The 114,447-nt window shown below is 36.7% G+C and overlaps 14 protein-coding genes, 1 long non-coding RNA gene and 2 pseudogenes across 22 annotated transcripts; 9 read left to right on the forward strand and 8 right to left on the reverse strand.

Annotated features, from left to right (window-relative positions):
• LOC109949755 lies at positions 13,331-15,182 on the forward strand. The gene is made up of 2 exons (XM_020565907.1): positions 13,331-13,765; positions 14,652-15,182. The coding sequence occupies exons 1-2, from the start codon at positions 13,331-13,333 to the stop codon at positions 14,973-14,975; spliced, it is 759 nt and encodes a 252-aa protein (XP_020421496.1). The 3' UTR covers positions 14,976-15,182.
• Positions 19,969-21,460, reverse strand: LOC18773425 (transcription factor bHLH149). The gene is made up of 2 exons (XM_007205846.2): positions 20,997-21,460; positions 19,969-20,900 (listed from the first exon to the last, which is right to left on the reverse strand). Exon 2 carries the CDS (start codon positions 20,832-20,834, stop codon positions 20,211-20,213), a length of 624 nt encoding a protein of 207 aa, XP_007205908.1. The 5' UTR covers positions 20,835-20,900; positions 20,997-21,460; the 3' UTR covers positions 19,969-20,210.
• On the reverse strand, positions 25,508-34,347 carry LOC18772849 (NHL repeat-containing protein 2). Its single transcript, XM_020566150.1, has 28 exons — positions 33,815-34,347; positions 33,398-33,498; positions 33,228-33,284; positions 33,044-33,138; positions 32,846-32,945; positions 32,472-32,530; positions 32,170-32,294; positions 31,714-31,843; positions 31,129-31,210; positions 30,888-30,966; positions 30,599-30,659; positions 30,396-30,471; positions 30,203-30,313; positions 29,815-29,910; positions 29,526-29,648; positions 29,226-29,423; positions 28,817-28,921; positions 28,591-28,655; positions 28,183-28,276; positions 27,874-28,031; positions 27,724-27,773; positions 27,498-27,619; positions 27,311-27,418; positions 27,054-27,146; positions 26,747-26,783; positions 26,348-26,595; positions 26,049-26,198; positions 25,508-25,855 (listed from the first exon to the last, which is right to left on the reverse strand). The coding sequence occupies exons 1-28, from the start codon at positions 34,170-34,172 to the stop codon at positions 25,691-25,693; spliced, it is 3,246 nt and encodes a 1,081-aa protein (XP_020421739.1). The 5' UTR covers positions 34,173-34,347; the 3' UTR covers positions 25,508-25,690.
• On the reverse strand, positions 34,589-37,161 carry LOC18775001 (pentatricopeptide repeat-containing protein At5g66520). Its single transcript, XM_007206986.2, has one exon. The coding sequence runs from the start codon at positions 36,926-36,928 to the stop codon at positions 34,910-34,912; it is 2,019 nt and encodes a 672-aa protein (XP_007207048.1). The 5' UTR covers positions 36,929-37,161; the 3' UTR covers positions 34,589-34,909.
• On the reverse strand, positions 38,055-41,013 carry LOC109949890 (high mobility group B protein 10-like). Its single transcript, XM_020566767.1, has 6 exons — positions 40,796-41,013; positions 40,055-40,130; positions 39,584-39,749; positions 39,254-39,394; positions 38,658-38,881; positions 38,055-38,448 (listed from the first exon to the last, which is right to left on the reverse strand). Exons 1-6 carry the CDS (start codon positions 40,981-40,983, stop codon positions 38,311-38,313), a joined length of 933 nt encoding a protein of 310 aa, XP_020422356.1. The 5' UTR covers positions 40,984-41,013; the 3' UTR covers positions 38,055-38,310.
• Positions 42,401-43,762, forward strand: LOC18773962 (annotated as a pseudogene).
• LOC18773474 (solute carrier family 40 member 3, chloroplastic) lies at positions 44,833-49,768 on the forward strand. The gene is made up of 14 exons (XM_007208246.2): positions 44,833-45,506; positions 45,985-46,198; positions 46,299-46,362; positions 46,477-46,601; positions 46,685-46,774; positions 46,862-47,035; positions 47,153-47,227; positions 47,487-47,588; positions 47,674-47,791; positions 47,886-48,032; positions 48,402-48,508; positions 48,593-48,706; positions 49,091-49,391; positions 49,498-49,768. The coding sequence occupies exons 1-13, from the start codon at positions 45,319-45,321 to the stop codon at positions 49,385-49,387; spliced, it is 1,815 nt and encodes a 604-aa protein (XP_007208308.1). The 5' UTR covers positions 44,833-45,318; the 3' UTR covers positions 49,388-49,391; positions 49,498-49,768.
• Positions 52,271-56,682, forward strand: LOC18775190 (acyl-CoA-binding domain-containing protein 5). The gene is made up of 9 exons (XM_020565215.1): positions 52,271-53,058; positions 53,961-54,488; positions 54,611-54,676; positions 54,775-54,941; positions 55,034-55,190; positions 55,281-55,368; positions 55,459-55,868; positions 55,977-56,081; positions 56,179-56,682. Exons 1-9 carry the CDS (start codon positions 52,927-52,929, stop codon positions 56,488-56,490), a joined length of 1,965 nt encoding a protein of 654 aa, XP_020420804.1. The 5' UTR covers positions 52,271-52,926; the 3' UTR covers positions 56,491-56,682.
• Positions 58,008-62,200, forward strand: LOC18774109. The gene is made up of 7 exons (XM_020566692.1): positions 58,008-58,583; positions 59,258-59,942; positions 60,291-60,939; positions 61,029-61,129; positions 61,235-61,324; positions 61,409-61,536; positions 61,727-62,200. The coding sequence occupies exons 2-7, from the start codon at positions 59,907-59,909 to the stop codon at positions 61,869-61,871; spliced, it is 1,149 nt and encodes a 382-aa protein (XP_020422281.1). The 5' UTR covers positions 58,008-58,583; positions 59,258-59,906; the 3' UTR covers positions 61,872-62,200.
• LOC18775168 (RNA polymerase II-associated protein 3) lies at positions 62,775-66,591 on the forward strand. Of its 6 annotated transcripts, none has more exons than XM_020567341.1 (11): positions 62,775-63,047; positions 63,420-63,518; positions 63,635-63,763; positions 63,879-64,003; positions 64,291-64,412; positions 64,524-64,606; positions 64,706-64,861; positions 65,141-65,323; positions 65,730-65,803; positions 65,921-66,013; positions 66,277-66,391. In XM_020567341.1, the coding sequence occupies exons 1-10, from the start codon at positions 63,006-63,008 to the stop codon at positions 65,973-65,975; spliced, it is 1,068 nt and encodes a 355-aa protein (XP_020422930.1). In that variant the 5' UTR covers positions 62,775-63,005; the 3' UTR covers positions 65,976-66,013; positions 66,277-66,391. The 6 variants fall into 6 exon arrangements, with proteins under 6 accessions (XP_020422930.1, XP_020422927.1, XP_020422928.1 ...); XM_020567338.1 differs by having other exon boundaries at positions 62,779-63,047; positions 63,638-63,763; positions 65,730-65,824; positions 65,916-66,013; positions 66,277-66,591; XM_020567339.1 differs by having other exon boundaries at positions 62,779-63,047; positions 63,450-63,518; positions 63,638-63,763; ... (1 more) ...; positions 65,916-66,013; positions 66,277-66,591.
• On the reverse strand, positions 70,535-72,242 carry LOC109949496. 2 transcript variants are annotated; one of them, XR_002271954.1, is made up of 4 exons: positions 72,013-72,242; positions 71,751-71,918; positions 71,590-71,667; positions 70,535-70,914 (listed from the first exon to the last, which is right to left on the reverse strand). It is a non-coding gene; the product is annotated as an uncharacterized LOC109949496 (long non-coding RNA). The 2 variants fall into 2 exon arrangements; XR_002271953.1 differs by having other exon boundaries at positions 71,751-71,906; positions 72,013-72,237.
• On the forward strand, positions 76,519-84,898 carry LOC18772280. Of its 2 annotated transcripts, none has more exons than XM_007208367.2 (20): positions 76,519-76,829; positions 77,518-77,655; positions 78,531-78,605; positions 78,740-78,855; positions 79,308-79,422; positions 79,701-79,829; positions 79,919-79,966; positions 80,157-80,353; positions 80,480-80,676; positions 80,855-81,138; positions 81,220-81,366; positions 81,597-82,007; positions 82,110-82,259; positions 82,651-82,729; positions 82,811-82,935; positions 83,106-83,297; positions 83,402-83,542; positions 83,710-83,847; positions 84,009-84,215; positions 84,462-84,898. In XM_007208367.2, exons 2-20 carry the CDS (start codon positions 77,521-77,523, stop codon positions 84,576-84,578), a joined length of 3,003 nt encoding a protein of 1,000 aa, XP_007208429.1. In that variant the 5' UTR covers positions 76,519-76,829; positions 77,518-77,520; the 3' UTR covers positions 84,579-84,898. The 2 variants fall into 2 exon arrangements, with proteins under 2 accessions (XP_007208429.1, XP_020422005.1); XM_020566416.1 differs by having other exon boundaries at positions 76,562-76,829; positions 82,826-82,935.
• LOC18775307 (homeobox protein knotted-1-like 1) lies at positions 88,265-91,439 on the forward strand. The gene is made up of 5 exons (XM_007205457.2): positions 88,265-88,956; positions 89,052-89,165; positions 89,403-89,550; positions 90,433-90,686; positions 91,010-91,439. The coding sequence occupies exons 1-5, from the start codon at positions 88,669-88,671 to the stop codon at positions 91,208-91,210; spliced, it is 1,005 nt and encodes a 334-aa protein (XP_007205519.2). The 5' UTR covers positions 88,265-88,668; the 3' UTR covers positions 91,211-91,439.
• LOC18772486 (nicotianamine synthase) lies at positions 94,648-95,925 on the reverse strand. Its single transcript, XM_007205476.2, has one exon. It carries the CDS (start codon positions 95,815-95,817, stop codon positions 94,837-94,839), a length of 981 nt encoding a protein of 326 aa, XP_007205538.1. The 5' UTR covers positions 95,818-95,925; the 3' UTR covers positions 94,648-94,836.
• LOC18773819 lies at positions 101,866-103,726 on the reverse strand. The gene is made up of 2 exons (XM_007205722.2): positions 103,384-103,726; positions 101,866-102,727 (listed from the first exon to the last, which is right to left on the reverse strand). Exons 1-2 carry the CDS (start codon positions 103,451-103,453, stop codon positions 102,054-102,056), a joined length of 744 nt encoding a protein of 247 aa, XP_007205784.1. The 5' UTR covers positions 103,454-103,726; the 3' UTR covers positions 101,866-102,053.
• Positions 104,498-105,809, reverse strand: LOC109949756 (annotated as a pseudogene).
• Positions 105,947-112,926, forward strand: LOC18774588 (lon protease homolog 1, mitochondrial). The gene is made up of 20 exons (XM_007204899.2): positions 105,947-106,416; positions 106,553-106,618; positions 106,791-106,982; positions 107,089-107,154; positions 107,313-107,354; positions 107,465-107,587; positions 107,741-107,839; positions 107,934-107,999; positions 108,082-108,168; positions 108,332-108,371; positions 108,817-108,988; positions 109,342-109,466; positions 109,663-109,793; positions 109,882-109,986; positions 110,140-110,253; positions 110,514-110,681; positions 110,762-110,863; positions 110,991-111,275; positions 111,711-112,229; positions 112,382-112,926. The coding sequence occupies exons 1-20, from the start codon at positions 106,111-106,113 to the stop codon at positions 112,565-112,567; spliced, it is 2,994 nt and encodes a 997-aa protein (XP_007204961.1). The 5' UTR covers positions 105,947-106,110; the 3' UTR covers positions 112,568-112,926.

The following is a 114,447-nucleotide window of genomic DNA, read 5'->3' on the forward strand; positions in this document are numbered from 1 at the left end:
CTCCTTCCTCTCGCTGTTTCGGCTTCATCTCGCTCTCTCTCGGTCTTTCTTCATGCAGCGCCTCAGTGCCGCCTTAAGCGTCGACCCCTCAACGGTAAAACGCCAGCCCAGTCCAGCCCAGGCGGCCTAGGCGGGCACTAGGCGGTCTAGGGAGGCGCTAGGCGGACTAGGCGGGCGCTAGGCTGTCTAGGCGGGGGCTAGGCGGGCTCTAGGCGGACTAGGCTGGCGCTAGGCGGCCTGGGCGGGCGCTAGGCGGCCTGGGCGGGCGCTAGGCGGCCTGGGCGGGCGCTAGGCGGCCTGGGCGGCGCTAGGCGGCCTGGGCGGGGGCTAGGCGGCGGCCAACTCCCTGGCGGCTACTCCTTACGATTAGGATGAAATCGTGGCGGTGTCCTCCCACCTAGCACCTTGAATGTATCGGTAAGAAACGCTGATCAAAGCTATGCACCTTGAATGTATCGGTGTGATTGAACGTTCTTACAACTTTTCCGATGGGAGAGTATCTTTTAAGGACTCCTTTTTTCTTGAGATCCTATTTCGGTTTTATACAAGCTTAGCCATGCGTAAGTTAGGCCATGTTTGTGCTTATAGTTACACCAGAAAACTTTGAATTAGAAATAGAGTTCTACCTCTTCCAGGACAGAAATGGTGGTAGGAGTACAATCTAGTTGGCGGCCTCCATGGTTGGAGACAACAATTCCAGGAAAACCTACTTCCACAGCCTTTCTTGCTGAAATAGTAGAAAGAAGAACACCTATTCAGAAGGGCTAATGCCAAATTTGACTTCAAGTGTCAATCCAATGTATTTCACCGAGTCGATTATTTTGACTGATCATCATGCCTTGAATACCGGCAGAAGTTAACATTTACGAGAGACCTTTTTCCTTTTTACGCAAATTTATCTTTCCCTTTATGAGTTAATACTTACAAGACGTAAAGATAAAGATACGATTATTTGGAGCCTTGATCAGTTCATCTTACCAACTTCATGGAATCATGAGTGAGTACTCCCTTGATCAGAATTGGCAAGTTTGTAACAGATTTCAACCACTCTATGTCCTGCATGCGCGATACAAATAGAAAACGATATTACGAGAAAATGATACATAATAACTATTTCATAACTAAACAATTACACTCACAGAGTTTACGTCAGTTGATAAAATGCCTTCAAAGTTCTTCAACTGAGGTGCAACCATTCTGCAGAAGTTGTCACAGTCATGTTTCCAATGAGATGCATAAGATATAGTTCAATCCACCACATGAGAGTGTTAACAAAACAACATTTGATATGATGTTACACATAAAAGTTTCTTTCATGGCATAAAGCAAGTTATATCACACTTCAAAACCAATAAATTCCATGGCATGGAGAAACAGAACACACGCAAAATGAGATGACATGAACCTATTCTTTATGTCTGCCTCTCTTCGACCAAGTCTGAAAGCAAATCTCAACTGAGTACTCTTCAAATACGATTTAGACCTTCGGGGTGGGTGGCTAACTGATGCCTAGCAGTAGGAGCAATCATTATAGGTGCTGAGATTTTGTAACCCAATACAGTAGTTGACATATCTATTCTGCTAACATCCACAAGAACTCTAGCCCGCCAATTGAAAGAAATACATAGGAAACACTCAAGCAAATATATTGTATTTGACGGTATTCGCAGCAGGTTTAAACATTACATGATTCTGCGAAATGCATCAACATTCGGCTTTAGCGTGTGCTAGCTGGTCCTCAGCTCCCCCAGTATAGAAATCATAGTACATTTTTGGAACAACTTGCCTAGCCAATTCTCGGAACTCATTCGCACGGACGAACTTGCCTAGCCAATTCTCGGAACTCATACACATTGACAGGTTCGGAGGCCATGTATCCTGGGAACATACACATCGATCAATCATAGCTTTCGAGTTTCGAACAATCCATCCTAGATGATACGACATAAACATCGGAAACTACAAGGAAAGGGCTGTAGATTTTACTTAGAATCTACGGAACTGGATGAACATCCATTGCAATTTTATAATGGACATTTCAGAAGGAAATAAAGGGAAAAGTTATGGGGCCTCTATAATCCCAAACAATTTGTGTTTGTCAAATATTCACCAACTACTGAATTATGTGTTTTGCTATCCAAAAAACTTACTTCACAATTAGCCCTAAAACAACTAAGAACTGCTTCAAAAGCTTTGAATCAAAACCATCAGAAAGAAAGCATGTTTTTTTTTTTGGATAGGAAAAAAAAAAGCATGTTGATCCACTAAAAATATGTGCATTCAAGCTCACATGGTAATCAAATAAGCTGATCTTAAACCAAAAAGTAAGCTGCACACCTGTGACTTGAGACTTGGAAAACCCAAAATTTTGTTGTCCTGAAAAACTGCAGAGAAATAGACAATCGTACTGGACTGTTTCTAGGAAAAATTATTACTTTTGTTTCTTTATGTGGGGCCTGGGAAAGAGGAAGATAATAGAATTATTAGAGAATTATCAAGGCTGACTGATTTAGACATTAATTTACTCATTGTATGACTGGTTTGTGAGCAAGTCATTTTCTGGCGAATTGTTTCAATTTTTTTTTTTTAATAATACAAACGGAGGGGAGAATCAAAATTAAGACCTGAGGTGCAGGAGTAAATGTACTTATCACTTGAGCTACGAGCTCTTTGCATTTTTACCCTATAATCGTGGGCAGCTTTCATCCTCCCTTTTAATCTCATCATCACTTTCATTCTCACTCTCATTTTCCTCTATACTCTAGCACAAAGAATAAAATCTAAAAACTAAAATTGAAATAGTTATCAAACAACCCTAAACTTATAATAATTGATAATAGTGGGATAATATCGTTAAGAGTGTTTTTAATTTTTATTTTCAAATTTGTTAAGTATTCAATGAACTTCTAGTACTTCATACCTATTTTATTAAATTGGATTGTAGCAGCATTTTTGTTTAAGTTGGGGTAATTTAAGGAATTTTAAATGTTATCTACACTTGTGAAAGAAACTATTTGAGTGTGTGCAAATAGACTTTTTTTTCTGTTTCGGCATATGTTGATTTGCTTATTTCAGCCTCTTTACAAGTTTCACTTCCCAATTTTAAGGCTGAGACTGACTTAACTGATTGAGAGATTCATTTGGCATGTTTACTAATCCCTAAGCAGGTTAAGAGGAAATAAATTGAGGAGGAGTTAAAATCCGGATTTCTATTAAAGTTGTTTAGTAAACTATGTGGAATCGGGGTAGGCATAGTATCGATTCCTTATAAGTTGTTTACTAAATTCTCATGAATCGGAAGTCAAACTAGTTTGATTACTAAAATACATTTGTTGTAAATAAATTATTTGGTTAAAGTGGATGGCAAATTGAGAATTTTAAAATTTGTGTGAGGATTTAATGTGTAAAAAAGATGAATTAATGATGGGCTAGTTTTCTAGGAATTAGAATACCACCTCTCACCTAAAAGTCCAATTTACTCCTAATTTTGTGTGAGCCCCCACTTACTTTTCCATTCTTATATGTTAAGTAAACACAGGAGTATATATAATAGAAATTCAACTCCTTATTTTAATTTCCATTACGGATTAATAAACATGTCAAGAGAGTATATGAAACTGTGTGGCAGAAATTAGTGGGGTACATGTGAGCTTCATTAAAAAGTTGTTCACTTGTGACAAATAACAAAACAATATCAAAAACATGTTCAATCACTATGTTTCTCCACTAATATAACTTGAGCATTCCCACCTAGGACCTCCTTTGTTCAAGAGACCACCTCTTTTCACTCCTTTGATTGTAGTTCTCTCTCATTCCAAAAGAAAATTTGCTGTCATTTGAATGGTGCAACTGCATTATATATAAAATACTTTGATAGTAAATATTATTTGAATATTCAATGAGATTCAAGTAGTCGTAATTATTATTGTGGTTTATAAGTTTAATATTGGTTCGTATTATTGTTTTCCTAAAAACCTTTTGGGTTGCACATATATGTGACCTTACTGAAGTCCTGACGGGTTCACAATTGCCAGTGTCCTTGCAGCTTGGGCTCATCATGGTGCATTTGATCATGGGATATAGGTGCATGGGTACCTGAGGAGAAGTTGCCTGGAGAGTGTGGTCATTGTGCGGATGTCTGGACAAAGCATATGAGGTCGTTCAGGAAATTCCCAACAAGGATACCTTGGAAGCATGCCAATGAAGCCAGATGCATTTGTTTTGGGTGCATCTGGGTGCATTGCTCGGAGGCTGTCAAATACATGGAAAGGTCGAGTTAGGAGAAAGGGTGGCGCAATATTTAATTGATTTGGAACCTCTGAACCATGCTTTTTATGTGAACTTGTGTGATATATGTCAAACCTAGTAGATTTGATGATGTAAAGAGAAACAAATCCTTAATGAAAGAAATAGGGATCAAAAAGGAGGTTCCGGGCTGTAGCATGATTGAAATGTTTAGGTTATTTTCTTCATCGCTAGAAAGCTCATTAACTGTATTGGAGTCCCATACATGGATGTGAAACCACCTTCAACGTTGTTTTCTTCTTTTTGTAAAGAACAAACAGTTCAGGTGACTTGGATTATTTGGAGTAAGAATTGAACAAAGTTTGAAGCTTTGGGATGATCAAGCAACGACTTACACCATGAATTTCAACTTTGTAATTGTCCATTTTTTACAGAAACTGGAAAGCTATCATAATGAGCTTGGACATATTTAAATTCACATTGTTCTCTCCTATTTTCTCTCTTGCACTATGCTTCTTAATCATCATCGGCCAAAACAACGCATTTTTGGTGCTTTTGGCCCGTTATTAGTTTTTTATTTCACTATAAAATGTCGAGTATATATGTCTAAGCTCTATTGACTTGAATCTTTAATTTCTTGGTTATTTAAATTGCCCATAATATATTGGGGAAGGAAAATAGATATCCACCGGAAATCAGAATGAAAAACCACTAAAATAGCATAATCTAGACAATATTTGGTTTATATGACGATTATAAATCTTTTACGCCGGTTTTAGATCTGTTGCTCCGGTTTCGGGAGCATTCGTGGCGGTTTTAAGGCAAACCTTTAGCAGCGGTTTTTTACGTCGTTAACCGCTGCTATAGAAGTTTTTACCACGGAAACACTTAACCGCTGCTAGCCGATTCTACGCCGTAAAGGAAGCGTGTGCCCAATCACTAACCAGGAGGTGGTGTTCATCAAGCCCTGTTTTCAGTGTTGTTAAATTTTCTGTAACACACAACACACAGTATATTCTGAATATTATTGTTAAAAGTTTCTCTGAAGTTACTTCTAGTGTTTTTTTATTAAGAACGCAAATATCGCGCACACATGAAACACTTAGCATGATCCCATATATCTCGCTTCTCTCACGCTTTTTTTTTTTTTGGGAAGGAAATACTAGTATACTACAATAAATGATTAGTAGCACATCTGCTTTGCTCTATGACTTGCATGGTAGAATGGTTCTTGGCTGCTGAAAAATTAACTTCCGGTCACTAGGCTAATCAAGTCAGCCCAAATAGTTTGAACAAGGCGCACTTTGAATCGTTCTGATCCCCATCCCACATGAAGCCATTTCCACAACTAAGCATTATTGTGAGAATGAGTGCTACAATTCACAATCAACAGGGTCAGAAAAACTCCAAAATTAATTTCATGCATCTCTGTATTGTGCAGAACACTAAATAAGCAAGAACAGAGAAGATACCAGAATATATTGTACACACTTTCAGCTCATCTTAAGACTTGAAAAAACATAAGATTCAAGGTCCTCAGAAACAAAACAGCTTAAGAAATCAAAATAATTATAGGATATGAAGAATTTTACTTTAAACAAAGAGAAGAAATAGTAAGCCAAAACTAGAATCTTGAAACACCAGACCAAAACTAGCGAGTCTAAAAAGGAGTAGGGTTTTTAGGATAAAAATCTATCTCCCAAAATATAAAGCTGATTCAAGTTTCCCTTTGTTGTCAGACTCTAGAACCTTTCTTCCAAACTATGGAACAAAGTATCTGCTATTTTCCGAAACTATAACTTATGTTTTAAATACTACTCAGTTATAGAAGACGGAAGAATTACGTCAAAAAGGGGAAAGCTTTTTAAAACACTAAACCAATATACCAATATGACAGTGACTCCAAGCAATCTATTAATCAGAACATAAAGGAAACTAGGGTGCTACTTACTTGCAGAACTTGCAGCTATTGGTGTTGTAGAACAAGCAGTTACAGCATAACATGATGCTCAACAACATACGTATATCAAACCATTCAGCCAACATTTTTGAAACTCTTTAACATGTGAATATTCTCCTGTAGTATGAACAAAATTGATAAAGGTGGCACAATTTTGACTCTGAGACTGAATTGCTAACTTTTAGCCTAGGTATTGAACCCTAAGCTTCCCACTCCCCAAGTATTTCAATTCTAACTAATGACCAACCTTTCGGTATCTTCAATTGAAATATAGATAAAATTCCATTATATTAGTCATTTACTTGCTATCTAATCTATATATATTTGTAAAAAATAAAAAATAAAAAATTTGGAAATCAACCCAGATAGCTGCTTGAAGTTTGAAAAGCACAAAGTTAACACAAGTTTGCATCAAACCCAATTAACAGCTACATGATTGGATTTGGAGGTTCAAGTCTGGAAAAGAGAATCACTCATACACCCACAATATTTGAATTTAAGTTGTATAAGACTTACCATAAAGATTCACAATATTTGAATTGTTGAAAATTGGCTTATAATCGTCATCACCTCTGCTTCGAGTTCATTACCATAAAGAATGTTAATTTCCTTGAATTTTTCATAAATCAAATACAAGAGCACTGAGATCATTATCAACTCCTAGTTTAGGTTAATTTCTTCGTTGCTAGAAAGCTCATTAATTGTATTGGAGTCCCAAACAATCCAGGTGACTTGGATGATTTGAAGTCCCTCTTCTTTATTAGGTGATATACTATTCTACCAAAAAGGGATAAAACTGGTTATAATTGTTTTGGAGGTGCAATTCGGTTTGAATAATACTAGTCTTATCATATTTCTATACTATATGATGTGGCAACTAATGTGTACATACCACATAAGCTAATTAACGGGATTAACACTTTTTTTTTTCTTTATTAAAATATACTTCATTGATTTAATTGATGTAGCATATGATATGGACATGTTACGTCATGTAGTATAAAAATGAGAGATAAAATGGGAAATCAAATTTCACACCCCTCATACCATTATAACAGAAAGTCCCCAGTTTATTGACTCAAAATTAGGGTTCTTCCTCTCATGGAACGTCAAAAGCACAATTTAGTGGCTACTGCAAGATGTGAAGGCGAAGGACCTTGCATAGGGAGACTGATAGAGAGACTCAGCCATCTTCCTGACCACATCGCCCATCGCATTGTTTCGTTCCTTTCTATGCATGACCTTGCTCGACTGAGTTATGTGTCTAAATGTTGCAGAGAACTTTGTCTTTCATCTCCGTTTCTGAATTTCAGTAAAGATGACTGCGTGGAGGCTGCCGACGCGTGTGGCAGGAAGCAGAGGTTGTTGAATTCTCTGGAAAGGTTCTTTTTGCTTCGTGGGGATAATAAGATACATCGCTTACATTTTGATTGGCGTGCTCACTCTGAAAACCAGAAGAACCAAAGCTCATCATCATCATCTTCACCATGCGTCTGTCCTGATGTCTACGTTCGTGTAATTTCGTGGGTAGACAAGGCGGTGAGGTGTTACCTTGAAGAGCTTAAGCTTAATCTCCATCATATAGGTGAACCCAATCTGATTTTTCCTTCTTTTCTCTTTCTTTGTGGATCTTTGAAGTCTCTATGCGTACGCATGAAAGGTATTCTTAAAACACCCTCGTCGATCTCTAATCTCAAATACTTGGAGTTGTTGCATGTTGTTATAGAAGATGATGAGGGGTTTTTCAAATGGATCTCATGTTCTTGCAAATGCATCCAGATTTTACGTCTTGCATATCCTCGTGGGATAAAAAATCTTAACATCGAAAGCTCGTCTTTGGAGATTTTTAATCTTTATCAGCCCCGTCATGGTCTTGACACATATCACATCTCTTGTGAAAATCTTCAACAGTTAAGTATCTCCTTGAGAACGGATTCATCTAGCATCACATCATTGAATATTTTTGCTCCAAATCTTAAAACGTTGTGCTGGACCGGGAATTTGACGATTCACCCAAATCTTGGAAAGTTTCCAAGTTTAGAATATGCCATGATTAAATTTGATTCCGTAGGCACAGTTTATCTCGGAAAAACTCTAAATTTCAAATATACTTCGATAATTCTGGGGCCTAGAGCTGGAGTAGATGACTTTGACCCTTTATGTGAAGTCTTTCGCAGTTACGCTCTCACTCTAAAGGAATCTGTCATTAAGGTATAGTAGAAAGAACCTGAGAGAATTTACTTATTTTTAATTATTATTTATCTGAAGTTTAAATTGAGAAACATGATAGAGATTTTGCCTACACAACATTGCAGGTTATGTTCAATTTCAAGCTGGAAGGGTCCATGCCAGTTTCATTCGAGAATATTCGTCGTTTGTGTATAGATATTGGGAGCATAAGTGACGATGTAGTCCCTCCAATGGTCTCTCTTTTTAGGAGGATGCCTAACTTGTATGACTTAGACATAAGACGTCGCCAAGGTTTTCATGACCATACATCATATGTAAGTTGAAGTTTGTGTTACTATTTGCTTCTCTCTCAATCTTCCATACAAAACCCCCAAAGAAAAAAAAAAGCTCTCTCTCATGATTTCTAGAATCGGGGTAATATTCTCTAGGCATTTGAGTATAATGCATGCCTTTTGTGAGAATGTGAAGGTGAAAAACGTCTCATATTGGAAAACTAACAAACCTTGAAAGGACTTATAAGAAGTTTTAATTGGTTATAGGGTGGAACCTCAACTTCCTTCGCCTTTTAATTATATTTAGTTTTAATCTTTTTCCTTTTTTGTTTGCTTTTGGAATTAATCTTCATGACTGATCCGGTTTTTGATTTACTGTCTTTCCAGAGACATGGATTTTTATACTGGAAACTGCACAACCTTGCATTTATTAATCAACTGGAGAGCTCGACCACAGAGCTTTTAGATGAGTTCAATGAAGTTGAATTTGCAAGGTATATACTCGAGTGTGCTCAGAAATTGACGAAATTTGTCATAATTTGTTCACCTCAAAATTTGGATGAAGTTAAGAGGAAGTTAGAGAAATCCAAGATGATTTCCAAGGCTGCAATTTTCTTTAAGGAAGACCGGAAAAGTGAACAAAGACAATTCTTTGATACCATTCCATAAGTGTTTGTGTTTTAGTATCGAAATAACCATTCGGACTACTTGTTTAGATCTCTTCGCATTACTGTCATTGGAGAAAGACCTTCTTTTTCCCTGCATCTGTAAAATAAATTTTTCTTCCCCCTTAGCTGGACAATAATGCTGACCTCCACTCGAAGCCAGCCTCTTCGACTTGGTCCTTTGATGGTTTATTGCATATTCTCAATTCTGATATTTTTTTTATCGATCGTAGCAGCAGCATCGACCACACAAACCACCACTTTGACACCAAAAGGTTAGTGTTGTTGGAGAAGAATCAGTATGGAACTCTAATAAATGTATGATAACAGAATTTAAATACAACTTAAATGATTCCAATAGAATTATACAGTCCCGATCTCTTGGACCACAGGAGTCCAAGAGATTGTGGTCACCCACCGTAGGATATTAATCCAATGGTTCAAAATGATATATATAAATGCAATATGACATAAATGATTATTACCCGATTCAAGTCAACCGTTGAATTTACATCCAACGGTGGGTGACCATAAATCTCTTGGACTACAGGGGTCCAAGAAATCAGGACTGTAGAATTATAATATGAATCAAACTGTAAATTAACAAAATTATGCAGCAAATATAAAATAAGCAAGGGAAGTAAACTGACTGATAGAGGCTTGCAAATGCAATGGACACAGACATAATTTCACACCTACATTCGTGCTTGTAGTTCTTCAGGTGTCTGTCCTCAAGATACAACTATCAATAAGTCAAAATCCGGGCACTTGAATTTTGAGCTTTGGCGAACTATATTTGTTCTCTCTCTCAAACAGGTTTAATTTGATTTTCTAATTTTAAAAAGGACATCTAGATAACCTTTCATGAGAAGGTGCTATACTATTTATTAAAAAATTAAAAAAAAAATTCCATATAGCCGCGTGGCTATACTATTTATAAAAAAACAAAAAACAAAAAGAGGACAAGCCTAGGGATTAGGCTCCACGTGTCAAAATAATTATGGCCATGTGGATATACTATTTTTTGAAACATTAATAAAACCTATATATATATATTTAAAAAAGGACCCAATTAGAGCCTAGGCACCACATGTCTAAAACAGTAAAGCCGCACACGTATACTTTTTTAAAAATTAATTAGCCAAAAAGAGTACAGCCGCACGGCTATACGATTTGCAATTTTTTTAAAAAAAACTGAGTATAGCCGGACGGCTGTACTATTTTGAAAAATATTTTTTTTTTAAACAGGGTATAGATAAAAAAAAAATTGAGTATACCTGCATGGCTATACATTCATTCATAGTTATTAAAATACGAAATGGGAAAATTAATAAATAAAATACGTACTTGTTTTATTCAGCAAAAATTTTGGTAAATTATAAATTAAATATTCGGCCACTATATTATGTTTTAATATAAATTATCTACATTTTTTAATATATATTATTTTTATTTAATAATATGTGAGAATTATGTGTATAATACGTGAATTTTGTGTGTCTTATTGAAATTTTTGTACAAAAATACTTGTATTAAGCATGAAAAATACATATGTACCTATATAATACGAGTATTGTATGTTTGATTTTTTAAAAATGTAAATTTTATCGAGACTTTAAGACGTGTGCAGAACACGGGTGTATTACTATAAAAAAATACGTCCGTATATGTATAATACATCGTGAAAGTGCTAATTTTTTTTACTATTTATTTTTTAAAAATAAAACAAAAAAATCAAGTATAGCCGCCCAGCTATACTATTTATCAAAAACAAAAAAAAGCCGCACAGCGATTAGGCTTTCACGTGTCAAAATAAGTATATCAGAGCGGCGATACTATTTTTATGAAACATTAATAAAACCGTGCATAGCCGCTCAGCTCAACGATTTTTTTTAAATTGGGTATAGCCGCACGGCTATACTATATATATATATATATATATATATAAAGGACTCGCTAACGCCTAGGTGCCACGTGTCAAAAAAGTAAAACCACTAGCCTACACTTTTTTTTATAAAAAAAAAATTAGGAACAAAAGAGTAGAGCCGAGCGGCTAGACTGTGGGAGTGAAATACTACAATAAATGATTAGCACATCTGCTTTGCTCTATGACTTGTAGGGGTGGGCATGGTTCGGTTTGGACCGGTTTTTGCCTCAAATTAGAATCGATCCGGTACTATTCATCCGATTTGGTTCGGTTCGATTTTAATAAAAAAAAAATTTCAAAAACTATCCGGTTTGGTTTGAACCGGTTTCGGTCCAATTCCGGTTCCGATTCGATTTTGAACTGGATTATAAAAATTATTTTTTTAAATTGTTTTTTAATGCAATTCTCAACTGAAATATTATTTTTAAAGAAAGCCAAGATGATTTCCAATGCTACAATTGTCTTTGAGGAAAGACCGGAAGAATGAACGAAGACAAAATCGTTTGATAGTTTTTCAGAAGTTGTTTACATTTTAGTATCGAAACAACTTCTTTACTTCTTTGAGCATTAATTATTGGTTCATTGGTTCTTTCTTTTGGAAATAATCTTGGACTGATTTTGTTGGATTTCCTATCTTTTCACAAATGTGGAGAAAGTTGTCATAATTTCTTCACCTCAAAATTTACAGGAAATTAAGAGGAAGGGAAAGCCAAGATGATTTCCAATGCTACAATTGCCTTCCAGGAAATACCAAAAAATTGAACAAAATTAGCTCTTTTGATATTTTGCAGAAGTTGTTTATGTTTATTGTATCGAAACCTTAGTGTGAATGTTGATAGATCCATTGGGACAACTTCTTTACTTCTTTAAGCATTATTGGTTCATTGGTTCTTTGTTTTTGTTTTTGGTTTTTTTCCCTGCATTTGCAACATGAATTTGAATCACGCTTGCTTCTGGCTGACCTCCTCCACTCAAAGTGGAAGCCTCTTGGACTTGGTTTTATCTTGGCTTTAGGATATATTGTCTGAAAATACCCTCAAATTGACTTCCAAACATATGTGAGACCTACAACTGCCACATAGGCAATTAACTGGAATTTTGACAGAGACATCAGAAATGCATTGAAAAAACAATTGAGAAATCCGGGGTATTTCCTCGTAAAAATTGAGAGTGTATATGGACAAACATGCATTACGAGTATAACTGCAAGGTACCAAAATGAATAGGCAAATGTTAAGTGATCACCCTGATCCAGTTTTGATATACCTCGGCCAGTAGATATTCAAAAGTTAAGTCATGCATCCAAAAAAAAAAAATAGTGATTATAATTGTTTTTATGTTTGTAATTTTTAAAAGGAAAAAAAAAAACATTTTTGAAATGTGATCTTTTTGTTGTTGTCAATGCTAGGAAGGAAAGATGGGGTTTTTCACACACATACCATCAAGGTATCATGAGAGTTTGAATTTGAGATCACTAATCTACAAGTCAATATTATTTTCTACTGTGCTAAACCTTATTGGCATTTTTGAGATGTGGTCTAGATACTCGGATTACAAATTTTGGAAGCAAAAATCCCACTTTTTATAGGCCCAAAAATTCTTTCACAAAATAACCCGTCTTTTTCAAGTTTATTGGTTTTATAATGAAAAGTATAGGGTTTTGTCACCTATCCAACTATCTCTCCATTAGGTGATTTTTTGGGGTCAAGCACTTATTTGTTGAGGAGAAACCAAGTTATAAGGGTAATAGGCCCGGCCCCTTTGACACCAAACCCTCGTTCTTATAAGATTGATTACAATACCACCCCCTAGATAAGCTTAAAATTAGGGTTCTTCTCTCATGGAACGTAAAAACCACAACTTAGTGGCTACTGCAAGTTGTGAAGGGGAAGGAGGAGGTTGCAGAGAGAGAATGACAGACGACAGACTTAGCAATCTTCCTGACCACATCGCTCATTGCATTCTTTCGTTCCTTACCACGTATGACCTTGCTCGACTGAGTTGTGTGTCCAAATGTTGCCGAGGATTTTGTCAATCAACCCCGTTCTTGAATTTCAGCCGAGACGACGGCATGGCTGCTGCTGACACGTGTTGTAGGCATCAAAGGTTGTTGAATTCTCTTGAAAGGTTCCTATTGCTTCGTGGGGATCATAAGGTACAGCGCTTCCGTTTTGTTTGGCGCAGGAACCAAAGATCATCATCATCGTGCATCTGTCGTGATGTCTACTTCCGGGTGATGTCGTGGGTCCACAAGGCGGTGAAGTGTAACGTTGAAGAGGTTGATCTTGATCTGTTTGGTCTAGATGACCCCATTCTGGATTTTCCGTCTTCCATCTTTCTATGTGAATCTTTGAAGTCTCTATCGGTGCACATGGAGCGTCTGATTCTTAAAGCCCCCTCCGTCTCCTTTTCCTCGAATCTAAAAGACTTGGAGTTGTCGGGTGTTTTTATAGCAGATGAGGAGGGGTTTTTCAAATGGATCTCATGTTCTTGCAAATGCATCCAGGTTCTTGCAAATGCATCCAGATTTTACGTCTTGCATATCCTCGTGGGATAAAAAATGAGATATTTAGTGATATACCCATTTCTAGCACTAATATTATAAATAAACCCTACACAATTGAATTCCTATAAACAAACCCAAAAAAAACCCAAAAAATGATAGCTGGCCTTATTGAATTTAATATTGATTATTAAATTACTTTGATGCCCTATTGAGTGCTTTGGGTATTTTTATGAGATTTTGGGGTTGGGCTTGTTTTAAGAAATTGATGGCAGTTTTGTAATTTATAAGAAGTTAAAAGCTTTTTTGTTATGTTGTAAATGGGCTTTGGGTGTGTTTCTAAAGTCCATTTTATGTAGGGTATTTTTATAATTTGGGCCCCCATATTGGGTATAATAGTGAATCTCCCATAAAAAAATCTAAATATTGAAAGCTCCTCCTTGGAAAGTTTTACTCTTTTTGATCCCCAACATGATCTTGACACACTTAACATCTCGTGTGAAAATCTTCAACGGTTAAGTATCTCGTTAAGAGCTGGCTCACCTAGCATCATACCATTGAATATTTTTGCGCCAAATCTTAAAAAGTTGTGGTGGAGGGGGAATTTGATGAATCAACCAAATCTCGGAAAGTTTCAAATTTTGGAATCTGCTGAGGTTAATCTTGTCCCCGTAGGCAAAGTTCATCTCAGAAAAATTGGAAATTCCAAATATACTTTGATAAATCTGGTGCGTGGTGGAGCAGATAAATCCCATTGGCTAATTCTATTATCATTTCTAGAATTAGGTTCATATTCACCATGCTTTTGATTATAACGCAGGTCCTTTGTTCTTCATATATATTTGGTTTTAATCTTTCTTTTGGAACTAATCTTTGACTGATTTTGTTTTTTTTTTCCTTTTTTTTTTTTTTTCAGAAATGTGGATTTGATATGGGATACTGGAAACTAGAGAACCTTGCTTTTATTCATGAGCTTAAGTACTTTACGATAGAGCTTTCAGAAGGGTCCAATGGTGTTAAATTAGCAAAGTATATACTCGAGTGGGCTGCAAAATTGAAGAGTGTTGTCGTAATTTGTTCACCTCAAAATTTGGAGGAAGTTAAGAGGAAGTTAGCGAAATGCAAGATGATTTCCAAGGCTGCAATTTTCTTTAAGGAAAGACGGGGAAAAGCGAACAAAGACAGCTCTTTGATAGGTTTATGCTTAGTGTGAATGTTGAGAGGAACCATTGGGACAAGTTGTTTAGATCTCTCAGCATTATTGGGTTCATTGGTTTCTACTGCCATTGGAGAAAGACCTTTTTTTCTCTCTGCATCTGTAAAATGAATTTTTCTTCCCCCTTAGCTGGACAATAATGCTAAATAGTAGATATCAATATTTGAATCAGGCTTGCTTCTGGTGGAAGCCTCTTCGACTTGGTCCTTTGAGGATTTGTATCCTTGTTTGATGTGCATTGAAGCACGATGATTATTGTCAACTTTAAAAAACCCTCCATAACATTCCTTTGCCTCAACATTCTCAATTCCGATATTTTTTTTATCGATCATAGCAAGCATCATCGACCACACTACCACCACTTTGACTTGCAAGGTGGTCTTTGCAGATTCACACGAGATTCCACGTGTCTCATGCTACTCGGATCATAGCGTAAATTAGTGATGCTTAATTCATCGAAATTCCATCTATTAAAATGGAAGAATTATATATCTCCAAAATAATAGATAGGAATATTGCAAATAGAGCCATTGCGAGCCAAAAAGTTTAGTATGCATTAAATACAAAGATTGATTGAATATAAGTTCATATGTAAATATACTGTCCCACACCCTCTATATTATCATTTCTAGAATATGTTTTTTAATACAAGCGATAGTCTAAACTAACTATAGGGGAGGGGGATTTCTCACACACACAACTATGATGTTGTGGGAATTCTACAAGTTAAGGACTCTGTTAGTTAATTCTATTGTCATTTCTAGAATTAGGTTCGTATTTACCATGCTTTTGATTATAACGCGGGTCATTTTTTCTTCATATTTGGTTTTAATCTTTCTTTTGGAGCTAATCTTTGACTGATTTTGTTTGATTTTCTTTCTCTTTTTTTTCAGAAATGTGGATTTGATATGGGATACTGGAAACTATAGAGAGCCTTACTTTTATTAATGAAATTAAGTACTTTATGATAGAGCTTTCAGACAGGTCCGATGGTTTAAATTAGCAAAGTACATACTCGAGTGTGCTCAGAAATCGGAGAAAGTTGACATAATTTGTTCACCTCAAAACTTGGAGGAATTTAAGAGGAAGTTAGAGAGAGCCAAGGTGATTTCCAATGCTGCAATTGCCTTTGTGGAAAGACCAAAAACGTAAACAAAGGTAGCTCTTTTCATATTTTGCAGAAGTTGCACATGTTTTAGTATCGAAACCTTTGTGTGAATGTTGATTGATCCATTGGGACAACTTCTTTAAGCATTATTGGTTCATTGGTTTGAAGAAAGAAGGAGCTCTTTGATTTTTTTGGTTTTCCCTGCATTTGCAACATGAATTTTACTCGGGCTTGCTTCTGGCTGATCTCAATTCAAAGTGTAAGCCGCCAAGTGTCTTGGACTTGGTCCTTTGATGTTGTATCCATATGTTTGATGGGCTTTGAAGGTTTTGTGGGATGAAAGCAGCAGAGCACAGCACATGCACAGCAATAGGGGTCATTTTCTTTAGCCACCAAGGAGCCACGTGCGGCAAGCATAATACCAAAGGGGTCCCAAAAAAGAAGAGCCTTGAACGAAAACTTAGGTTACGTTTTGGTAGTCAACTTCGTCACAAGACAGAGAATCATCGAGAGAGAGAGAGAGAGAATGCGCCACGAGTTGGCCAATTATCTAAGTTTTGATGGCATGGCACCACAAAACGAAGTGGCTGCAGGGTCCCCAAAAACCCTTGGTTTTGACACAAGACATTTTGTCTTCTTACTTTGGTTTTGGGCCCAACTCCAAGGTGTTGCGTGACCAATGTTGTTGGGGCCTTCCTTTATTGGGTGGTTGTTGGACTTTGACAACTCGAAAGTGCTTCCTTCCCTTTTTGTCGTTTTGTGCGACCCTCATTTTTGTCGTTTTGACAAATCCCACTTCTATGTTCTTTTTCTCTTGTGAGGAATATATATGAATCAAATTCACTAGAGGTGCAAATTGAAATTGGGTTTTCAGCAAATTTACCAGGTGAAAACGTTGTTTATGACAAGATGTGATGTGATGCTGGAGGGTGCAAAAACAGAGAGAGAGAGATATAGGCCTATGAAATGAACCAAGAAAAAAAAAAAATTCATGGGATTAACTTTGAAGTGTGGAAGTAGTTGATTTTCAAACTGGTTTCTCTAAAAAAATACAAACACAAGTTAGGAAAAAAAGTTTGCAATTGATAAAATCAGCAAAGTGAAATGCTGAGCCGGAATCCAAAAGTTGATGTAACTTGTTGGCTTAAGTAGACCTGAAGGTCTCTGCCGAGAGAAGCTGAGAAAGATGCAGAATATGAGAAAAATAATGCAGAAGAATATGAGGGGCACGACGTATCACTTGGCAGCAAGTGCCACTAATTTGGCACATTCATCTCCATGTCAGAATCAGGTACCCATCTAGAGAACGACACATTGCATGCCAAGGTGGAACAGGTGTTACGATTTAAATGGGAAAGCGAATTTGAAGCCAATATATACACCATGGCGATATCTCAAGCTTATTGCCCGTAATTCAACTGATTAAAAGTTTAAAACACAGCCGTCAAACCAGGTAACGTATAATTCAAGATTAAAGTACTATAAACACACCAAATGTGAAGGAGAAAAAAAATGAAGCTAAAACAAACCTAGCTAGAAACACTTTTAGCAGATTCAGGATGCTTTTATTATGGCAAAAGCATTGCTAGGAGCCTAGGGTAATTATATCTCACTGTTCAATCTCCAATAACCTAGCTAGAGAAATAAATCAAAAAATAATAACAATAATAAAAGTAAATTGTGAAGAAAAGAAGAGAAAAAGAGAAAAAGAAGGCACATGGAAGCATGTGAGGATATGGTCTATGTGTTTGAAATGAAGAAATAAATTATAAGCAAACACTCAAAATGTGATTCATAAACAGACAGGGGCATGCAAGCCTACAAAGACCAAATATATGTGGTCCTTGATTCGACCAATTTGGCTCCCAAAAACCCTTTTGAAAACTAACTTGACAATGATGCCATGCTACTCGGGCCTCTGCCCTATCTGTCTCCACTCATGAGCCGACACGTGGCCGATTCCCGTGGCCAAATTTGCTTGCTGATGCTACTGCTCATTTGCTAAGCTCTCAAAGAGGAAAAATAAAAGCCCTAGAGTGACATTTTTGGTGGTAGGGCATGCCCTTCAAGACCTTGTTTTAGACCATAATGTTTTTATTCTCAGAATAATAAGTTAAACATTGTGGGCTTTGTGGAGCAATATTTTTGAATGATTTTAGCTATGGGGCATATCCCGTTGCTTAAAATAGCATGTGAAGGATGTTTTAGGCGCACATGCAAATCCCTTTTGGATTTGGGGTTTGGCCTCTTTGGAGGGTCAGTGTACTTCAAATTGCAGGGTCCCCTAAGGCACATGATCTCTTGTGCCTCTGTTTCTTGTAAAAATCAAGTTGCCTCTCATCAACTCTCAAAGGCTTCATTTTCTTTTGGCAGTGGGGCTAATTTTTCCCGACCACCTCCTCCTTCTCCGCGATTTCGTATCTCATAAATCTCCAAATACTGCCAGAGAGTCCCCCCCCCCCCCCCCCCCCCTGCCTCTCTCTTAAAGTTCATTTTCAATTCTGCACGTCTGCCCTTATATGTTCTTATTATTGACTGACTAGAGTGGGGATAGTACTACTAATGCATGGCACCTAGATGCATTCTCGGAGCTTTTATTCTCTACCGCTAGTTGTATACAATTTTGCGTGTCTATATCTCGTGTTACACGATAATTTACGTGCCAAAAAAGATAACACACATGATTATAGACAATAGTTTCTCAAATGATAGAAATCCATGTTAGAAATTTATTTATTTTCAGGTCAATTAATAGATTAATAAGAACTTTTACTTTCTGTGTGTGTGGTGACACTTGTGGAGAGGGAGGATTGGTGGTTAATGAGATAAGCAGCTGGTCCAATTTTTGTATGGCAATCAGGGACAGTAACATTGCAAAAAGGAGAGAGATAAGCATGCAAGGTCTCTAATCTCCTCTATCATCTTTCTAGTGGGCCTTTTGACCACAACAGTTAGAGAGTAATTGATTGTACTTTAGCTCTAATATCAGAATGTGGAGTACATTGTCAGAATCATTCTAAAGTCAGGAGTGGGGTGACCCAATTTGAGTTACTAATTTGGTTAGTTAATGGTTGATGATTTCGGGACTGTAAAATCACCCTTAAATTACCTCATATGTGAGTAAAAAGAGTGTGAGATGTCAAACTTGGAACGTGAAAATTATGCTTTAGTTTAATTATTTTTTGCCAAACATCCCCTAGTTAATTGAGAACATGAAATCTATGATTTATGCTCAAAATTTGATAGTGGGTTAAATGGCATATTGATATTATTTTTCCTCCAAAGTATAGAATTGAAACGTCTTCATCGCCACTTACGTGACTAATCACCTTGCCTTTATGACTTTTGTTTTTGCATTAGAAAGAAACCTTTTAAATTTGGTTTAGGTGAGGACTTAAACGCAATACTTACCACACACATACACATCCCTCTTTTGATGTGTTTATGTAGTTTATGAAAATGAATTGTTGGATATGTTGTTGTTATTTTTTAATGCAAACGGTAGTTTAAATTATAATGACGAGGGATGTTTCTTTTCTACACGCTATTAAGGTATCATCAAAATTCGAACCTGCTCTAGAAATTAATATCATTCTTATTTTTAACTAGGCTAAATTTTGTTGGCAATACTTTACTATTAATAAATACATATTTATGTCGATAACACAACATACTAAATTAAAAATTAAAAACAGGCTTTTGTAGATCAATTGGTTAAGAGTCGTTAATCCTGAGGAGGTTTAATTCCCCACACCCTCAATATTGACTGTATTAAAAAAAAAATTATTAAAAAATAGGTACTCAGTTAAAAAACATGACTGTTACACGAACCGGAATAAGAAATTAAAACTTTCGTTAAAGGGAAAAACCAAAACTAGAATGTGTTTAATAGTCTAGTTGATCAATTAGAATCAAATTAGGTGGCATACTCCAATCGATTTAGTAATAAATTATTAAAAAAATAAAAGAAAAAGAAATGATAAACGAGCTAAGAAGATAGAAAAAGGCTACGTATACAATAAAATACACCAATTAAAAATTTCATAAGATCAAAATATTTATAAAAATTACAAAAAGAAAAAAAAACACCTGGCACAATAAGCCGAGGCAGGCGATTCTCAGCGTCAACTCGAAGAACTGAGGCTCGAGCCGACGTGATTAACCGGCGAACCGGAGAGAAGCTCGGTGAGAGCAGCCATGGCTCTCACCTGCATCTCCAGAGCCGATATGTAATCGCTCGTTTCTTCTAGAAGGTTCGGCAACGACGCCTTCCGGCAACCGGGAACTAACCGGCTCAGAACCCGAACTTTTCTCTCCACAACCGGTGACTTCCTCCCCTCCCTCCTAACCTCCGCTTTCTTCAACCGGTTATTCCCCGTCACCCTCGCCGTTCTACGTTTGTGAAGCTTCTGGTTCAATCTGAGTCGAGTTCTTAAAATCGCTCTGCTCCACCGAGTCGTGCCCTTGGCCGCCGCCGCCAGAACTCGGTCCGCCGCCTTCTTCACTTCCCTGCCCCCTCCGGAGACCTTGGCCGCCCGCGACGATCTCTGGCGAGCCTGACGGAGCGCCTCCACGAGCTTCGTGGAGTAGATCCGTTGCTCCGTCTCGGATCTCCATCGGGCTCCGGTGTTCGTAGTAGGATTCCGATCCGATTCGACGGCTCCGATTTTCCTCCGCTTTTTGCGAGACGACTCTATCAACGACGCGTCGAGGCTTCCGTCGACGTTTGAGATCAGCGACGCCGCCATGAAAGGTGATCGGAATATGCAGATAGTCAAATTCAACAATATTGACCGATAAATATATCGACAAACCTGTAAAAATAACCACAAAAAAAGGATTGTTATTACGATGAAATCAAGAACATGAGCGAAAAATATAAATATAGGATAGGAGAATTGTATCAATACCTGATCGAAGAGAGTGGAGCAATTGCAGAGAAGATGGCTATGGTGGTGGTGATTTATATCAGTTTGTTGTTTCGTTTGTTTGGATGGGAGGTATTTAGAGAGAGACAAGAGAGAGAAGAGAGAGACGGGAGAGAGAAGAGAGAGATGGGGGGTTGAAGGAGGAAATGGGGGAGAGTGAGTATAAAAGCAGTTCACGGGCACCACGCGTCGTTTCCTTAATCACATTTATTGCCGTTCTTCCCCTCTCCTTTTTCCCTCCAGCTTTCTATCCTTCTCTTTATTCTACTTTTTTTTTTTTAATGAATCAATCAAAATATTATTTCTTTTTTTTATATCAAGAATATTTCATTTTTCTTTTGATTGCCCAAGCTTTTTTTTTCCTTTTTCTTTTCTAATTTCATACGTGACATCACGACTTACCTTTCATATTAGCCTGTATAACAAAGTTTTATTATTTAATAAGTATTGTCATAATGCTCTTATATATTGATAACATCTCGACATATTGTTGATATTTTTTCCATTATATTGATAATAAATACCTCACATAATTTTGATATGACATAAATAAAAGTTTTAATATCTTGCCGATTTACTATAGTAATAATCTTATTTCAGAAGACTGCTATAGTAATCCTATTTATTTTTCCTTTTTTTTCGGACGTTAGAGGTTTCTAGCTCATACTCCTACTAAAAATTGGAGCGTTATCCTCAAAGCTTTAGATAAAAGTTGATTTTTACAAATTGAAATAGTTAAATTTAGATGTTTTTATAATTTTGAAATATAGTAATTTATATATATATATATATACTAGCCTCTCCGTAAGCGCTTTCGGGCCTGAGTGAGGCTTTTTTTTAAATAATTTTTTTAATTTATTTTAGAATTAAAAAAGATAATGGGTAGTTGTGTTCCATAACAATAGAATCCATTATCTGATTTTTCTTTTAATTTTAATTGTTTTTGAAAAAATGTGAATTTACCATATTATCCTCATTTAATTAATAATTTTAATTTTTAATGTTTGCATTAACCAATAGCATTTTCTAGTATTTTGAATGTTTTACCATTTTCTGCCTTTTGCTTTATATATATAGAATATATAGATTAAAAGTTTTTTTTTTTGGGAGAACCTTTCCTATTGAGAGAGGTCATAGCATACTAAACTCACACACACTATACGAATGCTAGGACTCGAATCCAGGACCTTGCCTGAGGGAGTAAATACTCCAAACTACTACACTAGTAGATCCTTTGTGCTTGAGAAAAATAAGAGTTAATCGTTTAATTAGGCCTTCAACTTAGACCTGATTTGCATTTGAGTCCCTAAATTTTCAAAATCGTTCACCTGGTCCCTTAACCTCACTTTCGTTAGGACAAACGGTCTTGCCGAAAATTTTGTTAACTTTTTCTGTTAAATACATGGCAAAATTGTATTTTTATATTAAAACCAAAAAAAAATCATATATTTAAAATAACAATAAAATAAAATCAAATAAAAAACCAACAAAAGAAAAAGAAAATCAAGTTTAGGTGGAGTAGAAATCGGGATGGAGGGGGAGAGAGAAACTCAAATGCAAATAAGGTATAAATTCAAAGACTAATAAAATGATTAACCTGAAAAATAAATATGTGGTTGAAAAGCAATAGACCACTCGCATTGAACATGGTATAAAGTGATTGAGAAAAATAAATAAATGTAACCTTAATTGATTAGACAATGCTTGTTGGCTCATTTAATTTTGTGTTTTCTATTCAGTGCTGGTTTTGTAATTAATTTTGTACTACAAAATGAATGCGACATTTCATTGAGTACTATATATATTTCACAAAATTCAAAACATTTATATATTAATCTTCATCATAACACTATAATGAAAATGAAATTAACTAACTTTTAGTCTAGTGATATTTATCTTCATTTGATAAGATAAGGTCTTATGTTCGGCTATCATGAATGACGAGAATGACATATTTATGACAAGTTTGATGATTAGTTGTAGATGACCTAAATTATAGAGCGATGTAGTTTTGTTGTGGGTGTATTAACCTATCCGTTGTGAAAGTATTTTGTAAATTGAAAGATGAATTAGGTCAACCAAAGCAGCTAAACCCTGATTAGGTGCAGCTAATGATGATTCAAAGAGAATGGGCAAGTGTTTGGTGATATTAATGTTTGAGTTGTACGTCACCCTGGGCGGCAGGTGAAACATTTCCCCATTGTTGTCTCTTAACGCAGGATGGAAGCATTTCAAACGTGCCACAATGCATGTTAATACTTGCTTTCACCAAATAGGTTACATGCCGCTTCGAAAATTTACCAATCATAGAGTGACATCTACAATCTACTGTCCAAGTTAAATGAATGCCGAGACAACTTGTCACCGGAAAGGAAGGAAGAAAACATGGGTCTGTCTGATCATATCGATTCTTGTCTTCCAAGGCCGGTATGTTGCTTTTGTTATAATATTTATTTGCAATCTCCACTTTCATTTTTCTATAAATTTAAACGTACAACATGTGTTGTGTTTTAACTGGTCCGGAAACAGTTTTTTTATCTGGATAAATAATTTTGGTGGGTTGATGATGTGGAACTTGGTCATTGGAAAACACCAAATGGGTTGGCCTGCATGAATTGGTTTGAGCAAGGGGACCAAAGGATTTCGTATTTTAGCTAAGCAATGATTAGTGGGTGATGCGCACCAAATAGAAATTAGAGAGAGAGAGAGAGAGAGAGGAGAGAGAGGGGCAGGCACATGTGGTTGTTTTGATGGCACTTTCTTTCTTTCCATCATCTGGGCCTCTATTTTGTTTTTTTCTCATCAGCGGCTTTGGACCAACCTCTGAATGTGGGATGTGGCCTGGTTTGATCCACATTGCCCTGCTCATTTTATCTTCAATATTATATTAATCTTCAAGAGAAAGATATTAATCTCCTCTGGCTTCTGGTTATTCCCCACTTAAACTTGTCAAGTAGGCCACTAATTTAAAGCCAACCTCTGGTGTGATTGATTAGATTAACTTAAACCCATTAATAATTAAATGAGTAATTAAAACAGAGGGCCCAGATTTCACCAATTAGAAGATAAACAATTGAAAGAATCAGATATCCACTAATTACGTGCCAGAGAGATTGTCTCCTAGTGTGAGACAGATTTCAATACCACAAGGTAGTATTTAATATATGTATGATTCAGCGCACAACATCTGGACCAAGGAACAATAACTATACTTACTGTATTCGAATTCCTCATCTTTCTCTTTCAATATCGTATGTATAAAAATTTGATCATTGATTAGTGAGGAATTAGAGTTTGCTGATTGACTATATAATTCAATGCATCCTCCTTATCCCTTCTCTTTGGTGTTCCCCCACTAGATAAAATACTAGTTGAAATAGTTATCCCTGCACAAGACAAAGGAAGCTTGCTCCCTAACAAGGGTTTTCTGGAATTTATTATAAAATGTTTGTCATTTAGTTTCTTTGATTATTATTATTTCTCATTGATCAATAATTATTTAGGATGTTTGAACTTGACAAGTAAACTATTTATCTCTTGGTTGGTTTGGTTTCTTCTGGCACGGAGGATGTTTTCTAAAATTGTTAGGTTTTATTGACTCTGATGCAATGTAGCAGCATCTGCAATCTGAATCAAACCAGATGGTCAAGCCTCCATTTGGGTTCATTGAAAGAAACTACACTGGCCTTGGGAAATTATGAAACTGTTTGATTTTTCTAATAAAGTAGTTTTTTTTTTTTTTTTTTTTTTTTGAGAGAATAGCGATAAGATTTTATTGATAGGAAATATAACTAGTACGAAAAATCGAGCAATGTCCTCAGGATTAGGCGAGTTTCTAATAAATTAGTTAATTTCAGCTCCACAATTACAAGTTTGGTCCATGCACATTAACCACTAATATTGGATGAGGAACAAGTGGGTTGCACTAATTATGACAATAATGTTTGGAAAAGCAGATAAACATGGAATTTGGTGGCAGAAGCACGTTTTGCGCTGTCATTTCTTAATATTATAATGTTTATGTAGAGGTTAGTTAATTAATTAAACAAACATGGTCCATTCCCTTCACATGATTTGATTAGGTCTTAAGAGCTTGTCAAAGATTGATTTTTTCTTAATTAATATTTTATTTATTTGTTTATTTTTTAGGTGCGCACTATGCAGGGGCCCCAATCTATCCGCTCCTCGTCAGCTTAATCTGTGTGATTACACTTTCATCATTTGATCAAATGGAGACAGGTGCGCACGAGTGCGTGTCTTGGTGAGCAATCCATCCCTTGCTTGTCCCAAGAACCATAATCATGGTGTTTAATGTTAAACTAATGATAACAATTAACAACAAACCAAATGCTAAGGAGAATCACGTCTCCACCGTTGATCTGTTAGCGTTCAGATACATCAATGGCTGACAGCCGGCCCACATGCACATGGACGGTTGTTTTGTTAGGACCAACACTCTTAACAACAATGATAATGATATGAAAGCAGAAACACAACACAATTAGGATGATCTCATGCTTGAAGGGCAAAACCAGAATATTACAATGAGAGAAGTAGGAAGAAGCATATTTATTACCGTGCTAATCTTTTTGGCAACAAATCATTTGGCATCCTTTTTCCATGGTGAGCAAATAATAGTGTAGGAGATATTACAAGACCTGTACAAAATATTAATGTCAGCCTGCAACTGGTAGCTGTAAGCTGTTTGTCGAAGCTTTTGGCTTTACAACATATGCGAGTGTGATTTCTTCTGGGTTGGATTCTGGACTTTCCTCTCGGAAGGTTACTTCGAATAATAACGATTGGTATAAACAGACCTCATCTTCCTTGCAATAATAAACCTGCAAACACAAGCCAAGTTGATTTAACATCACTAACACCGTCTTAGCATGTGGTTTAACAGTAGGGTAAAAAAGAAGCATGTGGTTTAACAGTAGTTATACAAAGACGCATTTGTGGAAAAAGTTAATTAAACTATATCTTTTTGGCAGACCTGATTAAACCAGTTTGTTTGCAGGCTAAAATATGTCATACCTTGCAATTAATTCTCCCCAGCGAAACTGAGGGGGAGGGTCTCTTGAAATGAAGAATTGCTGATCCTTCTGGACTAAGATATCCATCCAGGGGATCCATGGAAACTGCAGTTTCAGGCTCAGTTTCTACGCTAAACTTACTGCGAGCTTCCTGCATTTAAAATCTACACATGAAAAATATGGAAAGGGCCATGCAACACCAGCATATTTGACAATAGGGTGAGAAACCACAGCAAGAAAGAATTTCTAAATTGGAAGCAACATGTATGTGTTTATTGAAATGAAGAGAGGGATGGTGACCTTTGAAAAATGATACCCTTCAGGTACTGATATTTTAATAGACAGGTTGCCCTCATTGGATGAACCACCATCAACCGTAATGGTCTGCGTGTCAGCTGACGATCGTCTTCTGAGGCGTTTCAAAGATTTTGATTTTGCTGTGGGAGGCTGAACCCCTTTCAGCTCTAACGTATGAAGTTCAGCTTCTTCCTTATTTAAGTCTAGATATCTGATTAGACTGTTATTTGTATCAGCTATGAAAATTCTTCCTGTAAAATAGGAAAAAAAAACTTTGAATCTGAGCTTGTTACTGGTAAGAAGGAATATATTTGAATCTCACTTTCTGATTTTTCATCATAGGAAGAGAGAGATAAGAAAACATCAAGAATATTTTATGTGCAATTATAAAAGAGGCTTCACCATTTTTCGCTTCAACGATTCCTGATGGCTCTGAAAGCTGCCAGAAGATAACAGATTATTAGAAATGAGTCAAATGTTGACCTCTCATTTCTTTTCCTTTCTAGATTGTGATTACAGGTACAGATAACTATATGATTGCACCTATTCCCTATTTTCTTGGATCATTTAATTTTCTAGAAGAGTATACAGGCTAAATTATATACGGTGCACATAAGATTAATCAAATACTTTAAAGCAACCTGCGTAATCTTCTAATAACTTCTGCACCATTAGAAATCGTCAAAGAAAAAACAACAAAATTCCGAACCTGAGCTTCTAGAGATGTTCCGTCCTTGAAGCCAGCTTTTCCAATCCCTGCTACAGTACTAACTCTCTTATTAGCTGGATCTAGCTTCTTTATCTGGAGTTTGGAAAGAGATAAAGTTAGTACTTGACCAGAAACTGGTAGAAGCTATCACAATATTTTCCAAGATGAACTTTACATAAAAATCAAATTGATGCACTCAAAACTCAAAAGCGCAACCTACATCATAGAATAGTTACTGTCAGTCATGATCTGACTACCTTGTGATTATAGCTGTCTGCTATATAAATTTGACCACTCTGTGCACATAAGACGCCTAGTGGATGTTGAAGAAGCACTTCAGACCCTATTCCATCATGGTCACCAAACTGTACAGAATTAACATAAGAAGTATTATAAGAAAACAGGTGTACTAGAAAAAGATCATGTACCCAGAAAAAAGATCACCTTAAACAAATTGTCTGAGAAAACTGGATCACCACCAGCTAGCAAGTTCGATCCTCCTGTTTTTAGGTCAAGTGCCCTAATGGAGCTACTCTCACTATCGGCAATATATAGCTCCTTGAGATCTACAATAACCAAAGAGGAGTTTATAATATGTGAAAGTCCATATACAAAATTACTTATGTGACATTGAAGGTCATGAACTGTGGAAAAGATTGTGATACATTACCAAGAGATAATGAAATTCCAGAAGGCTGTGCAAACGATGTGCTTGAAGAGCTATGCCAATCACCAAAAAAAAAAAAACGTGTCAAGTCTGGAAGTATTGCTATCAAATAAATCTTCATTACACCATTGAGCGTCTTCACGTTATCTTAACCTTGATCCGTTCAAGTTTCTTTCATAACCATCACCACTAAAAGCTCTAGTAACTCCATCATCTGTATTGTGTTCCCAGATTTGATGTTGGCCAGCCATGGCAATATAAACTTTCTCATTGACTGGATGAAAGCAGGCATCCCATGGAGAGTTGAGGAGCTGACAGGATATAACTAGAAACTTTTGAGTAAAGCAGAGATGTTTATCCAAGAATTTTATGATTCAGCTTAAATGTTTTAAATATATATTCTTCACTATCCCAATCAAAAAGGGCTTTGCATCATCAAAATTCATGTTTCTGTAATCTTGCCTGAGTACTTCCTTTTCCTCCCCCTCGGTAATCAGAGCCTTTGGTTCCATTCCCAGCAAGGGTACGCACTGTGTCATTAACAAAATCAATCTCCCTACAATAATAGAAGCTAGATTATGATAAAATCATTCAGAAAATGTCAAATAATTCCGATTTAATATAGTTTTGTAGAAGGGGAACATGCATGGGAAGCAAAATTAGAAATAGAAAATGATAACCATTCGCTACAGTACAAGTATCAGGACAGTAGTGAAGATTCCAGATAGTTATTATTTACTATTCTAATTTTGTTGCGTAATTTATCTATTGATTCCATGCTTGTATTTCTTATATGCTCTTTATAGGTAGGAAATAGAGCCAACTATGCTTGTCAAATGAACACGGGGTATTTCAATAGCCACAACGTACCTCAAAGCATGGTTTTCAGTATCTGCAACATAGAGGAGATTTTTCTTCGGGTTGTAAGCTAGTCCCTAGTAAAGCATGACCAAAGGTTATGTGCCACAGCCAGCATTCAACATGAAACATGAGATGAAAAACCTCATAATGTATGCATGCATTCATCAATGAAAAGAATACTCTAAGGCCAATAACGTGGTTATGACATGCTCTTAAAGACAGCTTATTTTCTTACCTGAGGCCGATTAAAGGTGGCATCATCAAATGAACCATCACGCAGACCTTCCTCTCCAGTACTTCCAACTTGGACAATAAAATTTCCATCTAGGTCGGTTACCACCTAAAATCCATGCACAAGAAGATGGTTAGATAACAATCCAGTTCACATTGATTTCCTGCTATAAAAATTTAGCAGGAATGTAGGACTTTAACCTAACATCAATAGGAAACTGAAACAGTTTGAACACACCCACAACATGATATATATTTCTTTAGTTAGGATCTCCAAAAATATATTATCTGAACATCAAAATATCATTTTCCCAAACCTTCTTCCCCCCACCACACACAACCCCCACCCAACCCCAACACCCCCCCACGGCAGGAAAAAAAGTAATTATAAAAAGTGCACAGAGAGAGCCTACTATGCGGTTATGATTACTGTCTGAAATGAAGAGCCTATTGTTTAGGACATCAATTGCAAGCTTTCCAGGAAACTTTAACGGAGATGTAACTAAACGAGGATCATTGTCTTTCTCCAAACTCAAAGGAATTGGTGCATTGTCCAACATCTTCTTTCTTCCATAGAACAGAAGAGCTGCCTCTACCAAATCGTCGAGATCCTTCCAAAAGAAGAAAATTTATGTTTTATTCATTGACCAATTACTAAGCAGAAATCCATGAAATTAAATGTATCTTGCAAATACTTAAATGGTTATCAATACCTTGCGGCGACCTTCACCGGATACTTGTGCAAGGAGCCTACCATTGGGCCCAACAATAGCAAATGTTGGCCATGAATTGACACCTAGCTCTCGCCATAGATACATATCTCCATCATTGACAACCTAAAACAGGTAGATAGTTGAAATAACTCTGAAATTTTGTAAGCTGAATGAGTGAAATATGGTCGAGCATTACCACAGAAATCAGTCTACCCAGAGTACCAGAACACCCAAATAAACTGAGAGATTTATTTATACTAAAGTAAAATTTACAAACAATGAAGCATACCGGGTGAGTGATGCCATAGCGTAACACTGCATTGCGAATGGCTTCTAAATCCTTCTCGTTATCAAATTTTGCAGAATGGACTCCCACAACAGTGAACTGCACAAGAATGAGAACAAATATATGATCATCAACTAATGGGGCCATAGTTTATAATTCTGCCAACTGGCACATGATTCAGCCAGGTAAACATTATCGATTTTTTAGATGGAAAATTTTCAAAAGGACATGGAAGAAGTATATATTCTATTAAGAAGGAAAAAGAAATCGAAGCTTATACAACTTTGTTAATTATAACAAGAAATCTCATAAAATCAGAATGTAAAATAATAAATTTGATATGTCAGAAAAATAGAGAAATTTGAAAGAAAGAGAATGGAAAAAGGATTACCGGCATATCTTTGTATTTTTTCTCCAGAAACTCTAGGTCTGGCAGGACATGCATACAGTTTATACAACAATAGGTCCAAAAATCTAGCAGAACAACTTTTCCTTTCAGATCCTGCCAAACATATTTATCAAAACTAAAGCTATACAATGATCTTGGTTTAACCATGTAGAAGTTTAAGCTTTATACAATTTACCCTGCTAAACTTAATGGGAGCTGTATTCAACCAATCAAGTTTTGCTGGAAATTCTGGCACGATAGGAGCAGTTCCTCTTGCAAAGTAAAAGATCATTCATTTAAGCAGGTTTTACATATATAATTATGCAAACTAACAACAACGATATACGAATAGCTACAAATACAAATTATACAAAAAAAGGCAGCAAAATCCTTATTTACCTAGTTTCCAGGTCCGATATATAGTTCACAAATTGTTGGATTCTTTCAACGTTTGATTCACCTATAAAATAATTAATGGAGGACAAGAAAATTTTAGTTTTCATTTCGCTGTAACTACGAATTCATAGAGACATGTTAAACAGATAATTAGAATTAGGTTTCAATGTAAACTTATCTTTTCATAATAAATGTACAATTACAAAAAATAAAGAAGGACTAGGCAGAAAAAAAAAAAAAAAAAGCAGCGGGGGAAAAGAATGTACCAAAACCAGAGGTGTGACATCAGTACCTTCCTTCTGTTTAAGAGATGGCTGGTTGATCCCAAATATCACATTCCAAATAGCTTTAGGTGATGCATATTGCATTGCCTGTGTAGGAACCTCAGTAGAATGTATAAATTACAGAAACTAGAATAACAAAGAAGCAAAAAGGATTAAGATGTCATCTTTTGCATGCATAAAATTCAACCCGGAGATCTCTCCCACTCTGACTCTTTGTCTTGCCAAGAATTCTACTTTATTGAGTTATACCTTCCAGTTTGAGATGGTGAAGGCAAGACAAGACAAAGCAATCCCCAAGCTTCCATATCTCACAATATCTCGCCGAAGAACCCTGCAACCTGTCCACAAATTATTCTGCAGCCTCAAGCTAAGGGGGTTCAACATGCTGTTTGTTTGATTTCAAAATGCAACTGTGTGATAAATATTCTCAAGTTAATAGGTGACACTGCTCAATATTACAATCGTTAAGTACAAAATCTTCCAAATGTTTGTCAAGCATATACAACTTCAGGGAAAGAAGTTGATCGACCAAATAACAAGGAACCTACATTTCAGAGGACATATCACCATTGCACTATGAGAAAAACTTTCAGGGGGACTTACTGTAATGTAAACCCACAAACCAAATAAATAGCATATAGCACATAGAAGTGTAAAAACAAATTGGCGCATGTATGTCTTAGGCTGTTTCTACTAGCATGATTAGTTGGGCAAAATGTAAGGATTGATTAATACATGAAATATCCAAATAAATAACACATGCTCCCAAATAGGAAATGGTTTATTAATCAAAATAACACAATTGAAATGTTGCAATTATAGAACCCTTCTTACCCTCCATCTGAGAAAACCCCGTCATTGGAAGTACCAGTTTTCTGCATTAACCCATTATTTTCTTCTGTGAGTTTTTCTGTTGTGTTTTGAGATGACATATAAGGAAATTGAGGTCCCTGGATGTTCCCATCTGCAGTGGCATGTCAACATAAGATCTCATGTTCCATAAGATGTATAATCTAAAAGATAACCCTGTAAAAGAGTTGGTAGGAGAACAACAGCGTTATAAGCTTTTAAGATACTATCTTTATGGAACTTGAATCCAAACTATAGATCAATCAGATTCAAAAGGTGCATTTAGAAATAAATAAGGAAAGAGTTCCAATACAGAAGATGCCCCTTGCAAGAAAATTGGTCTTATAATAGTCCTTAAAAAGTGCCACTAGTGTAGCTTCACCATTCTACATTCTTGATGGTACAAAATGACATTTGCAGCATATTCTCAAAACTACATACTATAGCCACCAGAGCCACCACTGAGAATATCATCAAGTGAAACATTTCCTATTTCATTTCGAATTAGGGATGGACCAGCAGCCTTTAGAGTCTCTTCTGATAAAGTAGTTTTGACAGCTATGCATCTACAGACAGCAGAACAAGATTAGCAGTTGCCATAACTATAATCCTTAGTTCTAAGTTAAAAGTAATGTTAGTGGCACTTAAATGATTAGTGTAAACGGTGATACAAGAAGAAATATAATAGATCCAACCCAACGTGTTGATTCATGTAATTTAATATGAAGTTTTTGCAAATTTACCTCATTTTTGCAGCTTTGGCAGCCTGCACGCCAGCTAGTGCATCTTCAATAACAATACACTGCCAAGACATAGGCAGACAAATAACACCTTAAGAACATGAAAATGGAAAGTGAAGCAACTAACATGACATATACCGTTAAATGCAGAATAAATGTGCAGAATGACCTCATTATTTAGCTTATGGTAAAAGCTAACAAAATCAACCTTTCATGGAACATTTTGTGAGACACCCAAGAAAACAAGCTTTTATTACTTATACCTTTAGAACTTTATTGTATTTATCTATCCTTTCTTTCCTCTTTTTTTCAAATTTCTCCTATTTTGTTCTTGAAAATTCTTCTTTTTAAGAAATTAGCAGAATCTTCTGGTGTACCTCACTAACGGGCACATCCAAGATCTTTGATGCAGCCAAGAAGATATCAGGAGCAGGTTTCAGTTTCTCAAAAGCATCTGCTGACACAATAGCATCAAACCTGATAAAAGGATAACAAAATAAGAGGAGTAAAAAATTAATGATCCTACAAAAATATGACAAACTTGAGAAGCAAACCATATGACTAGATGGGCTTACATTGACAGTGGTAAATTAGCGGCAGCTAGATTTGCATTAACCTTGATACGATCAGCGCTAGACGCAACAGCAACTTTAAGACCTTTTCCTTTACACTGTTTTACAGCAGAGAATACTAAAAGAATAACTAAATGAAGTAGCAGAATAGTAATATTGTTTCGATTATGAGTAGTTTCCTTGATACCTGAGTAATGAGTTCAAGGGCACCAGGGAATCCTATTCCAGAATTTGGTTTTGCATACTACAAGAAATTAAATAAGTGTTACATTTAGGGCAACTTGATGACTAAAGAAATTCACGCTTGTTGCAGTAAACTAATAAAATTACAAAAGACGACTGACAAAACTCATTAACCTTATCTAGATATATCTCAAAGAACCTCTTCTTTGCTGCCTCAGGATCGAATCCCTTTACCCCCTTAACAGCAGCAACACCTCCTAAGAAGTTCGCTTCACCTAGTACATTGATGCAAAACAGCAACATTAGCAAAAAGAAAAACTTGTTCATAACAAAACTGCACACTATCAAATCAGAACGTTGGCCCATAACGTATGTTGTTAGTAATTAGAAAATGCCAAACTTAAAAGGGAAAATCATCTTAATTTTCAAATACAGATGATTCAACTAGCAACTATAAAAATTCACAACCACCTTTCTTATAGTTTTGTTTGCAATTTTACCATGCCCAAGTCAAATACATGTAACAAAGGCTAAAAAATCTACACCAAGGTCGAGAATTCATTGCACTAAAAAGAAATTTTTAATCTTTACCAGTTCCCATGAATGGCACAAAGTCTTCCACTGTGATTTCAACCCCCATCTCTGCGAAAACATCGACACCGGCCAATCTAGAAGGCTCTTCGCTGTCGCAGAGTACTCCATCCATGTCAAACAACACAGCAGATACTTTCCCCCACTCACTTCCAGAAGATCCTTGCACATTTTTCTCTTCCACTTTCACACAAGCTTTCACAACCATTTTCTTTGAGAAATCGAACCGCTTTGGCCTCCATTGGAAGAGGTAGGTTGAGAGTGAAATGGGTTTTCGTCCTTTTGAGCTAGCATATAAAGAAGAGAGCTTGGTGGGGTGTGAGAGAGAAGAGGGTGGCGACAGTAGTTTCATGGCCATGGGAGTTGAGTTGAGTTGAGCCAACTGATTCTGTTTGTGAGTGGCGGGGAAGGGGCTTCGTTATATAATATATTTTCATACTGTTACGAAATTGCCCTTACTGTTTCATGCATATCTGTGCGGGTTTCTTGTCATTTTGATTTTTCTTTTGTGGTGGAGAAATGGGATCATATTCAATTTATTATCCACTTCTTCAAGCCTCCCCCTCATTATAAATTTTATCTCAAGCCTTTTATTTATTTATTTATGGATGAATTTTTCTGTCATCAGATACCAATCATAATTTTTTTTCTCAAAAAAGAAAAACCAATCATCAATTATGAAATTGTGATTACTCCACCACATTTCTGCCACTCATATCATAGTGCCCATATTCAAAATCTTACATTTCACTCAATAATGATTCAGAGACATTCCTTGTATAATTTTTAATCCTTGAATTCAATATATTCAACCCCTCCATTAAACAGCTTAAGAAAGAAAGACAATGCGTATGCTGAGAGAATTTGATCTTTGTTTAGTTCTTGTGTGTTATATTTGCTATGATATGCAAAGATACAGAGCTAACAATATGCAAAGCCTATCTTTCTTTGGAATGTCAAACTGCCATTCCTCCCAACAAAATCATGAGCCTTGGTCTTTCTTCATTGCTGGATGGAGTTTTCAAACACCATCTCTTGTATATATTCCCCAGCTCCACCTACATTGACAATTTTAAGCTTAAGAAATTCAAGACCTCACCAAAAATCCTTGCAGGAACATCTTCCATTCCTAAAATGATGATAGCGCATACGATCCCTCACAATTATATCCCGCTCGTATACTTTCGAAAAGATCTTTATGGCAGAATGGCAATCCTCACAAGTTCTTAAGTTCTTCGTAACACGAATGGTTGTTCCAGGTTTCGTGTTCAGGACACCGAAAGCAATAGCAAGCTTTTCGCTGTGGTATTGTAGTGCAGTTTCCTTCTCCTCTTCTGCAATGTCAAACAAAACTTGGGAGCTATTTGGTGAGTAACCCTCCATCTGCAGCTTCTCTATGATCGTTTCCAGCATCAAATAGACCTCTTTCATTTGTGGGTGTGACCCTTCTCCCACCTTGAACTCATGAACCATGCCACCAATATCAACCATGCTAATTCCAGGACTTGTCTTGACCCCCCTTTCCTTCATCAACATTCTAACTTTTTCAGCATCATCCCACCTGCCTGCCTTTGCATAAATGTTAGACAACAATGCATAACGGCCGCTATTTTGAGGCTCCAATTCAAGCAAAATCCTTCCAACTCTCTCTCCCATTTCAGCATTTCCATGTATCCTGCAAGCACCTAACAAGGCCCCCAAAACAGCTGCATTGGGTTTGATTGGCATTGAATTTATAAGCTGCTCAGCCTCTTCCAATTGCCCTGCCCTTCCAAACATATCAACCATGCACCCATAGTGCTCCACCTCAGGCTCAATACCATAAAATTGCTTCATAGAACTAAAGAAGTTTAGACCTTTATCGACAAAACCCGAATGAGCACAAGCATTTAGGACATTCAGAAAAGTAACTCCATTTGGTTCTAACTTACTCCTCTGCATCTTGGAGAAGAGCTCGATTGCATCGTCTGCTCGACCATGCATAGCAAGCCCTCCAATCATGGCATTCCATGTGGAAATCTCTTTCTGTTTGATATTTTCAAACACTTCCCACGCCATGTCGAGCCGCCCACATTTGGCGTACATATCAAGCAAAGCAGCCCCTAGCACTGCATCCAATTGAATGGTGTTCCTCTTGATATAAGCATGAACCCACTTTCCTTGATCAACTGCTCCCATATTGGCACAGGCAGCTAGCACACTTGACAAAATAAATTTTCTTGGACTAAGTAAGTTCTCCTTCTGCATCTCATTGAAAATTTCCAAGGCCTCCTTGTGACACCCTCTTTTTATGTAACCATCAACCATGGCACTCCAAGATATCTCATCCTTTTCACTCATGCCATCAAACAACTCCCTTGCCTCTTTCAACATGCCACATCTAGCAAGGCCACTCACCATTGCATTCCAAGAACCAACATTTTTACTTGGCATATGCTTCTCAAACAATTCTTTAGCTGCTTCTACATCTCCACATTTCATGTAACCATCAATCATCGCGTTCGAACAAATCACATCATTCAATTCAGCAGCCTCATCTAGCATTCTCCTTGCCTCCTCCACAAGCCCAAATGATGCATACATCTGAATTCCAGCACTTCTTATGTGCCCATCTTCACCAAACTGATTTTTGACAACATGTGCATGAATTTGCAGAGCTTCCTCTACAGCTTGAACCAATGTGCAGGCCTTGAACAATATAGAATAGGTGAACTTATTAGGCCTAGCATTCATAGCCACCATCTTACAATAATATGATATACAACTCAAGGCCTCATTGTTCTCTAGGCAACCTTTAATTACAATATTCCACACAAAAACATTGGGCCTCCACACAGAATCAAAGACCTTCAAAGCAAACCCAAAGTTGCTGAAATGTTGACTTGCATAGCATTTAACTATGGCCCCTGCCACATAATGGTCTTGAAAGTGGCCTGACCTCAGGGCCACACCATGGGCTTGCTTGAGATGTTGTAAAGAAGTGGTGCATTTTGTGTTTAGGATGTGTAAGATTGTTTTCTGGGAGAGTTTGGAGGTGGAAGCTGTGCTCTCTGCTGAGACTTCTTTTGGTTTGATGTGATGAGGAAGATTTGTGGTGGTGGTGGATGTCCTCATCTTGGCTCTGCTGTGTTATCCAGTCTTGGCTAATAGTCTCTGAGGAACGGATTACGGAATATAAAAGTCAGACTGATAATGTCGTTTGCAGCTTTTTTCTTCTTTTCTTTTAAACTGGCGACATGTCGTTTGTAGCTTGTTTTAAAATGGACGACATAAGTTGGTTCTCTAACCGTTGTTCTATCTTTGATTTAAACACCTAGGACAACGTTTGTTTTTAGTATAAGACACGGTCGAAACTATATAGGATGATGATTTCTTATACACACACAATTATGATGTTGTAAAAATTCGAACCTAATATTTTTGGTCTGCAAGTCAAGGTCATTTTCCATCGTAAACTCAATCTTAAGTTGGAATTGAAGGAGTTGGCAGTGTCTTCAGCTGGAATTGGTGGAGTTGGCAGTGAGCACACACAACTATGATGTTGTGGAAATTCAAACTTGATACCTTTGGTCTGCAAGTTAAGGCCATTTTCCATCATGAACTCAATCTTGAGCTGGAATTGATGGAGTTGGCAGTGTCTTGAGCTGGAATTGGTGGAGTTGGCAGTGGTCTAAACTATAGAGGATGATGATTTTTTACACACACACAACTATGATGTTGTAAGAATTCGAACCTAATACCTTTGGTCTGCAAGTCAAGGTCATTTTCCATCGTAAACTCAATCTTGAGCTGGAATTGAAGGAGTTGGCAATGTCTTCAGCTGGAATTGGTGGAGTTGGCAGTGAGCACACACAACTATGATGTTGTGGAAATTCAAACATGATACCTTTGGTCTGCAAGTTAAGGCCATTTTCCATCGTGAACTCAATCTTGAGCTGAAATTGATGGAGTTAGCAGTGTCTTGAGCTGGAATTGGTGGAGTTGGCAGTGAGCTAGACCCGTTGGCAATGTTTTGTTTAGTTTAGGTTTTAGGGTGTAGAATTGAAATTTTTATGTGTGTCTGTTTGTTATAGCATTCTCGTTTTCAGCTCTCTGTTTTTTCCCGCTGAATCCAATCGTATCAAGACCTTCAAAATCTGACTTTTCGACTCAGGGGTCGGGTATGTTGTATAGAAGATAATGATTGGAATTTGGAGAAGACATATTGGTGCAAATGCTATTAAGAGGATACAACAAAGAGCTTCTTGATTACAAAAATAACGGAAAGGGGGATGGGGACACATTTTCAATTCACCACCAAAAATACAAGGCCGCTAAAATTCTAGTTCTTCAGGGAGCAACACAATTACAAAATATATACAAAAAGACAGCATAATAACATAGTTAATGCAGAAAACCTGTCATTGTAGTATATGTACAAGATCCACCCTCCCCTCAATATAAAGCATCTTTCATTTCAAAAACCACCCCAACTGAATCTCTTGAGTTCCTTTTGCTTATTGAACCACATCATTGACTCCAGTCAACCCATTCTCTGAGGTCTTCTTCTGGCAAGTCAATATTTTCTCCTCATCAGCAGCCACTTCTTGAGCCACTCTTCTTTCCCTTACCTTCTTACTTGCCTCAATGTATGGCTGTAAGGAAAACAAATAAACCATATTAACATCCAGAGGGTGGACTTCAGTTCAGTTGAACAAGGTTGCTATAGTAAGGTCAGGGCTGCATACCATAAAGCATGTAAAAAGGAAATACAACTAAGTGGTTAAACATAATTATAGACCATGTACAAATTTGAGTAAGCAATGTCTAAACAACAGAGGAAGAAATCTAGGTGTAACTCTACCTGTTTCTCACTCGCAGAGAGGGACCTCCATGCATTGTCTACCATGTATCGGACATTTTGACCCTTCACTTTCCCTGAATCAGTACTTTTCAACCGCTCACATTCTATCTTGAGGAAGATATGATATGCACTTTGTGCCCCTCGTGGAGCACCGACACGTTTCTTCATCTCTTTGTTCTTTGAGCGCAGCTGGGGGAACTGCTTTTGTTCGGCAGATGTAGAACCTAATGAAATTTGCAATACAAAAGGGTTCTGAGTAAGTTATGACTCAAATTTGCAGATGAAAGTGTAAAGTTTGAGAATTGAGTGAATTGTATTGAATCTCAGACTATGTACTTCAAACCTTTACAACTTTATAAAAATGGAAAGAATAAATCTATGCCTAAACTGTAGCTTTTGACAGCAACCACAATGTATGCAAATTGATACAGAAATTAATGAAGCCAACTGTTGACATTACAACTCTTTAACAGTAAGACCACCTTTCAAGCCTACTCTATTCCTTCATAAGTTTGATGACCATTCAATGTATGATTGCAACATGCAACGTTTTAGTTTGCTGAATTTAATCTACCAAGTAAGCAAAAGCGACATACCCATCAATGTTAGTTGATAATTCTCTTTGGGCACCTTCTTCTTCTCCACATGAGCATCTTCAAGATTGGGTATCGGAGATGAGTTGTCCCTACAGTTCCCTTCCATTGCTGAGCTATCTCCAATATTGTAGAAAGCATGACCTGAAATTTTATCCTAGTGAGGTTTAAGCATCATCTTTATCTAGCTAATACATGTAGTTTATACCAAGAAAATTAAGGTACTGTATTACAAATTAAGTACCTAAAAACTCTTATGTCCAGGCAAGTAATTAAATACAAATCCAATTGAAAATATGCACTTCTGTAGAAGGTTATCTCTAGCTATTGTACCTAGAGTCGAAGCAGCTTTCACACGACGTTCCCTGTAATAGTAAAGCTGTTCATACTGGTAGAGAAAGAGTGCATAGAGTTTTAAAAGAGGTTGAGGATCCTGCAGATTCTCCCCATCTAATTTTAGGGCCAGTGCAACTTCACCCCACCTCCCATCTGCGGTAACCTGGAAATTAACCATTACAAATCTCAGTAATCTCTTGTCCTGTAAGGCTGTAACTTCATCCCTTTCAATTTTTAAGGTGAAAACGACTTCATCTTATCTTGAATTGATATTCATACAAAGGGTTAAACTAAAGATGCCATTCAAACCCTGTTTTGCATCAGAGTTATACACAGTTTATCCAAATGTGTAAGTTCAGAAATTCAGATAAATGATCACAAGACAGACCTTTTGGATGGTTATAAGGTATCATTCATTTCTTTTTCACTAAAGAAATCGGTAAGAATGAGCAAGTGATAGAAATAAACCTGAATAAATCCTCCTCTTTCAATGACTTCTTTGTAAAACAGATGCAAGTCAAGTGTTGTTTGTCTGAGATCAAAACTGCCCATTGAAAGAAAGATACTCAGATTAATTTTCACACTGAAACAAACCGATCAGAAGAGATCGCCAAGTGAGAATATAAGATAAAATATCTAAACCAGTAATTAGCATTATAATCATATATCAGCTTCCTATATATTCCACATGCATAAGTAAACCGAAGCTTGAATCAATCTTTTAAACATACTTAAGTGGCATAATCAAGCCAAATATGAATGTAACAAGAGTTATCTGAAGTTTTATGCCCAACATATTCAATGGCACTACTGATTTCTGAATTAGAACGTTCCGACTTGTGAGTGAGCAAAGGTTCCAACTTTGCTTCTTGTAAGCAAAGATTCCAACTTTTCTCGTCTTTTTCAAAGATTCTGACTTTGCTTTTCTTTTTTCCCACAACTTTCTCAAAACCACACATGGTATATATGAACAAAAGTTAGTGTTCGAAAAATCCGCCTAGGCGCTAGGCGGGAGGACTAGGCGGCCTGGGCGGGTCTGGAGGAGAAAATGCTTGCTTTTCTCTCAAAAATTTAAAAAAAGCTTGCTTTTCAACACATTTCAAAAGCTAAAAACATAATGAAATTCCCCTGAAACCCACTTGAACACAGAAACAGAAAATAGAAGAGAAAACCCAGAAGCCCAAAACTCTAAAAATTAGGAAAACTCACAGAAGGTTCAGCCCAGATGAGTTGTGCAACTTGTTGAGTCTCTGATAGAAACTCTCAATCTCAGAGTTCTCCAACTCCAGCAAGCTTTTCCCATCATCAGGCTCAGAAAGTGTCACATTGGAATTCATAGTAACAAGGCATTGAGAGCCATTTTTCTCAGTCTCTGGCTGGTTCTCAGTAGTCTTCATGTTGGAGAGAGAGAGAGCTTCACTCTGCTCTTTTTTCTACATTCGTAATCCCGAAAACTAAAGCCATCTGTCTATACATAGACATGCACATTATGCGCACGTTGGTGTTGCTGCAAAATGGATTAGCTTGTGGGTTTACACGTAGCCCCCCACCCACTGTGGGGTAGATGAAAATGAAATTACCACTGACACAAAGCTGTTCTCGGTCCCAAGACTGAGTTGTTTAGGATAGTTTAGCCATTCAATCAATTTTAACGTCATTTTTTATATATAACGATGATATTGGATCTATTGAATAATGGTGAAAAGGTGTGAATAAGAATGTTGCAGAACACAAGAAACAACAGTCGTTTTTCACTATTTTGGTGAAACCATGTTACACCCAAAATATGTACAAATGATTCTTACATGCCACTAAAGTTTGCAGCAAGTGGAATTTGAGGAAGCATCATAAACTAACCAACCCTTAACCACAAGAAACTACACAGTCATTTCACTAATTTTTTTTCTTCTTTTCTCGTACAAGCGATTGGATTTGGACGAGGGGTTTACACAAACATTCCTGAGTGCATGGGGTTTCATTATTAAAATGCTGCAAAATTTGCAGGGAATGGCTTAAATTTGAAACCGCTGATCCTGCAATGGATCATAGTGGCAATGTTCCATTTTTAAGAATACACGTTACTTTTATTCTGTAATATTAATGTTATTTGATCACATGTATTTATTTTCTACCAAAGTCAACATATTAGGCACGAAATTTATTCCTTTTCTATATTGAAAATTTTCTGTACTTGCTCATATTTACTTTTTTTTTTCCTTTCTGTTACAATATTTTATACAGCAATTAAAAAACAATTAGACTTGAAATGTCAATGCATTGGCTTTCCTTTTCTTTCTTTTTTTGGGTTACAACTTACACCAATATGTTAATATGTAGATTTCATCCTCTCAATCTCAGCTTCCAGCTCGGATAAATTAAAAATATTATATATATATATATAATATTTTGGGTTAATTAATTACTAACTGCACAATAATTTTTTAATTTCTCCATGGTTGGAACTTGGAGTAGTAATTTTATAAAAATCTTATAAAATAATTTCTAACTTTTTTCAGTTAAAATTTAACTTTAAGGCAAGTACGTGTTCTTGGCATGTAATTAAGGACATGATTATTTATATTTATGATCAGTAAGATGTAAAATTAATGGATACATATGAAAAATCCCAATTAACTCTGGAAGATTTTATGGATAACGCGTTGACACGTTTATGAGTAGAAATTTTTCTTTCCAATATGAGATTTATATGAGTAGGTTAAGTGGTCTGAACCATTTTCATCTTCTATATAAGATGAAAAAATCTCGTCATCTTCATATCCCAAGAATACAATACTTCAGGTTCTCATTGCTAATATGCAGTCCCTTGTAGCATCAATCTTGGCTCTCTTCTTTTTGTTGGGTGCATTGGAAGCTCGCTATAATCTTCAAGACGATGTCGTCGTAAGCGCCGCCATCATAGTCGATCAGAATGGCCATGGAAATTTTACCACAGTCCAGCAAGCCATTGATTCCATCCCTTCAAATAACTCACAGTGGACTCGTATTCACATCAACCATGCCATCTACATGTAAGTATACATACAACATATTTTTTATTTCGAAGCTACACTATAAATTCAGAGCTCTCTAATGTGCTATTTTTATTACACCAGTGAAAAAGTTGTGGTTCCTAAAGACAAACCCTACATTCTCCTCGAAGGAGACCTTGATCACTATCCTGTGATTGAATTTGGAGATGGTGGAAATGTTGTTACAAGTCCTACATTTATAGCACACGCGGATAATTTCATTGCAAAGAATATAATATTCAAGGTAAAGTGTGCTCGTTTAAGCTGATGTGGTTTGTTCTGCGTCTTAAATATTCACAACTCTCGTAATTAACTCTGTGTCAACAGAATACATACGACCGTATTGACTTCATGGCGGATGTCAATGTGGGAGGCCTACTACTTGGGCAGTTGCAGCTGCAATCGATGGAGACAAACAAAGTTTTTATCAGTGTAGCTTCCTTAGTGTGCAAGACACATTGAGTGATGCCCGAGGCCGTCACTATTTTTATGAATGCACCATTAAAGGTGCCATAGACTTCATCTTTGGCTCTGGCCAGTCACTTTATGAGGTTAAATCTCCTCAAACTTTTCTCATATTTATTTCGATTAATTAACATTAATAGAAAAAGTATTCTTAGATTGACTCAAATTTGTTTGCAGAAATGCCAAATAGTTTCAGTGACTGACGTGATAGGGTTTCCTGGGTATATCACAGCCAATGGTCGTGGTGGTCCAGATGACCCAGCTGGGTTTGTGTTCAAAGATTGCCATGTATCTGGAACAGGCCCTATAAATCTGGGAAGGGCATACGGCAATCACTCTAGGGTTTTGTTTTCTGGAACGTACATGGAAAATATTATAACCCCACAGGGCTGGATGGCTGCATGGAACACTGGCAACGAGTAAGTGTTGTTTTCTGTTTTATAATTTCGTGGTTAATTTTTATTTTCATGATAAACAGTGATTATTTTCAAATTAATTATTTTTGAAATTATGGAACAGGGATTTAATTTCATACTCGGAAGCAAACTGTAGTGGACCAGGGGCAGATTTGTCCCAACGTGTGACTTGGGAGAAGAAGCTATCGGATGAGGAAGTGGAAAGTTTAACAAATGCGGCTAAATTCATAGACCAAGATGGATGGTTAGCAAAGCAGCCAAAATAAGCCCTTTAATAAGAGCAAATTAAAATCATAAAAAGCCCCTCTATGAACTCTAGAAAATCTTATTTTTTATTGCTTTATTCTTATGTACCACATGTTCCCAGTGTAGGACTTAATTTGTTTTTGTTAATGGAATAAAATGTATGTTATCGAGTTTGAATTTCTCTTTTTATGAATCAAAGTAATTTGGAGTAATTTAAATTATCGTTTGTATATACATAGAGATTTATTATAATTCGAATTCATAACCATGGACAAATATTATAGATTCACTAATATGGCACCAATGTAGGAAGGGTGAGCTACCGACCAACTTGGTAGGCCACCAAGTTACTAGAAATGGAGATTCACCAATATGGCACCAAAAATAAAAGTCACTCATCATAAGTAGACATCAAGAATTGATCTCACCAATATCTCTCAAACCAAAATTTACTTTTTACCTTAAACTTCACTAACATAAGGGGGTTAGAGAAACTTTTATGGATTGATAATATGTTTTTTTTTTTTTTAAAACATTGGAGACAGAAGTACCATTAGACTAAAAGTTAGTTGATATATAAAATGATAAATATAAATGTTGGTCTCGTCCTAAATTTTTTAAAAAGAAACTTAAAATTTTTCAAGGTAAATCCTAATTTTTCTTTCCTCTCTTAGAAGGAGTAGTTGTGCTTATAACCAAAAGTGACTTGGATTTTTGATCAATTGGGGGTGGGAATATGTATTTTTGAGATCTCTTCCAATATTAGTACCACTAGGACTAAGAAATAGTTTGTAACGCCAAAAAAACAAAGAAGTTGAAATTATAATTCAACAATGAAATGGATCAAGTGTGTATGCTTTGCAGGGTCCTCCTCGCTCCTGCTTATGTTTCATATTCCAAACCAAATGCTTCATAGCCTAAATGCGGAAATTTGGAATATCAAATATGACACATGGCATGGTATTATTGGTCCACGTAGTTAATTACGTGGCCCCACACTCCCCTCCGACCCCACACAGCCTCAAACTCTGACCCATCAAATTTTAGGGCCACACGATGAGAGACATAGGATGACCACTTTGAACCGTCCGCTAACCGGCGGGTTCAGGAAACACCAGGCATGGATAAGGCCATGAAACCAAGCTAAAACCCACAAAAAATACGCCCAAGAAAAATAATTGAAAATATTCAGTTTCTGTCACCAAAATCCTCGAACTTTCATGATACCCAGAAAAGTTTAGCCCCCAAAAACCCAACTTTGAGTCGAAGTTGTTCATGGAGTCTGGGCCATTAGTGATTGGCTTCAATTCCGTGAGGCATACTCGAAGCATTAGAAAGATTTTGATTTATCTGCGCCAAATTCCTCTCTTCTGAAACACAAACTTAAGAGTTAACCACAAAAAAACCCAACTTTAAGTCTGTTCTTAAACTTTGAGAGGTACCCTTTGTGATTAGCTTGTGTTTTCCGAGCCGAAGTGAGAAATTGAGCAAAAGGGTAGCTTAGTTTTGGAGGCTGCATGAGTGGGCAAGAGCCCAACGGGTGTTTGAAGCCTTGGAGCCTGAAGCAACAGAAGCAATGGCTTTGGGTTGTGGTTGCACTGCCCCTCTCTCACAATATTCTCTCTCCTTCAAGTCCTTCAATTTATTCTCAGCTTGCCAAGCTTCGTTTCCATCGGCGCCGCCACGGCCTTCCTCTCGAATTTGTTATCGCATCGCTTCTCGCCGATGGTTGAATTTGAACCACATATCTGTGGGTTCTCGTAGGTAAAGCTTGTGTTTTTGGTTTGTTGAGTTTTATATCATTGTTTGCTAAGAAAGTGAAGGAAATATTATTGGCGCTCTGTTGAGTCTAGTGCTCTTACGCATTTTAATTGGACTTCAATTCGTAGTCAGAGTTTTAATCGAGTTTATGATAAGCGTGTGTAAGGTTTGTGACTTATATGTTCTTTTGATTGCTAGCTAGAAGTGCAGAAAGTTCGAATTTTGGATTGTTATATATTACTCGGACTTTTACTTGATGGTTCTTTTTAGTGTTGTATATAAGCACCCTTGTAAGTGTTAAGCTCTAAAAATTTTAAGCAATGGCAAAATTGTTATTAAAAAGAAAACATCTTAAAACCTTGAATTCTCAGTTACGAGTTGGAGGAAAGTGAAATGAAATCTGAAGCCATGGTCATGACTTGACAGAACTGCGGAAATGTGATTGTTAACTCCTTGTCTTTTCCTGTTGGTTGGGTAACAGATTCAATGGTTTTAGTTCAAGGTGTTCAATAACCAACACCGACCTACACTTCAGCCATGTGGCTACTGAGAATGAGGTCCAGGAGGAGACATCAGCTGCAGAGCCTGATTGCTCGGTCTCAATTGTCAATCTTAATTCTGATATGCTTGAGACTGAATCTTTGAGTTTACTAACTGAAGACACTTATGTAGATAGTCTCCTGACAACACTGCCCGTAAGTTTCATGCTGGTCTATGAACCTTTTCTTCTTTTTCATTACCATTAAGCATTACATTACTGTTAGGTCCTGTCACCATTTTTTTCCCTTTATTTAGGTTTTATCAAAAGAGGAGCAGCATACCCTTGCAGCTACTCCGGCCCATCCAATGGGATTATATGGTAATGTGTCTTTTCTAAGATGTCTTTTGTGTTTCATTTGAATTATAAAATGTTTGATGTGGGTTATTTTGAATCCTTGAGGTGATTTCTGACCTGAAGAACATAATTTTTCAGCTTTGTATGCTAGTTGTCTAGCTGGGAATTTAGTGGAGCAATTTTGGAATTTTGCTTGGCCCTCTGCTATCGCATTGATATATCCAAGCCTTCTACCAGTAGCATTCATGGGTTTCTTTAGTAAGGTTGCTATTGAGATAAATTAAGTATATAGGACAAAACGGAAGTAAACTCTATTTTCTAACTAGCTCATTTTCATTTAAAACAGCTTGCAATAATTGCTGGATGCCCTTTAGTTGGCACACTTATGGATCATTTTCCCAGAGTACCTGCGTATAACTGTCTTAATATTATCCAGGTGAGTAGTTTAATTTGCATTTTACCCAAAGATGTATGCAAGACAATTCTTCCAAACTTTTGACTTCAAACCTTTTCTTTCTCTCAGGCAACTGCTCAGTTGTTATCTGCAGCAATGATAATTCATGCACATTCTGTTCCTCCTTCTGTGTCATCCCTCCTTCTCCGCCCTTGGTTCATTGTACTTGTGCTAGCTGGGGCTGTAGAGAGGCTATCTGGTGTAGCATTGGGGGTTGCTATGGAGCGTGATTGGGTGGTGCTGGTACTGCTATTTTGAGATTTCATTGCTCCATTAGGGCACTCACATACGCATGCATGCACACTTAGTTTTTCCCTTCCAATATGTCCTTGTCTTAAACTAGAATTTCCATGTAAACAGTTGGCAGGAGTTAACAGGCCTATTGCACTTGCACAAGCAAATGCCATTCTTAATCGAATTGATCTTCTCTGTGAGGTATTTTCTAATCTTATAATCATTTTTTATTTTGCAATATCTCCATGGATTTTTCATATGTTGTTCATTTTGAATTATTTTCCCTTTTATTTGAAATCTGACGTGCAAATATTCCTTAAATTGAATACAGAATATAGTTATTCTACATAAAATCCACTGAATGAATTGTTGTGATAGATGATAGTTAGGTGTTTGTTGAAGAAAAAAAGGTGATAATTTATAGGAAAGCTTGAGTCTTATAACTTTTTACTCATTACAGATAGCTGGAGCATCACTTTTTGGCATTCTTCTCTCTAAGTATGACCCGGTAACATGCTTGAAGTTTGCTGGAGGTTTAATGGTGTGGTCGTTGCCTTTTGCAGTAATTTCTCTTCTCCTTGCTCACTTTGACTTTTTTTCTTGAAGAAATTTCGCTTTCGTTGTTGACAATAAATTCCATTTGTTAGATTGTTCTCACGTGCTTAACCAACAAGCTTTCTAGTGGGGTTCTTGACCGCCCTAAATGTTCACAAACCTGTTGTAAAGCATCCACTGAAGGACCCCTGATTGATACCAACGATATATGTAAGCTTGATGCTTTTATCTTATATATTAAGTAAATCTGACAACTGCTTTTGCGATAAACTTTACTGACTGGTTCCATTTTCTGGACAATCAGTGGATAAAGGTGTGGCAGCTATTAAACTTGGATGGAAGGAATACATGCAGCAACCAGTTCTTCCTGCAAGCCTAGCCTATGTGTTGCTTTATTTTAATGTTGTACTCACTCCAGGCAGTTTGATGACAGCATATCTAACACAAAGTGGTATTTGTCATACTTTTTCGCCTTTTATATGCATATTTCAGGAAAGACCTTCATTTTCAATAAATTCAAGCCCCAGGTTCTGAGGGCATGCTATAGCTCGGCCAAAAAGTATCTCATCAACATGCATTTAAGAGTAAACATTATGCACATTAGTGGGCTTTCTAGCAGTTAGTAGTCAGTGACCATACTGATTCATGCATATAGGTTGTTACATCCATGGTGTTGGGTATACTTGTTTTCTTTTGGCTTATCAAGAGACAAAGTATTGTCTTTAACCTATAGGAAAAGCAAGGGGATTCAGTGATCATACTTTGGCATGATTCGTGAAACCCAATTCTAACTCCAAGATATCGTGGCATTGTTTAACAGGTTTAAATCCATCTATCATTGGGGGTTTTAGTGGACTGTGTGCTTTTATGGGTGTTGCAGCAACATTTGTGTCTTCATGCCTGGTCAGGCGGCTTGGCATTTTGAAGGTTGCCTAATCTGCTTCATTATTGTGTTACTGTCCATTTTCAATTTGTATTCTGTGTCTACATCTCATGGAATTTCTTTACCAGGCAGGAGCAGCTGGGTTAATATTTCAGGCTTCACTTCTTACCGCAGCTGTTGCTGTTTATTGTAGTAGATCTTCCTCCCAGCAGAGCCCCCTTCTTTTCTTCCTATGTTTGATTGTAAGAATCATTTATCTATTTCTTGTTTTCCTATATGGGATAATAGATTAAACTTGAACTGTAATACTAAAGCTTACAAAGAAAGGACTCAATAGTTTAGAAACAAGATGTGGGGTTGGAAGATTGGCTTCAGCTGTGGTTGTGGTCGGGATGACAGTTGGATATGAGCAGCTCAAAAAATCATATTAGTGATTTGATTGGACAATGGGACTTATGACATTATGTTGGATTCAAAAGCATGCGGAAAAGTTGGATGCCCCTGCATCACCCACATTATACCAAACATAAAACACAGTTGATGTGCTTTTTTCCATGCTTTTCTTACATTTAATTGTATCCTTTATTTTCATCGAGCTCTGATGATTGGCTACCTTTTGCATGCAGGTATTATCAAGGCTGGGACACATGTCCTACGATGTTGTGGCGGTACAGATTCTTCAAACTGGGATACCATCATCCAAAGCAAATATTATTGGGACAACAGAAGTTGCTGTTGCTAGCCTGGCAGAGTTTACAATGTTGGGAGTTGCAATAGTTGTCAATGATGTTTCACATTTCGGCTTTCTAGCCGTGCTGTCACTCCTATCAGTAGTCGGGGCGGCTTGGATGTTCTGTCGTTGGTTGTTGAATCCAACAGATGAACAAAGAACTCTTTTCTCTTTCGATGCTCAGTGTCAATAATTTAGTAAGTTTTGTCTTTTTTATGCGCTCGATTCGATTAATCTTCAAACGTTTTTTATGTCTGTCACGTCTGAATGAACGATTTTAACATTGCTACTAATCATCTGCAGTTATACTTTCTGAGGCCCTGGTGCAAAGGCTGTTTGACGAAATTCGGAACCAAGATATAGCAAATACCTTTTAGGGCGCCCACATTTTTCTATTGATAGAGGCATATGTTGGCTGTAGTGTAGGATCCGTGACACGCCTTTGTATCATATCATATAAATAATCTATGTGGACGTCAACGAGCTCAACTTGTACATACATTTTGAAACATTTGTAAAGCATTGATTTATTCAAAATCTTTTTGCTGGAGATCATGCTCCAATTCGAGCCAAATGTCCTCACATGTTTGCTTAGATATTGTGGTGAATTTGAATCAGATTCTTTCTGAAGCTCAGTCATTTGTGAAACAATGGAAGTAGAATGAAGGTAGCTTCTTTTGAAGCCATGAAAGCAGAAAGAAGGTGAAAAGTTACAGGCAGGCCATTTTTTTTGGGGTCAACACAGGCAGGCCATTAAAGCAGCAAAAGCTACACAATCTTATGGTGTTGGTTGCGTGATCAGAGAATTGGAACTTATTCCAGGTTGACTATAACAAAGATGAGAAAAAGCTGAGGTATTTATTTTTCATCTGCAATAACAAATAACAATATTATTAGGTAAAGCTGCAATGGGGTTGGGCTCTGCATAAAGCTTGTAAATTCTCTCCCTCCAAAAACAACTTTGTTGATTGACCAAAAAAAAAACAACTTTGTTGATTGACCAAAAAATACAACAATGATTTTGATCATTAACCAATAGAAAAGTGCCAAATGGCACTATGGCATCTCTCCTCCTCTTCCTCGTATGGCTAACATAAACTTGATTAACTTATAACTGGTAACATTAAAGTTTAACATCTGCTCTGCTGCGGCGGGCATTGGGTTTTGCATATGAACAGCACGTACCCGTCACGCTTCACCCATTCTCCCAAGAACCTTTTACTATATAACTCACCTCATTAAACTCCCTATATAATTTAAGGTTCAATGTCCAAACTCTTATGTAACTCTGTGCCACACCACTTCAATGTATCAGAATGTGAAAAATATTTCCTCCTTAATCATTTGAAGTGCAAGTTTCTTAAGAAGATAAATACTTTTCCATCAAATTATATTTTTTCAATTCTTTATTTTCTTTAATGAAGTACAAATTTCTTAAGAAGATAAATACTTTTCTATCAAGTTACATTTTTTCAATTCTTTATTTTCTTTAATGAAGTACAAATTTCTTAAGAAGATAAATACTTTTCTATCAAGTTACATTTTTTCAATTCTTTATTTTTTCTAAAAAGTCACACGACGAGAGAAATAGAAAGAATGATAAAGTGAAAGTACAAAATTTAATAAATCAGCTTAATGCTATGAAAGTGAAAGAGTTTGACTAGTTAATTATTGGTGCCGCAAAACAGTTTTTTGAATGCATTAGCACCAACAAAGTAATTGGGCATTTACTTTGAAAAGATAGATGTCATTCACAATTTCACTTCTCTTAAATAATTGACTTCACCAAACAATTCATTTATTTTATTTAAAAATATATATAATTGAGAATTAAAAAAATAGAGTTCAAGTTACAAAGCAATGAGAGTGAGTCACGTGAATCAAGGCAAGGCAAGGCAGAGAGTGAGGCAGTGGCTACCGCCATCTCCTAAATATCACGTCCCCGTGTTTGTCGCGTGTATTCAACCTTTCTCTTTCTCCTCTCCTTCTCCTCCTTCTCCTCCTCCTCCTGCTGCTGTCAACATTACGTTGGTAAGAGCTCCCTTCTCTTTTCTCTCTCGCGATTTATCATCTCATCTCATGCTACCAGATTACAGAAAATAATAATATTTATTCATTGTTACTATATTATTATCTCTTTTGTCTACTGTCATTGTTACTTTTATGAACAGTTGTGAATCCTAGTTTTTGCAGAGACCAAAAACAGCTTAAAGAGTTGCAGGTGAACTTTTTAGGCGTAAACCAAGTATGGAATTATCGATAGTTGTCAATGTTTTATCATTAATAAACTTTATCGACATGTTATCGATACATTTTTAATAATATTACTGTTATGTTGATGCATACTCGTGTCATGCATAAACGATGTCGATATTATTATTGTAGGTAGCAACTACAGTAATCTCATTATTTAAAAAACAGGTAAACTTTAATATTGTAAATCATGAGACTTTAATGTAAGATATTTACAAGAAAGGAACCTCATTTCAAGGTGGAAGAAGAAAAAATATAATGCTTACATAAAGGACAAGAAGCCTTTAAGAAAGTTAGGATTTTTTTCAAGTTACATGTATTTTAACACTTGAAATATGAGTTTACTATTTGTCTAAAAATCACTCCTTTACTATTAAATTGACTAGACAAGAGATTAAAACAGTGAATTTCAAGAATCGATATTCTTTTTATTTGTTGAGAAAAAGTCAAAAGTTTGGCTCAAGTCACGATAGATTGGTAGTAGTAGGCAGGCAGCTACTAATACTATGCAGCTCAAAGCAAAGTTATATACATATCTATCTGAAAATGGGGGAGAAATTCAATTCAAACTGATATATATAGAGATCAATTTTCAAGAAAACACCCAAACCTTTTTGAGGTAAACCAACAGCATCCCATTTCCCACAACCAAAAAAGAATTTCCATAAACACAAAGACCCACACTTGCCCCAAAGACCCTTGAGATGAGACATTTCTAGATGGACACCTTGAAAATTGTATAATTTGTATGTGTGAGGAGAGAGAGGAGAGGGGAGGGGGGAGAGAGAGAGAGAGAGAGATCCCCTCCCATCAATCCCAATATCATATCATATCACACTTGGGGAAAAAGGAAAAAAAAAAGTAAAAAAAGACCATGTGAGTGTTAAAAACAGAAACCAAAACTCCTCCCTTCTCTTCTCCATAACCCATGCTCTCCAGATTACCTCAATAACCCAAACACCTTCACTATCATTTCCCATAACCCCCTGCCCCCACACTCCATCATTTTCAGCTGGACAAAGTGTGAAAAGTGGATGAGACTTGTGGATAAAACAATTACTGAATGGCAAAAAATAAAAGTAACAGTCACATTTCCATGATTTTACATCACTTGTTGGAATTCCTCAAACCCTTATCCTCCAGCCATTAGTATTTCTTTTTGTTGCTTCAACTAATATCAAAAAGATTAGAAGAAGTAATTAGAGTGTGCCGCAGGGGAAAAAGAAGTGTTCTTTTTTCACCACAAGCTTCTGTTGTTGTTTGTTGCCACAGTGTTCTGGACTTGAAAGCGCCCATCTTTTCATGTCTATTGACACTGATAGTTGATACATCACTTGCCTTGTTCATGTCCTCCTCTTTTTGACCCTTTTATCATTTCTCTCTCCCCCTTTCTATTTTTACATCCTTTTCAAACCCTGTGTTCAAGTAATACATACTCTCAAGTCTAGAGAGAGAGAGCGAGAGAGTGATAGAGAGATAATGGGGTCTTTGCCAGGTGAAACTGCAAGGAAGAAGGCAATGTGGCTCTATCCAAAGGTTACGGGATTAAATCCTTCTGAGAGATGGGGGCACTCTGCTTGCTATGCTCGTGGGGTTTTGTATGTTTTTGGGGTATGTTCTAATTTTCTTCCATGAAAATCAAGTTTTGTTCATCTTTTCCTTTTTTTTGATAATTTTGAACTGTTTGTCTGTTTTTATATTATGAATTAATTTTACAAATTTGCCAGTCTGATTATAATGCAGAAATGGTTTGCTCTGAGCAGTTGTTCTGCTCTTAATTTTTCTTTTTGTGTTGATTTTGTTGATGCATGTTGTACGGCTACCTTACTTCGTTCTTTGGTCAAAAGGAAAGTACTGTTTTTATTTCTTGTTACTGCAATTGGCTGATGACAAACTTGCTTTTTTTTACTGGCTGTTGGTGTTTCCTTATTTCTCCTCTTTTAATCCTTTTGAGAATGCTTTTCCCTGTTTCCTGTGTTTCTCTTATTAGTAGGGCAGGACAGTTATGTCGTAGGTGATGGTAGCCTTCTTGCTTTTCTTGATGTAGTAATTACCATATTTCTCTTTTCTTTTTTCTTTTAGGTTCTCCTTGTCATAATTAACTTGAAAATTATCCATGTTCTTTAACTATTTTCTTAGTTGTGGGAGTAAAATTTGTGTTTTCCTGTATTAAATTTTCATTTTATTGGGTTTTTTTAGAGCAAATTAAAGCAATAAAGTTGGAGCTCATGCATCAACTGTTTCAAAATCTGAATTCTTTGATGCATACTTCTTGGATCTTCTACATAATCGACCAAAATCGGTGTCATTAGATTACCATAACTAGTTTGTCCTGTTGAATCTTTGTGTTGTGTAACAAAGATGGCAAAACTTCCTTGAACTTGTACTCAGATTGCTGTTTATGGTTTTCATTTCTGTATGATATGGTACAAGGCAAAGCTACAAAATGTACTTTTTTGGTAATGTGATGCTATGCTACATCGTGATCTCATCCTTTTGTTTTTCCAATTTAGGGATGTTGTGGAGGTATGCATTTCAGTGATGTTCTTATGCTTAATCTTGAAACAATGGTCTGGAACACTCTTGCATCAACTGGTCAAGGGCCTGGTCCCAGAGACAGCCATAGTGCCGTTGTTCTAGGGCACAGGATGATAGTGTTTGGAGGTACAAATGGCTCTAAGAAGGTAAATGATCTTCATATATTGAATCTTGCGACCAAAGAATGGACACAACCAGAATGTACGGGGACTCCACCTTCACCCCGTGAAAGCCACACTGCCACGCTTGTTGGTGACGAAAAATTAGTGGTATTTGGGGGTAGTGGAGAAGGTAAAGGAAATTACTTGAACGATCTTCATGTTCTAGACCTTAATACCATGAGATGGACTTCCCCTGAGGTGAAGAGTGATATTCCTGTTCCTAGAGATAGTCATAGTTCTCTTGCAATAGGAAAGAAGCTTCTTGTGTATGGTGGAGACCGCGGTGATAGGTATTATGGCGGCGTTGATGTGTTTGACATGGACACACTGACTTGGTCAAGGGTATGGTTTTCCCTTTATTATGTCAGAATTTCAATGTTAAATGATGTGTGAAATGTTCATACTTCTTACTGATTTTTGTACAAATTAAGTGAAATGGAGGTTCTGTGATTGTTTTGCAACAGTTGGCTGTTCAAGGATCTTCACCTGGTGCCAGGGCTGGCCATGCAGCTGTGAGTGTCGGGACAAAGGCAAGTAATTTTATCAATATGTACAAAGTAGAAAGGCATAGAACGTATTGGCACTGCATGAAAATTGAACAATTCCATCTTGTTATATAAAAATGCAGGTCTATGTCATTGGAGGGGTTGGAGACAAACATTACTACAATGATGTTTGGGTCCTAGATGTGAGTACTTGTTCATGGACCCAACTTGATATATGCGGCCAACAGCCACAAGGGCGATTCTCTCATACTGCTGTTGTTACAGATTCTGACATCGCTGTCTATGGAGGGTAATTTAGCCATCAAAATTTATGGCTTACTTTGTATAGGTCCCTGTTCATATAGTTTGGTTCCATCATAATTTTCTGATTTGAAATGGTAGGTGCGGGGAGGACGAGCGCCCTCTGAATGAGTTGCTGGTGTTGCAGCTTGGAGCAGAACATCCCAATGGTCGTTACAATATTTCCATGTGCAAAATTTTCGGAAGCCATTGGAACCAAGAGAGGAGAAGGCTCTCTAAAGGAGCAGATTTTAACACGGTACAAAAGTTACTGTAACAATGCAGTACTTTAGTGCATCCTTTATGTTTCTATAATGAAGAGGAGTGTTTTTGTAAATGCTTGAAGCAGAAAACTATGCTGATGGGGAACCATGTAGTAGTAAGAGAAACAGCTGAACCAGAATCAGAAGCGAAACGATCTCTCCAAAACAAATCAGGTCAGCATATAGTATAAGTATTTGTGTTCGTACCTTTTGGTATACATGAATTCATTGTTAATGATTATACATCCTTAAACATAAATGTAGATAGTACTTTACATCCAAAAAGGAGAAGAACCACCAGTACAAAAGCATGGGACGTCGAGTCAGAACAAGAGGAGCATTCTCTATCACTCTCCCAGCATTCATCACCATCACACTCTGACCAAGAACAGACACCAAATCCTAGAATTGTTGATTCAGCCCCAGGTTCTCAAGGTTTTAATTTGTTTAAGAAACAAATTCAGAGTCCGAGAAATAGCCAATCTCCCACTGCTTTAAGTAACTGTAAAGATCTTAGAAATTCTGTTCAAAAATCTCCAAACCTTAACTTGTTAGGAGATCATCAAACCGAACAAAAACGAGAACAGCATCCTCATGTCAGCACTGGCAGACCAATTATGCAATATCCAGTCGTAGAGCAGAAAACTTACGAGGCAGTGCCTGTTCAGAACCTGGTATGCATTTCTTTAACTTCACCTTCTTTTGTTTGGTGGCAATTTGACATAATTGCTACTCTTCTGTTTGTTATGATTCAGCTTTTTATTGGTTCTCTTTCTCCTTAGATTGGCGCCGAGGTTCAAGGCAAAGTTGATGGGGCATTTGACTCAGGTTTCTTAATGACAGCAACTGTTAATGGAAGGCTATATAGAGGGGTCTTGTTTGCACCAGTAAGCTCTCAAAATTTTACTGCACATAATACATAATGTTTCAAATTTTGCAAAGCATGTCTAAAAACTTATTTGTGCAACTTAATGTGTTAACCAGGGAGCTGGGATCATCTCAAGAGGGCCAACTGTTGCACAAAGCACTTCATCTTCAACAAGCCAAATCCCCATTGCCATTGCCCAACCATTCCCAAACCCAAACCGCACAGAGCCACCCTTGAAGCTATCCGAGCAGCCAATGAAGAATTCCATGCCAGGGTCAGGTCTAGGCCTCAGGCAACCTCAGGTGGCTGGACCATTTTCGGTCATTCGAGCCACTTCATCCTTAGCCAAAGAAAACAACCTTAGAAGTGATCTTCCTGGTGTGTTTTTGTCACTTGGAGGACCAGGAAGTGGTTCTGGTGGATCTTAGAAGCTCCTATATTGGATGATAACTTATTCCTTGCTCCTCCTAAGAAATTTTGTAATTTTACACAGCTAGGTTATCTTTGTTTAAATTGCAAGTTCTATGTCATCAGTTGATTCTTTGTATCAAATGATGATCGACTGGTAACTTGGTAGGTATTCTGATTAATTAATTAATTAATTACCCAAAATTACTATATTCTTCAAATCTTTATTTGCACAAATTTTCTTATGGAAACGAATGGCATGCTTCAAATTTTTTTAAAATTATTATTATTGTTATTATGGGCTCTGAAATAATTTTAAATGAAAAAGGAAACAAGGAAAAGTTAAAAGCAAAAAATAAAAAATAAAAAATAAGAAAGAACAAAGAAAAAGCAAAAAAAAAAATTCTTTAAAAATAATAAAAGAGAAAGTTGATTTGATAACGTGGGGTGCACAAAAAGAGCACCCGCGCATCGCGCGCTACTGTCGTGTATGTGATATCTGAAGGAAAGAGGGCCACAGGGTCGCTGTCAACCGTCGGATCTGTCTACCACGTCCCCCCGCCATGGCCCTCTATGATTGACTGATTGATTGTTGTTATATGTAGTCAGAAGGGTCACTCTAACGTCCCCATCTTGTCACGCATCTATCTGTCACTGGCGGTGGTTGCGTCATCCACGTACCACACTTTGCTCTCTGACCTGTCGCTCATCAGATGCCCTATCTTCCTCATTTCATTTCTACTCTCACTCACACGCTCACATTCCTTGGGTGGGTCCCATGTCACCACCAAACGTGGGACCATACTCTTTAACCGTACGTGTCAACCAGAGTCTGGTCTGTGATTACTGACTTGGATTAATGTTTCATTTATTTAAGAAGATTTATATCCATTTTAACCTTAAAATTTCTAAAGATAAAACATAGGAATTATGCTAAGTTCACGCCTATTGTGGAAAATGGCTTCCATAATGAAACAGGAATATCACTATTTTGTTATCTTCATCAATAACACTATGATACACGTGATAACATTTTTACGTGTCATATCATTATTAGTCATAAATAGCAAAACAATGTTATTCAAGTTAAAACTAAATTTATCTCTATTTTGTAGCACTCACTTGCATTAACGGAGTACTTAAATGCATGGGTAGCTCACAATTCTACAATAGTTCACTATTGATCTTGAGTAGGGTCGGAGCTAAGTGTAGACTTGAGGGCTGTCATGCGCCCCATCCTTTATATATATTTGAAAAAAAATTATGCTAATTGGCCCCTCCTATGTACCAGTTTAGCTCTGCCCTAACCTAAGAAAGCGGTAAAATCTAACAAAAAGTGTACTGGCCTATGAAAAAAAACTCACTATGCATTTGAATCAATGTGATATTCATAGCATGATTTTGCAAGCAATCTCTGTCAGTTTCTGTCTCACAAAGTTTTGGAAACCGGTTTGGTTCTTGTCTTCTTTCGTTGTCCTATGAACATGTGGAGATGGTTGTGAGCAAATAATGCTCTTTCCAATCACCAAACAGTATTTGCCTTTTCCTTTTTATTTTCTGTGGTGAAAGTGAATTCCATCATTGTTCATTTTGACTCTAAACTAAGCTGGAAAAAGAGAAGGATGAAAAAAGAAAAAAGAAAAAAAAAAGTTATTTTACTTGTGAAAAAGAAAGAATTATAAGAGAGAGGAGAAAGAAAACCTTCAACAGAATTTAGACTGACATACACCAGAGGTGCATTATTGACTAACCTACGCACTCCCTGACCCAAGACCCGCCCAAACGCAACGGTCCCGAACCCAACCAAAACTTGACACAGAGAGTGAGAGCTTGACAACAAGAACAGGATAATGGACAAGGCGGTAATAACCCAACAAAAACCCAGCACTAATCAATTTACAACAATGGTGAAAACTTTGGTTCCCTGCAAAGCAAACCCTAATTTTAACTCAGTTCTCTTCTCCACCTCTGGTGCTCCAATCACCTTGCACCACCTATTCAAGAAAACCCAATTCGAATTCTTTAAGTCTAACCTGATCAGGGTCATCTTTGTCGGTGATAATCAAAGGGTTCTCTGAGGATTTTCCTTGCCTAGCTTACCTTACCCATAAAGGTAAAATCTTTCAATTTGGTATTTTCGTTGAGTTTTTGCAGGTTTGATTTGATTTTCTCATGTGGTTATTTCGATTCTGACTCAATTATTGTGTGATGTTGTGTGGTTTTCCCCAATTATCATGTTTTTGTTTGTGAATTTCTATTATTCGTAATTTCGTAAGATAAAAAAACGAACTTTTTCCGGTGGTGGATGTAAAGTTCGGATTTTTTGGTTGGTTTGTTTGTAAGGGTCCAGTGCATGGTATTTCTTAGATTGGTTGTTGTAATCGTGGTTTATGTCCGGGTTTGTTCTGAATGTTAATGGGGAATTCAATATACTTCTCTTTTGAGAGCTCTGGAAGATTGATTTCTGTTGTTTAGTTTGATTTCTGTTGTTTAGTTTGATTTAAATTCTGGTCTCTTGAGCCAGGTTTCGATAATATACCTTGATTTTTGCATTTTTATGGTTGTTTTTCCAGTGGAAGCATTATTATTTTTTTGGCGCCAATATGCTTTCTGATGATACTTATATAATGCTCTATTACAAAATTCTTTTTTTTGTTACAATATGTGCATGTATTGGTTTCCAAGATTTATGGTGTTAATTGAATATTTCCGTAGTGTCCATTGCTTTGAACATATTGTGTATGACATTTACACTGACTGCTTATTTGTTGCTCGTGACTTTCTCAGCTCTCTTTGTGGGCAAATAAAGGCAGCGCTAGGATTGTTTTTAGCCGTGATTACGATGGAGGGTTTTGGAGGCTTGGGATTCAGTGATGTAACCAATGCTGTGAGGAAGAAAAGGAGTAACACATCTCGTCGTCCTCGGAATGATTCACCGCTGCCTTTCGATAATCGAGATACCATGTCATCAACGCCTCCTTCAGAAGATGTAAGCAAATTGTCAAGTGATGATAATAATGATTATGGTTCAATTACTCAAAAGAGGGATATCAACCTGAACCTATGTAGTGCAAGGGCTTCATTTAGTAACATTATTGAAGCTGAATCTGCCCAGAATATGAATAAAAGTGAAGGAGGAGGATCCGGAGAATCTGATGAAGCTTCCAATGATGGTTCTTTTCGAGGCAGTAACGACCATAGGCATAGGGAGATTGATTCACAAAGGTCCAGCAAGGGTGCCCTTGCACCTGCTAATTGGAAAGGTACAAACAAGGTTGCTCCTTTTGGAGTTGTTTCAGATTGCTCAGAGAATGAGAATAAAGTGAAAATGGTTAAGCTTAAAGTTGGTAATGTTACACGCACAATTCAGCCAAGTCTACGTCTGATGGTGCATCTGCTGTTGGGTCGTCTTCTATAAAATCTTCTCATATTTCAGATGCCCCTCGACCACGTCAGAAGTTTGATTCTTCAGGTTCAGTCTGCATTGGACATATTTGTTCCAGATTTTCTAAATTTTGATTGTGGAACAAATCTTAAAAGTGACAGTAGCATATAGTATAGACAGCATTTACAGCTTATGGAAATCAGATAAGATGGATAGATTTATAACTTAAATAGATTCTCATTTTATCTTCTATTTTCTTGGAAATCCTTTGGTTTTTAGTTAACTTCTTTTTCGCTCATCTGATCACATTCCTTGAGGTTTTGGTTTCCTAGTTTCTCTTCCCTTCTTTTACACAAAAGTGTTTAGTTGTTTAGTTATTAAGTTCATATATATTAAGGATTATGAAGACTACATCTAACTATGTCTATGGTGCAGGAGAACTCAGATGACAATCGTTCCTTTAGTTCAGATAAAGGAAGTGGGTTACGAGGAGTCCCATGGAAGGATTTATCTAAAAGCGTCACTGATGTTGGGAAGGCTGATTCTTCAAGGGGTGGGATGCCTGAAGAACCTGTTCGCAAGAGCAAACGTGTCCTTAAGAGACGCTTGTTGGATGCAGTTGATGATGGAGATGATGATGACGTGGAAGTTCGATACCTTGAAAAACTCAAAACATCTAAGATTACTTCAGATCACAGTGTGGAATACAATGAAGATGAGGAAAGAAAAAGCAGAAAAGAAAGGAAGATTTCAACGGTGATGAAGGGAAGTGGTGTTGGCCAGTTCAGTGTAGATTTGGGAGGTTATGGCATCTCAAAATCAGGCAAGGAGAGTAGGAAGTCTAGAGGAGGAAGAGTATCTGATGATACTGATTATGAAGAAGAGGAAGAACCTGTCTCTGATGGCGAGCCCAGTACTAAGAGGAAAAAATTGAGAAAGGAGTTTGTTGAATCATCCTCATATAATAAGGAGATGACAGTCACTACTCGTCAAAGGGCTCTTAAAACTGGAAATAATGTCGCTTCCAGCTTAGGTGCAAGTCCAATTGAGTTCCCCAACGGGTTGCCCCCTGCTCCACCAAGAAGTGAGTGATAATTGCCTTTATATCATAAGTAACTTCTGTTGAATACATTATGACATCTCTCATGACAGTATTTATGTGTTTACTGATAGAGCAAAAAGAGAAACTCTGTGCACTGGAGCAGCAAATCAAGAAAGCAGAGGCTGCTGAGAGACGTAGGATGCAAGTAGAGAAGGCAGCTAGAGAATCTGAGGTTTGACTTGTCTTTTTGTTAGTTTCCTTTTGTCTTCCCTGTGATATGCATATGTGTTAGAAGGAACTTATGTATCATTTTCTTTCAAATTTGGCTGCGTCTTAGGCTGAGGCAATCAGAAAGATTTTGGGCCAAGATTCAAGTAGGAAGAAACGAGAAGACAAGATAAAGAAACGGCAAGAAGATCTGGCACATGTAAGAGATGGTGCATAATAGAACCCTTTCTCTGTATATCAAGCAATAGATTCTTGAATAATGGTACATTCATTTCTTTTGCAGGAAAGGGCTGCAAATGCTTTCATACTTCCATCAGATTCTGTTCGATGGGTGATGGGTCCATCAGGATCGGTCGTCACTTTCCCTGATGAAATGGGCTTGCCAGCTATATTCGACTCCAAGCCTTGCAGGTATAGTTGCATTTGAAACTCTAGATACTTAAGTTTAAATGATAGTGTAACTTTTATCCCAAATCTATGCAAAGCTTCTATAGCTTCATTAAGTGATGCTTCTCTTGGATCATGGACAATTCTATATCATCGTGCTTATATCTGAAGCAGCCCTTGATAAGTTCATATTTGGTATTTATGTGGATTTCAGTTACCCTCCTCCTCGTGAGAAGTGCGCAGGGCCATATTGTAGAAATCCATACAAGTACCGTGATTCGCAGTCAAAGCTCCCTCTGTGCAGTCTCCAGTGCTACAAGGCGATACATGAGAAAACGGCCCCTCTATCTGCCTGTTAATTTGGTGAAATTGACTTTTGCAGAACCTCAGGACATTGGGACAATGCTGCAGTATTTCATTTGTACTTCTAATTCAGTATATGTACTGTATATATAGATGGAAGTGATACAGTTTTTATATAAACAACTGCCTATTTCATAGAAAATTTGAAGCTTCCATGTCTTGCTTTGACCGTCTCACGCTACCACAAGTTGAGTCTTGGATAATTTTCCTCGTATACCACTTCTTTTTGTCTGGGAGGAGGATATTTGAAGTTAGAACTGCCAGCTTGAATTCAACAAGTTGTTATCATTTTGAGTTTACAAAATACGAAAATGTTGGAGAAAAACTTACCTATACTTTGGAATATCAACGTGGCGCTATTTCGGGTCAATCACCCATTGTCATGTGTTTTAATTTTCCAACATAACAATGCAACTTTTTGATATGGTAATGTGTGATAGGCTTGAAATGCTGACACGATGGCATCTGAATGACATATTATACGTTTATTAACACATATGAAATATTTAAAAAAATGTAAGTCGTATATTAAAATTCCTGATTCGATATCTGAAAAATAAAAAATTAAATTGATTTGATTACATTCCTATTCATTTTCTCCTCAATTCCTAATTTCCTCGATTCATTTGACTTCATCATCTATATATATAAAGTAAATGGCAAAAAATAGCAAAACATTCAACATACTAGAAAGAAAATGCTCTTATTTAATGCAAACATTAAGAATTGAAATTATGAATTAAATGAGGATAATATGGTAAATTCACACATTTCATATTTAAAAAAATTAAAATCAAAAGAAAAATTAGATAATTGATCATATTTGTATGGAACACAACTACTCATTATCTTTTTTAATTCTAAAATAAATATATTTATTTTTTTTTAAAAACATCTTGGCACGAAAGCACATGCGAAGAGACTAATTCCAAGTAAATAAACATGCAAATAATTTTTGTTTCGAATATTGAAGTTTGATTAAAAAGAAACAACGAAGGATAAAATAGTAAGTTCATTAGAATTAAACCCCCCGAGCGGAGAAAATAAAATAAAAAAACCTCACACTCAGTCAGTTCCCTCGTTTCCTTTCAGTCGTTCTTTCTTCCAGAAGCATCGGGTGCCCGCGGTCCATGGCCAGAGCTCCAAATAAGCACGGTCGCGATCAAGCTCTGGTATTTCACTTTTAGTATTACTTCTTAAACTGATTTTTTTCAGAGATTTACTTTTAGAATATGTTTGGGAGCTGAGAAAGCTGAGGAAAAACTGAAAAGAAAATGAATTTCAAAATTTACTGGCCCATTGAAAGATTTTTCATTTGAATTTGGAGTTGTAATTAAACCAAGACTTCGATACGTGATTGGAAATGTGTTTGATGTGTAAAGGTGAAAAAGTTTCAGATTTTAAGAAAAAGAAAAAGAAAAGCTTATGTTTTGTGGTTTTTGTGGTTTTCTTTTTGTGTCTAGTTACGAATATGTTATTAGGTATTTAGTTAATAATTGTAGTCTACTGGGTTTGTATTTTTTCTGTTCGTCCGTTGTTTCCAGGATTTCCAGGGGTTTTTGAGTGACTTGCAGGACTGGGAGCTTTCTCTCAAGGACAAGGACAAAAAAATGAGGCCAAAAGATTCACACCAGGAAAAGCTGGTAACTTTGTTACTCTGCTCGGTGTTGCGTGTAGCATTGTATACTTTGATGCGTGATTAGCGGTTGCTGGTGAATTTTGTTTATATGCAGCTGATGTTTGCATGTTGTCATTTCAGAAGACTAGAGATTTAGGAACTAGTTCGGGGAATTATGACTACTCGAGGAATTTAGATTCAATCAATACAATGTCAAGTAGTTTCATTTCGGAAGATAGTCTTCCCGATGCTGCTTCAGAGAAAGAATTGGTAGGAGTTGATTGTGTTCGGCTGTAGTTGTAAATTCAGAATTCAATTATTAAGGTTGCTCATAACAACTGGGTCAATCTTGATGCTGATTGTGTTCCTGTCTGTTAACTTATAGGGTAATGAGTATTTTAAGCAGAAGAAGTTTAGAGAAGCTATTGACTGCTATTCAAGAAGCATTGCTTTGTCTCCGTCTGCAGTAGCTTATGCAAATAGAGCAATGGCATATATAAAAATCAAAAGGCAAGAGTGCAATCACTCTGTTTTGTTTTTAAGAGAATGCTTGTATAAACTGTATGAAATTTTTGTTGTTGATTTATTTAGATAACTACGTCCATTTATGTACTAATATAAAATGCAAGTTCAAACTTTTGAATTCCAGAAAGCGTTCATATCTCTGTGTTCTTGGTTTACTTTTAAACGGTAAAACAAAAAGGAGTGTGGCATGCTATATGCTTGTGTAAGCTCTCACAGTGTTCTTTTTAACTTATTACCTGAAGCATATATATATTTTTCGTTTTGTTTGTTAGTTTCCAGGAAGCTGAGGATGACTGTACTGAGGCCTTGAATTTGGATGATCGTTATATAAAAGCATACTCACGACGTGCAACGGCTAGAAAAGAACTTGGAAAACTTAAAGAATCAATTGAGGGTTCGTTAAAAGCCAAACTATGACCTTGTTTCCTCATATTATTACATATATGGTTTCTTTTCTGATATTGCAATTGTGATTGTCTGATGTAACAAATATAGCCAACTGCAGATGCTGAGTTTGCCCTGAGGTTGGAGCCTCAGAACCAAGAAATCAAGAAACAATACACTGAGGCCAAATCTTTGTATGATAAAGTAAGAAAATTTGTACGTGTATCTTTGATGGTGTATATCATGCTCATCTACCAGTTCATTTATATATTAAATTGACTCATTTGAATTGTTAATTCCCAGACAATTCTTCAGAAGGCATCTGGAGCGCAGAAAAATTCTGTACAAGAAATGCGGAAAGTGGGAAAGTTGGATACCAAAGTGAACGGACAAAGCATCCAGCCTGCCTCCAGCAGTGCTCAAATAACAGAAATGACTGCAGTTCAAGATCACACTAAGGTGTCAAGAATGGTGTTTTGTTGCTCCTTTTACTTGATTTTTTGTTGTGGTCATTGGGTTTTCGTTTCTTAGGTGGATAAGTAAGATAGACTTGTTTATGAACCTTATTAACTGCATTTGTCTTTATAGCTTCTTATCAGACATATATGTTGTGTACTCCTACCATGTTATCTGGACTCAATGGCTTTGTCTTCTTATTTGCTTTAAACTTTTATTTATTTCTTTTGCATCTGTGTCTTTTAGTCTCTTAAACTAGTGTATGTTATGATAATTTTGTAGAGAAATAACACAACTAGGAATCCAGAGGTGAAGGCATCGGTACAAGAGCTTGCATCTCGAGCTGCTTCCCGAGTCAAGGCTGTGGCTGCGGAAAAGATCAAACCACCAAATTCGGCATATCAATTTGAGGTTTCTTGGCGAGGATTCTCTGGAGATAATGCTCGACAGACTAGCCTGTTGAAGGTCTGCAAAAGTATTCATGTGGTTTACTTTAAAAAATCTGCCAAAATGCAAGATTCATATGTTCGTTGTCATCCCAAAGTAGGTGACCATGAATGTGTTCTTTTTGCATGGTGGTCATCCTTGTGGTTGACCACTGCAAAGATTCTATTAGTCTCATCTATTGTCCTCTTTGGATGGTTGCCAGAAGTATACCAGTAATTGCATTGTCAGTCTGCCTATCTGGCTTCTGCATGCTAGGGGCCATCCAAGAAGTTCCCCATTTGTTCTGTCCCCTTCGAACAATTTCAAATGTCCATAAAGGATTGTGAATGCAGTTGGTATTTGTTTAGGAAATCAACACTCATTCTGACTTTCCATTTATGCTGTTACTTTGTTTCATGTTATTTTTTGTGGTATTTCTATACAGGCTATATCTCCAAGTGCATTGCCGCAGATATTCAAAAATGCTTTGACTGTTCCCATACTTCTTGACATTATCAAGTGTGTGGCAACCTTTTTCGTGTAAGTAATGTTTATGTATGATATGTATGTTTTTCTTGTTGAGCTTTGATAAAATGCTTATGGCCCCACCTTTGATTTATTTCTTTGGCAGTGAAGAAATGGATTTGGCCGTCAATTATTTGGAGAACTTAACCAGGGTTCCAAGATTTGACACACTCATCATGTTTCTTTCATCCTCGGACAACGCTGGTATGCATGCTTCCGTTTTAAATTCCTTGAGATTTTCAAAAGCTTACAGTTGAATTCCTGGATTTCAAATTCTTTTTAAGTAGAGTATACCTATATCAATGTGGTATATCAGTCTCAGCGACTGGTAATGCTTGCACTGTGTCTTGATTGAATCATTCCATATTTTCTGATTTGTTAGTCATCCTGGCCATTTTTATGGGGTTTATGATTCATATTTTCCATTAGTTTCATATCCTATACTAACCCAATAACCTTGCAAACAGATCTTGTTAAGATATGGGATGAAGTGTTTGACAATGAGGCAACTCCGATTGAGTATGCCGAGAAGCTTGATAACCTGCGTACAAAGTACTGCCTCAAGCGATGACAAAGATCAACAAGTTTCTACCTTACCCTCCTCCACCTCCTGTACTGTAAATTCAAGTTGTAAAATTTTGAAATGCTCCAACGTTCCCTTTGAATCTCAAATTATATCGTGGACAACTTTTCTATCCATTTAATGAGATGTTAAAAGTACATTGCAACTTTTACGTCTCTCCTTTTGGACTTGAATACTTTGAACTTGGAACTGTTGGTAAGAATGTGCTTGTGAGTGTCCATGTTTTGGTCGGGTGGACGAAGCCTACTCTTGTTCAGTCATATTCATTGAGGTCCAGAGGTTGATGGTAGCGATAACCTGTTTCTTCATGCCCCACCCATCATTCACTACCTTATTTTTCAGACAACTATATATATATATATATATATATATATATATATATATAATCAATCAATGTTATGTGGGGGTCTTCCAGATTTTGCACTATGCTTTCCACATGGAGATCATGTGTCATTTACAATCACCTAACTCTTTCATGTTAACCCCACTATTTTATGCATCAAAAATAGAAACCCTACTATATAATACAGAAATTAACCCTACATGCAAGTAGATGCTTCGTAATCTTACAGATCAGAGATCATTTTCTGTGAACTCACCCAAACAACGCAAAAACAGAACCAGAATACTGATTGGCTAGGCATATATTATGTGCTGCACACGAAAGACTTCTCTTTGAAGCAAAAACGGTTGGAGATAGGAGGTTGAACAGAGTTTGTATGGCCAAGCAACTAGCAAAAAGTAAAGACTTCTCTTCTGGGATGGATGAGCAACTAGCTAAGGAGGCAATAAAAGCAGGTAGACCATTGATCTTGCGTTAATAGTCATGTATATGTTTTGTGATGTACATTAGACAGTGCAGAATGGTCTTCAGATAATTTTCTGTTTCTTATAGAGGCCTGTCTAGTTGCATTAATACCAAGAATTTCCTCACACTTATGTGATTGTTCTTAATGCCTAGCTGCTTGCTGCATTTTCAAAACGCCTAGGCGGTCGATTTTTCAAAAACTTGAATGGTGTTTGCCACGCGTCAAAACACTTGAAAAGTACCCCTGATTTCCGAGTTGGCCAAAGTGACAGTTGGGGCTCCAAGTTTCAACATATTCAAAGCAGATATTAAAGAGTGAAAATTTTCACAATAAATCAATCTGGGAGCTCAATTTTTTGTTCTTTTTTTCGTGGGAATGTTTGCCTTTGATCTACATCATTCTCTTGAGTACTACCAAATTATGCTACTGCACACATTATTTGTCGCAGTGCATGCTGAGTTGGAGTAGTCTTGGTAATTGCTTCACTTTTCAAACAACACTTTGCATGAAGAATACTACCACATCTCTTACTACTATACCCATAAAACTTTGTTTGAAATTGTTGTTATGGTTGGCAAAGAGATTGCAAAATCATCATCTTGCATTTTTCTCACAAGAAGTAAGAAATAATATCAGCCTCTCAATTTCTTTCATAGTTGGTAAAATACGAAATGGAAAAAATACGAACAAAATACGTACGTATTATATTTGGTAAAATTTTGGCAAGTTACAATTGAAAAGTTCGGCCACTATATAATATTTTTATTCAATAATATGTGAAAATTATGTGCATAATAAGTGAATTTTGTGTGTATTATTGAGAATTTTGTAAAAAAACACATATATTAAAAATATATACATATATTTACAATACATGTATAGTATGCTTGCTTTTTACAAAACGAGTATTTACCGAGTCTTTAAGACGTGTACAAAAAATGAATGTATTATTGAAAAATATGTACATATGTATGTGTATAATACGAGTATTACGCGTGAAAATGCTAAATTCTTTATACGGGTAATAACTTTAGAAAAGTAAAAAATCAAAAAGGGACAATAGAGACTCGGGTAATGTAGTAATAGTAATGGATAATGCTCTAAACTACTCTTATCAATAAAAGAAAATGAGGGGAAATTTTTTTTAAAAAAGAACCCTGTATAGCCACACGGTTGTAATATTTATTTTAAAAAAAGTCTCGAGTATTGCCAAGCGGCTATACTATGTATTTTTAATTAGCCGCGCGCTATACTGTTTATTTAAATTTTTTTTAAAAAAGTGGGACCCACCAAGCGCCTAGCGACTAGGCAGTGCTTTTTTTTTCCCCCCAAAATAGCCGTGCGGCTATATTATTAATTTTTTAAAAAACTATAGTATAGCCGTTCGGCTATACTACTTATATATATATATATATATTTTAAAACCACAGTATAGCCGTGCGGCCATGCTATTTATTAATTAAAAATATATGATAGTGCCTAGGCAGCCGAGGAACTATCAAAAGCTAATAAATAGTATAATTGTGCCGCTATACTAATTACTCGGGTAATGAAGTAATAGTAATGGATAATGCTCTAAATTACTCTTATCGATAAAAGAAGATCAGGGAATGTTTTTTTTTACGGACCCAGTATAGCTGCACGACTGTATTATTTAATAATATAAATTAATAAAAAAAAATTCAGGTATAGCCTCGCGGCGGTACTCTTTAAATATTATTTAAAAAATGTGTGTTGGCTATGGATATGAATTGCTGAATTAAGTTACGTAATGTTGGCTATGGTTGTTATCAGATCTTTGGCAAAGGGGGCTATCACTTTACTATCTTTATAGGTACTAGTTCTTTGATGGTTCTTGTTTCCATATGATTTTGTTAGGTACTGAGATAATTATATTTTGAAAAACGATAATACTTGATGCAGAAAAAATAAAAAAAGTGTGTCACTTTAGCTTTAGATATGCCATTGGAATCAAAGTAAAAATTAAGGATTCTCTTTTCTACAGGAAAACAGGAGTATAAAATGTTAAATTTCGATTCGGTTAAGGTGCAGTCAACTAAACTGGGTGTATTTATGCACAGGTTTGAAGAAGGGGCTGTGCAGTTCCGATTAGATGTTGCCTAGAATCCAAATGATACAGAGGAGTCGATTTGGTGCTTTCTAGTTGAACCTCAATTATATGGGACTAGTGAAGCAAGGGAACGATTTCTGGAGGCAAGTAAAACTATCATTTCCTATAGGAAGGTTTCTGATCCTATTTATCTGAGGAAGATTGTGGATGAAGTTAAACTAGGTTTTGAGCTTTAACTTTGAGCTTGTGACTTTTGGTCATATGTAGGAGCAAGCATAACCAAGTATATTTATGAGTGATGTGTAATTCTAGCTGACACTTTTTTAAGTGCTTTTTACTCCCATGTATTGAATGAAAAGTTGAATAAAATTCTTCTAACCACATACCAGATGAATGCAGGTTGGCCAAGATCCGAAACCTGTCATGCGAGAGGCCTATAACATGTTTAAAGGTGGTGGTGATCCAGAAAAGGTGTTCTGAGAAATTTTTTATTTGACCAAAACCATTTCTTAGTTGAGCTAGCTAGTTGTGCAGTTCATAAGGTTAGAATTTAGAAAGGCATCTCATGTATGTGCATTTCCCAATATATTCTCATGTCTCACTAGATCTTCTTACTGTATGGTTTTATCAATTCATATGAAATTTTGAGAATGCAGCTCTTTTCTGCTGCATGTTTCCTCTGGAAATACTCATGCCTTAGGACCATTTTGCAGCGTGAGGTAAGTTAGAGTAGCTTAAAGTTGTTTAAGAAAAATCTAGCATGTCTATATTAAACACGCAAGACATCCAGCAAAACATAATGCTCAACTTGGCAATAGTCACTTGACCTTTCTTTTGCGACCTCTTAATATTGTAATAGTCAATTTGCTTCTCAATTATTACAGAGTTGGATTGCGTTGGTGCAATTAAGTTTATTGTAGCTTATACTTGTTTTACAAAGTTGCCAGTACCAGTTTAGGAGAATTAAACAACGTCTAACCTGAAAATAGAAAGAAAAACACCTTTTTCATTGAAAATGTAGCCGTGTGGTTTTTTCGCGGCGGTTTTTGGGCTTTAGCTACGGTAGGCAGCGGTTTTACGACTTTTAGTGACACAAAAAATGACTTTTTCGCAGAACGTCTTCAGCAGCGTAGAAAACCGTCGCTAACCGCTGGAAATAAAACTTTTAATAGCGGAGACAAAAACCGTCGCTAAAAATTGGCAGACATTGGAATACTTTTCCTTAACGTGAAACAAAATGATTTTAGACATCACATTTCGTAAAAAACAAACCTCCCTTTAATCTCATTGCGCTCATATACATATTTTACATGAAAATATTACTAAACACCGACCAAATTAATACTTTGGTTACATTGGAAATGCCCCAAGCTGGACAGGGTGGGAAAAAATTTCAGTTTAAGTTACTATCGCTCCCCTTTGTAAAAACTTCTACTGACATGCTGGCAACTTGTTGCATGTTATCATTGCTCAATCCTCCATTGAAAATCTGAAATGGTCCCTGAGAAATTTCACAGCCATAAACGCAGGAGCTGGAGCTAGAATATACCATGTAATTTTGGGAATGCTACCTCTGAGCATCATGCTATGTGCACCTTCAGCCATCCATTATGCTACACATTGATCTAACGGACCGTTGCACCTAAAGTTCACAACAATATTAGAAAAAGACCGAAAAATCCTTTGTCATTAACAAATTTTAGACAGAAATGTGAGGTTCATATCATATATTCCAATTTCCAAATCGAAAGGAAAATTGCTTTATAAAATTCCCCTTCCCCATCTCGGCGCTTGTGTTGAAAGCTCAATTCGGAATAACAGTCAATGCAAAGTTTACTGAAGTATAATTTGTGACTAATGCTACTGATTACATGTCCCCAAGATTTCAAATATGTGAGGATGACATATAAGTAATAACAAACATGGGAGCGGCCTAGACCGTGAAAACGGGGTGGGAAGCGCCGTGCTACTAGTCGAAGCGGTGTACTGCTGCACCCTAGATTGCGAGATTTCAGTTGTCGAAAGCTACTAAGCTACTGGACTCATACAATTAAAAACAGCTAAAGGAATTTTTAAAATCCTCAATCATTATACAAAGGATAAATGGTTTTTGTGTCTGTGCACCTATGTGATCAGTGTTGGCATGCACAAACATCTGACTCAATACAAGCCCAAGACTTGGTCAAATAACCCTCAAGTACACTAACAACAACACATTACACTGCATGTTATGCTTGCAACAGATATAGTCCTACACTAACAACTGAAAGCCATGTAAAGAATTAAAAAGAAAATAATCACAAGACAAAACTGATACCTTAAGGTTGATCCCTGCACTTGCAATCTTGTTTTGATCACGTCCACGGGATTGGTGAGATATATGCACCACCAATGCCTGTACAATTGAATGCATGTATAAATCACAGAGCAGAAAATACTAATTACACAATTCAATAATAGAAGACTTAAGAACTGCACCTTTCCTAGCTGGAAAAACTCAACTGTTTCCAAAAACTGAAAGGTCATTGCTTTCTAGTTAGGTCTAGGAGTTCATGGACAGAACTCTTTTGCAAAGGTAATAAATTTTTTACTCCAAATCCAAAGCCAGAAATTTTGACATGCTAAGAAGATTGCCTGTAAAAATAACTACGAGAACGAAGAATTAACAAAAACAAAAGAAAGCAAACTTACTAAAGAGATAGGAGGGGGAGATAGGGGTCAGGGGATAAATTATCCAGACCTGTAAATTAGGGCCTAACCCTAATTTAGTAACGAAGCTGAGCTTGTCGGTGTAAATTTTTTTTGAAAGGACCCACGTAGAGCTTGTAGAAGCCGCGACCGGAGAAGACGGTGGTGGAGGAGAAGAAGGAGAGAAGGTTGGGGCTGACCTAGTCGGCCGAGTTGAACCGGCGAAGAGGATTTGCGAGCACTGAGAAGAGAATTTTCTTTTGGTAAAGTTGGGGCAGGAAGCCCAAACATACAAACAAAAATCAAAAAGTCACTTAGCCCATTGGGCCATTACACACAGTCTAGGCCTACCAGATTTTTTAAAAACTAAGTGAAATATGTATTAAAAGTTTGTAATAATATAAATAGTGATAAATTATGAGAGGGTAGCAAATTGGCAATATCCTACTCAAATTGTAACGTTTCACATTTCCTTTTTTTTTTTTTTTTTTTTTGGTTTGAATAGAAAATGCTAAAATTCTCAACAACAAAAAAATTTTGCAATTGAAAAAAACCAATGTTTTAATACATCAAAGACTTTTACTTCTCTCCTATTGCATTTATAAAAATTATATTACAAGTAATAATTTAAATTATTTTAAATTAAATTAATATACGATAAAGAAGTTCAAATTTATATGTGAGGGGAACTTACTACTCTAATTAACGGCCTAACTCACATATGCGTTAAAGTTCAATGCTTTGAACTCGAACTTGAAATTGGTGGCAAGAATTTGCTTTGTGAGTGTGCATGTTTGTTTAGGTAGGGTGGCCCTAGGCTACTCTTTCTTGTTCAGTCGCATTCAAATGAGGGTCCAGAGGTTACTTAATACTGATGACCTGTTTCTTCATTGACTACATTATTTTTGAGACAACATATTTATATCTTTGTACACTGAGTTGTTTCAAGTCACAATCAACGTGAGGGTCTTCCAGATTTTGCACCTATGCTTTCCACATGGAGATCATTGTCATTTATACAATTATCAACAAGACATGTTGACGGCGAGACTCAAACACTAATAGGGCTATACATAGTATAAAGACTTTATCAACTGAACAATTCTCATTGGGTGTGGCACTTTCACCTTTACCCCCACTATATTATACTTCAAAAATAAAAATCCTACCATATTTCAAATCCAATCGCTTGCGCTTTTTAAAAATGTATTTTTTGACTCAAATTCAATCGATGGTTAGTTGGTGGGTTTCTTAAGACCATCTCTAGTCATAGAGCTAAATGTATTTTTCCATTTCCAGTCATGCATGGCTATATTTTAGGATCCTTCATATTTTATTATTTTGAGAAAAATTATAGTACAATACTCATACATTCTACAATTATGTATTGTTTAATTTAATTAAACTACTATTTAGAAACAATATTCCATGACCAATAATTTTGTATAATTTTTTTATAAACAACACTTGAAAACATTTAAAAAGATGACCACATTTATTTATTTTTTAAAAAGATGGGTTTCCATTGTCTGACCTCCAATAGTCATGACCAGTAATTTTTTATAATTTTTTTACGAATTGAAAACATTTTAAAAGGTTACCACATTAAAATAAAAAATAAAAAATAAAAGGTTGGGTCAAAATGGTCTGACCTCCAATGGTCATGACCAATAATTTTTTTATAAATTTTTCTTAAACAACACAAATTGAAAACATTTAAAAAGACTTTTAAAAATATATCGATGACATCAGCGCTTTTATTGTTAGCTATTGGATATGCATTTGCACGAGATGATTCGTGCTTTTGCCCACACTTAATAATTTATCTTTTTCAAAAGCACATGTATGGGCCTCACAAAAAAGTTGGCTTAAGCCAAAACTAGGCTAAATGTGGCCCGGTTAGAGGGCTAAAGGGTCAAATGTGGCTCTCTTAATTTGACCAAAATTTTATTTAGCCCATGATTGGAGATGGGTTTTGCATTATTTTAGTACTATATTTGAGATATAGCTCATGACTAGAGATGGCCTAAGCTACTTGACTGAATTAATCGCTCACCAAAACCAAGATAGAGAATAAAAAATGTATAAATTGACAATTGGATGTTACCTAAGAGCAGCTCCAGCGAGGGAGCCCAGCCCGAGGCGAGGGCAGGAAAAAAAAAAAAAGTCGCTCCAGCGTACAGCCCAGGCCCGGAGGTGGTGTGGGACCCACCAACTCGGGCCAGCCCGAAGGCGAGACCAGCCCGAGGTCCAACTCGCGTGTTGCTGACGTCAGCCTCGCGTCACGCTGACGTCAGCGCGCCAGGTCCAAGGTACGCTGCCACGTGTCGCCTCCCCAGCCTTCCGATCTGCTTCTCCAAATTAATCCAACGGCTGAGGCTTTTTTGGGCAATAAAAATATGAAAAAAAATCGTAAATTTTTTTAAAAAATTCTAAAAAATTCTGATATTTTTTTTTCTATAAATACCTATCAATACCCTTCACTTTCAACATCAATCCTCATACATTTCATTATACTTCTAGTATTATTCACTCTTTACTCAACATTTTCCTCTATACCTTATTTCCATTTTCAACATTTAAGTAAATGTCTTTGTCCTTTTACTTTAATTTATTTTTATATTACTCCATTTACTTAAGTTTACAATGTAAATAAGGAAGTACCCCCCATTTGGATTCAAATAAAAATACTAGAAAATCAAATTCCCACCAAATCAAAATATGAAAAATCGGTTTTAGTGCAAAATACGATTTAGGCTAAAAATGATGGCTCATTAAGTCAATATATACTTCATATTAAAATCCCATAAAATCAAGTTTTCTTATTTGATGTGTAAGGAATAAAAGCCGCCAAAAATTATCTTGAGAAAATAATTATTCCGAAAAACCATTTTTCATACTTAGCCAATATTGCACCTCCGCTAAAAAAATTATGGGTCCGCCCGTGTCTATAAATACCAACCAATACTCTTCACTTTTAACACCAAATCCTAATTTTTTTTTAAATGAATACCAACCAATACAACTAATAAAATAAAATCTTATCCGATATGAATAGTATTGACACGTAGGAACCCAAAAATCTTATCTAAATTAATTATTTAAGTAAAAAAAAGTTGTGAAAAAACAAAAAAATGAATAGTAATTACCCTTAGCCATGGCAATGGGTGGAAACTCAAAATACTATTTGCAATGGCAACCACTATTCACGTGAATAGTGGCTGCCCTAGCTCCCCCCTTGCCATGGCTAAGGGCAAATGGGTGGAGTTGCTCTAATGCATAGGTTGAGAGATATAATTTCAAAGTCCAGATAAAATAACAATTAAACAGATTCTTGGGAAAGATTTTTTTCCCAGAAACCAAGGCCCCCTAATGGTAAACCCTAAACTTGATTAAGCGTGGGATTCTCACTTTATTTGTACTCCTTTTGGGGTTCCCCTCCTTTGTCATGAACAGTACGGGACGACATCACATTTGAAATTATTATAAAATTTCAGTAATGTTTAACTTTTTACTGGTCTGAAATGTAAACCATAAGTGAGGATGACTATCCAACCATTCAATCGAGAACAATCGATATAAAATAAAAAAATGGTTCATCATCAATTATCGGTGTTTTTTTTTCTTTCTAAAAATACAAATAATTATAATAGAATGACAGTTTATCATACACACATTATCATTATATGATAACGATTCGAACTTGTGATGATTGTCAACAAGTTATCGGCCTAAACTTTGTTGACATCTTTATTTATTTTATATCACAACATTTCACATGTTTCGTATCCAAATTAGTATTGCATTACAAATCAGATAAACCATCATAATATAAAATAATAATATTAAATTCATAGGAGTAGCAATTCTCTTTTCAGTGCATAGGATACAGATTACTTTTGAATCTCATATAATTATAAAGCTTGGATGTGACCATATTTGGAATTGTGGGGAACTTGGTGGTGGTTCCATCTTTTTAACAGATGATAAGATACTTAAAAAAATATATAACGAATAAAGATCTTCACATTAAAATTACGTTATTATATTTGAACTAATCATGACTATAAATATAGGACTATTATTTTTGTATTCATGTAAGTAAAACTTGAGATGTTATCTAACAATGTGAAAACAACTATACTAATTAATAAATTGGTAGATCAAATTCAATCCCCTTTTTCCAATGAAACTATTTTTTTGCCCTAATTTAATTTCGGGGATAGTCAGATAGATCGAATAATTATTTAACTCTCCTGCTCTTTAATATAGTATAGAAACGTTTTAAATTTGCAAGGCAATTCAATATCAAGATTCAAGAGAATATACGGAACTTCATGCTAAGTTAACTCCACTGGTTTATTAAATTTCAATTAACTAAGCATGAATACCATTAAATCACCCATTAATGATCCGATTTGGCAGGAGATTTTTAATATTGACAATATTGAGTTCAAAATAAAGTTTAGAACTTTAGACCCAAAAAGAGTTCAAATAAAAGGCGTCCTCAGTCCCAAAAGCTTGAAAATATATCATCAATCAATTGGATAGTCTTTTCTAGCCAAAATAAATAAATAAAATAACCCCCCAAAGAAAATACTTTTGTAGTCTACAATTCTTCTGACACACCCAACAAGCAATGCCCTTTTTCAGTATGAAAGAAGAAAAAGGAGAGAGAAACTGACAACCCATCACGTGAAGCTCATACTCCTCCCTCGTTGTTCTTAACATGTCTCAATCCACGCGCCTTTTTTATGTCTATGTTTAATAGACTTTCTTAGTCCCATCTTCCCTTCTTTTGTTTTCTCCCACTCTTCGGTGATACTTGTTGTTCTTGCTGTTTAAACCCCCCCAGATCTACAGGACAAGGTAAGCTCTTGGCTTGTTTTCTCCATGTTTTTCTCCTTAATTGTTTTCTGGGTTTCTCTTTTTTTCTTTCAAAACGAAAAAGTTTACACATTTATTTGGTTTTCTATGTGGGTTCTGGTTTGGGGTTAGTGGTACTGTTCTGTACTGTAGGCTTCGTTCTGTTGTTTTTCTGTGTATTCTCTCTAATGGTACTCTGGATGCAATTTCTGTGTGTTTTTGGTTCATGTTTGCATCAATGCAGTCACAAATTTTCTTCTTTGATGTGCGCAAATAACCAGGGAAAAAAAGCTGTGTATGTATGTTTCACTTCTTCTTCTTCTTCTTTACAAGAAGATTATGGAAATTTTCAAATTTTTTTTGCTTTAAGTACTTCTCTCTTTTTTGTATTTCTTGTTAAGTGCTTTTTCTTTTTTCTGTTTTCTGTTTTCTGTTTTCTTATTGTGCTTAAATACATTACATTGTGGTGTTTAAGTATGTTCAGTAAGCATTTGTTCTGTATTATGATAATGGGATTTTCTGCTGGGAAGGCCAACTTCCTGTTTTTTTACTTCATTTTGGTTCGGCGTTACACTAGTTCCTATTTTGATGGGCTAATTGAACTGTGCTATTCATATCCCCCTGGAAGATTTTTCTGCAGGTTTTCGCAATTTATTATCCATTTTCAATTTATAGTTTCATTTCATTTTAGGAAATGGGGATCATCTCCAGAAAGCTTTTCCCAGCGTGTGAGAGCATGTGCATATGCTGCCCTGCTATGAGGTCAAGATCTAGACAACCCGTTAAGCGTTACAAAAAGCTGCTGGCAGAAATCTTTCCAAAGTCTCCTGTGAGTATACTGTATAATACTATATTTACTCTGATTTGTAAAGCCATAATGTCCACAGACAAGTTGCGAATGGCATACCTTACCATCTATATCTGTGCGACACAGATGGTAGTTGGTCATCTGACCACTTTATCATGTGATGGGGCAATGGGAATTCTACCAGGCACTCCTTAGAGGAAAGAAAATTTCATTTCCTTTTTTTAATTTTTTTATGTGGCTTTGGCGTGGGCATTTGTAGAAAAAATCAGACTTTCCCTTCCAATTGTTTATCTATTTTCTCATTCTGAAAAGTTATTCCCCTCCCCCCGCCCCCCATTTTAGATAGGAAGCAATGAAGATAATAAGAAAATTGGTTCGGATGCTAAAGCGATTTTCTTTGAAGGCTTTATGCATCCTTTCTGTTTTAATTATTTATCAAAATGGAGCCTAGATATCATCCTTAGTTTCCCATTGGTTCATGTGTATAATAAGTGGTACATTTATGACCATACACATGATGTATGTGCCTATGTGTGTATGGTAATGTTCTCTTGTCACGGTATGTTGTCAAACTATGAAGTAAGACCATTGATTAGACAGATCATGTCTAAATGTGTTATAATGTTATCTGAATTCAAAATTTAGCAGAACAACACAGCTGATTGTTTGCAAGAGATATTATCCAATCTATACGGTGTAAGAGATTTGGTCCCAAGAAGTCAAATAAGCCAAAATTGGTCAGTAGTGAACGTTTTTTTGATGAGCAGCAAGTGACACAGCATGCTTCCCAAGGAATCATTCGCTAATCTACTATTAGATGAATAACTATTATACTATTTATGCTTTTCTTACCAATAGCTGGTTTTCTGAAGTTAATAGTGTCCTCAATTGTCCAGGATGGCCCTCCCAATGAAAGGAAAATTGTTAAATTATGTGAGTATGCTGCCAAAAATCCTTTCCGAATCCCAAAGGTATGAACTCTTTTACCCTATTTCTTTATTTTTTGTTCAGTAAAAGTTAGCTTGCCATAATTTAATAGCCTACTGCTGAGGCTAAAAATCCCATTTATTTATGTCTTTTTCCCATGCTCCTGTTTTTTAAACAGATTGCCAAATATCTTGAAGATAGGTGTTACAAAGAGCTAAGACTGGAGCACGTCAAATTCATCAATATTGTTGCAGAGGCTTACAACAAGTTGCTTTGCCTGTGTAAAGAGCAGATGTAAGTCTTAGCTGTTTCCCTTTTCTTTTCTTACCATTTAATTTGTTATAGAACTCTATTAGTGATTTTTAGTGGAGAAAAGATCTGTTTAATCTTAATCTCTTGGACGAAACTACTGTTGTTTAGGGATGGCTTTTGTATGATTGGCTGGAAACTCCAAATTCAAGTCACAATTCCACTTTTAGGTGGAAGTTGTGTGCTATATTATTTTGCAACAAACCATTTATATTTCTTAAGCATTGAACTTATGCTATTTTAGGAGATGCTTTGGTATTGTATATATGCTATTTTAGTAGAAAGTTCGGTTTATTATTGTTGTTTTTTGTCCTTCAAATTTTCTTCTCTGTCGCTCTTCCTTTTCTTTTCACTGCAGTGTCTTTAAAGTTGTTAAAAAGGAATTAATTTTTGTATAAAATTCTTGTGTTGTATTGAATATGTTTTGCATCTTTCAGGGCATATTTTGCAGTCAGTCTGCTGAGTGTGGTTACTGAGCTCCTGGACAACCCTAAGCAAGATCCTCTGCGCATACTTGGATGCCAAACCCTAACGAGGTTCATCTTTAGTCAGGTGATTCACAAGTTACCTTCTCTTGAAAAAAGCTATTGGCATACACTGAGCAGAATGAGAGTTATTTGATCTGCCTAATTAATGTTTTAATGTCACAAATTTTTAGGCAGACAATGATTTCCTATTTATAATGGTTGATGCTACTTGTGGCACATCTTATTCTGTTAATGAATGAGTCAGATGTGGACGATTTGTTCTACTTTCTATACAAAGTAAATTCGTTGATTACTTAATTTTATTCAACTCTTGTCTTGGTTATTGACCCAATCTTTGAACAGACAGATGGCACTTACACACATACCATTGAGAGTTTGGTTCATAGAGTATGTAAGCTTGCTCGTGAAAGCGGTGAAGATCATCAAAAACGCTGCTTGAGAGCATCGAGCTTGCAGTGCCTTTCTGCCATGGTAGTTTTATGATTTGAATGCTTGAAACTCTTAAGGACTTTTATTTTTCAGTTGGAACAATGTTAATTTTATAGTTTCTACCTTGCCAGGTGCAATTCATGGCAGAATTTTCATATATTTTTGTTGATTTTGACGAGGTTAGTTCTTTCCAGTTTCATTCTTCAAAATGTCTAAATGAAATTAGTGTTAGTTTATATGAATTTTTTGGGGTTATTTAAATTTATCAGTTATTGAGCTAGTCCTTTCATTATCAAATATCAAGGAAAGCCAGCAACACCACTCTCTCATTAATATTGAGCATTGCAAATATTTTTCTTGTGAATGCAGATTGTACATGTCACCTTGGATAACTACGAGCCTGATACACATATTGAAGATGATGAGAGAGGGGAGCCACACCATAATTGGGTGGATGAAGTAGTTCGAAGTGAAGGCAGAGTTGGTGTAGTTGGCGCTGATGCTAGCCCTAGCTGCAAGATCATCAGGCCACGACCAGAAAAGAAGGATCCTTCTCTTCTGACAAGGTAGGAGTTATTGAAAGTCTACAAGTGAGGGCTTGTCAGTTCCATACTTGTAATTTTAGATCATGCTAATTGCATTATCTTTTCATCAATTTGCCCTTTTGTAACAGTTTTGGTTCATTTTTTTAGAGAAGAGATAGAGACACCAAAAGTCTGGGCTCAAATTTGTATTCAGAGAATGATTGAATTAGCCAAGGAGAGCACAACAATGCGTCGAGTATTGGATCCAATGTTTGTCTACTTTGATTCTGGGCACCACTGGGTTCCTTGTCAAGGGTTGGCCATGCTGGTTTTGTCTGATATGTCATACTTCATGGAGGCTTCAGGTATTTTGATCTTCTTTGCACTTATTTTTTTCTTGATCGCATCTTCTTTGCACTTAATTCTGGATATACCATGTTCTGCAATATTAAATAAGTATATACTATGTACTTATCATATCCGTCATCTTTTGGAAAAACCCTTTACTGTGGTCGCATTTTTTAATGCTAACTTTTGGCTCAGGGAATCAGAAGTTGATTTTAGCCTATGTGATTCGTCATCTTGACCATAAAAACATTTCACATGATCCGCAACTCAAATCTTATGTCGTTCAAGTTGCTAGTGCTTTGGCTAGTCAGATTCGATCTGGAGCAGTCCTGGCAGAAATTGGATTTGTCTCTGACCTATGTAGGCATTTGAGGAAGAGTCTTCAAGCCACTGCTGAATCGGTTGGAGAGCAAGAATCAAACATTAACATCATGCTACAAAATTCCATTGAAGATTGCTTACTAGAAATTGCCAGAGGGGTGAGTTCTATACTTGTGGCGTTTGGAGTTGATGCATTCTGTGCTTCTATTATAACTAAAATCTTTTGGTCTTTTTAATAGATTGGCAATGTTGGACCACTATTTGACATGATGGCTTTAACTCTGGAGAAGCTGCCATCTGGAGTCGTTGCCAGGGCAACCATTGCATCTTTAATGATTGTTGCTCACATGACCTCATTAGCATTGACCTCTTCACGTTTGCAGCAGGTGAGAGAAGTTTGTAAACAATTTTGCTGCTTTTAGAGGTTTTTATGGTTTGCTACCCCATGTCTGTTTCCTGGAAATTGCTCTGATATAGTGTTTGGAACTTGGGAATGATTTTGAAGATGTAATCTGGATTCTGCACTGAAGAGAAATGTAAACGTAGACTATATATATATATTTGCTTCATCTTGAATACGGCATATTGAACCATCCTTTTTTTTTTTTTTGGGTAGGTGTTTCCCGAGTCCCTTCTTGTTCAACTTTTGAAAGTAATGGTGCATCCAGATGTTGAGGTGCGTGTTGGAGCACACCAGATATTTTCTATCCTTCTCATTCCAAATTCTAACCGGCCCCGACATGACGTTGCGTCTCTACGATCTGGTTTTGTATACCAATCAAGAGGAGGGCACTCGAATACAGAATCGACCTTTGCTTCAATTACAGCTAGGCTTGAAAAGCTGAGGAGGGAAAAAGATGGGTCCAAAGCAGAAAAGCATGGGAATAATTGTTGTGATGATTTTAAAGATAGAGACGCTGCCGAAGAAGACTGGAAGCAGGGACGTGCCCGCAAGAACTCCCCTAATTTCTACAAAATTAGCTCTATTATTGACAAGACAGCTGGATCAGTCAGCTTATCAGAGCCAGTAAGAAGTTTCATTATTTCCATAACTGCTAACATTTCAGGCGAGTAATTTTTCACTTGCTTTATTAACTCAGTATACTTTCTGGTTTGCTGATTGGCTCAGGAACCGTATGCTATGAAGTTTAGTGAGGATCAAGTAGCACACTTGCTGTCTGCCTTTTGGATACAAGCCAATTTCTCGGATAATTTGCCTTCAAATGTTGAAGCCATTGCTCATTCTTTCATTTTAGTGCTTATTTCCTCACATTTGAAGGTGAAATTTTAGTTAAAAGTTTCTTCTTTTTTTCGTTCACATTTGAAAGTGAATTTTAGTTTAAACTAAAAGATGTAACTTAAACAGTCATTAGTTTAAGTTAATTGCAAAAGATATAATTAGTGCCTCTGTTGCTTCTCACTTTCACCCTTATACCTCTATTAGGAAGAGCATGGCATTCTTTAATTCAGTGAGGGCATGGTTGAGTGTTATGTATGTAGTGTTTATTTTAGGACTTAGATGTCGTTTCAAAAATTCAAATTGCCTCATTCTGTGTTGTGTATAGTTTCTCCATATTCAACTTTTCTCTCTGGTTTTGTACATGTATACATGCATCTTGGATGTATTTATGTGGATGCTTATGAAATTTCTTAAATTTATGATTCTGCAGAATCCAACTGACAACCTTATGGTTCGTGTTATTCAACTTCTGCTGTCTCTGAGGAATACGTCCCTTGATCTTAACAATGGTCTGGACAGCATAAATCCTTAAACAGTCAATAGGTCTGATGAAAATTAAATTGTGAATAAGTTTCTTAATCTCTTGGCAGGTTTGTCTCCTCCAGCATGTCAGAGATCTCTCCTTGTACTATCAATTGGCATGTTGATGTTTGTGGCTAAGATCTATCACATTCCTGGTCTGAATGATCTGTTGAAGTCATTAATACCATATGATGTGAGTATATCCTAATCCTGAATGCTGCTACTACTACTACTTAAAAACTATGTGCAACAGTAGGATCTCTTTCCAACTTTTTGAATTTCCTAGCTTTTAAGTGATAGGAGCACTCGAGCTCTTTGATCATCGAGATTTTGACAAATTTCCTATATCTTGTGCAAATTCAGGTTGATCCATATTTGGGCATCAGTGATGATCTTCAAGTTTATGTAAAGGCTGATGCAGATGTTAGTAAATACGGATCTGTTACTGATAACCAGATGGCTAGATCATTACTATGTGATTTGCGGAACAAGATATATGAATCCGACAATGTCATAGTGGAAATCTTAGTTCAGTTTCTATCAAACGTTACTGAGGTATGATTGTCTAGTGATGGACCTCAGTTTTCTTCTTTCCAGCTCTCTCTCTATCTCTCCCACACACAGATACGTTCCTCATTTGTTTGTTTTTCCTTTTAAAGATGGAGGCAGAAGATGTGAGGAACCAACTTTCAGAGTCATTCACACCTGATGATGCATTCATGTTTGGTCCAGAATCAATGCTTGAATTTGACCAAAATCGAATGGCTGGCCATTCAAAATATTCACTGTCCTTTGATGGGGTACTGTTTACTTCTTTTGTCTAGTTTTCCTGGCTACTGCTGAATTTTCATGTGACCTTCCACATCTGATCACAGTCGTGTATCATTCAAATTCAGAAAAATAATAATAATAGCAATTATAGCATTGAAATTATGAGTATTTTCAATGACTTCTCCTTATGTTGCAGGAATTTCTAACAAATTCATCAGTGGAGGATGATGCAACAAGTGAAGCATCTGTTGCTGACCTCTCTCGTTTCATTCCCAGAATGCCATCATCCACCTCTATTGCCCATGTTATCAGCATTGGACAGCTTATGGAATCCGTAACGACTTTCTTTCACACCTTGCTTGTTCTCCATTTCTGTGTCCACAAGCATCTTTGTGTACAAAATGACTTCACTACAAACTTAACATGATTTGACAATAGTCAGAACAAGAAATGTTAACCTTATTTTTTACGGAAACTGAACAAAATTGTATTTAGGCACTTGAGGTGGCCGGCCAAGTAGCGGGAACATCTATCTCCACATCGCCGCTCCCATACAACACCATGGCAAGCCAGTGTGAAGCACTTGGAACAGGGACAAGGAAGAAGCTCTCTAACTGGTTGGCCCATGAAAATCATCAGAGCAGTGTCCGTGACAAATCGTTTCTGGCCTTTCCTGCAGATGGCCGCACAGCACTCGAGAAGGTCTGGCCTTATTTGGTTTCCCTACTCTTTTTTTCTTGTTAAAGTTGATTAACTGTGGTTATGCTTGTGGGAGAACGGGAGAGGTACCACATGTCCCGTCTGGGACATTTGGTTTTTCCTACTTTCTTTCAAGAGATTTGTGTAATCAATCTATTGCTAACTTTTTCATAAGAGCTGCCATTTAAAACTCGCTCTCTTTTTTATCCTTTGTTTTGATTTTGAACGTCTATGTTAATTCTCATGCAGATAATTAGCGAGACTGGGCCTACTCAGGGAGCTGCATTGCCACAGGATCCCTGGCTAGCTGTGAGGCTGCCTCCTGCTAGTCCATTTGACAACTTCCTCAAGGCAGCTGGATGTTAGGAGGGAAGCCACGGTTCTTCATGTAATCATTGTTGTAAAATATTAGGCAGTTGTATGTTGTGGGATAAATAGCTCAGAATTTGATCTAGGCTCTGATCTTTGATTTGAGGGCTTCCAGCCCAGTTTATCAACGGTTATATGGAACTCTAACCTGTAATTGAACTAAGGTTAAGCACGGTAGTTTGTAGTATGCATCTCTCTCTCTCTCTCTCTCTCTCACGTATGGTGAAAATGCGTTTAGAAAGTGTTAATTGGAGAGATAGGACGAGGTGTTTAACTCATATTACTACTATCAAGATAATCCTTGCTAATGCTGCTAACATCTTTTTTCATATTAATAGTTCATCAATTTTCTAAGAGAAAAAAACAAGAAGCAAAGGTGAGATGTCTAAATGGGAATTTTCCATATGAAAATCCGTGTAACCAACCACATTCGCGTGTATTCCCTTTGAGGGGGAAACCACTGGAAATCAGTAACTAAAATGCACTTCTAAATCGCAAATGTGAGTTAGGTTAGTTGGCTAAGGTAGTGTGCTATTTCTATTGCAATTGAGTTCAAACTGCCTCTCAGTACATTAGAATATTTAAAATGTCGTCCTTGTTAGGAGAAAAAGAAAAAGAAAGCACCTCTAAATCTAATGCAATTGAGTTCAAACTCCCTTGCAGTACGTTTGAATATTTAAAATTTCGTCCTTGTTAGGAAAAAATGTCGTCCTTGTTAGGAAAAAGAGAAAAAGAAAGCACCTCTATCTAATGCATTAGGCTGATCATGCAAGGGCCTTCCCTAAACAAAAGAATCATATAAAACCTTTCACACCTATTAATGCTCTTTTGTTTTGAGGATCAAATGGGTCAATCAGGCTTCTAAAAAAGTCTGTGTACTCCTTTGTTTTGGGCCAAGATTGGGAGAAAAACTTAGTTGCAATGGGATAGTTCCGGCCAATAATACCATCTCATGTGGAAGTGTTATCACGTGTATTGTGTCATGGAGTTATTAGTCTGAAATAGCATAATAGTAGTGTTATCCCCGTTTCATGGAAGTATTTCTTCAAGATTAGGCAGGTGCGCCTGTTTGGTAGCCAATGCAGCAAATTGTTGTTCCCAATCAGTAACTTTAGGTACAGTTGATGGATACTTGACAACGCCATCAGTTATGTACTCTATAAGTTTTACATTTTTTCATTTCAAATAGCTAGAAATCAATCTTGCAAGGCCAAGCCAATGCTTCCATTTTTTTGTGTCACAAATTCCCCAGAAAAGCAATAACCAATGCCTGGCAGAAATCCGTGAACATTATTGTAATTTTCTTTTATGATTCATTCAACTGCAATTGCGCCCAGCTGTTGGTTTTCTTTGCTTGTTACTGAGGAATTGCCACAATCTCTAACCTAACCCTCCCTGCCTTTGCCCTTCATGTCTGTGCTCTTTTATAGCAACAACCTGATTCAAATCACGTGGCCACAACTTGGTCATTTTTACCCCTCTGGTGGCTGCCTTGTCTTGAACAATCTCATCTGATTTATGGATGAAGTATAGTGACCTGAAAAGGCTCTTATGATGCCAACCCTAATTGAGAAAATCACTTGAACTCAAAGCATCGCACAATAAACACACACAGCAAAATGAACTGCCTTTGCTTTTTCCATCCCAAGCGTACGAAGTAATTCTGGACCACCAAAGTATTTAATAACCCAAAGGATATGCTACAATAAAAGCTCAAGTTAAGTTGAGAAATCTCCTCTTATCATTCAGTTCGACATGCTCCGTAATTGATAATCTGACACCATCGCATAAAAATCTTCAAGCTTACGGGGTCACTAACATATTTTTTTTATTTTTTATGATTGATAATGAAAGCGTATAATTGCATCCAAAAAGGTGGGGACTCTCTGTATTTGTTGCCGCTAGCCAGCATGCTCTAATTTCATCAGCACCTGCCTGGATTAGAATCTTTGATCACTAGCATTTCTACTTATTTTCACACTAATAAATGATGAATGCCCTTAATTTAATAAGAGATTTGTGCCCTTTGCCTGTTCTTTATTCAACAAGGAATATTATACTTTTGTAAATTATAATGAAAAAAAATGCTGAATTGCTGCAGTCAAGGATTTGCCTGACTAATATTTCTCACTTTGCAGATACCACTGATTAATTATATTATTCTACTGTGTCTTTATATATTATTGGAAAATATAGATTTCCACTATTTCCAGCCAAAAAGGATCCGTTACTTTACTCTTTTACTGTTCTTTTTCATTTGAAGAGATGATTTTAGAGAATTTAATATGTCTTGTAATTAAATTAAAGTTGATCATTTTCCGGGAAGCACCATGATATCTTTGGTCACTCCTTTTTTCTGTTTTTTTTGGCATATCTTTTGTATTGCCATTAGAGGACAAATCCTTGATGATTAAAAGAAGGACAATATCGTTGTGTGGTTAATCATTTTGAAAAATCATGTGAGAGCCACAAAAAACCAAGATCCTCTTTTAAACTTTTCGTTTATGGATCTGTATAATTAGGTGTTTCAAAAGAGCAATCAAATTATGCTGGATTAAGACTTTTCAAAAGAAAAAGTGTCATCAACTAATTACAATTAATAAAATCACGCTCGAATAAGACATAACGTAGATACGATGAATTTATAAAGTTGTCTTTTGATGTATGTAAGTTTTACCATTATATTCATATACATGAACAGTTAACAATCTTCTACGTCCTAAGTTGATCACTCTCGAAAATAAAATTATAGATAATTGGCTTTAGCTAACAAATGTTAGATTGTTTGGCTAGTAAATTAAGCTTAAAGGGATCTTTGAGCCCAGCTGAACAAATGCGAAAATAGTCACCCCTCCTTTTGGCTTCAATTATTAGAGTGGATTGCACTATCTGCTTCTCTCAATTTACTGGGAGGAATATTCATGCGGAATAGTTAAAGCTTTGGCACTTATTAATTTATCAACAACCAAGAAACAAGAGAAAACAAAGTTAGGTTGAATACAAGGAAATGTTACGGAAGTGGAAAAAGAATAAACTAAAAAGAAAATAAACCATGTCATCAATTTTAATTTTAGGTATTCGCTCATGCGATCACATTTCTTCATCATCTGTCACATCTCTCATCCTTGTTTCTTTTCTATCATACATTTTCCCTTCTGTCTGTCTTTGGAGCCAAAGAACAAAAAAGCAAAACTGAAAGCCAAATAAAATGCTACCAAACAAACCGTGCACTGGTGTAAACTGTTCACTTCATTGATGTGAGAGAGAAAGGTAACATGCAGACACTAATTATTTTCAGACTAATCATATTTTTTACCTGGGTTACTGGTTTTTTAAACTTAATTCATTCATGTGAGATTAAAAGTGAGAGTAGGGTAATTCAATTTAATCCTCCAATTATCTGGTTCTTGTTCCCAACCACAACCAGGGCCTGTGGCGGTGAAAAGAACAGCAACATGAACAGGAAATGGCTGATGAGTGAGTAAGTACAAGCAAAGTCTCCTGAAACCACAGCGTTGATGTTGTTGGGCCCCAGTGTTGCAGTCCCAGAACCAATAGGGTTTTGAAACGTAGTAGAATGTCACGTCACAGTTTAAAGGCCATTCCAAAGTCCCAATGCTCTGAGGAAGGTGACGGGTGGACCTCTATAAATACGGGCTACGCCTCTCTCTCCCTCTAACTTCAAATCAGACCTTTGTTTGTTGGTCACCGTTTCAGTACAGCCTTTTATCCATAGTGCAATCCATTTATCTCTCACACGCGACCCCAAACACAAACAGTTTCCTCATGTTCCTTCTCCACTTTCTCTCTGTGTCTTCTCTTTTCCTCAGGTTTCCTTGGAAAAGAAAGTAAAGTCTGGTCCTTTTCCATGTGAGAAAGAAAGCCCACAAAACAAAAAAACAAATGCCACTTTGGCTCCTAGTCAAGCTAAAACCCTTTTCTTTTCTCTCTCTCTGTGTCTCTGTGTCTCTCTCTCTCTCTCTCTCTCACTCACGAGCTCATTCTCCACTGTAGAAGTATTATTGTTGCTTAATTAGCTACTTCTTTTTCTTGGACATTAGAGCTTGAATTCGAGAAAGATATATGTATGAATATGGAAGATTTCTACAGGCTGAACCCAGGTGTGATATCAGGCTCAGAGATTGATGTTAATGTTGTTCATCAAGTTGAAAATATGGCTACAAGTACAAGCAATACCAGTTGTGGGTTCCATGGTCATCCTCATCCACAGGGTCATGTAGTGGATGATAACATGCTCTTGTTTCAAACGGAGGGCATGGGATCAGATAATCATATGTCTGATCTGATCAAAACCCAGATAGCCAATCACCCTCGTTTCCCTGATTTAGTTGATGCATACCTCGAATGCCAAAAGGTTATTAATTAAATACAAGTGCATGAATGTATATGATCTTTTTCTTTTTTTCGTAAAAACATTTATTGATGTGTCATTAATTGCTAAACAAATAGGTTGGAGCACCACTGGAGATGAAAAGTCTTCTTGAAGAAATTGGACGGGTGAGCCATCATCCCATGAGCACTTGCAGTGAGATAGGAGCTGATCCAGAACTTGACGAGTTCATGGTACTTTCGTAATTAAATATGATAATATGTTTATTTAATCATGTTCCATATGGTTCCGGATAAGTCTTTGAAAAAGAAAAGAAAAAGGTAAAGAAAATTTGGTATATATCTCACTGTTTGCCGTTCCAATCCAACCCAATTTGGACAAGATCCCAGGATATTTTAGGTAATTGATTATTTTACTCATTAAAACAACATTTAATTAAATAATTTGTGAATTATATGTTGTTTTGCAAGGAATCATACTGTGAGGTTCTTCGTGGATACAAGGAGGAGCTATCCAAACCGTTCGATGAAGCAACCAACTTCTTGACCAACATTCAGTCGCAACTTAGAAACCTCTGCAAAGGCACATTCCCAAAAACCAGCTGGGACTGTAATTCTGGTATATGCGTACATTTCTTCCACTCTAAATCCATTGCTCCTTTTTCCTTTTGTTTCTACTTTTAAGTGCAGTTTTCCTGAGATTTATGGGTCATGCTGTTTTTGCTCATGACAATGATGGTGGGGGACAGACTTTTTTCTGGGTTTTGGTTTTTTTTTTCTTATTCTTGGCGCTGAAGTTGCGCACAGGCATGCATATACATGTATTTGTTCATCAGTCCAAAAGGGGTCGCATGTAATTGCTTCTGTTTTATATCTGAATCATGACACCTGAAATGAGTGGTATTTTTCATGCCCTAAAAGCAGATATATCTGACAGTGACTTCCATAAGAAAGTGTTTTTTATAAATAAAAAAATATAAGAAATTTCTTAGAGAAATTAGTTTTACTGGTAATATATATACTCCCCTCATTTTACACATAAAAACCCTAGTTTCTATAAATAACGTATATAAGTTAAGTATTCCTAATTGCTAATAGGGTCGCTCTACAAACGCATGGCAAAACCAAAAGAAATACCAAAACACTCTACTTTTGCCGGACCAACATAATTCTTGCATTCCCAAATTTGTTGTTACTTGGACAAACTTTGTTAAATGATATGGATAAAGACATTTTAAATTGTAATGACAAGTCTAATTACGGTAATGTTATGCGCCTGAATCATTCTGTGCATGCTTAGACATCCTTGGCATGTTTTGAACTGATACTGGTGATTTCTTTGAGAAGTATTATGAGTAGAGTTTGGCTACTCATGCATCCCAATTTTGATATCTATTAATTTACTAGTTTGAGTAGAATTAGGGAATAATGGGATTAGTTATCTAGATTGCAGTTATATGCTTAATTTAGGATTACCGACCAACTGTTGGTACCATTGCAGATGAAGGGGTTGGAAGTTCAGAGGAGGAATTTAGCTGTGGGGAGGTAGAAGCAGCAGAGAGTCAAGAAACAGCTGCTGCTCGTGCGGGTGGTGATCGGGAGCTGAAAGATATGCTGTTGCATAAGTACAGTGGCTATCTTACCAATTTGAGGAAGGAGTTCTTGAAGAAACGAAAGAAAGGGAAGCTACCAAAGGATGCCAGGACTGCCCTATTGGATTGGTGGACTACTCACTATAGGTGGCCATATCCTACGGTAATTGAATTCGCTTCCAATCTCATGGATGCATCTATCTTCTCTGCTTTTCACTCAAGTGCTTTCATGTTTCTCACAATTTTCATGCAATTATGTTATGAGACGTTCTTGCTATGAAGTTCTGGTGCAGTTCAAGTTGCTTAACAAAAATATGAAAACATTGGGCGTCAACTAATAGAAAAGAAGCTTGTACTATATTGTGTAATTCATCCATAGCACATGAACATGTATGGAAAAATATGTTGGTTGTGAAAAAATAGCATAAAGGTGAATGATAAATCTAAGAAATGCAAGTTCTTACCCAAATGATCCTATGTTTGCAGGAAGAGGAGAAATTGCACCTGTCTGAGGTAACTGGACTAGACCAAAAGCAGATCAACAATTGGTTCATAAACCAGAGGAAGCGACATTGGAAGCCATCTGAGGACATGAGGTTTGCTCTTATGGAGGGTGTTGGTGGCAGCATCGGAGCTCCCATGTTATTCGACGCTGGGGTCGGGACCGGAAATATTGATGATATGTGAATGCTATATCAGAGCTTAATTGGTTGATGCTACTGATTTGACCACTAGTTTTAGCCACTTTAATCCATGCTTGTTAATTTGTACTGAACCTTGCACGTAATGCTAGCTTGTAGTGTACATTCTGCCTTTCTAATTCCTCTCTTATATGTATAATATTTCGATTTGGGTTATTTATCTAGGCAATGTTGAAGGACATGGTCATAGAACCAGAGCCAAGTTATAGTTTATATTTACCAGAATCAACCAACTTTATGGTTGTTATTTTATTTCACTTTTCTGCAAAAGTTAGGAAAGGGGAGGGGCAAAACTCGCACACGAGTACACCATGAAAGGTTGAATCTAGAACTGCTTGATAGCACACCAAAAACCTGGGTGAATTAACCCAACACACACCTCATTAGTAGCAAATATAGGCTATATAGAGTCATCCATTCTTGCATTATCTCAATTTTTCATTCTCTTTTTTATTTTTGGGTCTGAAGAATTTTTTATTCTCTTTGTGCGTGGAGTAGCCAATCTTTACTTGAAATTGATTGTTCATTTTGAATCTTGCGAAATGACATAATTGGGCCCATTTTGTAGATGGTTTCCTATGGATGAAGCCCACTTTGTTAAAATCTTTTTATATGACAAGTCGTCCAGAGAAGAGAGCTAAATCATTCTTAGATGGGCCGTCCCGTTGGTTTTGGACTTGCAATATATAACCAGCAGAGCCAACTTCATTTCAACTTATCAAAAGGATGAGTTAAGAGACATAAAACCTAACGGCAAGGAAACAAATGGAAAACTGAAGTTAGATTTGCCAACTCGCCAGCAAAACTCCTCAAAACAACACTAGTCGACGGATGCCTCTCTGTTTTTGTCTCTCCCTGTAGAACACGTAGATGAGGCCTCCTCTTTATTGAGGGGATTTGGGCTCGGTCGAGAATTTCACAATTCTGTTTATTTTCATAGGATTTCAACTCGGGATTTTGGATTGGAAAATCTCGAGATATTTTCCATGCACAATTTGCCAAATTCTGAGTTCAGTTTGCCAAACGGTTTCCCTTTTTCACACTTCACATCCCATCTTTTCCTAAAATCCTAAGTTATTTTACCTTATCCAAACGCACGGTAAAACTCAGCCGTCCCTTTGTAGTTGGCTTTGTTATCCAAAGCTCTAACAGGTTTTGGGTTTAGCTTTCAATTAGCATTCGATTGATGATAGATATTAACCATAAACCTATAAAACTTCACAAATGTAGTGTAATTTTAGTCACCAACATTAATACCATTGGCACTCCATTTAAAAATTAAAAGATGTACAGGCCTAAACTTTCCACCTTTTGGCAATCAATTTGATGTTTTGGAGGCTGCAAGCTGTGTCTGGTCCTGTTCGAAAGCGACTCTGCTTCAAATCATGTGCACACAACCATCAATTTTATTTCCTTTGGATATCTTCAAGGGCCAGACATACATCTATACTCTTTCATTTCAGGGTTTGATTGGAAAGATATATTTGGACTTAGTGTTGAGGCTTAAACAATTAACTAACCTTAGGTAAGCCAAAAACGCCATAGAAATTTGGATTTGTGTTGTGTTGTGTGGAAAACAACTTGCTTTTTAGAAGAATCGTTGAGAATTTTACTTGTTCATGAGAATTAACCAACTATTGGAGAACCAGACAAAAAGCTGAAGTACTTGAGATATATAATTGAAGTCAGAACTAAATCGTGCAAGGCAACACTTTCGTGTGTACTATATTGTAGGTGCACAATATTAATGCATGCCCACAAAAGAACAGAAATTAGGGTTATATTTCACAAGAAAAATGTATAAAAGAATTTGGGACACTTTTTAACGTTAATGTGGAGACATTGTGCGCAGAACTAATCATGACGTAAGCTGTGATGAAATCGCTTGCACATGCTCAGAACCGATCATGATATGGACCAGTAATTTTTAACATATAAAAATTCAATACTAATATGTACAGATGAGAACTGATCAATATCTCATACATTTATCATATATTTTCTATTAATTAACTACTATTCTTTAAAAAAAATTAAAGAGTAGTACTTGGAATTTGAGTTAATAATTGTTTTCCGCTGCATACATTACTACTTTGACATGAACAAGGCTTTGGTGGCATATGTCAACAATGCTCAGGAGGATGTTGACATCTTTGGAGGGTTTTGAGACTCTCAAGGCCCTGAGATTTTCTCATACAACTCATGAACTTTTTTTGTGATTTGCACCCACACCTCTTCTCTTGGCAATGGCAGCCAATATGTCGACACTATGAGGGAAGAGATTCAAAACTCAGATCTGCATATGACAACACCCAGCACTCTAAAAGCGCCCTTCTTTATATAAAACAACACTCCCTTTATGTCGACACTGTATATTTTACTCCACATGCATACACAAAAACCTAACTTCACAAACCCTAGCCCCTAGTGACAATTTTCTTTCCAATTCTTCGAGTCTAGCCTAATTAACAAGCTAGTCCTAAGATCTATGTACAAGAACTCAAAGTCTATACCTTTCCCCTTAATAAATAAATAATTTTTTTTTTTTTACTAGCATTGGATAAATTTTATGCATCTAGTCATCGGATTCTGTAATTTATTGCAGATAGAAATGTTATATATATATAAATTAAAAGTGATGATTAATTGCGGAGAACCTTATTCTAGTCACTGGGTATTTTAAAAAAAAATTATGCATTTGGCCAAATGTTGAATTGAGATTGGAGCTTCAAGAACAAGACATCTTTGCTTTTTCAGATTTGATGTGATGATATTGGAGGAGAGGAGAAAAGAAATTGATGGACAAATTAGTTACAGCCATGGATGAAGAATCCACCACCTCTTTGAACAAATCACAGTTAGACAAAAACCACGTAATTCCATTGTTGTTTTCCAATCAGCCTATCAGATAACCAAGAATGAAAAGCACCTTCTTTTTGTCCAGAGAGGAAAAGGACAAATTCAAGTATTTCACCTGATGATCTATTGATATTAATATTTCGGATTTAGGTTAATGACAGTAACAAAAGAAGGGCTGCAGAACCCAACAAAATTTGTCTTTCTCAATCGGCCATTTTCTATCTTTTCGTTCCTGAGGTATCCCCCCCACTCAATCTGATGATGAACCGTACAAGAATACTCGTACAGAGTCGAAGTAAAACGGTGCAATGGTGGAAAATTCTGGATTAGTATGTGTTAAGAACCTGCTTAATTAGCTCTATCTGCTAATTGATCTTGTATTTGAATCACATTAGCCCTAATTGATTGTAATTGAATTGACAATTTCCTCTACATCCCAAAAAGTTTCAATCTGAATTGGGGTGTTCTCATTTTTTGCAGTGCAAGATGCAACAACAGATATTATACAAATTCATATGGTCATGTAAGGAATTAATGCATAACATTACAAAATTGAACCAATGATAAGGATCCAATTTCCAAGTGATTTTATTAAAATATGAGAAGCCGTAATACATATGGGATGTCACAATAAGTAGGTAGATAAACAGGTCAGATATGCATTAAACACATAACAATTAAACCAACTAAATGGATCTTATTTCCATGCATATGTGAAGCAACATAGATGAAGGCATGAAATTAAAGCAAGCTTTATGAAAGCTGCTCCTCAAAGGCCAATTCCTCAATCATCATGTTCCCATGATTGAGGAGGGGATTGAAGGCTTCAATCCCAGAACACTTGTTGGGCAGTATTATAGGAGCAGCATTAAGCCCCTGAGAATCAATTGGTGATGAGTGCTGTGCAGGCAATGCGTATTTACGCGCAATCACGACTGAGTTAATGACTTCATCAGTGGGATGAAACACAGAAAGAACCTCAAACCCTCTAAGATCATCACAAGGATCAATCACTGGATACAGAAAGGCCCTGGCACCATGTGCACTCCTTAGCATCAAAGTTGCTCCTGGAGCCATGTACTTAGCCAAGTGATCGATAATTTTCAGCTTCTCCATCTTGTCCATGCCAACAAGAGCTGCCAAAAACACAACGTCATAGTCTTTTAAAGCATTTGTGACATCCATTATATCTGTGGTGTGGAAAACCATTCTTTTTGATAGGTCAGGATCGGACGAGACCAGGCCAAGAGCCTTGGAATTGGCTGAAGGGTCAATGTCATAGTTGTGGAAAGAGGTTGTGGTGAGGTGATTGGAGGCCAAAACAATTGAGGTCAGAGGAAGAGGGCCTGAACCCACAAAGGCAATTTTGCTAGGAACATGAGGGAAGTGTTGGCTAAGGATGGTGAACTCAAGTTTGCTAAGCTTGAGGTAATTAGAGTAATAAGGGAAAATGGTGAGATGGTCAAGAGGGTGTTCATATGAGCCTAAGATGGTTGAGAAATGATTCTCCAAAAGTCCTTCTGCCTCTCCACAAAGCCTTATAAGCTTTGACCTTATTTCTTGCACCCCTTGGCATAACTTGGAAACATCAATTGGACTTGGTGGCATGCATGTGAGCACAAGTTGGGTGAAGAGCATGTTGACATCTTTGGAGGGTTTGAGGCTCTCAAGGCTTGAGATTTGCTCATACAATTCACAGACTCTTTGTACCAAAGCATCACCATGGCAACACATGTCGACACTATGAGGATATGAGATGATATCGAAGGCTCTTCTTACCAAGGAAAAAAGGATTGAAAATTCAACTCTTGAGCAAATCACAACTTGGTGACATACTCCAGCCGTTTCGAGGGTCGTTATTTATGGGCACTTGTGGGGTCCATGTTGTGAAGGGGTTGTGTTCATTATTGATTTATGCATTGTGATTGTGGGTCCAATCTCGCACCTCGATTGCCACCTCAAATAGTGTAATCAATGAGATCGATCGTTATTTTGATTGGTGTAACAATTATAATATTCATTAGCCTCTCAATATATACATTATATATTGTTCAAAATGTTTGTTTCGTGAGAATGTGAATAATTGTTGTACAAATAAAAAATTACGAGGAATTAGACAATTTCTTTCATTGCGAATTCATTATTTTTGAGTAAAACCTCAATTTTCTTTATTTTTTTATTATTTTTATGCATGTATACTATTCTCAGTTGTTAGACAAAGATTTTAAACTCTTTACTATAGTTGTGTGTCAATGTTTTGATACCTGGTTCTTGAAAACTTTGTGAACCCTACATTAAACGTGGATTGTCTTGGGATTGAGATCAAGGCCATGCTCCCAATGCCGAGGTATATAGGTTTCAGAGTTTCAATATTCGATACCGTTAAAGCATCAAACCCTATCCCTAACTATATATATGGTTCTTGTTATACGTCTGCAGGGAAATTAGTTAGTTGCAGCATTTTCTGATGCAGTGATGGGAAAAAAAAATGACGACATCGCTTGCATTCAATGCACAAAATATGAGACCCAAATAAAAAAATTTAACAAGTGGAGAAATGAGTCCGCAACACCCTTTTTATGGCAATTGGGAATTTGGGAGGTAGTGACTGAAGATCAAAAGCTACAACCAGACCTAAAAGATGATCAAAAACTAGTGATAACTGACAAGAGGATCCATCTAATTACGATTATAGTACTTGTACTATCAATTAAATTCTGATGAGTGTTGTTACGATCAATCGTTAACTCTCGTATTATAATCAGGACCAGAAAAATAATAAAAAGAAAATGACTCCATAACCACAAGGGGCTAATGTCTTCCAAGATGATGGACATTTGGATAAAAGATTCTCTTACTTATGCTTTCACACAATACGATTGATATACAGAGTAAATTAAACATCTTCTTGAGTTCTGGCCTCTTAAGTTACCATCAGCATATCATTCATTTCACACTATAGCTTAGCTTGACAATTTATTGTGAACCCCACTTGTCTTATCCTATTTTATCATAAACAATGAGTGGGGTCCACAAAATGTAATATTCATATTTTTAAAAAATAAAATTAAAAAAATATCCCAGCCTGATTGATTCTTCTTTTCCCAAATTTCACCAATAACTCAAATTCATGGTTTGTTCATCCAATATTCAAAATGCTGCTATTCTTATTTTGATTTACTGTTTTTTTTGGAACCAGTTCTGTCATATATGTTTGACAGATTCAAACTAGTTTGAGGAAATTAATGATTAATGAATGATCCAATTTTGCACTTTCTCAAGGGTGTTTAGCAGAAATAATCAGATGTGCAAAGACAAAATCCATGCTGTTTCACTTTCCACATAAATTATAAATATCTTGTGGACCTTTATGTATCTAGAATGTTGTCATATACACTGAATTCAAAGTGCCTCGTAGTTTCCACTATAAATCTTATTATTCTATATGTTTTCCTTTTGGCCAGAAATTTAGTTGGCTTTCCATGAACTGGATGGCCACTGTAATCCCAATCTATAAAGAGACCCTTTTCTAATTCGAATTCAGCTTCTTAAGGGCGGTTTGATAATCATTTCAATTTTAGTTTTTAAGTTTTATTTTTTGTGTTAGAGTATGGAGGAAAATGTGGGACAATGAAAGTGAGAATGAGAGTGGAGATGAGATTGAGAGGGAAGATAAGAGGGGAAGATGGAAGGAAGGAGTAACAAAAGTGAAAACTAAAATTAAAAATTAAAATCTATTTAAAATTGTTTTCACTTTTGTTACTCCTCTCTCCCATCCTCTCCTCTCATTCTCTCTCTCAATCTCATTTTCCTCTATACTGTAGCATAAAAAATGAAAAATAAAAACTACAAACTAAAATTAAAATAATTATCAAACGAGCCTAAGATAATGTTATATATTATTTTTTTTTTTCACCTTTTTTTTGTCTTTTTCTTGTGTTAGCTTTAAGTTTCTCTTTCAATTTCAATGGTTGAAATTAGATGTACCGTTCTTTTAGGTAGTGCAAGCTTTGAAATTGGATGCTTTTTGCCTTTGGGGGTTTCTGTTTGTTTGACCTCATTTTTAACCTCTAATAAAGATATAATATTCTTATAAACAAGAACAATTTGGAAGTGCTTGAGATGAGAATCATTTTCATGTGCATGCGTGCACACTTCCAATAAAATTACTTAATTTCAATTGTATTTTTTTTTTTAAATGAAGTTTTTGTATTTAACATCCATGTTTGACCTTTTGCTTTGCACCATCAATCGAGATATTAAAGATTACTTGTACCATCTATATTGCCATAAGTCGTGGGGCTCTGTACTCCAAAAACTTAATCAAACCAAGCTCACCAACAATGGAAGCCCTAGAAATTTCCTCCATCAATTAGATTGCATTGTTCTTCATTTTTTTTATTTTTTTTTTCCAACTGAAGAAATAGAATCCACTGGGGGAGGTGGTGAAGGGTAGATGTAGACAATTGATAGGTCATTTGGTGGTTTTTGATAATGTTTTTTTATGTCCCTTTATATTTTGGTCGGAGGAAAAAGCATGAAACATTCATTTTATGGATAGAAGAAGGAAAGGAAGTCTCTACTTTTTCTGGCCAATTTGGCCACTTTCAATCCCAACAATAGCAGTAACGCGACTACTCGACGTTGAAGATATCAGCTCCTTTTAGAATGGTGGGTTCAACATTTGGAAACTTGTTTTTTTTTCTCTCTTTTTTTTCACAAACCATAAAATTGCACATGCACTCACTTGAGATTATTTGCTAGTCATAAATCTGAATTTGGTTATTTATTTATTTATTTGAATCCTTTTCTTAATTCTAACATATAAAACTGCCAAATTCCATTCAGTTGATGCGTTGGGTTAATTTTAAGATATATTATTCGTGTGTTTGGCTCTTATATTACATGTAAATTCTTTTTATTTTTTTAATAAGAGAAATGTTATTCACACTCTAAATGTAAGTATAAACTGCTTTCTTTAAATTTAGTATTTGGAGGTCTGCTCCATGCCATCATGCATTAGTTAAATGTAGTGATCCTCTTTCGAGTTTTTTTATTTTATTTTTTTATTTTAAATAATAGAATAGAAGTATCAAAATCAAAGATAGGGTCATCGCATGTTGGTTGGCTAAGATGAAGTCAAAATCAATCACTGTGGCCATTTGAGCAAATGGATTATGGGTGTGTGTAAACCACACGACTCCATGTGCCATGCACTGGCCCCGAGAGCGATGGCCCTATTCTTTTATTTGATAGTCATCCTCTTTCCTCACCATTAGGGGTGGGCACGGTTCGATTTGATCCAGTTTCACCCTTAAAGCACAGCTGAATCTATTAAACTTTTACGGTTTGATGTGATTCGGTTTGAGCTAAAATTAAAATGAAAATCCAACCAAACTAAACCATTCATATCCGGTTCGGTACGATTTGATTCGGCCGGTTTAGCATAAAAGAAAACATCATTTTCTCTGTGTCACCAAACATGTTCATTCTCAAGTTCCCTAATATCAAACGCATAAAACATTCACTAATCATACAAGAGGTAAAGAAAAAACATACAAAGAAAAGAAGCTGCAAGCAATAATAATTATTAGAGAACATGATTCTCAAAGAAATACAATCTTATTGTGCTTAATTATATAGTTATTACAAGAAAAAAATAGGACCGGTGGTTTGGTGGCAATTCTCCACACTTGTATCTTCCCAAGTGCTGCACCAGCTTTTGTGTGGTATTAAAAACACTAAGGAGGCATGAGATTCCTCTGTTGGTTTCCTCCCCACGCATGTCTCTTATGTTGTTCACAACATTTGATCTTCTCTCTTGTGAACAGACATCAAGCATTAATATCACATAAGCAACATTTTATATACATTATTCTATGAACAAAACTAAATCAAAGTAAGGTATGCTACAGTCTTTTTGTACAATAAAATAGATTAGCATATTTTAAAACCATAAAAATGAAAAATTAGGCCTCATAGAAAATACCATTTTATTTTTCAACTCTCTAACTTTTTATATATAACCAGTTATTGGAGACAATACAAAAAATAAAGTAGTAGACAGAATTAGCATATTTTACAAACCCAGCTGATGATGACGATCCACCACCAACAATATTCTCATAATCAATCTTTGCATAACCTGGTGGTCGATGATGGAACTTGGATTTTGTAGAGATGGATTTCGCTGAGGACAAATGGGTGGGTTTCGCCGAGTTCGAATCATGTTGGCTTGAGTTAGCGTCGAGGGAGAGGGAGAGGGAGATGTAGCAGAGAGACAAAGAGAGAGGGAGAGGTAGCAGAGAGAGATGGAGAAATAATGAGAGGGAGTTGCGGCTAGGGTTAAGAGACGAAGGAAGGGAGATAGGAGAGAGGCTCTTCTGAGGGAGAGAGAATGGTTAGATAACTTAGATGTGTCCGTGAGTTGTAGTTTTGGAGTCCAATCAAGTGTTGCAGGGTACATGGTACACTCTTAAATAACCACTCAAACCTTGCCACATGTAAACTAAATTAAATAAATAATAAATTGATTTATAATCGGTCCGGTTCGGTTTAGGACAGTTTTTAAAACTCTCAAACCACAGCTGAACCAAACAAAACCGGTTCGGTTCGGTTTTTCAAAATGTTGACTTTTTCTTTGGTCAAAACCAAACCAAATCAATCCAATATAATCGGTTCGGCCGGATTGACCGGATCGGCCGGATTGATGCCCACCCCTACTCACCATGGCCTCACAAATTCACAAATACCTTTCAAATCTAATTCCGTGTCGAAAATGAAAACCTTGTCCCATTTTAATGACCAGAAGATTGTCAGTCATCCCCTAGCTTTTGCATCCATTTCCATTTTCTTTAATCCATTTCCCTAATTCTGCAAATTGGTGTTCACCTTTCAGAGAAATTGGGTTACTCTGACAGAACTCAAGTCTTCCAAGTTTTCAGAAAAATACCTTTCGGAGAAATAGGGTAAACATTAAGAGACATTGAGTCCACTTGCTTGCACCCAAGTTTGAATTTACCTCACTGTTTATAGAAGTTTAGACTATTCATGATATAAAATAATAATAATAAAAACGATACTATAGAGCTAATTTTTTTTTTTTAATTTTTATTTTTTCCAAATATTTTCTCAAATTCTGCCCATGAACATTAGCCCATCTCAGGCCAAGAATGTTATTCTATTATATGCGAAATTTTATAGTAAGGATGCCATGTGAGAACTTCTCAGGGTTTGGAGATCCGCTTTCCATAAAATACATTATGGGCTTTTGCCCAACTCTCAGCTAAAGGATAAGTTGATAAATGTTGAAGCCTAGACCCAAGAGTTGGGTTGCGCTCTATTTCAGAACTTCAAAATCAACCTCTGTTTGAGTAATCTCAGAACGCAATGTAAAGGAAACCATGCATTTGGATCTTGTTCACTAAAATAATATCAATTGAAAATCCATTGCCCAAATTTAGCTAGATATGGCATACCGTTAACTTATGTTAGTAATGATCATGAAGCCTATCAGCTAATATTGCACTCCCTATAAGTCATTTGGCCAGCATAACCATTTGACAACAGAAGACTACAACATTGTAGCAACCCACGCCGTGACTTTCCTTGAAAAATTAGATCTTTAAAAAGAAATTACCATGAAGTCTGCACAATATCAATGTCAGTATATTGTGTTCATCAACTGTTTCAAAGGAACATGATCCAAAAGATGACAACAATTACAACCCCCTCCCCTTTTCCTGAACATCCAGAATAAACTAAAGATAAAATGCAAGGAAGAGAGAGCAAAGTGGCGTTTATAGATGTTTGAAAGAAAACTCCAGTTTAAGAATGATGCATGCAACTGTATGGAGACACCATCTTTAAAATTATACACAAATTTGAATGAGTCGCTGAAACTAAGTTCTTATATGGCATCTACAGAATAAATTTTGAGTAAAAGAAACAAAGGAATGAACCTAATTCGTTCACCTCAGTTCAGAATGCTCATATGTTTCAGAGCTCTCATAGGTATTGGAAGCTTCAAAGGCTTCAGCTTCAGAACCTTCAGAACTTTCATAAGCTGAAGTTTCACGAACTTCACTATTTTCGGGAAGACCAAACTGGAGCAAGTAATTGACTCCATTAATCACATCATAGACCATCAATCCAATTCTACCTCCTACCCAACTGCCCAATTGACTTCCGACAAGATAACCAAATCTCCCAAGCCTTTGCTCTCCTAGAAAGCCTCCAGCATAGGTGCCAAACAAGGTGCCAGTGCCCCTAACAGTCCCTTCTGTTACTGCACCACCATAATATATAGCTTCAGAAAAGTCCCATCCAGAAGAGATAATAGGACCTATTATCCGCTTGGCTTGCCGAGTTGCCAGTTTCGCGGCCTTTGCTCCTGCTTTCTGTGCTTGTTTGGCTGCATCTTTAGCAGGTATCCCCTGTGACAATGCATCAGCCAATGCACTTTCAAGTGCTTTATACCTTATTCTCTCAACATGGGAAGCTCTGATGTTGTTAACATAGAGCTTCACTCCCTCTTTCACAGAACAAGCTAGTGTTCCAGAACTCATATCAAAGCAGTTCAAGAATGTAAACTGTCCACTCCGAGATGCATATTTTTCCCCAACCAACTGCCGACATTTTTCAGCTATGGAGAAAAAAATAAGATCAAAAGATCAAAATTTATTCTAAATTAGTAATGGATACAAATTTTCTCTACAAAAAAGACTAAAAATTGAATATTGCATTGCATATGTTAGCAAATCACAAAATGCTTCAAAAAATCGATCATGGGTACAAATCTCAGACTGTAAACAAAAACTTCTGTAAAATATTGGGCACAGAAACATTATATTTATAACTCCATTCGACCGGAATGCATGCAATATTACAACAATAACAGAACATTAACATGAAAATAGTGATTTATCTTTCAAGCTATCAGCTCAGGTCTATAAGACAAATCAACTGCCCCACCCCCTTCAACAGATTCATTTCAGAACAATATCATGGATTCAAAGATAATAACTATAGCATTATGATAAAGATCCAAGCTGCACTCTTTCAGCGCGCGATGGACTTCGCTTGATCAAATGATCTATAGGTTCTTCAAATTCGGGATTTTGGTTTAAATTCCTTGCATTTTGCTTGCAACCAAATGGGAAGATTTAAGAGCCAATAAAATTTTAAAAAGGACAGATCTTTTACATATTCAATTAAGAATTATCATTTCCAAAAACTTCAACTTTCGAATTCTGTAAAAAAAAATGGCAATAACAGCAAACATTATGTATATGTATGTACCTGTGATACTGAGAACGATGATGCCAGCTATGAAGGCCACTAATTGGATTCTTTTCTTCTGGAAATCCATGGGATTTCAAGCACTTTGGAAAGAAAAAGAAAAAGAAAAAGAAAAACCCTAACTTTGGGTGGTGAATGGAGATGGGATTAGAAGGTGATAATAATAGGGAGCTCAGGGAAGGGAAACGAAGGGAAGAATCTGAAAGCCGTGTGTACCATGAAAAGTCAGACTCAAGATTTCTAATCATTTATGGCCTTACATGGAATGGAAGCCATTGAGTGACTACCCTAAACGCTGCGTTTTGGCTCTCACTAATTAATACTCCTACCTACCTACGACACTTTTTTTCCCTTCTCTCAATCTCTTTTCTTGGTTCTTTCAAAAAAAAAAAAAAAAAAAACTTATTTTCTTGGAGAGGTTGCTTTTCCTTGGTAAAATGAGGGCCACAAGCACAACTACAAATTTATAAAAAAAAAAAAAAAAAAAAAAAGCTAAGAAAAACAAGCGACTTGATAAAAGTTTAGTGGTAGATTAGGATCCAACTTTTCCTTGTTCTTTCTTTTTTGTTTTTTCTATGATAAATTACCATTTTCAGTAGTTATTTGTTTTCCTTGACATAAGAAACAGAGATAATAGTAGTTGAAAGACTGCAAGTTATTGTCCCACAACTTTGTGATGGTTTAGGCTTTCTGCTCCAGTCCACCCAACACAAGCATTCATCACATCTCACCTTTGGATGTGGACACAAACTGCTTCCTTTGTGCTGAGACTGAAACCAAATGCAGTTTCTTATTTCAATGGTTAGGAGCCCGTCTACATCAGGAACAAAACCCTTCTCCATCATTTACTTTTTTACAATTTCATAAGTAGTTCGATTTGGGATCAACCCTATTTCCAGCATCTCATTAAGAAGCTCATTCACATCTTCAAGCTTGCCCTTCATGCAATATCCCTTGATCAACACATAACATTAAATGTTACTTCACGTGCTGGCTTCCATTTTCTCCGTCTGTGCCCTCATATTCAAAGCTGCACTGAGGTTTCCTTCCCTGCAGTAGCCATCCATCAGAGTATTGTATGTCAAGTGTATTGGAAACAAACCCTTTTTGAGCATCTCATTTCGGAGTCTCGCTGCCTTTCTTGACTCCCCTACTTTGCACAATAACTTTTTGGGCGTCTCATGTTATGAGATCAGCTTTGGAGCCCCTTATCTCCATTTCATATTAAAACTTCATGGCCATTTCCTTGTTTCCTTGTCTGCACAAACCAGTAATCCGGCAGTTAAAAGGTCGAAGTGTCTGGGGAAACCCCTCGCTCTGACATTGAATTGTGCATCAATTAGCGTATTATATGTTATAACATTGGGCCCCAAGTCTTGATTTCTAATGTCATCAAGCAACTCTCTAGCTTTCTTTATCATCATCTTCTTACAAAACCACTTATTAGTGCGTTGTAGGTAACAACATTTGCTTCAAACCCGACTCCCAAGCCAAGCATTTCATCCAGAAAACCACAAACCTCGTCAAGCTTTTCCCATTGCAGCATAACCCATTGATCAGTAATTATACGTAATCACATTGGGTTTCAAACCCTGCTTCCTTATTGCCTTGAACACCTTCATAGCTGCTGCTACATTCTCATATTTACCGAACCCAAAATCAAAGCAGTAAAAAAAGTAATCTCATTCGGGCAAATGGTATCTGTCACCATCTCCTTCAAAATGGCTTTAGCTTTGTACATGTTTCCCAACCCATCCATTTGCAATATCCATCAATCAGAGTATTAAAAGTAACCACATTTGGTGAAATTCCAAAAGCCTTTGGCAACGTCCTTTTCCTTGCTCAATTCTCCTCCTAATCATCTCTCTATACACGCAATCAACATACCCAAAACCCTTTTCCTTCAACAAAGCACTCAACAAAGGCTCACAAGACAAAACTGATAACTTGGACCCAGAATCACCAGCTCTCTGAAATGCTTCAAAACGCAAAAGAATCTTCTAACTTTTCACATATGCCAGCACCAACATATAAATTATAATGGAATTTGCACAAAACTGGTGCTTGCTACACATTGAAAGCATGTGAAATTTTGAAGAAACCGAATGCTTCTCACTGTTTCTAACAAACCCATCTAAGAAAACTATGATCTTTGAGGTTTTTTTTTTTTTTTTTTTTTTTGGGTGGCGATTTTTACTGAGTTCAAGATTGTGTGCAACATTGAGATCGTTCTGGTACCAGCTGAAGTACCTGAGTGTTAGCTCTGGTTGGCTCAGGAGTGAAACAGTTGGCGAAGAAGTGCGGTAAAGTTTGAACCTTCGAGATAAGTTTTGAGCTCTGGCTAGTAGGGTTGTGTGGTGGAACTTGTGAAGACGCAAAGTGAGGAACAGAGAAGCCAACGACTCTGTTTGTCGGGAGAGTTTTAAGAAAGTTTATCGAGAAAATTATGGCTTTTGGCACCAAATGAGCCTCGGGTTCCGTTATGTAGTTCTTCCACATAGCAGGGGCAATTTCGTCAAAGAAAAAAAACAAGGGTTTATGAAGGGCTTTAAGACACACAACATAAGAAAAACCCGTCGCAGTTTAACCAGTTTTTAAGTTCTACAGCAATGGCGGTTCTTCTTTAACAGAGAACACACGACTGCTCCGCTAGGGCATTAAAAAGACCCAAACCCTGAATTCAATTTTCGATTTTTCATACAGTTTCAATCGATTCACCATTAACATATGCTGAAGCTTCTCTCTTCTTCCTCATCATGCCTCCAGGCCCGAGTGCACAGCCTGGGTCCCAATTTGGGCCTCCGTCCCGGGCCCACCGAGCTCGCCTCGCCATTTCTCCGAGTTCTTGGCTCGCTCACCGGGTTGACACGGCCTAATTCGTCTCGTCGAGCCTTTTTTTGCTCGGACGCGAGCGACGGGTCTGATCAGGTGGTGGAGGTTGAAGCAAAGAAAGCGGGAACGGAGGGCGAGGCCGAGTCTAAGTCTTCGTCAGCAATTGTGCCCACGAATCCTCGACCCGAAGATTATCTAACGGTTGGTTGGCTTTGGTGCTTTTGGTTTTGCTAAAGTAGTCTGTTTGGATATCAGAAAATGAAGGAAAATGTTAAGCTTATTGTTACTTGTTCCTATTTATCCTTTAACAAGCTTTTTTCCTATTACCCATGAACAGGTTTTAGCTTTGCCGTTGCCGCATAGACCACTCTTTCCAGGATTCTACATGCCAATTTATGTGAAGGTACAGGAGATTATTGAATACATTGAAAATCAAGTTGGCCTTTTGTTTAACACTTCTATGTGTTGGAATATTTTGTTTCGTTGTTGGGTCAATTCTGTAATTGCTGTTAATGCAAGGTGTTATAGAACAATGTTGATTTACTGAACTAACTAATGTATTGCTTTTCATGTAGGATCCTAAATTGTTGGCAGCTTTACAGGAAAGCCGAAAACGGCAAGCTCCATATGCCGGTGCTTTTCTTCTCAAGGATGAGCCGGGGACTGATCCTAGTGTGGTCTCAGGTTCTGAAACTGATAAGAGCATTTCTGACTTAAAAGGGAAAGAGTTATTTAATCGCCTGCATGAAGTCGGTACGCTTGCCCAGGTGTCTCATTTACCCCTAAGTTTTATAAGCCCTAATTCTGTGGATTAACTAGACACCAACCATAATGTCCCTTCAGCTTTTAACAGTTTTTTTTACTTGTTTTCAGATTTCAAGCATTCAAGGAGACCAAGTAGTTCTTATTGGTCATAGGCGACTTCGAATTACAGAGATGGTGAGGAAAAATAATCAGTAAGAGTGAACTTTTGATTAATGCTTTTAAAGGCATATTTAGCATCTTTTTGCCTCATCACCTCATACATGTATAATATGAATTAGTATTTGTTTGAGATAAAGTTAGTTAAACTAAGAAAACTTATGGCTTGTCTACAGGTTGATGAGGATCCTCTGACTGTAAAAGTTGATCATCTCAAGGTCCACATTTTGTTTCATTTTACCAATTCAATTATTAATCTTTGGAGTTTTCACATATAAAGTATATTTTTATTTCCCTTTTTCTTATGGGCTTACACGTTACATTGCAGGACAAACCCTATAACAAGGATGATGATGTAATAAAAGCAACATCATTTGAGGTTATATCTACTTTAAGAGATGTTCTGAAGACTAGTTCCCTTTGGAGAGATCATGTTCAAACATACACTCAGGTTTGCTCAGCTTCTCACGATATTTGAATTTTATGGCATCTTTGTTCTTGCATGCTCATTTGCTTCAAGACACATTTCTTTGCTCGCAACAAATGTGAAATCGTTTTGCCCTCTCATCTTGGTTTTTCCCTCTTTTTATTTAAATTTGTGCAGCATATAGGTGATTTTAATTTTCCAAGGTTAGCAGATTTTGGAGCTGCTATATCTGGTGCAAACAAGTTGCAATGCCAGCAAGTGCTTGAAGAGCTAGATGTAAGCATTGGTTAATCTTAACTCGGATGGCTGATAAAGCTTTATATTCAATCGTATTATATCGAGAACGCTTAACTCTGCAATTTTCGGTCAGGTTTATAAACGTTTAAAGCTCACACTGGAACTAGTGAAGAAAGAGATAGAAATCAGCAAGATTCAGGTATGTCATCCCAATATGCCACTTGTTTCTCCACAGTATTTTGATTCTCTTTTGTTAATTCCTCCTTTCTTTTCATACTTAGGAATCTATTGCAAAAGCAATTGAAGAGAAGATAAGTGGTGAACAGCGCCGCTACTTGTTGAATGAGCAGCTTAAAGCCATAAAGAAGGTATTTGTCTTCACCATCATCGGACATATTTTCTATGCCATACCCTCAATGACAGTGTCTGATAATTTATCAATGATCTGTTCTCTTTGTGGTGGGTTTTGTATCAATTTCTTTATCTCGCCCTTTTGGCTTGTTGGAACTTACTTGGCTTTACATGATGCAGGAACTGGGATTGGAAGCAGACGACAAAACAACACTTTCTGGTTAGTTAAAAGAAAAAATTATCCCTCTCACAAACCTAGATATTGTATCTGTGTATGTATGCATGCATGCTATATATGTATTATTGTTGTCCCTGGCTTTTCAAAAGTCGAAGGCTTGTTACTTGACCATATATCTAATCAAATAAGACTATATGTTAGGACCCCCTTGTATTGTAATGGATGTTTGGTAGGACAAAATAATGTAGACATAGTGCATGGTCTGATCATATGGTGCATACAATTAAGGACTGAGAATGACTTTGTCTAACATTAAGTTTTGTAACCATGTGCACATCATTGTTGTATGCTGTTGGTGTTTTCTCATCCTCAGTTTTAATCTGTGTATGCATGTATGTGAGAAACATTTATAAATTATTCTAAATATTGATTGATTGTGTATACCTAAAGGTAACTGTTGCATTATTTTTCTGATCATGTGGTGCAGCAAAGTTCAGGGAGAGACTTGAACCAAACAGGGAAAAATGCCCACCTCATGTTTTGCAAGTTATAGAAGAAGAACTCACAAAACTGCAGCTGTTGGAGGCCAGTTCGAGTGAATTTAATGTGACGCGTAATTACTTAGATTGGTTGACTTCCATTCCCTGGGGAAATTACAGGTTTTTGTGCTACCTCAATATAGTAATTCAAACTGGAGGGATCTATATCATATATGTGGCTAGAATGCTGAGAGATTTTAATAATTATCATTAATTTAACACCATTGCCACACTTAATAGGAATATCTGTAATGAGTATTTGTTTAAATAAATCTAAAATGTGGCAGTGGGTACTAGTGTGAGAAGCTTTTAAAAGGAAACTATAAAAGATATATTTTTAGTAGGCAACTATAAAAGAAATGTTATTTGAGTTACTATGTTCTTACTTCTTTTTTATTTATTTAATATTTAAACATTATTCTGTTATTTAATTAAAGCAGTGTTCCCTTATTGTATCTAAATCCCAAATGCAGTGATGAGAACTTTGATGTTCTTCGGGCTCAAAAGATTCTTGATGAAGATCACTATGGGTTATCTGATGTAAAGGAAAGGATATTGGAGTTTATTGCCGTCGGGAAACTTAGAGGAATCTCACAAGGTTGATATAGTTTTCATTCACAATTGTCTACCGTAATTTATGGGCACTACCTCGTTGCATTGTCTATCCTGTTTCTCATAGACTAATTTTAGCTCTGATTTTATATTTATTTCTGAGGTTGTAAGAAATGCTGCAAAGCTGTGCTAGTTTCCATGACAGTAGTGTGGATTATTGATGTTCCGCTTATTTATCACAGGAAAAATCATTTGTCTCTCTGGCCCACCTGGAGTGGGCAAAACCAGCATTGGCCGTTCAATTGCACGGGCCTTGAACCGTAAGTTCTACCGATTCTCTGTAGGAGGGTTATCTGATGTTGCTGAAATAAAGGTATTTAGCAAGCTCTGTGCACTAAAATATTGATAAACAGATGCACGTTGTGAGCTATTTCTTATAAAATAACTTTCAAAATATCCAGGGGCATCGTCGGACCTACATTGGTGCTATGCCAGGAAAGATGGTACAATGCCTAAAAAATGTGGGAACAGCTAACCCCTTAGTTCTGATCGATGAGATTGACAAGGTAATAAATGGCTGGTGGGCTTGCTTCATATTGTCCCTGAGAGACATTATATTGTAGGACTCTTTTCGTAGTTTAGTTTGTAAAGGGCGTATTCACATAAACAAAAAATGCTTCAAGTTTCATAATGTTGAACTTTGCCTTGTTTTGTGGCAGTTGGGAAGGGGACATGCTGGTGATCCAGCAAGTGCTTTGTTGGAGCTTCTTGATCCGGAGCAAAATGCTAATTTTTTAGACCATTATCTTGATGTTCCAATTGACCTGTCAAAGGTTAGTTTTGTTTAGTGATTTTAAGTCATTTGATGTTCTCCTTTTTCCAGTAGTATAATTGCCATTTCCAAGCCGTCTGATACATGTGCGTGAGGGTTAGGTATTATTAAAATCTTTTGAAGATGGAAAAGAAAGGGAATGCTTTAGGTGTCCAATTTTGTTATATCATCTTCAACTTGGTACTCACATTGGGACACATGAAAGTTGTGGCATGGTTTCTCTTTCTTCCTTCTGTTCATGCTTTAAAATTCGTGTTGCAGGTTCTGTTTGTTTGTACAGCAAATGTTGTGGAGATGATACCAAATCCTCTCTTGGATAGAATGGAGGTCATCTCCATTGCTGGGTATATTACTGATGAAAAAATGCACATTGCTAGAGACTTTTTGGAGAAGACCACACGTGAAGCATGTGGCATCAAACCTGAACAGGTACTGATATCTGTCAGTGAGTGTGTGTGTATTTGTATGTTGTATTTGTACTAACTTAAATTATGCTTAATCTGTTTCAGGTTGAAGTGACCAACGCAGCTCTTCTTGCTCTCATAGAAAATTATTGCCGAGAAGCAGGTGTTAGGAACCTCCAAAAGCACATAGAAAAGATCTACCGCAAGGTTTGTCACCGATGTCTAGATTCAGAGGGAGCTACTGCTTGGCAAACCTTATGACCTTATTGAACAATGATATGCATTACTTCCTTGAACAATGACATGGTTTAACCTATCTTTTATGGCCTGGCAGATAGCCCTGCAACTTGTTAGACAAGGAGTGTCAGATGAACCTGAAGTTGCTCACCAAATAGAGTCTCCCACAAGTCAGATTGATGGCCCAAATGAATCTGCCGTTGTTGAAGCTCAGGTTGCAGAGACTGATGAAGCCAAGGTAGAAGATGTTGATAAACTAGATCAAAATGTGGTTGCTAGTGAGAGCCAGACTGCAAGTGAATCATTAGAGACGGATCTCCCAGTTGAACCTGCAGTTGGTGAAGTTCAGGTTGCAGATACTGATGAACCTATGGATTCCAAGGTATCTAATAGTTTATAAAGTTATTGGGTAATGGGTTACTACGCAATCTTTATGACAAATGTGTCAACTTGAGTGCGACCTTAAGAATTGTTTTACTTCATACAAGATTTTGCAATCCTTATGGACCTCAATCCTGAGAGTTTAAGAAGAGTTTTTTTGTATTTACCTAATTTAAAATGAAAAAAGAAATGTTATAATTTTTGTAAAGACTCTTCATTTTGTAAATTAAAGGTTTTGTTAAATAAAAATATGCCTATCATGGGATGTGCCAGTTCTACCTTATGTTAAGGAAGCTTGTTAAACTACCTTTTTATGGTGCTTATCTTTTGTCTAATGACTCTTTCAATTCAGTATTTCAGTTCTGTCTGTTTTTTAGCTCTCTGAATTTATTTGCTCACCAACTGAAGGATTTAATGGTTGTATTTGTCTATACAGGATGCAAAGAAAACTGACAAAATTCAGGAAAATGAAACGACAAAAACAGTTGACAAAGTCTTGGTTGATGAATCAAACGTGGCTGATTTTGTTGGCAAACCTGTTTTCCATGCTGAACGCCTCTACGATCAGACTCCAGTTGGAGTTGTAATGGGTCTCGCTTGGACTGCCATGGGTGGTTCCACCCTGTATATAGAGACCACTCAGGTTGAGGAAGGAGAGGGGAAAGGAAGCCTTAATGTAACTGGTCAACTTGGGGATGTTATGAAAGAAAGTACCCAAATTGCTCACACTGTTGCGAGAGCGATATTGCTCAATAAAGAGCCAGACAATCCTTTCTTTGCCAATTCCAAGCTTCATCTCCATGTTCCTGCAGGTGCCACACCAAAGGATGGACCTAGTGCTGGTTGTACCATGATCACATCCATGCTGTCCCTTGCCATGAAGAAGCCTGTCAAGAAGGATTTGGCAATGACAGGGGAAGTAACACTAACTGGGAGGATCCTTCCTATTGGCGGGGTACGTTAAATGATTCTATAACTTGTCCGATTTAAGTTACTTGTTTTCTTCTATGTTCTTTATTTAGGAAATTTCATCAGGTTTGATGATATGCTGAGTATACTGTAGTGCATCTCGAACTCATAGAAAGTTCATTTTTGCAAACAATGCAGGTTAAGGAGAAAACGATAGCGGCAAGGAGGGGTGAAGTGAGGACCATCATATTTCCTGCAGCCAACAGGAAGGATTTTGATGAACTCGCCCCTAATGTAAAAGAAGGTCTTGATGTTCACTTTGTAGATGACTACAATCAGATTTTCGATTTGGCTTTCAGTGATGACCAGAGCAAATTAAAATAAGCCCTCTTCCCCACTAACTCCCAAGATGGAGCTTTCAATTGCCATACAAATGCGGTTGAGTGTTTGCCTGTGACCCCACAGGCAGGGCCATGCCCATATTCCTCGAAACAGACCCAAGCCAAATTACAGCTGAGATAAACCAACTGAATGAGGTGCTGCACAATTTTTTGTTATACATTTATTTCACTTATAATTATCCTACTATTCTTGTAAAATTGAAGCACCCATTTGCCCCATTTTGTAACAAACTTAACATTATTCTTCAGCTGAATATTTGACAATCTGAATGTGAACCTCATGAGATAGAAAAAGGTTTTTGAATTGGTCTGCTACTAAATAAATATGGAAGTTAAAGCTCTTATACTTCTTTTGGGGGGATGGATATGGATGAACCCAAAAAAACACTTTGAGATTGGTTGTTGTTGTGTGTGTTTATGATTTGATTGCATATTTAATGAATTTTTTTAATCTAAGATACGAGTGTGTCATGCTATGCTGAGTGCCAACTTGACAAGGCCATTTTTTTTTTTTTGTCTGCATAGGGATCTTTGATTTTGTTGTCATTGACACTTGGGTTGGGTTCAGAAAGAAGTGTGTCTTTCTCATTGGACAGTTATTTAGAGAGAGTGGGTCGGTGACATCCTTGAGTACTCGTCAACTGTTTTGGAGAAAAAAAGAAAAGCCTTCTCTTTTTTTTTTCTCCGGTGAGTGTGATTTTGGAGATTAAGACTAGACCTCTCTGCAATCTTTGTCACCAGGAGTACTTTATATATTTTTTTCTTTGTTCTTGTTGTGGTGGTGTCCCTTCTCTCTCTCTTTCCCTCGTTTCCCTCATCTTTTTGCCCTCCAATCAAAACCCATCATCAAGATTTGGACTTTGCCACCTATGTCATCTATAAGATTTTAGTTTAGTATTTGGATTGGATGCATGTCTTTTGTATCAAGTATCAATCCAACCTAAACAACATAGTCTATCATAAATCTTTCTGTCAAACTGTCTGATGTGTTAGGTTATTATATTGTTAATCTTAATAATAATTTTTTAAAGAAAGCGATCAAATTGTATTCAATTAGAAAGAGGCTTACACATAGTAGGGCATATTAAGTGTGGCCTCGTTAAAACTTTCCCGAAGAAAACCCAAAGGGATAAAATCTCAGAGTAAAAAAGAGTATCACGCATGCCAATAATACATCAACTCACAACTCAAGCAAAATTCTGAATAAGAGTATCAGAGAGCCAAATAAAGGGAGAATCTCACCATTCGACTTCAGCATCAGGTGCAGGGGACGATAGAGCATAGTGAGCTAGGCGGTCAGCCACACAATTTACTTCAGGAAAAGCATGCTCAACACATAATATAATATTATTTAGTTGTGTATTCCGATGGTATCTTACAATTTCTCAAATTATATGATAACCAAACACTATTTTGCAAATTATTGGTTACAGATTTTCTTGTGCTTGCTAATATTGTAAGGATATTGGATTCTCACGTCCACTAAAGTGATCTTACATACACTAATTAGTATCTTTGACACTTTGTTATCGTTTACAAACAAACAAAACAAACATTAATCGCAATCATGATGTCATGAAAGATTACATTTCCCTTGATGTGTCATCACGCGTGCCCATACTATTAATCAGCTGGGGCTGCACATAATCCAAAAAAGTGATGTGGATAAGACATTTTAATTGCATGATCAAAACCAAAACCTGAAAATCATTGCCGATAATCATAACCAAAGCTCAAACTTAACCTACTTGGGAGATCCAGCCCCCCGTTTTGAAAATCATTGCTAATAATCATAACCAAAGCTCAAGCTCTACCTACTTGGGAGATCCAGCCCTCCGGACCACCCCAACACAAACCCACCAC

This window comes from Prunus persica, chromosome G6, assembly GCF_000346465.2.
Source record: "Prunus persica cultivar Lovell chromosome G6, Prunus_persica_NCBIv2, whole genome shotgun sequence".
In the NCBI taxonomy this organism is placed as follows: Eukaryota; Viridiplantae; Streptophyta; class Magnoliopsida; order Rosales; family Rosaceae; genus Prunus; species Prunus persica.

What these genes read in the sequence shown, in the direction of transcription:
- LOC18772280 (XM_007208367.2), top strand. Translation starts at nt 77,521, where the DNA reads ATGGGGATCATCTCCAGAAAGCTTTTCCCAGCGTGTGAGAGCATGTGC. An exon ending in ATACTTCATGGAGGCTTCAG is followed by an intron (nt 80,677 to 80,854) that starts GTATTTTGATCT and finishes CTTTTGGCTCAG; the next exon opens with GGAATCAGAAGTTGATTTTA. An exon ending in GTCCCTTGATCTTAACAATG is followed by an intron (nt 82,730 to 82,810) that starts GTCTGGACAGCA and finishes ATCTCTTGGCAG; the next exon opens with GTTTGTCTCCTCCAGCATGT.
- LOC18774109 (XM_020566692.1), top strand. Translation starts at nt 59,907, where the DNA reads ATGCCCCTCGACCACGTCAGAAGTTTGATTCTTCAG. An exon ending in AGGCAGCTAGAGAATCTGAG is followed by an intron (nt 61,130 to 61,234) that starts GTTTGACTTGTC and finishes GCTGCGTCTTAG; the next exon opens with GCTGAGGCAATCAGAAAGAT. An exon ending in TTCGACTCCAAGCCTTGCAG is followed by an intron (nt 61,537 to 61,726) that starts GTATAGTTGCAT and finishes TGTGGATTTCAG; the next exon opens with TTACCCTCCTCCTCGTGAGA.
- LOC18775307 (XM_007205457.2), top strand. Translation starts at nt 88,669, where the DNA reads ATGAATATGGAAGATTTCTACAGGCTGAACCCAGGTGTGATATCAGGC. An exon ending in CAGAACTTGACGAGTTCATG is followed by an intron (nt 89,166 to 89,402) that starts GTACTTTCGTAA and finishes TTGTTTTGCAAG; the next exon opens with GAATCATACTGTGAGGTTCT. An exon ending in ATAGGTGGCCATATCCTACG is followed by an intron (nt 90,687 to 91,009) that starts GTAATTGAATTC and finishes CTATGTTTGCAG; the next exon opens with GAAGAGGAGAAATTGCACCT.
- LOC18775168 (XM_020567337.1), top strand. Translation starts at nt 63,006, where the DNA reads ATGGCCAGAGCTCCAAATAAGCACGGTCGCGATCAAGCTCTG. An exon ending in ACGGTCGCGATCAAGCTCTG is followed by an intron (nt 63,048 to 63,419) that starts GTATTTCACTTT and finishes CGTTGTTTCCAG; the next exon opens with GATTTCCAGGGGTTTTTGAG. An exon ending in CCAAATCTTTGTATGATAAA is followed by an intron (nt 64,607 to 64,705) that starts GTAAGAAAATTT and finishes GTTAATTCCCAG; the next exon opens with ACAATTCTTCAGAAGGCATC.
- LOC18775190 (XM_020565215.1), top strand. Translation starts at nt 52,927, where the DNA reads ATGGGGTCTTTGCCAGGTGAAACTGCAAGGAAGAAGGCAATGTGGCTC. An exon ending in ACACACTGACTTGGTCAAGG is followed by an intron (nt 54,489 to 54,610) that starts GTATGGTTTTCC and finishes GTTTTGCAACAG; the next exon opens with TTGGCTGTTCAAGGATCTTC. An exon ending in GACATCGCTGTCTATGGAGG is followed by an intron (nt 54,942 to 55,033) that starts GTAATTTAGCCA and finishes TTGAAATGGTAG; the next exon opens with GTGCGGGGAGGACGAGCGCC.
- LOC18774588 (XM_007204899.2), top strand. Translation starts at nt 106,111, where the DNA reads ATGCTGAAGCTTCTCTCTTCTTCCTCATCATGCCTCCAGGCCCGAGTG. An exon ending in GACCCGAAGATTATCTAACG is followed by an intron (nt 106,417 to 106,552) that starts GTTGGTTGGCTT and finishes ACCCATGAACAG; the next exon opens with GTTTTAGCTTTGCCGTTGCC. An exon ending in TTCCAATTGACCTGTCAAAG is followed by an intron (nt 110,254 to 110,513) that starts GTTAGTTTTGTT and finishes TTCGTGTTGCAG; the next exon opens with GTTCTGTTTGTTTGTACAGC.
- LOC109949890 (XM_020566767.1), bottom strand. Translation starts at nt 40,983, where the DNA reads ATGAAGACTACTGAGAACCAGCCAGAGACTGAGAAAAATGGCTCTCAA. An exon ending in AAAGAGGAGGATTTATTCAG is followed by an intron (nt 39,750 to 40,054) that starts GTTTATTTCTAT and finishes GTTAATTTCCAG; the next exon opens with GTTACCGCAGATGGGAGGTG. An exon ending in TTATCAACTAACATTGATGG is followed by an intron (nt 38,882 to 39,253) that starts GTATGTCGCTTT and finishes AAATTTCATTAG; the next exon opens with GTTCTACATCTGCCGAACAA.
- LOC18773425 (XM_007205846.2), bottom strand. Translation starts at nt 20,834, where the DNA reads ATGGCGGCGTCGCTGATCTCAAACGTCGACGGAAGCCTCGACGCGTCG.
- LOC18772849 (XM_020566150.1), bottom strand. Translation starts at nt 34,172, where the DNA reads ATGGCCATGAAACTACTGTCGCCACCCTCTTCTCTCTCACACCCCACC. An exon ending in GCTATGGCATCACTCACCCG is followed by an intron (nt 29,649 to 29,814) that starts GTATGCTTCATT and finishes TACCTGTTTTAG; the next exon opens with GTTGTCAATGATGGAGATAT. An exon ending in CCGGTGAAGGTCGCCGCAAG is followed by an intron (nt 29,424 to 29,525) that starts GTATTGATAACC and finishes TTCTTTTGGAAG; the next exon opens with GATCTCGACGATTTGGTAGA.
- LOC18773474 (XM_007208246.2), top strand. Translation starts at nt 45,319, where the DNA reads ATGGCTTTGGGTTGTGGTTGCACTGCCCCTCTCTCACAATATTCTCTC. An exon ending in ACTGTCTTAATATTATCCAG is followed by an intron (nt 46,775 to 46,861) that starts GTGAGTAGTTTA and finishes TCTTTCTCTCAG; the next exon opens with GCAACTGCTCAGTTGTTATC. An exon ending in AGCGTGATTGGGTGGTGCTG is followed by an intron (nt 47,036 to 47,152) that starts GTACTGCTATTT and finishes CCATGTAAACAG; the next exon opens with TTGGCAGGAGTTAACAGGCC.
- LOC109949755 (XM_020565907.1), top strand. Translation starts at nt 13,331, where the DNA reads ATGGCTGCTGCTGACACGTGTTGTAGGCATCAAAGGTTGTTGAATTCT. An exon ending in GTTCTTGCAAATGCATCCAG is followed by an intron (nt 13,766 to 14,651) that starts GTTCTTGCAAAT and finishes CTGATTTTGTTT; the next exon opens with TTTTTTTCCTTTTTTTTTTT.
- LOC18775001 (XM_007206986.2), bottom strand. Translation starts at nt 36,928, where the DNA reads ATGAGGACATCCACCACCACCACAAATCTTCCTCATCACATCAAACCA.
- LOC18772486 (XM_007205476.2), bottom strand. Translation starts at nt 95,817, where the DNA reads ATGTGTTGCCATGGTGATGCTTTGGTACAAAGAGTCTGTGAATTGTAT.
- LOC18773819 (XM_007205722.2), bottom strand. Translation starts at nt 103,453, where the DNA reads ATGGATTTCCAGAAGAAAAGAATCCAATTAGTGGCCTTCATAGCTGGC. An exon ending in CATCGTTCTCAGTATCACAG is followed by an intron (nt 102,728 to 103,383) that starts GTACATACATAT and finishes TTTTCTCCATAG; the next exon opens with CTGAAAAATGTCGGCAGTTG.